At 40.7% G+C, this 144,179-nt stretch overlaps 3 protein-coding genes across 3 annotated transcripts; 1 reads left to right on the top strand and 2 right to left on the bottom strand.

The window, feature by feature from the left end:
• Positions 1-19,561: 19,561 nt before the first annotated feature.
• Positions 19,562-35,804, bottom strand: LOC309602467 (V-type proton ATPase subunit S1-like protein; the record flags this gene model as incomplete). Its single annotated transcript, XM_082336051.1, has 7 exons — positions 19,562-19,864; positions 21,072-21,315; positions 22,044-22,094; positions 26,668-26,900; positions 28,628-28,689; positions 29,520-29,560; positions 35,710-35,804. 7 exons carry the CDS (start codon positions 35,802-35,804, stop codon positions 19,562-19,564), a joined length of 1,029 nt encoding a protein of 342 aa, XP_082192177.1.
• Positions 35,805-44,151: 8,347 nt separating this feature from the next.
• RPS23 (ribosomal protein S23) lies at positions 44,152-46,203 on the top strand. Its single transcript, XM_082335653.1, has 4 exons — positions 44,152-44,229; positions 44,568-44,727; positions 45,465-45,585; positions 46,007-46,203. Exons 1-4 carry the CDS (start codon positions 44,226-44,228, stop codon positions 46,151-46,153), a joined length of 432 nt encoding a protein of 143 aa, XP_082191779.1. The 5' UTR covers positions 44,152-44,225; the 3' UTR covers positions 46,154-46,203.
• A 9,550-nt stretch (positions 46,204-55,753) lies between these two features.
• ATG10 (autophagy related 10) lies at positions 55,754-140,926 on the bottom strand. The gene is made up of 7 exons (XM_082335864.1): positions 140,810-140,926; positions 135,694-135,813; positions 88,826-88,952; positions 77,605-77,702; positions 57,399-57,496; positions 56,990-57,109; positions 55,754-56,598 (listed from the first exon to the last, which is right to left on the bottom strand). The coding sequence occupies exons 1-7, from the start codon at positions 140,921-140,923 to the stop codon at positions 56,586-56,588; spliced, it is 690 nt and encodes a 229-aa protein (XP_082191990.1). The 5' UTR covers positions 140,924-140,926; the 3' UTR covers positions 55,754-56,585.
• Positions 140,927-144,179: the final 3,253 nt, after the last annotated feature.

Here is a 144,179-nt window from a genome sequence, read left to right as displayed (position 1 = left end):
CATGCCAAACTTTCCTGACTTTGGTCTTTGCTTCCTGGCTCCCTCCCAGGTCCTCTGAAAGCCTCCCCAGCAGCTGTAGCCCTCCAAGAAGAGCTGGTGCTTGTTCACGCCTTGGCAAGTCCTGTTCAGCAGCACAGGCACAGGACACAACTCAATATATCCAGGGGCTTGGACATGGAAGGAGCAGCACTGCCTTCTCCTGGCAAGGTCAACATTTCACAATCTGGCCCTGAAGTCAGAGGCAATTCAGGGAAGGGCAACGATGCTCTGGCATCTGTTTTGTGCCAGGGGAGACATAAACCCATGCCAAACACAGCCTGCACAGCTGCGGGGGACACTCTGCCATTGACACTTTAACTTTGGTTTGAGCTCTTCTGGTTTCTAGACTGATAGTAGAAGAAGCCAATGTGACCAGAGCTACCTGAAGGAATCTGTTAAAATGCAAAGAAAGCAAACAGGAGCTTTGTAACTGTGCCTGGTTTTGACAGTCCAGTCCTTAAGCTGATGTTTTGGACAATTTCAACCCAAGCTTCAAAATCTTTGTGGCCAGTTATTTCCCAGACATCTGCCTGTGTGGATCATAATTTGGGTATATGCCATCTGCCAGAGAGAGCTTCCACCATGGAGATCCTTGTTTTTCAGGCACTGGAAAGCCTCTTGGATTCTGACACAGGACCTAAATCAGATTTTTGTGGTTGAGGAAAATAAAACGGTAAGCAGAATGGGAGCTGCAGTAGCAGATGTAAGGAAATCAAATCCTATATGTCATCAGGCCTGCCCCTCTTCCATGGCACTTCCCCACACAAAGACTTTTGATGAGCTCGCATGCATGAGTGACACGGTGATGTACACGGCTTTCGCTACAAGGCACATGCATTGGCTCATTACAGTGGAGAAAGCTACCAAAACATGTAGGGAGAATTAACCTCTTGCAACCGTGGTCACACTGTTAACATTAAGAACAAAGTAAAGATGTACATCAGATACTGACCTGGGAAAATACCCAGTTCTTACTCTTCCTTTAAGCAAACTGTATCTGTCTCTAGATCATTTTAATCATGCCTCTTCAAATAATAGCATCTGCCTTCTACAGAGCAATACCTCACACCTATGTACAGCCTTAGAAAGTCAAGCAGCTTCTTTCAGCCATTACATTTCACTGTTTGACATTGCTGCTTTTAAACTCAATGGCAGCCTACAATTCAAGGAAGGTCCCACACCTCCCAACATAAAGGAAACCATAAAACATCAGGCTGTGTCTAAAAGAATTATAACAGATCTATACACACACAAGCAGATGCACACACATAGGATGCTATGGAATATCAACAGGGAGGACTGTTGTCCTTTCTCCTCCAACCTACTATGGGTGGATGATATACTCCAGCTTCTCAAGCACATACCCCCCCAGCACTGAGAGGAGGACACTGCACGACAGAGGACGAGATGCAGGTGTAGGCAGGGGAGCAACAGGGCTCTTCCAGATGGTACACTTCCATCTGCAGAGTAGCAGAGCCCCTCTCCTGCTCCATCATCCCATAGTTAGCTGACATCTGGGGAAAGGGAGGAGAGGACTGTAGCCCTGTGCTGCACATGTGCTCAGCATGGATCTATCCATGAGGATGTACAAAACCAGAGCCAGCTACATGAATCTCACTTTCTGCACGCAAGGCCTAGCAAAGCAGTCATATTCCTTTACACGCCTGGATTTCCTTGTGTCATTGTGAACTACACATACACATGACACAAATAAATTCAACTGACTTGTCTGAAAGATGTTGCCCTTATATGCTGCAAAGTGACCCCATGTCCTTAGATCAAGGGGTTTATTTGAGAAAATATCCCCTGTTTGGCTGTCTTTATATCCTCCAATAAAATATGTTGCACTGTCATATTTCCTCCTCCTGTTTGCCTTTCCATACTAAATAGTTCTGGTCTTTTTAAAGTTCTCCTCATGTGGTTTCTCCTCCCCAGGCACTGGGTAATTTTCATTGCCATACTCTGGACCTTTTCTCTCATATAATAGCCTCCTGTAATCTCTTCTCCAGTGAGATGCAGTCATCTGCCACAAGGTTTTCAGGATCTGATAAGGAAACAGATTTTCCACATCTTTAATGGTATCATGTTGGGATTGTAGAATAGCTGCCGTCTCCCCAAGCATCTACATTCCCTTATTAAATGGATTGCCTTCATCAGACTGGCAATGCTCATCGCAGTCAGCCTTGACCTGACCCTCTTTTGAAACAGGAAGAATGCCTGAGGCTTGTGATCGCTCCTCTGCTTTGCTTCATCTCTGTAAGGGACCATGGGAAATCACGTCTGACAACCACAAGGAATGAAGAGGGGAAGTGCAGACCCCAAGGAATGAATCTACAGGAGGGCAGACAGCAGCAGCACTCAGGCTTGTTAAGTATAAAACCTCTCAGAGTTCAAAAAAGTTTGGGAGGAAAAAAAGGAGGGGGAAGAGACCAGGAGGCAGATGGGAGAAAATGCCTCATTGCCCTGTAAGGTGGTCCACCAAAGGGTGGGCTTTGGGTTACTCGAGTGTCACTGGTGAGCAGCTATGGAAAAGGTCAGGTAGGAATCATATGACAAGGGCACAAGCAAAAATCAACAGAAGGAAGGCTCTCACCAGCCATCTGCGTAGCAGGAGACAGAAAAGGGAAGAAGACCACAAGCAGGATGCTCCTGGGGCTAATTAAGGGAGCTGTTCCGCACAAGGCAGATGCCAGTCTTTTTGACTGACAACCAAGAGGGGAAGATCATATTGCAAGAAACCAAGCTGAACAAGTAAAGACAGCGAGTGAGATGGGCAGAGAGAAAAACAGCAAACACGGAGCAAGAGGCTTCTCTTCCTGCCAGAGGGCACAGGCTGTGCCTCCACGGGAGGTTGGGCAGGATGTACCGCAGATGTACCACATGGCACAGACTGCTGGGGTCACCCCAGGTTTCATCTAATCCCAGACCCCCTTGTTATCCACTGCTAATGGAGGGGGGAAAATAGATCACTGGTCTGACCCACTTGTGCCAACTCCAAGGCCCACTAAACCCCTGGAGAGATCCCCACGGGCTTTTCCACTATTTCAGTTAGATTCCTATATTTTAAGTGAGTACATGGCCAGAAGTGGTAAGAATAAATAAGGCAAAGCAGCACATATATCATCTAAAATTGATTACACACCAGCTGAGAATCTGACAAGTGTTACACACAGTCAAGTAAAGCCTCTTTATAAAGCAGTATATGTTTTGTTTGGGTTTTTCCTAAAAGCAGATCCAACAAGGGCAAACAGTTGCTGTATTAGAGGAAAAGTCTAGGACTGATGAGGCAAGGCAGGAACAGGGCGGCAATGGGTTTTGCCTGGGCAGGGAATGAAGGGGTCTTCAGACTCACAACCATTGTTTCTTCTCTCCTGAGTTCATTTCTCCCCTGTCTCCTGAATGGTTATTCAAGGGACCTAGAAAATGGTAGTAGGATGCCAGGTAGAGTCTCATCCCATTTGTACAGAGCAGGAACTTGCCACCTTTCTGTGTGTATCCCCAACTCACAGTGGTGTTTTCTTGCCTCAATGCACACAGTCCAGCTGCCCACCTGATGAAAGGAAAGGTGCATAAACCTAGGTTCCTATACGTTTTTTTCAGAATAAAAGTGACATTCCTATCTAGAGTGCCTCTGGGCAGGTTAAAAGCGACTGTGGCATTTGATAAGCATGGACACCTATCAGATAGAAATAGACAAGGCTGATACGTGAAAACAAACTTTTTAAAATAAAATCCTATCGGCTATGAGAAGCCACAATGAGGGTGTATGAACACTGCAGCTACAAGATAGGCTCAAAACACCTTACTGCTCAGATTTCTTTGCGATTTTTTTTTCAGTGTGCTGGACTGAAAAGCTTAGACTAGAAATAACTCCATCTCCTGTTGAAATACTTAAAAGCTGCCTACTTTTTTTCCAGAGGTCTTGTTTCAGCACAGAAGCAGAGGCTGATGGGGCGTGTTCTCAAGTGTTTTACTTACAACAGGCAGATGAAACTCCTCTGTATTCATAGAGGGATGTATTTCAGCCCTCTTGGGCTAGGGGAGGTGTTCATCCCTTACTTGGTGGCTCTACCAGGGGAGGGCAGCTCTTAGCTCAGCTTCTGGAGGTTAACCATAAGACATCTTGAAACTCTGCAGCTCCTGATTGCCTTGTCCACTTCTCCTCCCTGGTCTGTCCCACAAACCACACCAGCTGGTTCCAATCCTGTCCCAAAGGAGGGTGGGCGGCAGGCAATTTTAGCACTCTGGGTAAGTTTTTTTCTCCAGAACATGGGACAAAGCAAGACAATGAGTAAATCTTGCCTGAAGACAGTCATTTGGGCACAGAGGGGGGCAAATTAGTCAATATAAACACTTCTGGACAGGGACAAAAGACTCATAGACTACAGAAAGTAACTGACCTTCTAATCAACGTGTATGATCTTTTACTTGGTGTTGCTGCAATGTACAGCACAATGGGGACCTGATTCTGCACAGCACCTCTGGAGGTCTCCAGGGCAATACAAACAGAGAAATATCCATAATTTATCCCAATTCTCCCACGGATTAGAGCCAGGGTCAGTTTCTGCCCTGTCTCTGATTTGATTAGTCAGAAGAGAGAAATTGTTTTGTTTCTGTGGTGAAGAATCCTTGTTTGTCTCTGTAAAAAAAAGTTTTCTATATTCAGAGTTAAGAAAGAACAAAGTGAAAATGTCCTAAAAATAATAAATAAATGCCAGTATTCAGAGAAAATGATGGTGTGTCTGAATTTCCAATGCTGATATCAGCCGCAGCTTCATTAGCTTTTAAAAAATCATAGAGCAATATTACAGAGAAAATGCAATGATGGGCAGAGAATGTAATATTTTACCAGGAGCATCTTCTGCTCAAGGAATGGGTATCTTCTGGAAACCCTGAAGAACACTCTAGCAAATCTACTCTTGTATACCATCTTATGGCAAGCATCTCTGCTTTTTTTCAGGCTCCAATTATTGTTAAGGCTTTTCTGATTGTTTACATGGATGTGCGATCTTTGCACCACATGCTTGCTTCCCTATGTGTTGTCGTTCTCTCACAAAAGAGACAATAGGAAATTATTCATGGCCGCAAGGCTGAGTCCACAGCTAATGATGTTCAAGCAATTTCCTCATCAGCAAATCTTCATGGAGTATTGAATTGGAAACACAGACCTGAAGACATAAAGACAATGCGTCCACATTAAAATCCTCAGTGATAAGGACCAAGGTGATAAGGAGAAACAAAGACAGTATGTTCACAATAAAGACCTTGGGGATAAGGAGCATCTGAGAGATTTTTTGTTGTTGTTTTACAGAAATTTTCTATAAGTTTTCAACCCTGTCTCAGCACCTCCTTATAGAGCAGTTTTCTCTGAGGAGAAGGCAGTTACCTCACCACACACCTCCAATCTAGACAGCAGAAAACCTGCATTTTGGGACATCCTGATGACTTCTGCTGAAGCATGAATCTTGTATGTGTTTTTGTGCAGTAGAAAAACAACAGAGGGGCCTAGGATAGACAATGTAAAAACAGTTGTTAACCATAATAGACAGGTTTACCATTATTAATTTATTTCCTAGCCTGAAAGAAGAAAATAGGCTTTGCAGGGAAATTACCTGGTTTTAAAGAAATCATTAAAAGGTTATTGCTACAGTTTGGTTCTAGGATCCTTTGAAGAGCAGTTCATACTAAAAAAACTACTGCATATATCTAAGCAAGACCTCATACTCTCAGACTTGATCAGTCTTGTTATCCTGGGATAAAAGGATAACAGCTGAGCAGGTTTTCACAAGACTGAAGACTCAACAAAAAACAACCTGACAAGCGAATACAGTCTCCCTGTAACTGCTAAAAAGATGAAAAGAGATAAAAATCATAAAGCTTGTGGAAGAGCATAAGAGATATTCAGCCAGGTCTTGCTCTTCCCTTGTTTCACATAAAAGACTGTAAGCATCTGAATGTGTGGGTGAAAACTACTGATATTATCTTTTTTCTTGATGGTGTTACCTTCCTAGTACCATGTGGCAAGTAAGAGTGGCTTCAGGCAGAGACCGTGGAAAAGGTATTGAAGTCAGGTACCTTTTGGAGGAAAGAAGTGTCTCCTGCCAGCTCCAGAGACAACAGGTCCACCAGTGAAAGTGCCACATATATTAAGTCTCACGTTTTCAGTCTTGACCCAGGCAAGACTATAGAGATGATTTTTGTATTTAAAACCACCTGTGAGGGCTTATCAGAGGTACATCTGTCCTCCACAGAAAGACGTCTATCTACAACCACCACCTTCACCCAAGGACTTGATGAAGCCTCCAGTATTGCTGAGAAATACCCATTAGTATGAGGCAAACTGCCTGAAAGTAAAAAAAAAAAAAAAAAAAAAAAACACATTATTTTTGAAAGTTTAGGATCCTTTTCATATTATACAATGTTTTACTTTATTTGGATATAGCAAAATGTAAATAATGATCTGTCTCCAGAACAAGGAAGTGAAATCATATCTGTTAATTTTAAATATAATTTGTCACAGTTTTGTCATGATTACACACTGGCCCCAGTCAAGCTAGCTTTCTGCTAAGGTCTATTTATTAACAGATATTAAACAGAACATTTATCAGAATACATGACTTGGAAGGCAAAATTAGCACCTAACAGAACTTTTTAATGACTGCTGCTGTTGTGTGAAACACAGAAAACTTTTATGTATCTACCCTTTGAGGAACTGGGATTTTAAGTATGTGATAGAAAATAAGCTTTGACTGGATTATGTTTACATGTTAAAAATATATATATATTGAGCACAAGCACTGTGGCAAGAAGCCCCAGAAATTTTTGACTGGACAATATCTGTTTGAAGTGATAATTTGGCTCCCTCAGTGACCAATCTGATTACAAGAGAAGTGGAAGGAGATATTGACACTCTGGAACCTCAAGACTGCTACAACATGAAACTTAGTGATTTTACAAATTTTTCCCAGATTTTACTATGGAAGAACATAACATTCTATACTTAGGTAAGGAATATATCTTATCTAGATTAATAGTCCTAGTGGAATTCCTTCTTGCCTAGTGCATCTATTTTTCTATGCTTCTGCATTTAACCACAAGCAGACAGAAGTGTATTAACACTGCAACTTCAGCAATATCATTCTTCATTGCTTTAGTACTTGAACGTCAGCTTTCCTGAAGACGAACCAAGCTGTGACAGGTGCTAAGAGTTGGCCAATGATCAAATATTTTTCTTGTTCTCCACGTGCCAATCAAGGAGACAATATAATTGTCTTTAATCAGCATTGCATGACATTCACCAACATCACACCCTCCCAGGTAGGTATCAGACAGCAGCTGGTGGTTTGCATAGCTGTTGGCTCCACGGATCAGTGGTTCCGCAAGAGGCATTTTCTCAGGTTACTGAGAAGAAATTTTAAGTCTAGAAGGTTACTGTGGTTGTAGTGGTAATGGTGGTGCTATTATTATTCTTCACAGTGCACTGTATAAATATTGCACTAGCAAGAACATGTCTCAGTCCCTTGCACAGCCACAGAGCACCAGGGTGGGCTTCATGACTGAGAGGGGGTTTTGAAAGCATCAGAATATGCCATGGACTGCCTGGAGTGGGGTGTTGCTGATTTGCAAATGTCGTAGGCTTGAGTACATTAAATCTTTTGGAATAATCCTGTTAATTTGTAATTTGAGATGACTTATAAGTCTCAATCCTAGGAGTTTATGTAAGCTCTGCTGGTAATACATGGTGTATGGCGAGTTGGTTAAGAAGAACAAATAATGCCCCTAGCTAAGAACAGAAAAATAAATCTAGATGAAGTTTGGATAAAATGGTGTCAGAGAAGCAGTCCATAAATTAACATGAATTTGGGACTGATTCCCTTGATTCCTTTGAATCCCTTGAATTCGTGGCTGATTTTTCAGCTGAATTTTTCCTCCCCCACAGTGAATTCTTTTTGTTAACATAGGTATGCAAACTAATTGACCTAATGAAGCTGTTTTGTTTGTAGAATTTTAATACAGGAGAATGAGGCTACTTTTCCAGGCCATTGGATGTAGAATGTCAATAGCAACAAAATTTATTTGAGCTTCACCTACTAGAATTAATTTCAGATTGTTCTATATTTGCTCTTACAAAGCAGCTCCTACAAAGCTGGGGCTAGTCTAGCAATTCAGTGATGTCTCACGAGTTTTTCTTTAATTTATTGGAAATTCAAGGGTGTCTGATAAAATGTATGACCTAAAGAAAACTTCTAAATCCCTAATATTTAACTGAAGCACTGAAGGTCCCCTGCATCATGAGAATCTTAGGGAGATCAAAAAGGGCTAATTAGACTCAGGTACCAAGTAGCCCCAAGCTTTCTGTGCATTTATTAAGGACAGGGAACTGAAGATGTTGTTTCCTCCAGGGATAAAGGCGGGAAGACAGTGAACTCTTCAGAAAACAACATGAGATCAAGAGGAGCTCTCAGAGCCCTCATGGACACTAATGGGCTCTCATGTCCCTGACCAGGCTCCCCCACCCCTGCCCATATCCCAGGGCCCCACTTCAGCCCAACCCAGGCCTTCAGTCCCTGCTTGCCATGCTCGGGGGCTGTGGGACCTCTCCCTGACCCTCAGGGAGCAGCCCTCGCTGCACCCTGGCAAAGGCACTTTGCTTGTCCCAGCTCACATCACACTAAAAAACTCAGTCAGGTCTCCACATGGAGCCCCTACCATTTGCCTCCTTGTTAGTGGAGGTGGTACCTGGTCCCACATGGCAGGAGCCTTTCATGGGTCTCAGGTCTCCTGCTGGGAGATCTGTGGAGGGCACATGAGATTAGGCAACAAGATTGGCATCATTAGGTTGGAGATAAGGTCCAATCCTCCCTCTAGAGGGGCTCTTGGAGAGAGGTTGGTCTTCGTGGTGTACCAGTGTCTGTCCTCCAGTGCTGTAGATGCTCTCCTGCACCAGGCACAGCCATCCAGCACATCTCCAGCAGCAGCACATGAAGGTTTTCATTCTCCATAACTCAGCTCAGAAGTATTACCTGCATTTCTTTTGATATTCCCAGCTGCTGTTTGCAGTGTGTCCTGGAAGCAATGAGACATTAGTAATTCAGAACAATTTGGACATTAGGCTTCCCAATTGGCCACAAAACATTCATTAATAATTGCAGCCATGAAGTCACTTTTGAGTTTGGAATTAGAGAAGAAAAATGAGTGAGATCCCAGCTCCAAGCCCAGATCCCACACATCTTGCATGTAAAGTGAGGGTTCCCTCTGAAATCAGGTACCACCGAAACTGACAGCATAGCAGTAGTCTCTGGCTTGATGTTGTCTGTTTGCGTAAGTGGCTTGCAGTGTCCTGGACCTGTAACCCTCTGATTTCTGCAGGGCTAGTAGAGATGATGGACTCCCTCTGCCTGGAACAGCTTGTAAGACCCAGGCTGGCATCAGCAGCTCACTCCTGTACCTGCCTTTCTGTCTTTCTAAAAAGCTTGTTCAAACACAGTTCATGTGTCTGGATGGACATCAGCGGTAGCTGGAAAACTAAGTCCCTTAGAAACAGGTCATATGTTTTTCCGTAATACATTGACAAATAAAAAAACCAATACCTTCTGACAGGGTGACTGTGGTCATATAGCGTGGCCTAGTTATCCAGGAATAAAAACAGGGGGGAGTGATCCTATTTCAAATTCTGCACCTGCAGTGAAAGCCTCCGACCGGGGAGCTGCATTGGTCGAAGGCGCTCACCAGAGGGCTGTCCTGCTCTGAACGAACCCAACACCCAGCTGCAAAGGCAGCACAGCCATGGCGATTGCACCTTTGTAAAACAAACAACAAAGTGCATTATAATATTGCCTAAAAATTTCTTTTTAGCGGTTAGCCAAAGAAACATAGCCAAATATGCATTCAGACACAACTTGAGTATGATGCTCTAGCTACTTCTACAGAAATCATAGAATCATAGAATGGTTTGGGTTGGAAGGGACCTTTAAAGGTCATCTAGTCCAACCCCCCTGCAGTGAGCAGGGACATCTTCAGCCATATCAGGTTGCTCAGAGCCTGTCCAACCTGACCTTGAATGTTTCCAGGGATGGGGCCTCTGCCACCTCTCTGGGCAACCTGTTCCAGCATTTCACAACCCTCACTGTAAAAAACTTCTTCCTTATATCTAGTCTAAATCTACCCTCTTTTAGTTTAAAACCATTGCCCCTTGTCCTATTGCAACGGGCCCTGCTGAAAAGTCTGTCCCTATCTTTCTTATAAGCCCCCTTCAAGTACTGACAGGCTGCAATAAGGTCTTCCCGGAGCCTTTTCTTCTCTGGGCTGAACAACCCCAGCTCTCTCAGCCTTTCCTGACAGGAGAGGTGCTCCAGCCCTCTGAGCATCTTTGTGGCCCTCCTTTGGACCCGCTCCAACAGGTCCATCTCTGTCTTCTGCTGAGGGCTCCAGAGCTGGATGCAAATTCCTACAAGAGTTTTATGTAATTCACTAAGCAGATTTTCAGGAGAACTGAAGTTTTCCTGATCACTTTAATTACAGGAAAAATCTGCCTTTGGAGAGGTTTATGCTATCATTGCCCCTATGGCAGTGGTCCATTAATCTGCCCAATGCAACAGCAAGATTATGTGTGATTCTCTATCTTTTTAATTTTCACTGTGGAGTTCTTGCAAAATTTAAGAGGCTGCATGGCATATCCCAGGGACAAAGGTATCAAGTGATTGTGACAGAGCATCAGTTTTACTGTTTTTATATAAACTGTTTCAATGCTTAAAAATTCCCAGCCAGCACTACAGCCAACAGCCACGATAACAAAAGGGATCCATGAGATGAACAGGTGGATTTAATATTTTTCCTTGTATTATGCACAGAGCCAAGTCAGCTCAAGCCAAATGAAACAGAAGCACATTTGAAATGGAAGAACATTAATACTCAGGGTATGCTTCTTTGGGAATAGGTTTAAGGATTTCCACCAATACCCAAAAAGGATAAAAAGACCCGAAAGGATTTCTCCAGGGACATACCATCTTCTACAGGACAAACTTAACCAGCACAAGGCATTTTTAGAGATAACTGCAGAGCAACACATGTCTAGGTTGGAGGACATTTGCATGGTGTTTTTGAATTTGGGTTCTCCACCATTTCCACTTTTTCTGCTTTTCTGTCTGCTCTCCCTTGGGCCTGAATGTTTGTCTTCTTTAATATCACAGTTTCTTTACTCTGAAAAGCAGCCATATTGTTGGAGAAATATTTCTGTGTAAGGTAAAATACAAGAACAGCATATTGTTCCCATATTTCACAAAGACATCACTTTGCCAGCAGGAATGTGGGTGCTGGACCACAGCTATTTTTGTTTAGTGCCTAGACTTACAGCTATGAACTTCTGCTCCAGGGCTCGCTGATTAGGGACAGGATTTGTAACTACTCCACACCTCATTTCACAGGCTGTGGTTTCAGACTGGTTGAATATGAGATTTTCAAGTAGTGAGGCTAAAACTGTCCCTTTCTCTTAGGCATCACGTTTTTGAAGTTATGGTTGTAACTGGAACAAAGCTTTTCAGTTTCTTGAAGAGCCTTGATTAATGTTTTGTGACAGAAAACTGCTGCTGGGAGTGAAAAACCTGCTCATTGTTGATAAGAAAAAACACTGCAACTTCAAGGATAAGAGCTTGGTGAGTTTCAAACTGTGGAAAGCTGCTGTTCAGAGCAAGTAGCCTGCCCTGCCCTGCAAAACCGAGGGCAAGGACTTGCAAAGTGGCAGAAATGGGTAATGCACTCGCTGATCCTCCCCATAGTCCCTCATCCTACTCCACCTTTCCTCCCCATCCCACTATCCTCTCATGGCCCATCACATCACACCACACCACTTTCTGGGGACCAGGATCACCTCCAAACCACATTACAGACACCCAGATCATCCCTTCAGAGCCTGACAAAAACCCAGCCGTGTTGTGCCGCTTGCATGTAAGACAGAGAAAGCTGCCCCTGCCTCATCTATTGGGGACTGAATGTCTCTGAACAGTCATGCTCCTGAAGGTGCTTTTTAAATAAAAGCATTTGTGGTGGTGCTACCTCTGCTAAGGTGGAGCTGGGCACTTTTCATTGTAGGCCCTTTTTTGTGCCCTTTTCACTGGGAAGATCAGCTTTAGCTGGAAGAAAACAATGAGAAATCATGTCCAGGGCTGAAAACCTTGTTCATTTTTTTTGTCAGACAGATAATAAATGCCTTCCACTGCAGACATGTAGGAATAACAGAAAAACTGTTTTTCCTCAAGAGGATGCTTGATCATGTGATGGTACTGGCAGGGATGTGGAAGAGAGGAAAGCATCCAGCCGACACTGATGGCCTCTTCAGACTGCCTCTGGAGGCCTGCAGCTACACCTGTTGCCTCTCTGGGCAGCTAGCTTGGCTCCTGGACATCTGAGAGGCAACTCAATAGCCTAAGAGGCAGCACAGGGCCAAACAAAATGTGTTGCTGCTCTTTCTGTGGCTGTGATCAATCCACTTAACCTCCAAGCTAAAGACAGGAGACTGCCCTTCCTGGAGAGAGGAAGGTGAAAGGCTGCAATGATCAAGTAGCTGGTGTTAATAAAATGCTCTGTACATGCAAAACCTCACTAGGATATATTCAGAAAGAGTCCTTTGTTTGGAAAACTTACTTTTACAAAAGAACATCTAAGTGCAAGAAGTGCAGGAGTTTGCCTCAGAGAGTTGCTAGAGGTGGTTTCACTGCTCATCAGCTCACTCATCAGAGATGGAGCGTGGAGCCAGAGGCTGCAGACCCCCAGAGCAGTGGGTTGCTGGGGATGCCTTGGGTGGGCAGATCGTGCTGGCTCACAGCCACGTTATCTCTCTTTCTCCCAGCCCAGAGCAATGACGGGGCTTATATAGCTCCAAGGGTGCTCTTTGGGTGCAAGCTGGAAAAATCTGTCTCTGCCTCATACAGCAAGATTGAATTAAATCAATGGAATAATGCACTTTGAGTATGAACACTGATAAATTAGTTCAGAAAATGGATCATCCAGTCATGGTAGCAAGATGAAGAAAGGTCTGTCATGTGTAGCAGAGAGGGTTACAGAGCAGGTAAATGAACAGCGAAAAGAGCAGTATGCAGAAATCAATGTGAGTTTCCATCCTAAATCAATATTCCTTTATGTTCTCAAGCAGCAGTACTTACCTACAAACAGGCTAAGAAATTATTTGCAATAAGCAATTCAAATCTTCAGGCAGCTAGAATAGGGCATGCTGATGTACCAAAATTATAAAACTTACCCAGAAAAAGCATTCAGAATTAGGCAGATACAAAATGTTCAGGAAGGCTGTTCCAAAATTTGCAGGAATTGAATCTTTTTCTAAGGTTTCAAAAATAACATGAGTCACTAGTAAATTTACATCACTGACTCAGAAGAAAGAAATTGCATTTTCTGATAAATCATAAGCTACCAGCTTGAAGGAATAAAAGTGCAAAAGCGTACATACAAGGTTTAGCACTTTCTTCTGGTTTCTTATCTCATGAATGGCTTGATCTTAATGGAGTGTTCCTCTGGCGTTAAGCCCGTATCTAAAACTCTACCACAGCAACATTATTTCTTAGCTTTCGTTGCAAGTTCCCATGGAGGCCAAGAACCAATTGTCATGAAAAACAGAGTTTTCAGCAGAGCCTGAACCTGTATTGACAGCCACCTTTCCGGAAAAGCTGATTACTGGCATAGGTGTTCTCCTGTCTCAGAAGCAGCTGAAAATACATCAGCATTACCTGTGCCAAGCCACTTTCCATCACTTATCAGCAACCCTGGTCAAACAGGGAGGTCCCAGATGACTGGAAGCTAGCAAATGTGATGCCCATCAAAAGAAGGGCTCGAAGGAGGATCTGGGGAACTACAGGCCTGTCAGCCTGACCTCGGTGCCGGGAAAGGTCATGGAGCAGATCATCTTGAGTGCCATTACGCAGCACGTGCGGGACAACTGGGGGATCAGGCTCAGCCAGCATGGGTTTATGAAAGGCAGGTCCTGCTTCACTAACCTGGTCTCCTTCTATGACAAGGTGACCCGCTTAGTGGATGAGGGGAAGGCTGTGGATGTTGTCTACTTGGACTTTAGTAAGGCCTTTGACACTGTCTCCCACAGCATTCTTCTGGAGAAGCTGGCTGCTCACAGCTTGGATAAGTGCACTCTGCGCTGGGTTAAAAACTGGCTGGACGGCCGAGCCCAGAGAGCGGTGGTGAATGGAGTCAAATCCAGTTGGCGGCCGGTCACGAGTGGTGTTCCCCAGGGCTCAGTGTTGGGGCCGGTCCTGTTCAATATCTTTATCGATGATCTGGATGAGGGGACTGAGCGCACCCTCAGTAAGTTTGCAGATGACACCAAGTTGGGTGGGAGTGTCGATCTGCTGGGGGGTAGGAAGGCCCTACAGAGGGACCTGGACAGGCTGGATCGTTGGGCCGGGGCCAACTGCATGAGATTCAACAAGGCTCAGTGCTGCGTCCTGCACTTCGGTCACAGGAACCCCATGCAACGCTACAGGCTGGGGGAGGAGTGGCTGGAGAGCTGCCTGGCAGAAAAGGACCTGGGGGTGTTGGTTGACAGCCGGCTGAACATGAGCCAGCAGTGTGCTCAGGTGGCCAAGAAGGCCAATGGCATCCTGGCTTGTATCAGGAATAGTGTGGCCAGCAGGACCAGGGAGGTGATGGTGCCCCTGTACTTGGCACTGGTGAGGCCACACCTCGAGTACTGTGTTCAGTTTTGGGCCCCTCACTGCAAGAAGGCCATCGAGGTGCTGGAGCGTGTCCAGAGAAGGGCAACGAAGCTGGTGAAGGGTCTAGAGCACAAGTGTTACGAAGGGCGGCTGAGGGAGCTGGGGTTGTTTAGTTTGGAGGAGGAGGCTGAGAGGAGACCTTATTGCTCTCTACAACTACCTGAAAGCAGGTTGTAGTGAGGTGGGGGTCGGTCTCTTCTCCCTAGTAACAAGCGATAGGATGAGAGGAAACGGCCTGAAGCTGTGCCAGGGGAAGTTTAGGTTGGATATTAGGAAAAACTTCTTCACTGAAAGGGTAGTCAGGCACTGGCACAGGCTTCCCAGGGAAGTGGTTGAGTCTCCAACCCTGGAGGTATTTAAAAGACGGGTAGACGTGGTGCTTGAGGACATGGCTTACTGGTGGACTTGGCAGTGCTAGGTTAATGGTTGGACTCAGTGATCCTAAGGGTCTTTTCCAACCCTAACGATTCTATGATTCTGTGATTCTATGAAATGCTACACACTCAGAAAATCACATTTATTGGAATTATTTGCAACATATAGTACTACTGTAAAGTTCGAGATCCCTTAGGCAGGTTACTTTGTTCACTTTCCTTTAGGCGATACAAATTCTTACTTAATAAAATGCTTCATGTTAGTTTTAGGACTACCCCTTGATGAGGCTTTACCTGCACAGACAGACGGACAGAGAGCAGTACTGGTCCAGGGCAGGAACCGAGTCCTCTCAGATGGTGCACCTGCTGGCTTGATGATGAATCCCAAACTGGCTGTTCAGTCTGTGTTCACTTCTCTTGGCTCTGTTACTGCAGGCAAACCAAGCTTAGAAGACCACACAGGGTGGCATCCCAGCTGGTGTGGCTACATGCAAGTCGCAGCTCTTGATGTACTCCTTCAGCTGGGACAAATTCTGAGCTACAAAAGTCACAGAGAGAACTGAAGACTGATTTGCTACTACCTGAGTTAACTAAGAGAAGATATAATGCAGACTACCAGTAGCGGTAGCCCGAATGCTAGCCCAAAGCCCTGGTGTTGGGTATTGGAAGATCTTCTTAGGATGATGCTGAGTAGAGATTCTTCCATGGGAATTGTTCTTCCACTGACGCTGTCTTCTGTTCATATAAGAAGCAACAGTAGCTAAGGATATGGTTCTTTGTTACTCATAGTTAGATACAGCTTCTCAGGATTGAAGTGGCAATTTTTCCCTTTGTACTGGGCTACATTTTCCCCAAACAGGCTTTCTTTCTTTGCTCCTGGGCACAGTTTCTGAAACTGAAGGCTGCATCCAGCTTTTGAAAGTCCTCAATGAAAAAAAAAATCTGCCAGAAATACCAGTGCTGCTACAGCAAGAATCAATGTTTAAAGGAACTTGAAGGAAAGAAATAAATCTATTTCTTCTGGCTTGCTGGAATTCAGTGTTACTTACCAGCTAGTGGACTCATGGCTTTTCTCCCTGTCTCACAGTGACCTTGGCTTTGATTATTCCTTATGCATTTGTAACTAATACTCTGCCAACAGTCCACCATTTTAGTTTGAACAACAGTACTTAATGTAGTGCCTGAAACCCTAGTTTTCTGCAGATGTGAAGCTGCCCAATATTGGGGTGAGGGGCAAATTATATAAAATTTTAACTACAGAAGCTGAAATGTATAAGAAACAAATGTATTTATTTGTTCAATTCAGTGTTACCATTGCACAGTGAGAGCTGCATAGTCTGTGAAATTTATCCTGTTTCAGTTAAAGGAAATGAGACTCTTCCCTTTGACTTTGAGAGTGGACGGGGCCCTGAATTTGAAACACTGAATCAGTTTTGAAAAGATGCTATAAGGCTTTTGTTTGAATGAACATACCTATGTTGAAAAGGCTGCTATGTTCTCATGTAGCAATGAAATAATGCAGAATGTGGACCATGTAAAAAAGTTTATATTTTATTAATGAGTCTGTTATTACCAATGTAGCGTATTTTTGTAGAAAGCAAATAATTTTAACTTCAATTTTCTTGTTTCAGGACCAGAGCAGTGGAATGCACCTGTTGTTCCAAAATGTGCATTTGATAAGGATTGATTGGCTCACAGAAAACAGCCTACCGGGAATGCAAAAATCCACATTTTGTCTTTTTCAGCCTTGGGTGCTTGCTTTTATACGTAGCACAAGGAGACAGGAACTGCAATGATGATTTTTTCTTCTGGTGCTTCTTCCACCATAACTCTTTACAAATACATGGCTTATAATTCCAGTCCTGTGACTGAACGTTGTATTTCCTGTCTAACTCAATTAGTGTATTTATCCTTTCTAACGCCTGCTGGCACCTGAGTAGAAATGTGATGACACTGAGCATACCTGGTGGAGTAGAATCATCTGCCACTGCCAGGCAGGACTGCAACATGAAAAGTCCCAGCAGAGAGAAGATAACTACTAACTGTATTCCGCCACCCAAGAGATCCTGGGTGTAATACCAGTTGTGTCATGGTCTAGAAAAAGCTGAGAAAAGGAAAGGAATTTTCTTTTTCTTGCCAATTTTTTTAGTTTTACCTGCATTCTCTTTTTCTTGTGAAGTTTGCCTTGTAAATAGTGGTTGTAAATTAATCTCTCTTGTCCAAGTGCATTCCTGCTGAAAGGGCCCCATTCATCTTTTAATTGTGCACCAAAAATTCTGCACTGACACATGCTGGAGATTTGCAGTGCTGAGTCCCTTGAGCATAAAGCCAGCAGATACCACCTCACCCTCAAAACCAAGATAAGGTGAAGGGAACATGGGTGGGTTGGAAAATAGCTAGGGAAGGAGGTTTAGAAGGACTCAAGGAGGGAGGGACATGATTAGAGGGAAGCTCCCTTATTCCTGATTTATCAGTCTCATAAGACCTTCTTACAGCAACGGTGCTAATACTGCCTATTTAAAACATGCAAGAAAATGACAGGTAAGAATTACACTGACAGCATTATCAGATGCTAACCAGAAGGTTAAATGAGCTCTGCGGGAGGAACTAGCATACTTGTGCCTCAGAGAACATGAGGTTTAGAGAGCGCTGCCATGCCCAAAGCCACCATGCACAGCTCTGCTGAGTGGGTATTTTACATCAGTGAATGATGGCAATTTTGACAGTCAGGCTACCACTGATTAGTGTCAGGTTTTTATTGCCTGACAGGCAAGCAAACCCCAGGCATCACAGCACTGGTCTCCATACTCCGAGGACAATCACCTATTTAGCACTAGCATCCTGAGCTCCTTCTAACATTGTCATCAGCCTACATCTGTCATCCCTGTGTGTAAGCAGAGGGGACCAAGCCGGCAAATGTTTTGCCACTCCATATAGAATACTGTGGTTTTTATTTGCACTTTCTCATTTTAACCTCATTAAGGTTCCCAGACATTCATGTTTTTGCTTTCTTTCTTTATGAAACAGATAAAGTTTGGCAGTAACTGGTCACAGGCAGCCTTGCCCAGTCCTCAGAAGCTTGTCTCTTATGTCTGGTTATGCTTCAAAGGTGTTTTTTTTTTTCCCTCTGAAGTGCCTTCTTAAATAAACTAAGTGCTTTGGACTCCATATCTAGTCTGTGTTGCATCTGTGCTAATAAACAGGAGATCTTTGGACGTCTCTCAAGGTGTTTAAAGACCATTGCAGCAGAGTTTAAAAAGACCACAAACAACTAATTAGATCTATTATCTAAAACGAAAAAGGCATTTGGTTACTAAATCTGTTTTTGCAGAAGATTTTCTAACATGCTGGGGTTTATATTACTTGTGACCCAAAAGCACTACAGTTAGTACATTACTGCATTCTTCCTTGCTAGTAGTCAGGGCCAAATTACAGGCTAATTTGGAGTTCCCAAACTTTGACTCTAACAGAAGAAAGGATGAGTGCGAAGACAGTATCTTAAATGCTCAGAAGGAGTGAAAATTATATCACAGTATCCTTTTCACTGCTAGGGTGCTTCCACCACTTTGTTTATATATGTATTTTCAATTATAGCACTGACTATCTCCATTCAGGTAGAATTCCCAAGGGAGACTGATGGGATTTGATAGAAAAGAAATTAACCTAGAATTACAGGGTATAATGCTCATAATCTGTCTTTTGGCATGGAGTTGAGCCGGTAAGTTAAGGGTAAGCCTTTGACCAGATGTCTACTGTTGTCCCACTAGATCCTTACAGTAAGCCTCCAGCTTAGACAGAGAAAAGTATCAAGATGCCGCTGTACCGGAGCCATCATTATTTCATCAGTGTAGTGGATAATACACAGCTTATACGTCTCTGAAGACTCCAAAGGAGGAAAAAAGGAGTTTATGAGGACAAAGAGGAGGGGATGTAGCTTGGAAAATAAAAGGAAAACATACACTGAGAAAGGAATAGATGCTATTTTGTCAGGACACAGAGCAGGGTGGATGAAGCAAATACAAAACCAGGAAAAATCTTGCCTTTTGAAAGAATAAACAAAAAGATATTTTTTATTTTACAATTTTTTGTACCTTTATTTAATTTCAAAGTCTCCATTACTGAGTCTCTCTTCAAGACTTGGTAAGCTGGATGAAAAGATACGCATTTTGGTCTTGTACTACAGGAATAAACTCCCACAACATGAAATCTCTTACTCACAATGGAATTTTTTTTTCTCTCATCTTGTTTCGCAAGGCATCTTTGAGATGGTTATCAACAAACAACAGACAGTAACTGGCTAAACAGTGTTACCTACTTTTCCTTTCATCAGTTGGTGAAAAATCTGCACAAACTACACATGACAGTGCCAGCAGAAGAATACACCACTTATTTCACTGAGACAGATGCATACTGCTAAATATAGATTTTACTGAACTGTTGGTTTCTAAGTTCATAGGACTCATTTCCACTGCTTCTCAGTGGCTCTTTCTCATCTCCCATGTCATTGTCTTTCATCTGTGCAAAATAGGCAGGAGAAGCTTTGCATTCATAGTGCCTGTCAAGAGATTTCAGGTGGATCAACATATGAAGAGCATAGACGAGAACTAGCAGCAGAATCAGCGACATAACCAATCCCATAAGTATTGCTGGAGAGAAAAAGGATGCACAGTCTTTTGCATAGGCAAAATGTCCTTCTCGAATGTTAAAGCCTTGAATCTACAAAGAGAACAAAAGGGCTCATATTAAATAAAGTACTTGCGTCTCATTTACAAACAACTTCATGAATTTGCTCCTGATGCCAGTATAATATCTGCTTATTGCAAAATTGTATCTGTCAGTGCTAGCTGCAGTTAATGCTCAGAGTTTATCCAGGTCAGTCTTCTAGAAACTGCCAGTTACTCTAATCCCCTTCACTCTGCTGCCCAAAGGATTTGCAGTTGTGTTTTAAACTAAATCTTCTATGATCTTCTTGATAGTCCAGCAATATTTAAATGTAAGTATGGTACCTTTCAAGTTAACAGTGCATTTCCAGTATCATTTGTTGAGAATCTCCAGAGTCTCTGTTTCAAACTGCATAAACTTCAACATGACAAACAAGGAAATATTCTCAATTGCCTACCCTAATATTAGATTTTTCTCACCAGATCCAAGTGTGAGGTATATGGCAGTAAATCAGCTAAACTACATGAAGTTGCATTCAACTATGCTCAATACCAGTAAGTTTTACTTGTGGCTTCATTTCTAACATGAAGTTTACCACACTGGCATTCAGGGAATTGACTGTCTGCTCCACTAAATCAGTCCATGGGCATTTATCACATGGTGAGAAAAGGGCAATCAGCTTTCCCCCTCAATCCCCTTTTTCAGCTATTCATGTCCTATGACTTAAGCATCTAAAAGCAAGACATCCCTAGTCCAGTTATCGTAGGCTCCCTTATTGCCAAACACAGAAAAACAGGCACTTTCAGAAGATGATTAATCTCATCCTAAAATAAGGACCTAAGATGGGTCAGAGGAATTATCCACTGGCTTTAGAGGCAGGCTCAGGTGACTATAATCAGGGCACAAGGTTAAAATTACTAGGCCTCAAAAGTTAAGTGAGATGAATCCCATACATGGTGACTGATGCTGTTACTGATGCCGGGTTTAAGAGCCCGGCTCAGAGAGATGTAGTACTGAAAGTTAAATTCACTGCCCACACTAAAGGGAAACCTATGCAAGAGACTACAGAAAATCTATATAGCTGTTCATTTCCTTTGACAGGAAGGTAAGTATAATAATTTAAGTCTTCATTTCTATTTCAAGTTCCATGGAGATCCTGTAAACTGTACATGGAAGCTCATTATACTTTCTTGGCAGTGAAGTGCAAAATTTCCCATCAGTCAACCTACAGGATCCATTTGGCTTACTTCCACGACATTACCTGGAAATCAATAAAAGTGACTTCCCAAAGCTTTGAAAGATCATTTGCAGAGCTGGGTATGAGGAGTGCATCATATCTCTGCAAGCTGCTCACATGTTCACAGTGGTAAGAGTAACTTGCTGGTGCATATATTCTGGTTGCATTAAACGTCGCTTGTATGGAGTGGTTGTAAAGAAGTTGCAGTCTGTGTAAACTGAACCAGTTCTGAATAGACAGCTGGTAATAGCTCGTTGTTAATAAGAATCTGAAAATATTGTACGGGAAAAAAAAGATTAATAAGAAAGCAAGTCTAACTAACAGCTGGAACTATTCAATTCACACTTGAACAATCTTAGAATGTACACTGGTATTACCAGAGCTTCATACATTTAAATCCATGTGAGCTCTAGCTCCTTCTATTGAGTCTGGAAAATTATGTGAGTTTCTTCATTGTTGCAGCTGAAGGAGTTTGCTGCTCTCCCACACAGTGAGAGGAAAGGTGAAGGATTTTTCCTAAATGACTGAGAAAAATCTATATGCAACACTGGTGTTGTACTTCCATCCAAGACATAGAAAATTGTTTATCAAGAAATGCTGTTCTGCTTGATTGCCAAGAAGCAAACATAAAGTAGGTCACAGTCTGATGCCTGAGCAGCCTACACTATCAGTTTTCGCAGAAAAATTCCCAGACAAAAATGTAGCTAATTAGCAAGGTTTAGCAAAAATCTCAGACATGGGAAGATTCTATGCAAAAGAGATGACAGGAACTTTTTTTGTGACTAGAAAAGTCAACATAAAAGAAGAAATGCCTTAATAAAACAAGGCAGGCAAATGACAGACCTATTAAATGCGGCTGTCTTGATTATACAATCAACAGTTCTATCATGTTATTTTTGCTTACACAAATTCTCCTAAAACAAATCACACAAGCAACTCATAACAATGGATATTAATATGTGATTACCTAATATTTTCTTTATCATATAAACTTACCTAATAACAAGACCCTTTAGATTGCCAATGTCACCAAACTTCAGAGAAAGCCTAGGTCAAAAAGCAAGTAACGTCAGGCTAGATAAAAACTTCACAAATATTAAGAGAAAAAAGCAGCACAAAAGATTAAGCGTAGTTATACACGGAGCCTTTTGCTCAGGATACCTTTGAAGTCAGTGGAAAAACAAACTGAAAGGATTAAATCTTTCTCCAGTGAAATCTAGCAGTTCAGCTGTTAATTTGAAGGAGGCCTAGACTATCCAGAAAGAACAAAACTGCATGCTCAACTTTCAACCCAATTCAATTCCACTGCTTCCAACATTGGTTGACAATTAGGTTCATTTGATCTGTATTTTCCTTCTCAAGCCATGACATCTTGGTCATGAATCATCTCTGAATGTCATTAGAAAGTGTAAACAGCCACATTATTCTCATCTTTTTAGATACTAGAGCATAAGAAATGCAGATGACATTTAAGTTCAAATTTCACACATGTGCATCATTAGAGCAATATAAATACGTTGACTTTGAGGTAGCTCTACAAAGCTTATCTGTGGTGAGCATGGGCAAGTGAAAGGCCCTAGCAGGTTAACCGCAAACGAATGCATACTCTACCATCCTTCTGCCATCTCTGGAATTAATGCATTGGAGCACTGCGTGATTAAGTGGTATACCTTTTTTTTGGCTTAATAATAATATTTTGCCTCTTAAAACCTGCGTAACAGATTCTCATTGGTGACATAACATTTTCAGACTAAGCTAGAGACAAAGCATGGTGAAACCATGCAGCATCTGACAGATTTCTGAACCTAAAGCTGAAGAAAATAATAATAAAAAAAAAAACAGCTAGCCTTATGATTTCATATGAGATCTAGACTTCTTGTACCTTGACTAACACTGGTCCAATGAGCCAGGACACTGAATCTAGACTATCCCTCATTCTATTACAAAGGGAAATCATAGACAGTTGAGGATTAGACACAGGCAAATACCGCATTAAACTCAGTGGCCTGATCCAGAAATTGATGTGTAAAAAAAAATCCCACAGGTTGGATTATTATATTCATATAGCAAATACATATATGTATTATATATATTTATATTATATATTTTTTCTGAGGTGAGAAAAACTGGACAATGCATCATGTGAGCACTCAGCCATCAGCTGGCATAATTTAGATCAGTCCTTAGACCTGAGATTACAGAGCAACATTCAAGTCAGTTTTTCACTTTCTTCTCTGCTACAGTCAAATGCAGGTTGACTGAAAATCTAACCCGAGACTTGTATTTGGCAATTACACTGAGTCTAATCCTGACTCATGAGCCCAGATTATCCATTTTCCTATCTGTAGAGCATGATTTCTACACATAGGGACCTCAATCAGTAATTAAGATGCTGTCAGTGGCAATGGATGAATAGATACTTGAAACATACAGTTTCTAATTACTTGACACGTGGAATCTAGCAGAGATGCCACAGATCTGTTCATGCAATCTGTCAAATGTCCTGACAAATCCATCCTAGCGAGAGCTCAGAATAAGACAGGGCTTTCTTGGTTAGGATTCTGGAACACATTCAAAGGGCAGGAGTCAGTGCGACTAGTATTTCTTAGTGTATCCCAAATAAACAAAGTATAGAACATGCAAGAAAGCAAAACCATTTGGAGGGAGTAGCATTGTCCTCTCCACAGAAAAGAGGAGAAAAGGCTCAGTATCATAGAATCATAAAATCATAATCATAGAATCATAGAACGTCCTGAGTTGGAAGGGACCCAGAAGGATCATTGAGTCCAACTCCTGTCCCTGCATAGGACAACCCCAAAATTCACACCACATGTCTGAGGGCGTTGTCCAAATGCTTCTTGAATATTGTCAGGCTTGGTGCCGTGACTACCTCCCTGGGGAGCCTGTTCCAGTGCTCCACCACCCTCTGGGTGAAGAACCTTTTCCTAATGTCCAACTTAAACCTCCCCTGGCATATCTTCCTGCCGTTCCCTTGGGTTCTGTCGTTGGTCACCAGGGAGAAGAGATCAGCACCTGCCCCTCCTGTTCCCCTTGTGAGGAAGCTGTAGACTGCAATGAGGTCTCCCCTCAGTCTCCTCCAGGCTGAACAGACCAAGTGACTTCAGCCACTCCTCATACGGCTTCCCCTCTAAACCCTTCACCATCTTCGTGGCCTGTAGTACTAGTAGTCACAGTATGTCTCTTGACCCCAGCAAAAAAATGCCAGTCTCAACTTCAAACTAAGCATCAAGGTTCTGCTTGCCTTTAGCAGTTGTGTCCCTAGTTCAAGGCTACTCAGAAAACTATGGGAGAAACAAAGAGAAAGATCAGAAGACATGGCAGATGAGATGGCTCTGGACTCACAGATTTTGAGATCAAACCTCAGATATGGTGAAACACTGACTCTTCCTGCAGATTTTTTAATGAATAACGGGCTCTATAAATTCCCAAATATCTTCCAACACAATGCAGCCCTGTGGTGGGCTGACCCCAGCCAGCAGCTAAGACCCACACAGCCACTCATCCAGTGCCCCCCCTGCCAACTCCACAGCAGGACAGGGGAGAGAATAGGAAGAACAAAAGAGAGAGAACTCTTGGGTCAAGATAGTGTTTAATAAGTGAAGAAAAGAGGGGGGAAAAACACTGAAGTTCTGCAAGGGCAATCACTGACCATCTCCCATGAGAAGACTAATGCCCAGTGAATCTCTGGGCAATGGACACCCTGAAAGACACAACTCATACCCACTTCTTCTTCCTCTACCCCAGTTTTTATTGCTGAGCATGACACTATATGGCAGGGAATATAACTTTGGACAACTCGGGTCAGCTGTCCAGGCACTGTCCACTCCCAGCCTCTTGCCAACCTCAACCTACTCGCTGGGGGGGGAAGAGTGAGAAACAGAGACAGCCAGGATGCTGTGCAAGCACTGCTCAGCAAGATCCAAAATACTGGTGTGTTATCAACACTGTTTTAGCCACAAAGCCAAAACACAAGAGACTTATCTCCCTCCCAGCCAGGCCAAGTCCTAATTTCTTGTATTTACAGAATGTAAACTCTGTATTTAAAGAATGAAGAACCCACTACTGTAACCAGAGTGCAGAGGTACCTGTGACAGATAGGTAGACAGAGTAGCCTGCTCAAATCTAACAGTCTCCAAACAGCAGCTCCAGTAGGAGTTTGCAGTCCACCACTGCACTGTCTTTCTGATTTTTCAAGCCTTATGAACAACTATAAAACTATACTTTGTGTTTTGAAACCCTTACTTTTGCATGAGTGTATTTTCTATTAGGTTATAATCATTACTAAAAAGACTAAGATTATCTCTGAATTGCAGACCAGAACGGAAGAAGGAATGTTTGTTATTATTTTTTATTTTTAAAATAAGATTATTCCATTCTCTACCTCTGCCTTGCAAAACATAGTGCTGGATTAGTTCGCATGCTGATGATGTGAAACTCAGACTGCCTTGTTGAATACTATGATACCATGCAGAGAAAATCTGGCTTCTTTTTCAACTGTGCTTTCAGTTTTCTTGTAGCCTCACTAAAATTTCTGTGCACCTTGGGTTATCCTTCACAGATGTATAATCAGAACAAGATAACACTTAATTTCTGTGGAAATGTCTTTAGATGTACAGGTGAAATGTTGTGTAGAAGCTAAATGAAACTGCTGATTTTGGTCATGTTATTTTTATTCTTGTGTGTCATTACAGATTTAAACTTCAGTTATGGGGTAGACTCAATGCTCATGTTCAGCACGTGCCCAGTTAGGCATCCACCTCCTAATTTTTAGACTTTTGCCTACCAGAGTGGAGTCAACGACCTGGTATTAGACATGAAACCAGCCAGCATACTACGTGGAGGGAGAGAAGTGGTCAGGTACGCTACAAAGGATATCGAAAAAACCTACATGCCTTTGTAGTGTGGTCATGGGATTGGAAGATTTTTGATCCAGTTAGGTTAATATATAGCTCTCACTCAGGTTTAGCATGAGCAAAGAAAGCATTGTGCTGTTCATGCTGAAGAAATTCATGACAGACTGGGATGCAGAGTTCAGGTTTTCAGAGACTCTTCAGGTCACATGCAAACCTGTAGTGAATTTACTCTTCAGCTTCAGCAACTCATGGATCACATCCTGGGACTTGGGGCTACCTAACTGTTTCTAAATACACATATGCATTGTGTACCAATGGTTTACATTACTGGTGACACATATCCTATGAAGGGATAAGTAGTCATACATGGCCAGGCCCTAAGCCCCCATCTTCAGCATAGGATCTACTATTCAGTCTCCCAAGCAGCTATGTAAAACAGCTGGAGACCAAAGAGATCAACAGCTTGAGCCTCACAGGCACTATGAGCAAAACTGGCTGGCCACAAGGACTGACTACACCACTGCAAGAGATAAGACAGCTGCGTACATCTATGCGCCCCATGAAAGACTGGTCTGAAAGTATATAACCCATGCTGCCCTGCTGCCTGCAACATCAGGACGTTATAGGAAGGAGCTTGCCCCTGGGGCTCTACACCACATAATACACGGTCTGTTTCCTTCGGAATGTATTTACTAGACTTTGTTATCTGGTACTTGTTCCACTGGCAGAGTAGAATGCCACCTTACATTGCATTGTCTTCACTGCAGTTTGAATCTCCAACATCCACTGTTGCATGGACACCAAATGTCTTCTCTGTCAAATCCAGCTGCGTGTGGTTTTCAAATTTAATCATGATCCTCTTGGCCCAGAAGAGAATGCAGGGGATGCCATTAACCGTGACGTTGAGAGGGCTGTGGGTGAATGGCCTCCAGGATGCTCTTTCCCACTGTCCTTTCCTGCTCAAGTTGTAGCTGACAACCTGATTGACCATATAAAAGATCAGTATCAGAAGATGCATATTTCAGGAGTTACTCTCCATCCTACCAGAATAAATGAGGCCGGCACCTGGAGAGCATCTGTGGAGCCAGTTCTCAGCCGCAGCATTACTGGACTGAGGAAGCAGGGAAATCTCTGGCTAACCCCTTCCCACCATGGGAATGGCACCATACAGACCTCTAGCTCTAGCACAACTGGCCAGAGAGCCAATATAAGTTATATTTGTTCTACTGGGGTAGTATGACCGGGGCAAACCACATTTCCATCTCACCGTAGAGCTGCCCAGTATAAAAAAATGAAGCAAAGCTAGAATCACAAGGTGCTCACCCCAGCAGAAGACTCTCTAGGACACCTGTAAGAATTACTTCAACACACTAAAGAGGACTCAGCTTGGGTCAAGGACACAGCCTACCATGCTGAAAGCACACTAGGCAGCTGTCCAGGTGAAAGAAATGTCCAAGTCTACATCTACCTGCAGACCGTTTGGCTCTTGATGGCTTTAAAATTGGGAAAATGCCTGCTGCAGAACAGGATGGCTCAAGTATGGGCCCCTACCTTTCCAAAATCAGTCATTCACAAGATTAAAACCTGGGGACTGCAGCTTCCAGGTCATCTATAGACATTAGAAAAATGCTATCCCTTCTAAGGCAAATTCCATAGCAAAAGGAGGACAATTTGGCTGTCAGGCAATATAATTTGAGACAGTGAGTTAGGGCTCAGAAAGAACTTCAAAATGCAACTGTCATTTCCATATTTCAAACTAAAGTTTCCAGGCACCAACACTTTTTCATCTACACATATGTTCTATCTGAATATGATAACATATATAATGTCTGCATGGCTGTTTTGCCTGTCGTATGATTAAGCAAGTTCCAGTCATGTACAAACAAGAGAGGTATTCTAGTCCCAGTCACTAACAGCATCTTACCAGGCTCCAGAAGGGATGCAGTTAAGCCCCAAAGCTTCATCTTGGCTTAAAGAGAGATTTTTTTTTTCTGTTCAGATTAGTAAATACGTACCCTGAAAGACCCCTTTTGATACTTGACCTTACATATGGCATAAGACTGCTTTAGGATTAAAATTAGTAACTACTCACAGCAACAAGCTGAAAGCGTGGTAAGATCATGGTCAGAAAACGTGATGCAACAGCCAGCAAGAAACGTTGACTATGACTGTCATTTGTATAAATGATAAGGCTGTCTTCTCAGAAGTACAGATGAGAGAGATTTAATCAACAGATTATTCACATTAGATTGCATCATTTGCAGGGGTTTTGATAAGGAAACCTTTTATGCTCAGTTTTTGACAAGACCTACAGACTGGACTCAGGAAAAACTCCCACTAAGTTTAAACAATCAGCAGTTTTGCTTCAGCTGTTCTTTTAGTACCAAGTGATATAAGCAAAATACTGGCCGCAATAGTCAAATGGTATTGTTCAGAATATCGATGATAGGATTTGGTTCTTTCAGTAAGACCCTGTGCCCAAACCCACTGCCTGTCAGCACCAGCAACAGCAACTGAAGTCTCACTGCACTTCTCAGAAAAGCAGAAGATACCTTGTACAGCACGTGATGAATCAGTACCATATCACATGATTTAGACAGTTTTGTTGGCTATTTCTTGTGAACAATGTATTATTTAATTTAATAATGCAAATTAAAAGATCTCAATGTGCTATGAAAAAACTTCACCGGTTCCTTCAAACATTACCTGTGTAATTGCTACTTGATTTACATTAAATTTTGGCTTTACACCACCGTCGTAACGTCGACCTGCAGAAGAAAGTGTGTTATTAGCCTAAAAAGAAAACATCCAATCATTTATAAAAGCATGATCTTGCACATTCTTATGCAAACAATAATTATCCCTGCACAAAAGGTGTATTTCAGAATACCCGATTTTGGTTTGGAAAATATTTTTGGCTTGGTGCAAATATTGCCTTCAATCCATCCATTTTCTAGTTTACTTTACTTCACTCAAACAACAAGGTTCCTCTTCTTTTCATTGAACATCTTGCCACCCTTACTGGGAAGAACTCCAGTGCCCAAAAATGACAGGATTCAGCCTATACATGTATTTATTCATCCCTAACACACTTAAAAAAAGCTTCTTCTTTCTTCATACAGCAAACTCTGTTGTCAAAGGGTGTGTGTTGAATGGCATGGCAAAAGCATGTAACTCTGGGTGGGAATTTCTCTCTCTGCACTGGCCAGAGATGGGAAGCTGTGACAAATAACCTGACAGCCTGACTACTTGCCAGGAGAGCGAAGTTTGACAGATGACAAATCATTTCACGGACACTCTCACAGCTCCATCCTTCAAACATTTTATTCTGTTTTCATTTGGTTAAAAAAAAAAAAAAAGGAGTGAATACTTCTTTCTTCCACATTCTCACTGCATCTCAGAGTTAGTCAGTAAATGATTATTTTAACCAGGCAAATCCTTTAACAGGTATTTTCTAAAGAGGGATATGCTTTAACAACACATTTGACAGGTGAGTCACTAATGCCAACAGAAGCAACATCAGGGAATGAAGATCTTTTACAGCCGCACTAACAGAGCCAGTATCCAGTCATTCAGCCCACTGAAAAAAAAGCCTTACCATTTCTTTGCAGAGAATCTTGATCTGAAAACACACGTGAACTAGAAGAGAGGAGAAAAATAGTTACTGTACAGCATCTGGATTTAAAGTCTGCAGCAAGCCTACTGGGGAGAGCTCCTGTTCCTGCCTCATTCAATAAAACATTCAAAACATAACTCAGATCCTTGGCTGATTAGTATCACAGGAACAGGGCAAATTAATCCCAAAGCCACAGTACCCAGGCTAAAAATGCCTCAGTTTCAGAGATCCCTCAGGTGGATAAATCCTGCCAGGCATTCCCATGTCCTTACCATATTGACTAAAGGCTTCATTACCCGTCTTGTCCCTTTCCATGGGACATCAGTTCTGGGTTAGAGAATGAACCAGTTCCAGCCCACGAGCAGGGGAACACAAGGATAGCGCTGCACCATCCTCAGCCCCCTGTGAGGATCAGAAGCAACATGCTGAATTCCTCCAGGATAGAGCAAACGCACTGGGCTAGTATGCCGCAAGCTCAGATGTACAGCCATCTAAAGACAGGTCCTGAATGGTTCCAGACAATCCCAAATGCCACAGAAGTCAGCTGCAAGGTAGGGAGCAAGTGAAGCACATCTCAGATAACAACTACCAGGCTCATGAAATTTTCAGCCTTTGGTTTCCTTCTTTGGTATAATTTAGGGACAAGTCTTCAGCTGGTGCAAGTATGATCTACTTTCCTGAACTAGAGAATCAAGCCCAGTAGATTCATGTACATCACCGAAAGGCCTACAAGATCAAACAAAGTCCAAGAAACCAGGCTGTCCTTAGGACCAGACTCCACTCTTTGCGTCAGAGGAACACCTTCCTGCCTCCTCCACGCCACGGCATCTTCCTTGGGACCTGCAGCCCCCTACAGCAGATTGATCTATTGATCTGATGACACATGTCCACTTCTCACATTTGCTATCAGTGTTCCCCAGCAGGTGAACACACCGGCCCTCCTGCACTCACAGCTGAGCATCATCTCACGGAGACCCTGTACACCCTGCCCTACCTCTGCCTGCACAGTGCCTTCCAGGCCGTAAGCAATGGTGGGGCCGGAACTGCCTCACAGCCACTTCATGTGGAAATACACTTCCATCTTCTTTTTTCCCTTGGTTTCTTACCAGCTTTCCAACCCACCACAAAAGAAATGAGGACTAGGAATAAAATAAAGACTAGGAATAAAAGCAGTTTTCAGTATTTATGTGCGAATTGCACCGTAAGGTATTTGAACTGCGGGGTCAAGCCTTGGCCTCGCTGGGGAGCCCTTGAACAGCTGGGTGAACCCACTCCCCGATGGACTTCCTGGGTAGGGGGATCACTGTCACCCACTAGCATGTACTGCAGGCATGACCCCAACCTAATTTCCATCACCACATCCTTAATGGCAGATAAATACGAGTCTGAACAACGTTAACACCAACAAAGGAGAAATGTGGGATGGCTTAGAGCCGGCCTTGCTGGCTGCCATGCCCATGCAGCTCTGGCAGTCAGGGAGTTTGATCACACTGAACTTGGCTTGCCTGAAACCCATGCCGACGCTACCTGCTTCAGCAAAGCCCGGATTTCACACACAATGTCTTGTTTACACTCAAGGTTCAGGAGGGCAGCAGGCTGTTTCTTCTGATCAGTGTCTCTCCAACAGGAATATCCTTTCGCAGGCATGCTCTCTGCTGCCACAAACAGATCTCTTGTGTCCCCTTGCAAACTCCTCAAACCCAGAAGGCAAAACAGACAAAAGTAAAGTGGAGTCTGTATTCCAGCTTGTCACTTTGCTGCCAAACACCAGGTCTGATGAGCAGCTTTGCTCCAGACCATCGGGAAGGCTGCTCAACCCCTTCAGCAACCAGGGCAATAAAGCAGAAGACAGTCTCCAGAGAAAACGTAACAGCACAAAGAGACATCTAGGCTCTGCAGCACCGCAGCAGTGACTGTGATCCGAGCTGAAAGAACCTTAAAAAGATCCTACGTTCAAAAAAGTTCAATGTAGTTCACTGTTTAAAATCAATCTGGTAGTTTTAATTACATATAGTGAGACCAACTCTCTCCTCAGTTGAAGCTGTTAAATCCCAGTGACTTCAAGGAGGCTGTGCACTTTCAGAGTGGGTCCCGCTCTTCCCCACAGTACTTTCGGAGCTGGAGTTAGTGCTGAGCTGAGGTCTCTAGGCCCCCCAAAGGTCTCATCCCAGTAGCGAGCAGCCTTCAGAGATCGGTGGAAATAATCCTCATTTCGACAAACAGGTGACAAAAGATATGTCTAAAATGGACGGAACTTTGTTTTCTTGTTCAGGTAAAACTCTCTCTTAGGTTGTTTAACGATTAGGAGCATGGGTTTTGTGATTTGATGCAGCCTTATTTTCATTTTCTTGTCTTCCTTCATGACAGGTTGTGTCTTCTAGCTGGAAAAGGTATTTTTAGGCATTTTTTCATGATAATAGCTAAAAAAATTAGGCATACCGAAAGGAAATGAATGTAAATTATTTAGTTATACTAACTTTACTTATATTTAGTTGCACCTATATATATTTAGTCATGCTTAGTTATACTTTTAGCTCCTACCTATACACATAATTAAAAGCTCATAGCCCATTACTCCAGTTTGGAAATCACCATGCTGTAGCGTGCAGACTAAAACACTGGGATGAGAGGAGACTGGCGTAAAATTGTGTAATTCATTTCATACCCTCACTGGACTTGAAAGGTTTTTATGTTGTTCTGGGAAGAGGAAGGGCTACTTTTGGTTTCATTATTGTCCATTAAAAAAAAAAAAAAAATCATTACTTAGCTTCCCCTCTGGGATAAGGCTAATACCATGGCCGTGACAATTAAATCACCTTGAGGAATGCTAATTGATAGGCAACACCAAGCCTTGAGGAGAGCATACAATGAATACGTGAGGCATACTCATTGCGAACGCCCCTGTGGGGTTACATCCTGAGCAGAAGGGTTATAACCGGCCTCCACGCAGCCCGCGGGCGCAGGCTGGGAGCTCATGACAATGCAGTTTGACTCCTGTACATCACCTGTAAAACCACAGCAACGCACCGCCACGCTGCCCCAGAAGAAACATCAAATTTCTGCTCTCAGCTTGAAGATACTCAAATATAGATGAATATGCACAGCTAATGAAATATTCATGCTTTCATGAGGAATGCAGTGGAGAGAGTGACCCGGGAAGCACCACTACGTACCACAGTCTGACAAATACGATCAGTCACATGGCAGACACACTTGGGAGGCAGGCGGAGGCACGCAAGGGAAGTAACTCCACCTAGGTAGTCCTGTTCGCTACTCTGTTAACTAGCAATGCTGGCTGCCTCCTTTCCTCCTGCACAATGCATGCAGCCCTGTTAGAGAAAGACGAGGGAAATCCATCATGGCAAGGCTTGCAGTCCTTTCTTTGTCTTAACTAAAGCCAGATCACTATGGCACAGACAGTTTATTCAGTGGTGTAAGGGAAGGATCGCCTCCCGGTTTCTGAGCAAGCACAAGTTGATGGTATCGGGTCTGTCAGCTGCCTTTGACACTCACAACCCTGAGGTGTCACAGAAGTGTGTGATCTGTGACAGGAACGGGTGACCTTCAACAGCCATCCTGCTGTCAAATCAGCAGCCTTTCCAATCAAAAGGCAAGGTTTGAGGGTTGGACTAGATGACCTCAAAAGGTCCCTTCCATCCCAAAGCATTCTATGATTCTAAGGTGAGGAATTCACAGGTGCTCTCTAGCAGCAAGGCTCTTTTGCCCTCAGCTGGAGCATGTTTCACAGAACAAAAGCATTGTAAGAAGAAATGGGAAAACAATAACACATTAAAAATATATATTCCCTTTTTTATATAAAAATGTTAAACACACGTATAAGAGACAGGAAACTAGCTAGCACTACAGCCTTCTCCACTGCCTGCAAAACTATCAGCAAACAGTGGCTAGACATGAAATCAGTGAGAGCAAATAATTTTTAGCACACTGCATTAGAGACTAGACTTTTAAATTTATCCTATTTTTCAGCCACTCTGCCCTAAAATTTCAAATTCAGTTGCACACATGGTATATGTTTTGATGACTAATGTTTTTCCTTACCATTTTGTAAATAACTAGCCCAGATATACACCAAGACATGTATGTTGTATGCTGAATTTACCACACCAAGTATGTCAGGAAGCCACATGAAATTGGATTAGCCCTAATACAAAGCACTGGGATGACTAATCACTACATAAAACCCAATTAAATAAGATTATAAGTATAAAGAAGTGTAAATTCCCTCTTATCAGATGACATTATCCATCTACGTAAGACAACCAAGCCTAGCTTGTTTGTCTGAAAAAGTTCATATAGGCTCCAGCCCTCGAAGACTTTCACATGAGCAGTCTTTTGTCCACTCAGACGAGCCACGTGAATAAGCCTGGCACTCAACAGTGACTGAGTGTGGAGGCCACAGACAGTTTTCACGCCATCAGGTTAAAGGAAGCCATATTCACGCTTTTACTCTTCATATTGCTGCTCTGACAAACTGCATCAGATGACAAAACGCACTCTACTGCAGTATTTCAATTACTCCAGAATTATCACTCTAATACTAATATTGTCCAGCTGCAGACTACCTCACTGGATGCTGAACTAGTTTCAATTCATTTATGAAGCATTTAATTGGAAAATAACATGTGAACCTTCAAATGCACTAAAAAGAAAGTTATGATGAAAGGTGATGAATGATTGCTGAGCGCCTGGTAGCAATGAACTGGTTGCAGTCCTAGGGACATGGGTCATCAGTAATTTCAATGAAGTTACTAAAATTATAAATGTGTAAGCCTGGGCACTCAGATTCAGGGCAAAAGCTAGTTCCTTCTAAGAAACATCCTAACAAAAAATGTTATTAAGTTTTAAATTTATCTATTTAAGTTCTCTCATTAAGAAGTATCTACGAAGCCCACAACTATAGTTTTTTAAATTTTAAGTATTCTGTGTCATATTTTGGTAGCCTCACATGTGATTTGACACAGGGAGACAGATTTACATAATTACTTTACAAGGTACTGAGTACTGGGGTTTGAGCTGTACTTAATGGATGTTCAATAAGAACTAGATCAGTATGACAAGATACTCAAGCTTTCAATTTTAATATAAAAAATGAAATTGAGCTTACAGAACTTCTAGCAAATTAACACTGTGCAGGCATGATCCCACCTCCACTGAATGCAAAGGCAAAATCCCCATTCAATTCACTGGCATCAAGATTGCAACTTCATTTCTTAATATTTATTAGAATAACATTCATGTCATGCTCCACTGCTTGCTCTCTCTCAGATTTTGATCCGATTACAGAAAAGAGCAATTATACTAAGAAGACACTAACAAATCTGAAAACTGGCGGAGCAAAACAGCAAGTAAGCTATTTAAATGAAAACATATTGTAGTATTTATTGGTAACTGACTAGCAGATCTCTTAATACAAGCTTAAGCAAATCACCAGATGTCCTTCCTTGCCTTAAATGCACAGATTTTACTGCCAGCTGTGATCTTCATCAGCACACTTGATCTGTGTGTTATTAGTGACTTTGGGGCATGATTCAACTAATACAGTTTAGGCTGTTTTCACTTTTGTAATGCTTGGCTCTAGAAAGTCCTCTCTTTCCCTTGCTATGATTTGGGCTTCCTATTTATATTTCATTAGAGAACAAAATAGCACTATAAACAATGATAAATCCAAATCTCTAGTAATTTCATAAGTTTAATACTTCCTTGCAATACTGAATTCATGCTTCAAATATTCATTCTACACAAGTAGAATATTTTAGCACATATATTTCTTGGAGTAGTTTTCACACCCGTGCTGTTATTCTATTTATAACTTCATTTTTACACAGACCAGGGAAAGTCAGTGTGAGAGTCATTAAAATGTAATGAAATATAAGACAGATGCCCAGAAAGCACTCATTTTAAAACCGTTTCTAGTACTGTTTATAAAATTGTTTTAGAGTTACATTTTTAATGCAGCATAGGTTTCAAAATAATTCATTTCTGTATTAGCCCCAGGTGTTTTCAAACCTGAAAAGAAAATTAAAATCACGTCCTGACATTCTAAACTGCGATTGAATCTGCTTCCACACAGCACAAATGACCAAATTACAACATTTAAAACATGCACTCAACTCCACCAACAGAGTTTGCGAATATACACTCAATTACTGACCTGCCATCCACTGTCGCAATCGTTTGCTCCACAGAGACCGCAAACCCTACATACAAAAAAAGCAGTAGGAACCTGAAGGCAGCGTTTCTTTCCATTGAGAAGAGATCAGTCCCTCCACACCCAGCACATCTGCTCCTCTGGTCCAGCGGGCAGCTGGGCGCCCGCACTCTGCCTGGCAGCGTGATGGGCAGCAGATCGAGCCAATCAGGGCCGGGATTTGCCACTCCATCGCTGCACCAGTACCCATGGGAGAAATTCTTCATGTGCTCAGATTTATTCTGACAGCAGACACCTACTGCTGGCACATTTCAGCTTCCTTGTGATTTAAAGTTTACATGTTCTGGGGAAATTGTACAAGGATGCGAGCTGTTTCCTAAGGAAAAAAGAAATAAAATCAGATGGTCTTTCCAGGCTCTAAAGTCACACAGAAGAACACTTCTTATCTGTACTCAACCCTAACCTTAAAGAAAGGTGAAGGTGCTGTTTCCAAACAGCTCTGAAATTTCTCCTTCCATATGACAACCAGGGAAAGAATTACATGTATTTTGAAGTCTTAGAATACGTTCAGAGTAATAGTATTATTCCCATTTCACAGATGTGAAAGCAGACATAGCAAGCTTAGAAGTCAAATATTTGGAAGTCTTTTCCTTTCTTCAGCACTAATTCAGTTTGTGTGTGCCCAGCTTCCTGGCTCAATTGTTTTTATACTTACAGATTACTCTAAGCCAGATTGCAGTTGTTAAATGCCCACAGAATTACAGTGCCTCTGTTTCTGGACTGTCAGACCGAGACACTGAAGTGCATACACATTACTGTTAATACGGCAGATTGGTTCTGGGATGGGTCATTCTCAAAAGATACGTGGGTCGCAGGCATGGACACCTCTTCTGCAGACCCTCTCTCCTCATCAGCCTTCTCAAAATATAGATCGGCTGTGCTCATGATGACAAAGAAGAGGGCAAGGCACATGAGCTGACTCCTCAAACCCTATGACCCATGTGCGTTCTCCACACATTGCTCGCTAACTGCAGCTTGCATTCAAAATGTCTACACAGGACGGGTCAAGCTGAAATCAGGATACTTACGGGCGGACTAGGTGCAACAACAGTGCTCTGCAGCGTGCTCATGTGCAGTCTGGCCACCTTCATGAACACAGCCATGGATCAGTGACCAGTCTGGAGGGAACTCTGTGGCCCAGGCAGAAATGGGTTCTTGGTCCCCGCCTTCAGCATGGGCAGCTCACTCTCAAAATGAAGCTCGGCCCAGCAGTTAGCTGACACTTAGTCACACTGCACCCTTTTCCACTTAAATCCTGCTTCTGCTAACAGCAATGTGTATACCTATCCACGTACACACATAACCCCCCCCAGACTCACTACTTTCTTGCTCAGCAGCTAACATCAGCTACCTGATGATGTGATCACACAGTAAGCCCTACTTCACTGATTAAGAGCTTCTGTCTATTCCATTCCAGATATAAGATAAAGATAGGGGGTTTAGCATCATAACTATTAAAAAGGATTTACCACCTTAATTCATTTCTCTTTCAGTGGCACAGAGAGTATTCACTAATCTTAAAACTCAACAGCTTGTCCTCAGCAGTACTGCTTCTATCCAATTGAAGGAGGAATACAGATACTTATGTGAGAAGCCCAGCTTGAAAAATGACACAAGAGAGTGTAGTGATAAACAAGGACCAGTCAAAAATAATCTCTAAATTTTCTGTGAAGCACCAGAAATGTATGGTTCTAAACTTGAAATAATTACACTAGTACAGAGACATGGCTCAGCTGAAAATTTAAGCCCTGGTAGGAGGCAAAAGTTCCACACACCTTGCTAAAAACTGTGAAGTCACTAACATCACTGGCTTGTTAAAGCTTGCCATACTCCTGACCCATAGTCCCTCCTAAATAAGTGGGGGGAAAAAAGGGACAGAAAGTCTTTCTGACAGTGCCTTGAGATTTCACTCATGTGCTGCTGTCTTCTAAGTGTTCTTCATCAGCATGGGAGCAAAAGCTAAGAAATAAAAATACTGAAATACAAACCAGTATGGCACAAATGAACAAATAGTATGTCCTTTGAAGACAGAGAAAGTGAGAGAAAGCAGTATAAACAACCTGTGGCAGGCCACAGTTAAAGTCAGTACAGGCTGAACCCAAGATAATGTCCTGTAGTCCACTCTGTGACAACAGAATGTATCTTTAATTGTACTTCCAGCCTGTGTGTTTCCATGGTGCTATCAATTTCTAGAGGGAACCTGCCTTCTCAGACCACTGTTTCACATAGTCAAAGAGGGGAAAAGTACATGTCAATTTGCTCAGAAACAAAGGGGTTTTTGCAAACAACCAAGAAAACATGTAACACCAAACTGCTAACATAGTGTCGTGGTTTAACCCCAGCCAGCAACTAAGCCCCACACAGCCGCTCGCTCACTCCCCCCCTTGGTGGGATGGGGGAGAGAATCAGAAAAGTGAAAGTGAGAAAACTCGTGGGTTGAGATAAAGACAGTTTAATAGGGATAGCAAAAGCCGTGTGCACAAACAAAGCAAAACAAGGAATTCATTCACTGCTTCCCATCGGCAGGCAGGTGTCCAGCCATCCCCAGGAAAGCAGGGCTCCATCACGCGTAACGGTTACGTGGGAAGACAAACGCCGTCACTCTGAACGTCCCCCCCTTCCTTCTTCTTCCCCCAGCTTTATATGCTGAGCATGGCGTCGTACGGTATGGCATAGCCCTTTGGCCAGTTGGGGTCAGCTGTCCTGGCTGTGCCCCCTCCCAGCTTCTTGTGCACCCCCAGCCTACTCACTGGTAGGGTGGCCAGGGAAGCAGAAAAGGCCATTTTATCAACACTCTTTCCAGCACAAATCCAAAACAGCCCCATACTAGCTACTGTGAAGAAAATTAACTCTATCCCAGCCAAAACCAACTCACATAGGTTAAACCAGTATAAATCAGTGAAAATATACTGACATCCTCACTATACACTAATATTATGGGTGCTGATAGTAATTTATTAATCAGCAGTCATCATCTGAAATAATGGTAAAAGCAAAGAGCGTGAAGAAAAGTCCTCACCTCTTGACACTTGCTAATAATAACAACAACAACAACAACAATAAAATTAAACATTTGATACAGTTCTGAAAAATGTTCCTTTTTTATTAGGTTCAAGCGTAAACAGACTCACGTGGTATCGAAAAAGAAACAAGATCCACTAAAAGCAAAGAAATAATCCTAAGCGTTTACTTCATTCTGGTGAAGAATGATGGCAAAACTACCATCTCTGCATTACTGAGTTTAAAAAGAAAACTTGAATGGAGCCTTACATGCAGTAGTCCTGACAAGGGCATGATGAGATGAGCTCTTGCGATTCAGTTGACGAATTGCACTTGTACATTTCCCTTTGTTACACTGAAATCAACCAAAGCAAGCTTGCTCGGCCACACGCTTCAACTACATACATACACAGTGGACAAAGGGTGAACAGAGGATCATGGGCAAAGCCCACACACTGTTTTACAGAACAGATGAGGTCACATTCAACTCCACAAAGGCATTCGATGAACCTCCTGCAGAACGAAATCAATGGGAAGTCAACAGTTTTGTTTACATCCTATAACATGGGCTATGGTGGGCTAAAAGTGGCCAGTATTCCAAATAAGAGGATTAAACTGCTGTTTACCATCTTTTTCCCCCCTCTGGTAATAAGTTTTTGCTCATGATTACTCTTCATGCAAAACTTGTCCTTTCACGATAAAGCAGCTACCACTTAGTCGTTTTTTACTTACTATCATGGCAGTTCAGACACTTCCACCACCAGGGAGGTGGCACAGCAGAAGATCTTACTGTACTGTAAACACTGCTCTACGAGGATCTGCCTCGCAGAGAAGATAGTTAAGAAAGCAGCTGGCAATTTTATTCAGCGTAAGGGTTCACAGTTTTGTGAGGTTTGTGAAGCAATCAGGTACTGATAGGTTAGACAGTCGATGCTGCTGGCATCCCACACATCCCCGAATGTGCCACCACAGTCCAGCAAACCCCCTGTCAAACAGGACGATCACATCAACGTTGATGGAGACCCCGAGATGACAGCTGTTCTGCCTGATGCTGCCATGATTATACACACACTGAGTTTGCATGCAATGAATGAGACTGCAGACATAATTTTAAACATGGATAATTTATCTTTTTGGCTAACATCTCCTCAGGCTGACAATGGCACAATCAATTTTCAACACAGTTTATAGCTACCTTCAGATGACATATCAGGTCACCATGAACTGAGCAGTTTTCTAAAATAACACATCTCAACCCAAGCATGAGGTATCAGCCACTGTACAAGGTACTAGCACTTCATATAGCATTATTATTTTTTTACTTTGAGACATGCATTGTTCCTCTGATTCAGATATATTCACAATGCACTGACAATGCCACAGAAGCAAGCACAGAAAATTGGTCTCAATATATGGAAAAAGCTTGTCTTGGTTCCAAGAAAATCCTCTCTGGGCAACTAATTTGCCTGCAAGCCTTTCAGCTTTCATCTACACCACACAGGCTGGGATGATGCAAAAATTAATCCCCTTACAACTCTCTTTCCCACCTCCCTTCTACACCTCGCACCCTTCCTAACAACCCCAAAGGATACCATACTATGCTGAGAAATCTCCATAGACTCCAGGCCCTACTGCAGCTGGTCTGGATGGAGACTGGATCCTGAAAGGAGGTTGTAGAGAGGCAGGGGTCAGTCCCTTGTCCCAAGTAACAAGCGATAGGACAAAAGGAAACAGCCTCAAGTTGTGCCAGGGGAGGTTTAGATTGGATATTAGGGAAAATTTCTTCATGGAAAGGGGTGTCAAGCATGGGGACAGGTTGCCCAGGGAAGTGGTGGAGTCCCCATCCCTGGAGGTATTTAAAAGATGGATAGACGTGGTGCTTGAGGACATGGTTTAGTGGTGGACTTGGCAGTGCTAGGTTAACGGTTGGACTTGATGATCTTAAAGGTCTTTTCCAACCTAAACAATCCTATGGTTCTATGATTCTATGGTAAGAATGATGCTTCCAATTCTTGGTCTGCCTTCCGGGGGAGTGGTGAGGGAGTAGGGACGACACCATACAAAAAGCCCAGAAAAAAGGTCAGTCTGCATTACAAGGTAGATCTATCACTCTGGAAGGGGGTTCCCAACACTTGTGTATTTCCACTCCCCTGGAGAATGTAACTGTGGCAGCCAGAGGGTCTGGTTTGTTTGTTTTACACCCATCAGTGTTTTGTAAAGCACTTGCCGTTCAAGTGAGAGAAAGCCACAAGCTTTGAGGTACCAAACAAGGTAGTCAAAGCCCTAAGTCTCCCTCAGTTTTTTCTTCAGCCTCTTTTTTGCTGTTCTCTCTGCTGGCAGAGGCACATGAGGAAGCACTTAGAGCATTTCACACGCTCACAGACGGGGCTGCGATAAGGAGACTGTGGTGGGATGGGAGCGGCCATCACGGAGGTGGCAGGCCGTGCCTCATGCAGCGCCGAACACGCCCAAAATGGTGGAAGGGCGATGGAGGAGGGGAGCTGTAGTTCCCTCCCAGCATGGACTGGGACCGGTGGTGGGCCAGGGGAGCGGAGCTGCCGCTGCAGCGGCAGTGGGGACGCGGGCTGTGAGCGCTGGGGAGCAAGGGACTGGCCGCAGAGAGGTTGGCCCCTGATCCCCTCCAGTTGAGGCTTTCATTGTACAGCCCTGCCGGACTTCAGGAATCAGATTTCCCAGGGAACGCTGGAGATCAGATTATACTGGGAGTTTTAAGATAAATTGTGGGATTTTTGGGTGGATTTATCTGCTCAGCCAACCGAAATATTTAATTTTAGAAGCGCTTATGTAACAGTGCTGGCGTTCTCCAAAGAAAACAACCTGTTTCCACCCAGCTGCCAACAGTCCTCCCGGGCGGCTTTTTCCAGCAGAGTTACTAATTTGGGCTATTTCACTGCAAAAACACCCAGCCAGGGAGAGGAAGGATCCCATGAGAGCAGGGTCTTGTGGCCACCCTTGCAAGGATGCCTCTGCAGAGCCCGGCGGGGCACCTGCAGCCAGGAGCATCGGGGACGGGGCCGCATCCATGGCTGGCACGCTGAGCACCGGGGACTGACTGCGGGGCTGCCCTACACGAGGAAACTGCTGCTGGGTGTCCGGTTTTCTCCTCTGTCAAACGGACCTAAGGAAGTGAAGCAGCCCAGCCCTGCCATCCAGCAACATGTTAGTGTCCAGCAGATCCAGAATGGCAGGAAAATAACAGCCCTTGTTCCCCGTGGTCATTGCCTGAACTTCATCAAGGTAAATACTCTGCATCCCAAACCAATAAAGTTAACCGACCAGGTATAACCACTCAGAAATAGTAATGCTACTCACCCTGCGCTTTGGGGAGTGTAGAACGACTGCGTTCTGCTGGTTAGTAAACATGGGCTGTGAAAAAGTTGAGCTCGAATTTTCCAGCTCGAGGCTACTTCAACACTCGGGGTGCAGCTACTCCACTGTACATATGCATGTAAATTTACCAAAGCGAGTCTTCGTTGTTAGCCTTACTTGACTTTATTCTTATTTGTTATTTCAATTAAATCCTACAGTTGTTTTTAACAGTCTGGTTACTGCTGAATTCTAGGAAAATGACAAAGTTCTGGTCACTGGTTTTGGCTGGAAGGGTCACCCTGTTGGTGACATTCATGGAGTTCAAGGTCGTCAAAGCAGCCAATGTTTCTCTGTTGGTCTTGTACAAGGGCAAGAAGGAGAGACCAAGATCACAAGTTCCTTTCGTGTAAGCTAGAGTACTAATAAACCTTTCGATAATTTGACTATTTTCCTATGCTTTTCCGTGCCATAATAAATGGTTTGTATACACAAATATATCCTCCGCATGTTATTAAACACCGGGTGACATGTCTGAGTGAACATTTTTGCAATGGATGACACTAACTAAACCTGAGCACTTCTCTTTGGTTTTGGATCAAACAAACAATACTAATTTTGAAGAACATGGTGAAATGAATAAAAACTGTCATAACAGAAGTGTCCTAAAGTCCTACTAAAGTTTAAAAAGAAACAGCAAAACCTACAGTGGCACCATCTCAAATCATGTCTTTCCTAGATCTTAATGTCTTAGTGAATATTTGTGCACCAAATGCCATAGTTTGTTTCAGCATATTCATTTTATTTATCCATCAGTTTCCTTCCTAGTCAGCTTTTAAGTATTCCTAAGATTGTGAAGCAAAGCTGTACCATTTTTACAAGATTAACTTCCCTATTTTAAAATTACCAAATAGTGATTGCATTCTCCACATTGGAATTCCATCTTCTAAAGAGCTCCATTTCATAATACTAATTTGTTTGCTTCTGAAACTGTTGCTGGGTTTTCTAGTTTTTGTTTGTTGGCTTTTTGATTTTTTTTTTATTTATTCTATCCATATTGAATGTAAAAACAGCCCTGCATAAACAAAGTATGTATTTTCTATTTAAGCTGTAAAGACAGGTTGTGTTAATAAAGATACATTTAGACCTAATCACAGCAATCCCAAAAAGGGAAGTGAATGTTCATGACTTTTTCTTTTAGTGAGCGGATTGCTTGAATGAGGCAGCTGTGCCCGTTCAGTTGGCATCTGCAGGTTGCTAGTTTGGCAGTATGGACTAATAGTGGCTTTGAAAATTAATAAATGCTTTTTTCTCTTACAGGGTTTTACTCTGCTGTTGATCCACTGGAAGACTTAGGGGCAACGTAGGTACTTCAGTCAAAAGTTGGAAGTATAAGAGATGCTGGCTCAGCTACCCTCAGAGCTCCTCAGTATCTTCCTCGCTCACCCTAAATACACCGTAGGGGGTACTTCTGCCTTTGCTCGCCTTGTGAGCAGCCTGGCAGGCGCCTGCCGCAGGCGCCCGGCGAGGACGCAGAGGCGCCCGGCGAGCCCCAGGCGCGCTGCAGCTGAAGAACGCGGGCCGCCAGGCTGCAGCCGAGGCCGCTCCACGCGAACCAGGGGCGATGCCACCGCGCCCTCCTCGCTTTTACGCCGGCTGCATGCCTGCCCGAGCGCGGGAGCCATCCTCCCTTTCTCTTAACCACGGGAAGCGCTCGCCTGACGCTCCGGAGAAGGGCGGCACCAGCGCTGCTTGGTGCAGACAGCCTGAACTTCGGCGTCCTTCGCACCTTGCCCTCCCTTCTGTTTCCTCGGAGAAGCTGCAGCTTCCAGTCGCTGCCTCACCTCGGGGAGGCGGCCGGCGCGCTGCACTCCGTGCCTGCCCGCCTCCCTCCTGCGGCCGGTTACTCCCGGAGACACCGAATTAAACGCGTTAGAGGCGGTGCGCCGCGGCCGCCACCCGCTGAGGGGACCGAACTCCCGCCCTCCGCGCCGGGTCGCCCCTCTCGCTGCCGGGCGGGAGTTTCAGTCAGGCGCGGCGCGGGCAGCCCGCGGCGGGGCCTCGCGGCCGCAGCTAGGCGGCGCGGAGCGGGCGGGCCTCTCTCTTTCGCATCCGGCAGCCGGGGTGGAAGGATGGGTGAGCGCCGCGGCGGGAACCGGGCCGGGCCGGGCCGGGGGGGGCGCCCGGGGTGAGGCGGCGTGGGGCACCGCGGGGGCGTCCGGAGCGCTTTCCCCTCCCTGCCCCGCGGACCTGCCGCGGCTCTGCGCCCTCCTGGCGCCGCCGGGGTGGGCGGTAGCGGCGCCGCCGCCATTACGCACCGCCTCGCCGGGTGGCCGCGCGCCGCTGGGCCGCCGCGCGGGGTGGGGGGTGCGGCGGCGGGAGCGGCCCCCTCATCCCCCTCCGTCCTCCTCATCCCCCTCCGTCCTCCTCATCCCCCTCCGTCCTCCTCATCCCGCTCCTCCCCCGTTCCGCAGGGAAGTGCCGAGGGCTCCGCACCGCCCGGAAGCTCCGCAGCCACCGCCGCGACCAGAAGTGGCACGACAAGCAGTACAAGAAGGCCCACCTGGGGACGGCGCTGAAGGCCAACCCCTTCGGCGGCGCCTCCCACGCCAAGGGGATCGTCCTGGAGAAAGTGTGGGTAGAGCTCGGCCGAGTGCCGCCGCCGCGGGCTGCGGGGCGTGGGGCCGGTGCGCGGCATGGGGCGGCTGGGCGCCCTGGAGCAGGCCGCGGAGGATGAGGCCTTGGAGAGGGGCCTCAGGGAAGAAGCACCGCTAAGCTGCTTTATTTCCTAAAGACGTGAGAGGTTTCGCTACCTGTAACATGCCATGTTTCTGTTAGTTTCTATACGCTAGATTGAAAATGTGGTTTATTTTCCCAGGTGGCTGTGTTGAAAGGTACTCTTTCTCATACACGTGTCACTTTAAAAATCCTGCTTATTTAGAAGCAAAAGAATAAAAATACCACCTAACTCAGTTTAGGATTTAGGGGGGGATGGATTTTGTGTGTGTGCCTTGTGTTAAAATTCCCATCTACTTGTCTTGTGGCTTTTTTTTTTTCTTTCATAATTTATAAGCTTCATCGCAATACTGCCAGGGCTCCAAGGTGTTTCTCCCCCCTTCCCCCCCCCCCCCAATTTTTATTTACTGAATTAGTATGTGTCTGTAGGTGTTTAATATTCAGTTTTTACTAAGCTTAGGAACTGGGCTTTTACCTGTTGAGCAGCTCTAAATAGATAACTTTTTTTTTTTTGAAGTACAGATAGAACTTGCACTTAGTACAAAGTAATAGAGTAATTTTTGGTGGTGTAATGAATATCTGCTAGTTCATCAAAGTGATTTTTGCTAATTTATTTTCATGTGCTTCCATTTTAGTGGAGTAGAAGCTAAACAGCCCAACTCTGCCATCAGGAAATGTGTTAGAGTCCAGCTGATTAAGAATGGCAAAAAAATAACAGCTTTTGTTCCCAACGATGGCTGCCTGAACTTCATTGAGGTAAATTTCAAGAAGTGATCCGTAAAAAGTTGTATATCAAAGTAAAGAAACACGTCATTGACGGATTTAGGGGATGGTTAGACAAGGGTTCATGGCATTCTGCACTACATGTGTCTTAAAGCTGTAGTGGCAGAGGCAGACGAAAAATGCGAGAGGTGTTTTTATACTTTCCCCTCCCTTTGCAAAGCCAGTTCTCCACTGTGCTGCTGCAAGCTAAATGACATCTCTGCTTATGTTACCTTTCTCCAAAACACTGAAGAGGATAACAGTCCTTTATTAACGTATACCTGTAATAGCCTTCAGTATTTCTACCCTTTCTTTAAATCTGAGCCACAGCCTAGGCTTTCTGATGTTACCCATTTCAGAAGTATGTACAGGTTTAATGTTTATAGCTTTGTAACTCTGTGGTCTTTCATTGCAGGAAAACGATGAAGTTCTGGTTGCTGGTTTCGGTCGGAAGGGTCACGCTGTTGGTGACATTCCTGGAGTTCGCTTCAAGGTTGTCAAAGTAGCCAATGTTTCTCTGTTGGCCTTGTACAAGGGCAAGAAGGAGAGACCAAGATCATAAATTTAGATTAATTTGCCAAGAATGTCAATAAAACTTTTGATTGGAAAAACTCCCATGCTTGTTATTTAAGGCTTACAATTTTTTAATGTGTATCTGCAAGGGACGCACCTCGGAGATGTTGGGGTGTGCTCTCTTTGCAGTTGGCAGCTTTCCCTTCTGTAAGAAATGCTTTCCTGTTGAATGACAGAAGGGAGCCAGAGCATCTTTATCACCAGTGGGTGTGCTTGAAAAGCACTGCATTTCCAAATTCACCTTTGCGTTGTGTGGAGCAGCACAGCTGTCTGCTGGGAAGGTCAGTGACGTCGTAGCATTGAAGGGTGTTTTAGTGCTTTGTGGGCCATCCCCGATTGCCAGTGCCTTCACAAAGGCTTCTTCAGCTTAGTAACTAGAGCAGCGACTGTCCTGCTCTCAAGAAGGACTGACAGATCTCTCTCAGGCCTTTGTCCCCTCGTAACCCTACTTCCTGAAAGCTGTTGCGAGGGGCCCCACGAGACAATTTGTGGACTGCTATGCTGCCAGTTGTGCAGAACTGCAAAGGTTGGGAAGCTTGCGTCCAGGTGCGGCACTAAGGCAGAGCTAACTCGGGCTCTGAGCTAAGGAAGTAGGCTGCGTTGCAGGAGAAGGGGAAGGTCTCCAGTGTATGCTCCGTTGCCAGCGTAGTTTAGGAGGGCTGGAGAGGCGCAAGGGTATGGAGGAGAGCGCGGTGTCAGCCTGGCACGCGTGGTGCAGTACAGCTGTCACGTGCTCTGTGCACCGAAAGTGAAAGTGGCCTAACTATTGCTTTGGTGTCACAGCCCTGACCCCAAGGGGCCTGCATCATCACCAATCAGTGCATCGCTGGGGACAGCTGCAGCAGAAGGGGCCTCGGCAAGGAACGTGTTTACTGCCACATCTTGCAGTAAAGTTGTGTTTCCTTGTTTTCCTCTGCCAATAGAGGTCTGGAGTGGCTATTTCTTATTGGGTGTTAGTACAGCACTTACAGGTGGAATGTAACTGTTGGGATGAAAAGATTTGTCAGGCAGCAAGATTAGATCTTCTGTCTCTGTTGGAGCTACTGTGACCTTGTGCTAGTCTTTTTTTTTTTTTTTTTTTAAAAAGGCAAGTCCAGTTTTATGAGGTACCACTGTACTCTGAAGAAAGATCGCTGCTTTTCAGGAACACAGGATAACTGTACTTTTTCTTTGGACACTAAACAGTTCTTTACCGCATAACTATGTGAAGGTGGTTGGTTGGTGGTTTCGGTCCTGCCCTCCCACCCCCCGAGCCTGAAGTATATATTACTTCCTTGGGTTTTGCCTATCTGTTCAGTGGCTGAGTGTAGATATGTTTGAGAGATGTCTGTATTAACAGTAATAAATACTACACAATCCAGAACTTAATTACAGCCTCAATCTTTTTTAGAAGAAATAGACTGCTGTCTACTGTAGATGGAATTTTATCTTCAGTCATCATGTCAGTCATAAAACTCTTCCCATAGGAACTGAAACGAAATTTCTTACTGCTAGGTCTGGCCAAAAAAAACCCTAATGCTTCTCTGGGACTACTCATCAGGAATCAGAACATCCACTCAAGCAAGCTGGGTGGAGAAATGGCATGAATTTTAATGCATATTTTGGAAAACAGCCTTCCTCAAATCGAAAACGGTATTTATTCATGGTATTTAAATGATGACAGCAGTTCTAGTTTCCAGTGTCAAGACTGGCAATGGCACCTGACACACAATTCATCAGGTCTAGGTCCTGAGGGGATTATTAAACCATTTTATCTAATCTCATCTCTGTCCTGCTCAGCCCATAGAACTTCACCCAGTTTCTTTCATCTTAAGTGCAAATTCAGTCTAACTAGTTGGACTTGGGCAAGCCTGCCTGATTTGAAGACACCCATTTCTTTTAGTGCATTCCAGCTGTTTTAACTATGTTACTGGCTTGAAGGTGTCTTTGAGTAGGGTTCTTAGGCCTTCTTTGCTAGATTAAAAAAAACTTCTAAATAGTTGGATTTTTTTTTTTTTTTGCTTTTCAAAGATGTCTGCACCATAATCAGGCTAATTGAAAAACTGAAGTATTTAATCAGTTGGTATCTTCAATCATTTTTCTCTGTATTGTCCAGTTTTTCAACATCACTTTAAAATGTGGATGCCAGAACTAAGACAGAATTATAGAACAGACCATCAACCAAGAAGCCAACATGTCCCTCTGTATCAGACTTTAAATCATTGCCAGATCTTCTTTTCTGTTGATACTTGCACTCATATTTTATCTTGAATTTGGCCCCTTGAAAGTGCATTTTGCACAAAGCTTATAGCAGAGTGCTGGGTTCTTTGTTTCATGTTAGAGCTGTTTTATGCAATGAAACCTCAAAATACTTATTTGTCTGAAGTTAATAGTGTAAACAGTTCCCTCTTTATAATCAGAATTCATCTGTGTGTTCATCCAAAAGGTTCTGATTCAATTAGTATTTATTAACTTACACAAAAACGGAGTAAAATGTAAGACCAGATTGAGAATCTCTACTACTGGGTATTTTGTAGCTTAGTCGTCTGGAAATTTGTGAGATTTGGATTCAAATCCTTGTTCAGCCGCAGAAGCAATGTTGAACTTGGGTTTTCCTTATCCTTGTAAATGCAGTAGCCCCAGCCATAACAAAAACAGCTTTCGCTGCAGCCCCTTCCCAGCTTTATGGGGGGACTTTGGAAAAGCTGCTCTCTGTGATGCCAGAATTAAGACTCCCTCTGTGGGAACCTGACTTAAATATCCTTTAAGATTTTCAGAGTGAGGCCTTAAATCCTTGACTAATCTTGGAGACAGTGTAAACGCACCGTACCCGTAGCGCGCTTCAGTCAACGAGCATGCTGAAGCATAAGTGAAGAGGTTGGGTGGACCATGCCATCAGCTGTCCCCATGGCTCCCCAGGGTACCCAATGTCGCCCTTTTTTTTACTGCGCTTTCTGGTTTCCTAGCCCTCCTGATTTCTTGGATAGTCGATGCAACCATATGCATGTTCTGAATGTGTTCTCTTTTCACCCAAAATGTTATGCGGATGGATTTTGAGGATCTTCTACATCTGCCCAGTATTTCTTACAGCTTCACTCAATCAAAGCTACTGTTTAAGCAGAGTAACTTCAACCATGCTATTGTACGCCCAGAAATCCCAGATACATCCTTACCACATCTGCTTTGGCTCTGTCTAATGCTTCTGTGAAACCTGGAATACATATGCAGTAATCAGAGGTAGCACATAGTAGAGATGCTTACATATTCTACTACAAAGGCTCTGAAATCCAGACTTCATCTAGGAGCAGCACAGTGTGAGTAGACAGCCAGGGTTGAAAGCATTGGCTGCCATCAGTACGGCTATATTTACTAATAATATGCATCAAACCGACTGCAGGTACAGATGTGAGAGAAATCAGGTACACAATTACATGCAAAACAGCTAGAACATCACCATTTTTTTTCCGGTTGTCATGGTTTAACCCCAGTTGGCAACTAAGCACCACACAGCCGCTCGCTCACCCTCCTCCCCGCCATGGTGGGATGGGGGAGAGAATCGGGAAAAAAAAGTAAAACCCGTGGCTTGAGATAAAGACAATTTAATAGGACAGCAAAGGAAGAGAAAATAATAATGATAGAAGAATACACAAAACAAGTGATACGCAATGCAACTGCTCACCACCTGCTGACCGATGCCCAGCCTGTCCCTGAGCAGCGATCGCTGCCCCCCAGACAACTCCCCCCAGTTTATATACTGAGCATGACGCCATACGGTACGGCATAGCCCCTTGGCCAGTCTGGGTCAGCTGTCCTGGCTGTGCCCCCTCCCAGCTTCCTGTGCACCCCGCAGAGCAGGGGAAGCTGAGAAGTCCTTGACCAGTGTGAGCGCCACTTAGCAACAGCTAAAACATCAGTGTGTTATCAACATTATTCTCCTCCTAAATCCAAAACACAGCACTATACCAGCCACTGGGAAAAAAATTAGCTCTATCCCAGCCAAAACCAGGACACGAGTGATCCTTGATCACAATAAGACTGGAAGCTACTGGATGAGCAAACCTGAACACGAACTATGACTCATAGCTTGCAGATCTGACAGCATTTCCTGGTGGAAGAGACAGATCCCAGTCAGCTCATTTAATCTAAAAATCATGGTCTTATGTATGCAAATGTTATCCTACACAACTGCTGGTGTTAGGATTCCAGCTCAATTGCTACAGGAGATACATTACTTCAACTAAGAAAATCAGCAGCTTTGGTTTTGTAATTACATGAAACTGAGCTGGTTTGGTTTTGTTATTTTGATTTGTTTTTCTCGTGCAGCAAAAATTACCAGTAGGCCTGCCAGTGATACTCCTTTGAAAAAAAGGATTTTACTGCAGCCAGCGAAGAGGACTGCTGAAGTCCTCATGGTTCAAATTCTTTTCAAATTCTAAAGTCAATCTGGCAGTAGAGGAGATGAAATTTACCCGGAGGAGCTAGACCGGTTTCCAAAAGTAGGGCATTGTCATGAGGTAATCTTGCCACTAGATGTTGCTATTAGTACAAGGAGGGGAAAAGCTGAAACATAAAAGGTGTAAGCCAAAAAGTTGTTTATGTGGACTTTAACAAAGGCAATCTTCAAAATGCAAAATTTAGCTTTTAACTGATTCAATCAGTTCCTGTTAGGAAAATGGGACACCTACTGCCTTGTTGCCTTTGCATACCTAAATGGTGGCTAGATGCTACACAGAAGCACAATAGCTTGTGGAGTAAATTCACCTGAAATCTTGTTAGATCAAAAACATGGAAGAGAAGAACACAGGTGCTTATTACTCCATCGAGCATGTCTACATTTTACAGGTTTGGCTGAATTAGGGGCTTGTTCTGTATGTTTGTTTGTTTATTTTTTTAACTTCTTGCAATGTAGTAGAGGGGAAGGGATACTAACAGTCACCAGGAGTAGGAGAACACACAGAACTGGGAGCAGAACAAGTAAAGCACGGTGTTATTAAAGCTAGTTGCATATTTTGAGTTGCCTTTTATTATTTGTTTTACAAGCACATTTAGCACGTAACATCTAGTCAACACTTGGGCACCAGGATTCTTCTAGCAAATGTGTCTGTGGATTCTGTCAGAGCCCAGGAATAACTTGTGTGATCTGTACACTGCAGAAAGAAGTCAAAGGAAGACAAGCAAAGCCAAACCTCATCACCAGGCGATGAGTTTTAAGACTAATAAAGAACCATTGAAACTATGTGTTATACAACCCAAACCCTCTGTAACAGAAGGGAATCCACAGGGATCAGAGAAGAGGTGAACTTGTGCAATAGATACAGCAGTCCATGTTTCTAATTCATTTGCAAAGCATGTGTAAATATTAAAAGACCTGGCTGATCACATGAAGCTAACAATACTTGACTGCTGGACGCAGGAGAATGAACTTTACAAACCTTGGAGAAGCAATCAGTGCTTGGCAGGGTGAGGCCTGGCCGGAATCCACCAAAATTCAGTTCAGGATTTTGATTTGGATCAGGTGCAAAGGAAAGAAGGATTAGTTCATTTCCACAGTTTGCCAAATCTTTTTCCACCTATGCTCAGCCCATGTTCTCCACTGCTGTGGGGTCTACCTGCCTGGGGAAGTGGAGTGGCATCAACTGTGGCGCTTGCTCAGCAGAAACAAAAATCATTAAGATCGGCTTCTGCGTTTCAAGGTGGTGATGTATTCCAAAGGAGACATCGGAGATTGTTCCTGGCGACGCAGATGACTGCTGGTGAAAATCTCCTTATTGGGATCCTTCTCTATCTATAGCCTAATCCTGGGCAGCAACAAAGGTGGGGAAAGGAAGCACCTGAACAGTATCTCACTCCATCTGGCCTCTGCTGCTGAGGCTAATAGTGCACGGCTGCTGAACCCAGCAGTGCACAAGCACGCAACCTAATCTCTTTAGACAAGGCTACCTCTTCCAGTGTGCTGTACTAACACCATTACTGAAAAAAAATGCTACAGGAAAACATGTTGTTTTCTAACAGGCTTGAGGAAAAAGGCGTTCAAGGCAAGGCTCTGTAAAACCATTCTTTTTTCAAACACAGCAGTAAACTCTCTCACCTTAAGTTGAAATTCATCTTCAGTAGGTGACAGTTACAACAAGCTCTCAAGTGGTGAAGTCAAAGCTTCCTTGTGGTGTAGCGTTTTTTTAAGACTTTAATGAAATCTAGGACATAAAGATAACAGGTGTGACACCTTCCTAATTCTTCCCGAGCACTCAGTACATGGTTACTCTCTTCAGGGCTACTCTCCTAGCATGCCTCTGTATCAGCCTGGCTTTTTAAATTTAGGAATTAAAGCTGCAGCCACTTGACATCACAGTTTTGCAGCTCTGAACTTCAGATACACTTTTTTTAAATCTAGATGGTAAGAACTTATTGCTAAGAAATTCTCTGAACTCTCTGAAACACTTTTAAAAGCCTACATGTTACTAAAAATATGCACAGATATTCATACACACACTGTTCTCCAGAAGAGAGTATTTTGGAGGAAATAGTTGTAACTTCACAGTTCAGAGGAAAGAGCAATCTTTTTTCCTTTGTGCTGGAACTGGAATGCTATGCAATATAAATAAAGATGTCCAAACAAACTCATTAAACCATAGTCACAGCAAATGAAAAAAAAAAAAAATTTAAAAAGTTTTGCTGAAATTCATGGAGTTTCAACAAGAATTGATATTGATTACTTCACTATATTCAGCACTAATTAACTAGCTCAACATTTACTGCTGTGAAAACAAGCATGCAGTTTGACCGAAGGAATGTTTCTTTTAGTAACCAAAACCAACCAACTACAAACCTTCTGGCAGACCAGATGGGGGTTAAATTCTAACCTGATCATGCTGACACAAAATGAGGGATTATGTAGGTAGCAATTGCATTCCAAAGAAAAGCTTATTTTTGGCTTAGTTGAACACATAAAACTCATTCTTCTTGCTGATTCTTGTAACCAAGGGCAGGTATGAGTCAGTTCTCTTAAAAAGAAGTCCCCAGAAGCAATGGCCCTCGATATGTCTTCCCAGATTAGCAAGGATGAACGACTGAGCAAATTTACAAAACTGTTTGAAACTGGAAATTCTCTTCTTGGTAGGTTGCAAGATTTCAGATAATGTATGTAGCCAAAACCCAAGTTCAGATCTAAGAATCTTCAATAAATTCGCTAAATAAAATTACAAAATAGTGCTGCAATTAACTTGATTTTGAAATAAAATAGGATTTTTGTACAAAAACATTCTGTATAAAATATCCTAGAAGTCATTAAGGCACAGATGTAAATGGGAAATTAGCTGCCTACCTCCCACTTAAGCCACTAGGAAGTAGATATCTAAACAGGATTATATCTCTCCTTGATTCCAAATATTTATGTTATCCTCTATCTGTTTCTCAATCTAAGCTTAGTGTATCTGTACTAACCGAGCTGAATTTTTGTCTAGTGGTATTCTGGACAAATTTCAGGGAAACATTGACACTGATGATGACACTGCTCTGTTGCTTCATTGTTTATGGTGTTAAATGGTTAAGAATTGTAGCTGGGCAGGGAAATTGTCAGTTTGCTTATCCATTTCATGCTCCCCATTATTATCATTGTGTCTCAGTAACTGTGGGAACAGGGTCAAGGCACTGAAGAGGAATTTGGAGGGGCGTTATCAGCATGAAGGAAGGAAGACAGAGACAGCTTCAGAAACTGGGAACAACTTGCATGCCCAGCCAAGTGAAGATATCTAAGAGGTAGAGTGACTGCTGGGAGAGGGTGTCTAGGAGTTAGAGTGTGACTGTCAGGACATCGACAAAGCAGCATCCCGCTGTGTGCAGCCATCCATTAGACAAGTGCCTAGGGTTGTCTCTGACAGAGGAAATTTTCGGTCCAGTCCAATGTGCAATGCCCTGTCCAAATAATACTCGATTTTGTTTACAAATGACAAATTAAGGTAGAAAGTAATGAGTGTTGAGAACTCCTCCATGTAAAAGAAAAATATTTATTTCTTATTTACATACAAACTCCACTTTTCTTGTAATTCTTGGAAAAAAGAAGAGAAGATTAAGGTGCAATGGAAGGCTGATGGAGTGGAGAAAGTGGCTGGAGTATATTCTCCCAGACTTATTTCACATTTGTTTTCTTCTGCCTGTAATTACAATCTGAAAGTTACACTGTTTGATGTACAGTGTCACATGGATGAGATGCTGACATTCTGACTAAAGCAATGACGCTTCACAGACTGGCAATAAGAAGTCTTGCCTACAGTGAAGAAACCCAACTGGCCAAATCCAATTTTTTTTTTCCAATTATTATGAATAATATTGTTGTACTGCAGTTTCTGCTTCTAAGATGGAAACAAGAAGAGCAGGTCTCCAAGAAATGCCTATGAAACTATGCTTATAAATTTTGCACAGCAGCATCTTAGCAGTTGAATCTTCTCAAGGTCTAACAACTAGTACTGAAAATAATACTCAAAGTTGTTCCAGGCTCTTTTCTTCTCCTTCAGCTGTAAGTTATTCCAAAGCCACTCTGTATTCATGATTGCATTTTATTATTTCTGTTGTTTAAAAGTGGAATTTCTTCTGTATATTCAACCCTCAGTGCAGTACCAGGTAACATCCGTGATGCTTTGGGAACATGATCCTCAGATACGATGATGCAGCCTTCAGTGCTGATGGTTTATAGGGAACAACTCCATCAATCCTTTCCATTTCCCTGATCCTAAGGTCAGCAGGAGCTAATTCAGACCTTGGTTTAAAGAAAGCTACCTGAGGCCAGTTCTAAGTTATACTGGGAATAAAGGTCCCAAGGGCTAGCCAGCACAGTGTGAGTGTGCCAATATGCTGGATAGAAGCAGAAGAAGCTGACAGAGAGCTGCTTAGCACTGCAGGGCAGCTGAGGAGGGCTGATTGCTTTTACTCCTCTGTTCCAGTGTATAAAAAACGAAGACCACAGAGCAGAGATGAACATTTAACAGTTCTTAAAACCTGTTTTATCTGGTTTTTTGGTTTTCCTTCTGTGTAAGTCTCCCTTAAATCTGAAACTGGGCTATGGACGCAGTTATCAAGCATATGTTACCAAAAGTGTTAAAAAAGACAATGTAGCTACTGTCATGGTACATGAACGGAAAGACATATTTTATAAATCTTACATGGAAAATGTCTTTTCAGGTTGTTATGGCTTTCATTATTAATTCCAAATGGCTGGCAAAAGAATTCTGCACCAACTGAATTTTAAAGCCTCCACTGTATTTCAATCCACCAATAACATATGATGTAAGTTAAAAATACGCAACCAATCAAAATATCTGAAAACCCAGAATCTGAAACCTGATGCATTTCACATTTCCAGCTCTGATGTGGCATACGTTGGACTCTGGATGTAAGTGACATATTGCTGAACATATAAAGTAAAATCTGTAATTCCATCTCAGCTGCTCAGGACTTGTGGTCTGGCTTATACTGCAAATAAAATGCGATTGGGAAAGAATCCAAGATGACTTGTATGGAAGTTACTTCTAATCTGTTTTTCACTGATTGCACTACTATGCAATTCCTACTTGCCCAAAATTCAGCAGCTGTCAGGGGAGGCTTGCATAAAGACTGCAGGATACGGACCAAACCTGTGAACAACTACTAGTACAATGAGAAATACTGACTACAACAGTAACTCCCACAGGGTATGGCAAAGCTTCCTTTGGAGGCAGTGAAGCACAGAAAAGCCAGATGTTCTCATACAATAGTATGAGGCACCTTGAACTCTAGAACTGTACATGCTTAGTCAGATGTAGACTGTAAGTACTATGTTTGTCTACAGTCCTGATTCTGTCTCTTCCCTGAAGCATGATATACACAAAATATTCTCAGCAAAGTGTTATTCAGTCCTCGGATTACGATATTCTTTGTGTGCTGTGGAACACGAGAATTGTCCATGCATCAGGCTGTGGTGGAGAAGGTGGTCCCTAGGCAAAGTAGTCTCAGCCCATACATTGATTGCCACAAGCTTAAACCACATCCTACAAGTATTTTGCTGTATATGCCCTCACAGACAGTGCAGATTTTCTAGAGACATGATTTTTAGTACGTAAGTTTAGTAGATCCAGACCCAGTGTCTCAACTCTGTATCAAGGAACCATAGGCTTGTGCATTTGTGTGCAGTGTTACTAAGGCCATAACCACAGTAAAACAGAGGTAGAAGTGAGTGGGTCAATGCAATCGCAAGGGATTTCAGGTCTTGGTAGTGCTTGAGAGCTGTTGTCACAACGGCAGCCAACTCTTAGGTCTTCCACTGTAAGAGGGTAAGTTCTTGCCAGAGAAAGAGCCAAGAACAGTCATCCTTCCACATTGCATTGCTTACCAGCTGGGAAGGATTCCTTTGTTTGATTTCATCCCTGGGAAAGTCTGCAGTAGCTTTATTACAGCTAACCATCACCTGTCCTTCAGCTCAGAGGTCTGAAGTGGAGACATCAAACAGAAAAAAGAGAAGACATTAAATTAAAATCATTGTTGCAGAGTTATGCTAGATCACACCACCAACCATGTGCTGGAGGGACCACCATAAAATGCTTTTACATATCTGAGAAAGACCCCAGGACATCAGGGACCTTCTGACAGTCATGAAGGGTGTCAGCAATGTGCCAAGCCCATCTCTCTCAGCACGAATTTTCATTGCAAAGTAAGGCAATAAGGCAGCCATGTAAGCAAAATATCGAAAGGTGAGTTCTAAATCAACTGAACTAAGAGCTCCAAAGGAGAAGATAATGTTTTTGCGAGTTATCCATCATCTGATCTTTTTAATTTCATAGGAGGATGGGAGAGAAAAGGTGATTTCATTTTCTCTTACCTTTCAACTGAATCAGCATTTGTGTTCTGCTCAGGTGCTAGTTTTGCATAACTCAGGGGCAGATTTAAACCCACAACTGGGCCTACAGTACTGAGCCACAATATAATGTAATTTGTTTGTCTAGGGAAAAAAAAAAAAACAAAACAACAAAAAAGGACCATAAACATATTATCCCAACCTTTTCTGAATTGCACACACACACTTAACAGGCATAAAATAACTTCAGATGGGGCTATTCTTTCACTTTACCTACATCAAACATACATATTTTAACTTTCAGCCCTTAGGTGACAATCCAGGATCTTATTCTATTTGGAGCAAGGAAGTTGTTTTGACCATTCCCACTTCCCGGCTGATTTACTTTATCTGCATTGCATAAAGCCTTGCAAGGCACAGCACTGTTTCTCACCTGTTGTGTTTCTGTGAACTGGTCAGTATAGAAGACATGAATTCATTAGTCCGGCAGGGGTGCAGAACAAAATATGGCTGCCCAAGTAAGGGGTGCTCCTAAGAGGGAATATCAGTTGTTTTATTATGCAAGAAGAAAACAGAAAAGACACCATTTGCATTTGGAAAAGACAAAGCAGGGGCCAATTAATCCTTGATGCAACTTTTCTCATTTCAGAATCTAACCCACATTGCTCTTCTACTGATAGCCATTGACAAAGTAATATCTGAGACCATATTCTCCTATCTTAAAAGAGAAATAAGATCGCCAACCAGGCTATGCCACCGTTTCAGTTAAAATGTACTGGTTTTCAAAAGTAACTCAAGTTACTGCATCAGCATTACCTGAATGCAAGTAGGCAAAGCTCCTGTTTAAACAAGTGTCTGATCAAATGCAATACATACAATAAATCCACTCCATGGAAAAGCTCTTTAAGAACCTTGACACCCTGTCCTTGTATCTTCTCAAACTGGTGCTGGGAAGTAAACACAGTTTAATTTGGAGCCTGTGAGGGGGAGCAAGAAGGAAGAGCCGTCAAGGTGGCTTTAACTTCCACTAGGTGGCATATCCTCATTTTAGGTTATCCTACAGAAAAATGTCCTAAAACAGTTGTTCTTCCAAGAAGCCCAGTCAAAACTGTCCTGAGGAAAAAAACGAAAATCATTTAGTGACAGTTAAGTTTGCAGTCAGACACACTCCCTACAACATGATAAGACTCTGTCTGTTCCTCTACACCTTCACACTGCACACAGTGCTGCCAAAAACTCAATCCAACGCTCCATAAAGCTTTCACTTGCATCTCCAGCCAGCACTCGAACAGAATACATGTTCTGACTCAATCAAGCTTGCACTCAATGCAAAGCCACAACAGTGATCTCATCAGCTCTTACATGGGTGATACCACGAGATCAGCATATCTGACTGTCTCACGCACCATGCCCTATGGCAGTAATTTTCCTTTAATGCTGCTGAGGTGTGCTGCTTTTGACTGGGATACAGTTAATTTTTTCCATAGTAGCTTGTATGGGGCTATGTTTTGGATTTGTGCTGAAATCAGTGTTGATAATACAGGGACATTTTTGTTACTGCTGAGCAGTGCTAACTCAGAATCAAGTTTGCATGTCCAAAGAAGAGCAATGAAGCTGGTGAAGGGTCTAGAGAACAAGTCCTATGACGAGCGGCTGAGGGAGCTGGGGTTGTTTAGTTTGGAGAAGAGGAGGCTGAGGGGAGACCTTATTGCTCTCTACAACTGCCTGAAAGGAGGTTGTAGCAAGGTGGGAGTCGGTTTCTTCTCCCAAGTAACAAGGGATAGGATGAGAGGAAACAGCCTCAAGCTGCGCCAGGGGAGGTTTAGGTTGGATATTAGGAAAAAACTTCTTCACCGAAAGGGTAGTCCGGCACTGGCACAGGCTTCCCAGGGAAGTGGTTGAGTCCCCATCCCTGGAGGTATTTAAAAGACGGGTAGACGTGGTGCTTAGGGACATAGTTTAGCGGTGGACTTGGCAGTGCTAGGTTAACGGTTGGACTCGATGATCTGAAAGGTTGCTTCCAACCTAAACAATTCTATGATTCTATGATTCTGTAATTCTAAGGCCTTTTCTGCTTCTCACACCACCCCACCAGCAAGTAGGCTGGGGGTGCACAAGAAGCTGGGAGGGGACACAGCCAGGACAGCTGACCCCAACTGGCCAAAGGGCTATGCCATACCGTATGGCGTCATGCTCAGTACATAAAGCTGGGGGAAGAAGAAGGAAGGGGGGGACGTTCAGAGTGACAGCGTTTGTCTTCCCACGTAACCGTTACGCGTGATGGAGCCCTGCTTTCCTGGGGATGGCTGAACACCTGCCTGCCCATGGGAAGAAGTGAATGAATTCCTTGTTTGCTTTGCTTGCATGCACAGGCTTTGCTTTACCTATTAAACTGTCTTTATCTCAACCCACGAGTTTTCTCAATTTTACTCTTCCGATTCTCTCCCTCATCCCACTGGGGGTGGGGGGTGACTGAGCAGCTGTATGGTGCTTAGTTGCCGACTGGGGTTAAACCATGACACGAGGTCGCTGCTATTAGTTCTACACCAAAATAGACAAATCCTACCTGTGGTGGTGCATTCCCCCCTCCCTTTCTTCTTGAGCAGCTGGCAGAGCACAGGAAGCGAAGCTGCTTTACAATCCCAGTAACTCCCATCAAAACTTGGCCTTTCTGTAATGAGTTTGGCAGTTAAGTGTCCCTTGACAATTCCAAAACTCTTACATGGCTGAGGTGGGAGCAGCACTGTCTGTCCCAGGGAGGCAGCCCTGACAACCTTGGAACGTATTTTTCATCTGTACTAGTCGCTTCCTGGCAGCCTTAGGGCCTATCTTATCTAGGCTGTAACTCGGGAGGATCTGTACCAGCATCACTGGAATTTTTGATAACTTTAGTAATTTTCGACACAGGCTGTGAAAGGAGAATGGAAATTTACTGATGCCTAAAGTCAATCATCTCATAACTCTATAAACAGAGGTACCAAGTGAGACCCTTTGAGCTCTCCCGGACTGCAGCGGGCTGCACCAAAATCTCCCTCTGAGTGGGACGCCTCTCGGAGCTGCAAACTCTTAAGTTTGCATGAGCTGATCTCTGGTGCTCCTCGCTCCTCAAGGTTTGACTTTCGCCCAATCTCCAGCGCTCACTGCTCCTTGAGGTTTGACTTTCGCCCATGGAGACAGTCATTTACAGTGAGTATTTCACTAAACCCTGTGGGGAATTTTTATTGGTGCCTTTAACTGCGCATATTTCAATAGGTACCTTTAACTGTGCATATAATGAGTATTTAGGCCGTGTGTGTGTGTATGTGTGAACTGATTCAAAATTTATAGTAAACCTAATTTAATCACTTCGTAGATGCTAGATTAATTAATGATTAGTTATTGTTAAATGTTTGTGATTCTCTCCTTGCTGCAAACAAACCTTAAACTCTGCTAAACATATAATCCTTAGACATAAACTGTTGACCAAGTCTGAGACTAGGATTGGATCCAGCCACACCAAGGCTCCTCTCTGAGAAGGAGTTTAGAAAGCAAGGGGGTCCATTCTGAACCTCATGACTCCACGGGAGGGCTCCCCTTTTCCTCCTTGTATTTTCTTCAGGCTCAATCTCCTCTTTCTTTCTCTTTATATATATATTCCATTCATTTAATAAGTAATAGAATGAACCTTGCCATCAAACTCTGTTAAATCATACTTTTACAAATTTCTATTAAAATCACTATTTGCAAATATCTTTGACAGTGATTTTTACGCAGCCTCACCACTCAGCCATGACACTACCTCATCCCCACATGCAATAAGGGACGTAACAGCACAGCAGGGAGCGGCTAGAAAGGGATTCCAGACAAGAAAGACGTCAAATGTGAAACGCCATGATAGCCTGTTTACAGCCGAGAACAGACTGTGCTTAAACCCTGCCAGAGCTGAGAAGCACACAACACAAGGCAGCGGGGTGGGGAGAAGCAGGCATGGACCATGACAGAGCAAACAGCAGGATCACCACCTCTGCACGGCATTCCTCATTCAGCCGTGTGAGCCTGGTCCACGCGCCATGCTACTCACCAGAGCCACGGCAGAGACTGACTATGAGAATTAACATGATGGGTGTTTTATCCTGGGCAAAGACCCTTTTACTTAAATGTTCTTCTTGTGGTGGCTCTGTTTCTTGATGGCAAAGAAAAAGAAATACTAAATTTATGCTCCAACACAGATTTCCCTTGTCCAGGCTGATAAAGTTGTAGCCAGACTCCCCTATTCTATAATGTCACACAAAACAGCTGTGTCCAAAGTCGGAATTTTTCAATAAGCTGCTGTGTGTATCTTTCTTAACCTAAACAAAAGGCATAAAACTGCAAGAATGCCATGCTGTTTATTCAAAACCTGAAAGATGGGAATATGTCACACGCTGACAGGAAAAACACAAAAGCACAAGAGATTAAAAGAAATCCTGAGCCAAGACCCATTAAGCAGGAGCCTCTAAAAAGGCAAAAGGCTGAAGCAGGGAAGAAGAGCTGTTGAGCATCAGGGAAAACACTCTGAGAGCATCAGATCTGATTCAGTCAAATCCTAGATTCCAAATCCTGTACATAATGGCATCCCCATGAGGCTTTAATGTGTACTCAAGGTTAAATCACTGACACAGCAGCTCTGAGGAGGAAGTACAAGACAGCTGCCAATAAAAATGCAAGAGTTATCAAAGCCCTGAATGATTTCAGAATTGGTAATGGGCTACAGAGCCTTTTCCTTGCCAGGTCACCAGTTCAGATTTGGCCCAAGCTGGCGGTAGCTAGAACTCATTACTGTACAACGGCTGTATATGCAATTGTCAGGTTTCGCACAGTCAAAGTACCATTAATTAGTGCCCTTGCTGATAGTCACTGCAGATGAGTCCAGAACTGAAGATGGTGGTTTATCTTGTCACCATAGGGGGCAGTCCCTGTAGGTCAGCTCTGAAGTTAAAAAACAAAAAGCAGGAAACTTGCACTTCTGCTGCTCATGGCATGCCCTGAGACAGGGCTGTGTGTCTGCAGTACGATGAATCCCAAGTCCTTCTCAAACACTACCAAAAGTGTAAGAATGAAGGAAATTTTGTGCTGCATCAGCTTCATGAGCATATTTACTACCTGCTGCAGTCATCTGGTGGAATGATGATATTCCATGTGCAGTGAAATGTATCCTGAGCAAACTATTAGGGCAGCAATACTAGCCTTCAGCCAGCCTGATCCATCAGCCAGTTACATGAAAAATACAAAGTCCTACTGGGACTTCATGCAAAAAACCCTGCCACTTTAAAGAGTATAAAAGAGTCTTCCCACTTTTAGTTTACAATTAATCTTTTTCCAATTGGTCACGTAGCAATGCATTTTAGAGAGTAATGTGTGAGAGTTTCAAGTCAATTCTCACAATGACTCACTGGCCTTGTACAGCAAGAACCCATCTGCGGGTTGCCCACAACTCTTCTGGACAGTAATACACTGACACACAGCTTATGTGAAATCAACAGCATTATTTTCTTGTATCTATCTATGATCTTGTATCTATCTACTTATGAGGCTGATTGATAACACTGTTCAGCACCATACACTGGAGTCCATCATACATCTGCATATCCCTCTGAGTCTGACCCAATTTTCATGGGAAATAAAATTTTTACAGGTCGCAACTAGCTCCAGTGAATTTGAAAGTTCAAAATGTTGCTTCATTTATTTTCTGTAGAAAGACCTCTTTACTAGGTGACTTCAAGAAAGATTTGTAAGGATGTTCTGTACCCATTTCTGTAGCTGTTACCTCAACTCCTCCCATACAAAACCACGCAAGAGATCATGGATGAAAGATGTGAAAAGTTTCATTGGGTAGTTTGAAAATGAATGTAGTTTTGTTTAGGAATGCTACACAAGATTGAATGTGACTGAGCACTGGCAGCACAACAGCTTACTATTCGTTAGCTGCACAACTATAACCATCCGTGCACAGGTGCTGAGCTGCCTCAGTTGTGAGGTTAAACTGGTGAGCTTAAATGTCTTTCACTGAGGTTCATGGTAGATAGTGGGCCTGAGCCCTCAGCAACAACAACAAAAAATGAATGCTACAGGCTCCGGGAGGGCTAAAAAACATTTCAGCTGAGCAGCAGCTTTTTCTATGTGGTGCTAGAAGGCCTCTTCCCATAAAGTCCATCAGGGATGTGAAGGCTTGATCAACCATCCTTCACGTGTCCTGTCATCGTTTACTAATGAAACTGGACTGTCCCTCACAGGGTCATCAAGAGTTAAGATGTAAAAAAATAACTTCATCCCCTCTCCTGTGAACTGCCTATAGCACAGTGAAATGTTAAGACATGAATCTGAACAGTGGCAAAGACTGGGTAGTTCCTAAGTACAAGTATAATTAAGTCTAAAACTTCCATCAGATTGGATTATGTCATTTTATCAAGCAGTGCGTATTGGAAATACTATCCATGTCAGATTTAAATTAAAAATAAACATTACTTCAGGTAACGGGTAATTGCCTGTAGGTATCTGTACTGTGCTCTGCTCTTCTCTTCCCCAGCCAGCAGGTATTTTGTTGTCAGTACATCTCTTGTAACAGCACCATTTATTTTCTCTGTCATAACTGGAGCTCTTCCAGTAGTAATGGCTTCTATTTTCTCCAGTGCTACATTAAACTGCCTTTGAGCATCCATCATAACATTTATGGTCTCACCATTTATGATAGTGCAAGGGATTTGTGCCTGAAACTGCCTCCTCCCCAATCCAGTTTGCATGATGTTGCTTTGCAAAAACAAATTCATAGAGGGGTGTGAAAACTTTCATGCAGGATACCACCAAACACCACAGCCAGGACCAATTCTTTTCAGACATTTTCCCAGCAGTGTTCCCAGTCTCAGTCATCAGGTCAGAAAAAGAAGGCAAGATTAATAAAACATGTCCTCCATAATCTCTTCCATTTAGGGAAATGGAAATAACGATGCAATGAATAAAGAAGTTGCAGGCTCTTCCCTTTTCACCAGTTTTTGTCCACACTTACTGAAACAGATGCCTGTTTTTAAGTAAAAGTCCTTCACACATGATACTGTAAGTATTTTACGTTCTTGAATTCACAGTCTATCTTCTTTTTCATTCCTTGTTTTTATACATCAACAGTAACTTACTTGTTAATAAATTCTAACTCTACTCATTCAGAAAGAAAGTAATAAAATTCTGCTCTTCAGATTGACTGTGCGTCCTGCAACCAGAACAGTAACTGTGCACATGTGGAACTTAAACCATGTTGAACTTGAGGTTAAAGGGATTGCTTTATGCTTAAATTACACATGTGCTCAGGTTCAGGTGTAAAAAGTGAGTAACATTTTTATGAATAAGGGCTAGGGAGACTTCAAGCCAGAGCACTGAAGCCAGATGAGTATATGCACGTTGTCTTTACACAGACCAGTAACGGTGCTTGCAAAGGCAACAGGACAGCAACAGTTGTCACAAGAAAAATGTTCCAAACTTCTCTCTCTCCCCATCTTCTCACAGATTTTCCTCTAATAATGGAATTACTACAGCAGAAACTCTATTACTATGGAATCACTATGTTGCAGATGCAACATTAAGGAACTGTAATGACATAGGGAATTTTGATCATCATGATAGAAGGTATAGATCATAGTAATAAAGCTGTTGTTAGGATATTAATTGTATAGGGCTTTTCCATCCTACTGACATAGGTTGCAACATTTCTATTAATGCAGCCATTTCGTAAAAATAATATTTTAGTAATAGGATTGGTATTGGTTACAGAGAAATTACAGTTTAAAAAATTTTCAGAGAGGGCAAAATGGCTGTTGAAAGACATGTGCTTGCTGTAATAGCCATCAACTCCAAAAAAGCCTAAAAAAAAGTCATCAACTCTAAAAAAGCCATTTATCCTAGTGGGCATGGGATACAGTTTCGTACCTGGGACAGGTGACATATTTATAGTCACTTTGATTTCAATTTACAAGCAGAAGCCAAGTTATCCTACTGATATAACTGAGGAAAGTTTCTGTAACTTTGCCGTAAAACCTATAGAAGCACTCCCACTGCTAAGCCCGTTGAAGATGAAACAACCTACTTCTGGCTGTAACGGGTGCTGAAGAATGACTATGAAAGTGCAACTACCGCTGTTCTCCTGCATTTTCTTAGACAATCAAAATAAATCCGCAATGGTACTGAGCAAAGGAAAACTTGAAGGGACCCTGATGAGACAAAAAGAAGTGCAAACTAGGCCAAAAAAGCAAATTTCTGTCATTACTGAACCTCTTTTTAGAGGAGAAGGCTGCAGAGGGATTTTGATTTATGCTCAAGTTCTTTGCAGACGAGCAGTTGCAATTGCCCTTATGATTTAATGTATCTGTTCCCTGTGTGTTTCGAAAGACATACCAACTAACTTTAGTGACAAGCTTTTATTAATACTTTTACTACTACTAACCCCACATAGCCAACTAAGGTGGATCCTATCCTTCTTTCATCAAATATGAAGTCCAAGCTGAAGAGGCAATTAATCAAACAGATAAGTTTTTTTGAGGAAAACAGAGTTACTTTGACAGATCCTACAACACAAATATATGAGGACACTTAATGCAGCTAGAATTTCTGTAAGGTGAACCACACCTACCACTTCGTACCTGCTGTTTGAAATCCATCATGGCCACCACGGGGGAAATGCAGGTTCTGAAGAAACAAACACTTAATGGCACAAACTGCTCTTTTCGTAAAGGACATCTTAAAACCCTGCTAATGTCATTAAGCCTGGCTGATCACAGCCTGAATGCTGCCTCTTGACTACAGCTTGCAATAAAACCATCTTTTGCTTCGGACACGGCTCTGACCACCATGCTCCATGCACACATCGCTTCTATATTGCTAACTCATTGCTACTTATGTTGACAGCTGCAGCTTCTGCTGAATGTGACAGCTGAATATGTCTACAATTCGACGCCACAGAAACATCAATCTTGCTTTTCCATTTTCAAAGCTATCAATCAGAACTATCAGGGTGCATCCCAAACAGGAACAATACCTCTATTCACAATATTTGAAGACAACTTTACTTCTCCTGTACAGTGCACAGTGCAAGTTAGAAAGTCACAGACAAAGCCAGTTTGCCAGAAGTAAAGTGTTTTCAAGGGTGGCAGACGGAAATGGGTTTAAATCAGAAGTTTTACTTTAGTTCACTTTACATCTTTAGGCCCTTCTTATTTTAGGTGTATTCAAAAGACAAATATATTCTCCATATAGTGATTTCTATAACTAGGACAATGATAACAACACAGAAGACTGCCATAAGATCTGATATGCATATGTGCTTTTTGTGCAGAGCTAACTTATTATTGTAATACTTGATACTAGAGAATACAAAATACAGTAACTAGATGACCAAGACCTATTTCATATTTCATCCCCAAAATCAGTTTATCTGCCTGATTCTAGAATATTTGCAGTTTTGAGGGAGTGGTGATCCTTTTTTACAATTTATAATTCTATTATTTTTTTTAAAGTTATGGAATAGCTAACAAAATATCCTGGAAAAGCATACGTAAGAGGTAATGCAGGACAAGCACAACATTAATCAATCACTGCTGATATGCATACATGTATGTATTTATGTATTTATGTACTTATGTACTTATGTATTTATGTATTTATATATATAGAATAAGGTTTGAATTATTAATTTTAAGAATAAGGGGAATCAAAGCACTAGGTGACGCTCAGACGAAACTATGTTTTTAAAGCTTAAACTTCTCACAGGCATGTAACTTGCATTTAGGATTCTTTAAGAAAACTTTACAGTTAAAATTGGCAGGACCATAGTTATATTGTCAAGAAATGGCATTTCAGCCATTTTCCTAAGAAAATAAACAGATGATTCTTCTTCCATGCTTGCCAAAATAAGATTAATTCAGTTGTCATCATTTTAGTTATGTAGCATATATTCTTAATTAATTACTATTTAAAATCTGTTCTTAAGTTAAGAGATTCATCTAAGGTGCAAAACTGAAAGATACAACAAGCTGTGGAAGTATGGAAAAGATATTGGAGACAGATTTCCTACCCTGATTGAAAAATGGTAAGTTAAGAAAAAAATCCATACTGGCATTTCACAAATGCCCTGAAAGGGTTCATTTTATAATCCCAGGAACTCCTGGATAAAAAGATATTGGGAAGAGAGATTTCATAAGACTTTTGAGTCTAAAATACTGTGACCAGCAAATGGGATGGCATATATTCCTACCTCCTCTTTACAGTTTATCAAGAAGGTAATATTACTGATAGCTATAACAGTCAGAAAACAGACAATTACCACGAGGTAATGAACGAAAAGCAAATTTCTGCTGCTGCAGAGCAGCAGAACACTAATTTAACTATATCAAATATAAGGAGGCAATGACGTGTCCATCGAAGTGTGACTCAACTCTTATTTTGAGTTCAGGCCAAGGGAAGACTTTCTTTGTTCCTCATCTCTCCCTACAGTGGCAGATGTCTGTGCTCCCCTCCTCCAGTCAAAGCATCTTATACTACCTATCATTTGAAATAACATTTGTTGGACCAAGTACTCTGAATCACTATTGAAACTGAATATCCAATGTTCTTGCACAGACACGAGAAGACTGTCAACACTCATGGTAATTCTCCTAATGACACACTCAACATAATGCTACAAACTTTGTACTACCTAAAAGACAGTTCTGTCACAAGTTTGCCCAAGATACTTACAGATCTCTATATGCAGCATGGTAGAGTCAGAGGTTTGAACAGGGATTAGCAACCACCAGAACAGCGAATGCTGGCACTAGAAAGGTGGACAACAGAAAACACCAAAAGGACACTGAAACTGTGCCCTGCAAAGCTAAAGTGCCCACCACAGGACTGCAGCTAAATGCTTTCATGAAACTGGTATTTGGAGTTTAGAAAAGACTTTGATCACATCAGTGTCTTGGTCAATAGAGGACTGAAACGCTAAGCTCTCTTCTGAGAGCACAAAAGAACTACAGCTTATAGAAGCTTGAACCCATAATTTCTACAGGAGCTATAGCTCCCACTCTGCAGGGGGATTTTGGGTCATCTCTCTCGTCATTCTTGAATCAGGCTGCTATGCAGTCAGAGTACAATATACAAAAAGAGAAGCCAAAAAGGGACTGGGGTTGACTTTCAACTTCAAGGGCTGTCAGCTGGTTTTGTGAGCCTTGGAGATTGTATACAGCTTCATACAGAAATCTGACTATATGGAGTAAATTCATCTCCTTGGATGAGTTCACGTTCTTTTTTGAACCTCAGACTGCCTTAAAAAATATAAGGTGCCTGACTGCATTGGACCAATGGTCCATCTAGCAATGCATTCTGTCTCCAACAGTGGCAGTTGCAACAGCTATTTTGGGAGAACACAAGTCTGGCCTCTTTCTGTGGTTCACTCCCCTTCTACTGCTCCAGCATGTCTGCTGTATTAAGGATGATGGAGGACGCATTCCTGCCTGGTAATTTTGCATCCATTTATGGACAAGTGGTCTCATGAATTTGTCTAAATGCTTTTGAACTGCTGATACCATCTGCTTCCACAACTTGAGAACACAGGTGCTTAGGCATAAATTGCTTTCTGGTAACACGGATACCCAACATCCATTTAAATGGCACTGGTAATGCCTTTTTTATTTGGAAAAAAAAAATCTGCCAAAGGGCTTGACCAAAAGCCCTTGCTGCAGAAAATAAAAAAGAAAATTATTAGAAAGTTTTCAACGTTTTGTGGCTATACCAGTTGCCTCCCAAATGAAGCTGAATGTGTCATATATGATATCCATTTCTTTCATATTGTGCAATCAATGTTGTTGTATATTTTAGAATTTTTCACAAAAACATTCAATAAGGGGGGGGGGGGCTCAGTAAGCAACTTCATTCCAGTTGTGAATTTATGTCCATAAAGTCTTACTGGGAAAAGCATGATTAAACTGTAGTGCAGCTACACATTATTAATTAATGCTTAGTTTTAAAATAAAACCTACTTGCTAGCTTGTACAGTACTACCGCTTGGTTTAAACCACAGAAGTTCAATACATCACAGAAAATTTTAGTTGAAAATAAATATCCACCCAGCTTTCCCATTCTTTGATTTTTCCCTGTGAAACAGCTTTCCAGTCTATATTGGTAAGAATCCTTTTCCTCAGGAAGTAGTACTAATAATTTTCAAAAAATATTAGCAGGGGATCCATAGCAACTGTTGATATGACTCAAAATGATTTAAGAGCGATCTTAGCAACCTTCTGTTAAGATATACTGTATACAGCCTCCCCCACTTAGCAAAATCCCACAATATGGCAAGAAAGATTTGTATGTCTAAGAATAGCTACCTACACACATTTTTCAAGATGACTGAGCCATAATGATTTAAATCCTCCCTACCACAGTTTCAGCAAGATGTGCCTCTACAACACTACATCAATGTGTTCTGTTCAGAGTTTTGAATCTTTCCCGTTTTTTAAATCACACCATTAACATCCCTGACATTTTAGAAATAATGTTTATTGATTTTTCTGTTAACACTGCTATAAATTAAGTGATGTAATGGACAGGATTATTGAAGTACAATAAAGAATATGTCTTCCAGATTCTTAACTACATATTGAAAAAGAGCAGACTCTGGATTAACATAGAAATAGTGCAGTTCTGTGCTGTTATTTGGGTAGTTTAGGTTTGGTTGACTACTTTTTATATGACAGAATGGACATAAAACAGAGATGATATTAGAAGTACCTGCTACGTATCAAATGACAGAAGAAAAACACCTCATTCAGACGAAATTGAGAAATAAATGTTGAGAAAAAAACAGATACAGGAGAATTCCTTATCACTTGCTATTCTGAAACTTAAGATGAGTACTTTGTGGGACAGAGTTGCTAACTCATCCCTTTTTGTAGTAGAAGTGCTATTAGTAAATGGAAACAACTTTATTCATTGTAGATGAGGACTCAAAAAAGGGTTGAACAGTCTGCACCTGAAGATGCACGAACAATGCAGAAGGAAACCAGCAGAATCAACTTCAGTCCTAACTTGACTAGCATTGGTATCAACAGTCCACAGCTTTTTATTTTAAGGGTTACACAAGGTGAGCCCTTAAGTTAAGACCTGAACCACTATGGAGGATCTTTTAATAGACCACCACACAGAGAACAATGATCTCCCATATTTAAGAATTCATTCAAGGTTACAGAACTGCAGGAACACACCAAAGGAGAAATAAACTTTGAAAAAAGGTATATTTGCAGAGACCGCTATTCATGTTAGACCACTAGGTTTATCTTTTCTGCAGTGCCATGAAGGAGGAACTCATGAAAAAGAAGTTTTATGAGAAGACAGAGTTGACAGAATAACACAATCAATGCGACCACAGGAAACTTCTCATTCTTAAGAATCCTGAAGGTTTTTGCACCCTTCTGGAAGCAGAATTTCAGACTGGCAGAAGATCTGAGTTAATAATCCTGAGGCTTAGATTTGTGCTGTCCTCACAAACTGCTACATTTACAGTTGGTATGAGAATGCTCTGAATGTCTTTTTCTGGAGAGACAGCAAAGTACTAAACAAGCAAAATGCTGATTTACTGATGGCAAATCAAGAACCAAAGTATCACACACGAAGTGTGTTCACTCCTGTGGCTGGAGGGAGTGCCCTGCACACACGCCTAGAAGTCATATTTTAGTAATAGAAGTAACTGCATCTGAACAGCTTTGGTTAAAAAAGGCGGGAGGAGGAGGGATGTATGGACACATGTGCTCTGTAACTTCTATAATCCTTCAAAGTCCTGACCCACAGATTGTTTTTTTAGACTATTTCTGCAGGACTTTCAAGTCACTAAGCTTTCATTCTTGTTTTATTGGGCAGTTTTTCAACTGTTGAGCCTCCTGTAATAACGCAATTCGATTTCTATCCTTGGATGTTTGATTTTACATTCCATCATCACAAAGCATTGATTAAGCCTTAGCACATATACTTGATTGTGTTTATGACTTTGTTTTCTCAGGGGAAGGTCAGGCTTTATGACAACATCACACTGTTAAAAGCAAAATTTTTGGTGATACTTAGTACTGACTGTGATCAGGTTCATTCATCAGCTTTTAAAGTTCTCTTAAAATTTTTAAAATTCTCTTCCTGTTTGCTTCTACACAGGAAAAAAATAACTAAGACATGGACTTGCACAAGTTACAAGAATAAAAAATGGACTTGGGCACATACGTTCAAGGGCTTGTATCTAAAATTTGTAAAATTATTACTCAGCTTCATCGTAGCCTTAGAACTGCATGTTTCCCAGAGTGTTGTCTCTCCTCACAGGAAAAAAACCCCACATTTGTCACTGGGCATGTGCATAAACTGTATCTTGAAAAGGTGATCAGTTTATGGCCTACACCCTGATAGGACTCTCAGAGTATGTCTGTGACAGCAACACAGGCAACCCGTAGGCATTCATGCAGCATGCCTACCAAAGCAGGTCTTGCACAAACATATCAAAAAGAAAGACGAGAAAGCAGTTACACCTCCCCTTTACTCTACAAGCAAGTAGAGAACTAACCTGAGACATGAGAGACCTAGATTCAAATTTCTTTTCTGCTTGATTTAATCTCTTGACTTCCTAGGAGAGCAGTTCATCATTGACCTACATGGTATTCTGAAGTGGGAATGCTTCACTTCCCCTTGTTGAAGTCATTCTACTTTGTATATGCTTTTATAAATACCCATTAGGGCAAGGAAAGGATGAAAAATTACTAGTGTCTGTACTCATTTTTTTTCAATCCAATAAATATTCTACTATTCTTAAACAAATTTCAGAAGGTTCCTGGGAAATAAATGGGCCTCAGTTTACCTTCTAATAGGTGACTGTATACATCACCAATCCAGTACCATTTCACACTCTCTGCAGAAAACAATGACTCAACTGGATGTGGAGACTACACTACTGTCTTGGTCCTTGATGCAGGTACTTCAAAATAGGTTTGGAGCACCCAACCATACCAGGATGAAAATTCATGCACTGCCAACACCTATCCCATACCCATACACCTATCCCATACCATACTAACAAAAAAGGACTTCAGTCTGGAAGACTGTCATCTCAGCACCTTTTCATAGACAATCAGTTATCTTGTAGCTGGAAAAATATAAACATGGATCACTAAGATAGTTGAGCATCTCTGTTCAGTTTTTTTAATTTATATTTTTAAATAGTTAAATTATTATCTGAACTTTTGGCCATTAGACATACATCAAAATTTTCAAAGCAGCTTTACTGATGTATGCAGTAATGTGTATAGCTTATATGGAAGTGTGTATACAGTAGCTGGTGAAGTTATTATGCTCTTTAATCTTCATGATCTTCAGGTTTCTAAAAATTAGAGGACAAAATCTGATCTTCTCAGGTACTTATGGCCTCTGTATTTCCAACTTCTACAGTGAGGACCTAATACCACATAGTCTGAAAACAGAAGTTCTGTCTATAACCGTATAGTCACCTTCTGCTGCTTCACATTTCCCATTCATCTTGGGAGAGATTTCCAAAATGATAAAAGGTAAAATGTAGCCTTTACAGATGAACTAAACTCTAGTTATCGTGTTTTTTAAATTCCTGAATGTTAAATCATGCACTACCATGTGGTAAAGTACGTTCACCTTTATAATCAGGAAGATTTCTCCCCCTTTGTTTCATTTCTATTCTCTACTCTCTTTGTCTTTGCTTTTGAACCTTTTTCCTATTCTCGTGTTTTTTTCCTTTAGAATTGTCTCATCATTTCGCATTTGACCATGGCACTTTTGGACCGCTGCCAACTTAACTATGCCTCTGGTATATTATACCTGGATATTAATGTCGTGGATCTGCTGTTCAGTTACACAAAGGACCATTATGTTTGAGCTGTTTTACACAATGCCACTATGTATTTACCTGAAACTGTACTGGACTTCTCTGCTGAATATCAGAGTACACGTGAGAAAAATATGTGTCTCTCTTTCTGCCATCCATCCTTCATCTTTCTTTTGTCTAGACTTTTCTTTCCATTTACTGTAACTTTCTTTTAGCTTTCCATTTACTGTAGCTTTCTTTTAGCATTTGCCTGAGTTTTTGGAGAATGTGTCGTGGTTTTGTTTTCCACTATTAATTGAAATATCTCCAGGAGCCTTAATGTTATTTTTACATTCTTCCTACTTTCAACTTCTCTCAGTCTGATATAGCTGTCTTTTTCTCCTCCCGCCCTCTTCCAAACATCTAGATCTCTTATTTGCTATTACAGCTGATATATAACTGGCTTAATAAGTACTTTTAAAAAGCAATGCAGTCAGGAAAAACACCAGAGCAGGCAGCCTGAGGAGCCCAGAAGGTTACCCAGCATGGTGGTATGGGGGATGCAGGGCTGGGATTCCCTCCTAAGTCAAGCTGAACACGAAAATCCAACTGAGGGACAACTGCGGAAAGCTCTGTTTGTCTGCAGTTAAGGAAAGGCTACAAAGACTTGGAAGGGAGCTTCTTGTAAAGAGTACATTTCTAGCATCCATTAATTTGAAAAGGTGAAGAGACATTCTTTTGTGCAGAATGTGTAGAGAGAAATAACTAATACAGGATATCCTCAAAAGCACCCACCAAGTTACAAGTGAACTATTCAGGAGACGGGCATGCAATGTCTGCAATTCCATTTCTGACTCTTTGTAAAAAGAAGCTAAAATCACAGTTGGCAAGGGTTCTGAAATGCAACAGTAATCCATAAATACTCCTTAATTTTCCTGTCATTGCAGAATTAAGCTACTTCCAGCTCACACAGATCTTACCAGGTGTGCTAAATTGATGTCATTATAAGCCATCAGGAAATACCCACAGAGACCTGTAGCAACATTTAGAAGTTTTGTTAAACAGCTGTGTGTTATAATTGATTTGTATTATTTAAAACAGCTAAAGCAAGTTATCGCCGGATGTAGAAAAGGGATGACTGAAGACTCCAGGGAGATTTAACTCAGAAGAAAGCCAATCATAGGAACTTCATTTGAGCATTTTAAGATTATTACTAGAGGAAGTGCAATTAAATCATCACCATTTATCAATTATCATTATAAAATACTGCGCAACCTTATCATGTTAATTTATTTATGAGAAGGTAACCAGTTGACTTCTGCTTTTTGCAACAAAAATAATCTAGTCAGTAAAAACAGTTGAAGATGTTTCCTCTGAAAATGAGTGTGACTTTTCACAATAATCAAAAGTAACTAAAAAGTTCAAATTTTCCCTAAAATTTGCTTTTGGCAATGTAATTGCCAAAAAGCTAAATTCTTTGGAGCTTAGGCAACGTCTGAGTTTCTGATCTCAGATATATTTTACCATAGAAAGTATAAGCCAAAATACAGTTGTATCAAAAATGTGCACAGACATGGCACCCACATTTCATAAAATACATGGACTATAAGTGATTAGTGTAAGATCCTGGATGTAGGAGGAAAAAAAGGCACTATGACTTTTTTTTCCCTTATCTGCTAACTATTGAATCAAAGTAGAAAATCAGCCCTAGTTAAAAGTTAAGTAACATTATGTGTGGATGGTGGTAAGCTCAATTTTTCTTCCCAGTAGTGGGTTGCATGTAGAATTTAAAATTCCTATCTGTTTTGGAGCAAAATCCTAAACCTTTTCTCTCTGCTGTTCATGTGTACTGAGAGTTCAAGCCTGATTTGGTGAGTTTGCCCAGTGACTTGCATTATACAATCTGTGTCCCTGCAGGCAAAGCCTAACCCACATAACAAAATGGGTCAGCAGAAAAGCAGAAAGGTAAGAGAAAACTCTGTATTTCAATTCAGAACCCTGATTCATTTGAGGGGGAAAAACAGTCTTTTTCTTGTAGACCTAACTCTTGTTGTGATCTGAGGCTTGCAGGCTAGTGCTTACAGTATGTTTTTATTATCTTTCATAACTCCTTTGAGAATACTGATTTTTACTGCTGTTTTATATTTGGACTGGCGTATGCATCTGTCAGTTAACAAGGGGAAGTGTTTGTTGAACCAGTGGTTGCTGGCACTGAAAATACGATAGTGTTCACACTGCTAATTGTACTGGTGCTTTCCTCTGCTCTGGTTCAGCTCCAGAGATGTACACTTCCACAAACCATGCATTCCTTTGTCCTCTTATCACTTGACTGAATGACCATAAGCAAGTGCGCCCTCACTGCCTGGTGCCTTTCTGCTTTCATCTAAAATTAACACTGTAGACCTCTTAAAGCCGCTTTCCCGGAGGCTCTCTCTCGCAGCCATGTGGGAAAGTACATTTCCAATCCAGGAATGCAGCTGGGGCCTTTGGACCAAGCTCAATACTGATGTAAAGCAGGCTAACCTCGCTGAAGTCAGTGGAATTCAATGACCTTGAGCCACAGGTACACGGTCTTCAGGGAGAAGGTGAACATAAAAATGGCGTAGAAAAAAAAGTATAATAATTCCAAATTATGTAGTGGGATTGCTGGAGGATCTTAACATCTCTGGCTTCTGCTACCTGCCAGCAGTTCCAGTATTGTGTACAGTCTATATTACTCTAGGATAAACACATTTAACTTAGTTTGTAATCTTATTTAACTGAAAGTCACCTTAATGTTACGTTCAACAGTATTTTGCTGCTGTAACTTTGCTAATTTCTCAAAAATGTTTTTCCTTACATCTTAGTTTGCGTTTGTCACTGGACTCACATTGGTGAACTGCCTCTGGAGAGGTGTCACAGAGACAACAGGTTCAGTACTCCACACATTTTACAACCCATAAAACCTGTTTCTGCAAGCCTTTGTGTGTATGTATCTCACACACATCTCTAGTTATTATATGCAGGACAGTTTTACTTTACTGTTCCTTAAGAGACAAAAATAATCTCTGGGTGGGAGTGACCTGGTTTTCCTTTTGGCTTCCACCACTCTGATTTTACACATTCCAAACATATTGTTTATGCTTTATTCTCAGTAGTATTACATTATGATTTATTACCTATACAGAGCTGTAGGTTCTTTGCAGACAAATAGAAAGAGACTGTGCTTTCTACAGAGGAGCCTGAACGTGGCTTCAGGCCACAGTATAATGTGAGCGTGGAGAAGGCACACCACCTCTGTAGTGCACATAGCAGATTCTCCTGTACATTTCTGCAGGTGGGAATATAAACTATACACAAGCCAGAACAGCTCAGCTGGGAAATACCAGAGATGTCAGCCCTAAAGAATACCTAGCATCTGACCGTAGGGTTACTGGTCTCTGTCTACCAGGAATGCAAGAAGGTGGATGCACTGAAGGCAAGGTTAATTGAATCCCCTGCCTCTCTATACAGAAACAGTCATGATTTAGTTACAAATCTGAAACTTCAGCTATAAATCATAAAACTTTACTGAAAAATCTGAACTGCAATACTTTCTTGTGCAGAAAATCAGTTATCTGCTACTATATTACATTATTTTATTAAAACCTAGTTTTCTCATCTTCATGCTGCAGTAGACAAGTCAGGTAATTAATACTTTATGTAAAAGTGTGTATTACGAGAATCTTCAAACTCACAACTGGAATTCAGACATCCACAGCAAACATCAGAAACCAATGCTTGTTAGGTTCTCAGGGAGCTATTATGATATAAATAATAGTCTGTGACTGCAAAAACATGAATGCTGCTTGTGTTCCCATGACTGAGTACCATCTACAAATAAGCATCCTGTAATTAAATTGTATTACTTGAATTAAGGAAACACCTGTAGAACTCAGTTGAGGTTACATCCCTGTTGTGCCAGCTGCTGTGATAAGAGACCTGTGTACCTGGAAACAGCTAAAATCAAAAAGTCAGGGAAGGAAAGGGGAGGAAGAAAGGACACATTAGTATCTTTGACAAGAAAAAATTCACACCCGGAGAGTCTCTGTTCTTTGTCCAAACTTGCACTGGAGGCCTGGAGCCGAGGGAAGAAACCAGAGTAACCAACTCAGCTCTGAACCATGTCTCACCCTTCCTTGAACAAGTATGACTGTTTCCAAGAGAGCCATCATCACAAGTCTGGGAATGGTTGATCAAATGATCTGGTGACTTTAAAACCACTTTAAATAAAAGTTATTTGAATAGCTCTAAAAGAAGGCAGTCATATCACAGTTTACTAATCTGCTTCCTCTTGTAAAACACAGCATTCATTAACTACTGATTCTTAAGGACATTAGTCGGCAATAACTTATTATTTGATTGAGAGACCAATTTTCTCTTCTTCAATCCTAAGGATTGCAAGTCTATTTAAAATTGAAAATTACACAGTCTTTTTTGGTAATTTGATTAATAGACAATCTGTGAAATGTTACACTAATATATTTTACTTATATAAATAGGTCTACTTTTGTATTTACCCGAATCCATGATTACTTGGAAATTGCCTGAAGTTTTCAGGATTGGCTTTGGAAAAGTATTTTAAATGAGAGATACTGTCACATTAAGTCTTAAGTGGTAAACAACCATATATCCTTCAAAATCCAGGACTAAAACTATCGTTGGTAACTGGTTCAGCACAACCTCAGTTAGACTTTTATATATTTTACTTGTGTCCAGGAAGGCCATTTAGGATTCAGACATATATTGCATTCATCAATTTTGTAAAGGACCAGTGGTTTCTCACCTGCTGTGTAACAGTGTCCCAGGGCCCCTCCAGCAGACGAGCCTGGTAGCATGCATGAACACTTTTCCATATTTCATCCAGAGTTAAAGGTCTTCCATCTGGGGGGGGGAGGGGGAAACAACCACCCACAGTCAAACCTCTTAAGCATGCAATATCTTTAATACAGAATAGGAAAAGTAAATCTGAAAATACTGATTATCTGGAAGCAGATGGAAAAATAACAGCAAAAATTGACTGAGCTCCTTCTGGCCCCATAACTCCAAAACAGTGTTGTTTAAATCCTGACTGAAGGTGCATATAAAACTACCCTAAATTCCCTGTTCAGCTTTCTTCTCTGTCACCTGAGAGTAACAACTTACTGTTCTGGCTGTAAGGTGTGAAGTTAAACTAATTTTGTAAAACAATGCTTGGATAAGATAAATTTAAAACCACAAAATAATATTGTGAACAGTTATCTCACATAAATACATGCAATTCATAGTGAGAGAGTGGAAAAAATCTAAGGAACAGAATTCTGCAGAAAAAAGTTTACTGCATTTTGGTAACCTACATGCCCAGAATTTTTTCTTGAGCTGCATTTATATAAAATTGTTGCATCAGATTTTTAGTTGTGATGTTAGAATTATGCCAAGATATTAGTGTCAACCACTTAGAAAATAAGCATGTCAGTTTTTCCTGAATATTTGTTTTTGTCAAACAGCAATAGAATATTTTGATATACTTTCAGTAAGTAGCTTCATCTTGGCATTTATTACATGTCAGAAACAATTATCCTGTGATAAATAGTTTTATTCTACTGACATTTTCATGTCTGTAAAATGAACAAGATTTATTCACCCAATTAACATTTGAATGCCATGTTTAGATATAAATTAAAACCAGCTGCCTACAGCCTCTGTTTTATCTTATTTTAGAGAATCATAGAATCATAGAACCGTTAAGGTTGGAAAAGACCCTTAAGATCATCAAGTCCGACCATTAACCTAGCACTGCCAAGTCCACCACTAAACCACTGATGTTTGCATTTTTCAGGATGGGTCTGTTCTTCACCATTACTTGAATACCTGTTAACGTTTTCTCGATTTCCAGTAAGCCTTGTGACATGGCATTTAACTGATGTATGATAGATCTTAAATCCGAATCAGTGGTTCCTAGCTGACCCCTTAATTTGTTTGCTGCAACAATACAGGCCATATTTGATGTTACAGAACAAAGATCCAAAACTACCTTCACAGCTGCACTAACACTGTTAACAGCCAGCCGTTTAATATGAATCATATTCATTGTAAGAAACTTTTCATCAAAATTCAGAATTTGTCCCAGCTGAAGGAGTACATCAAGAGCTGCGACTTGCATGTAGCCACACCAGCTGGGATGCCACCCTGTGTGGTCTTCTAAGCTTGGTTTGCCTGCAGTAACAGAGCCAAGAGAAGTGAACACAGACTGAACAGCCAGTTTGGGATTCATCATCAAGCCAGCAGGTGCACCATCTGAGAGGACTCGGTTCCTGCCCTGGACCAGTACTGCTCTCTGTCCGTCTGTCTGTGCAGGTAAAGCCTCATCAAGGGGTAGTCCTAAAACTAACATGAAGCATTTTATTAAGTAAGAATTTGTATCGCCTAAAGGAAAGTGAACAAAGTAACCTGCCTAAGGGATCTCGAACTTTACAGTAGTACTATATGTTGCAAATAATTCCAACAAATGTGATTTTCTGAGTGTGTAGCATTTCATAGAATCACAGAATCATAGAATCGTTAGGGTTGGAAAAGACCCTTAGGATCACTGAGTCCAACAGTTAACCTAGCACTGCCAAGTCCACCAGTAAGCCATGTCCTCAAGCACCACGTCTACCCGTCTTTTAAATACCTCCAGGGTTGGAGACTCAACCACTTCCCTGGGCAGCCTGTTCCAGTGCCTGACTACCCTTTCAGTGAAGAAGTTTTTCCTAATATCCAACCTAAACTTCCCCTGGCGCAGCTTCAGGCCGTTTCCTCTCATCCTATCGCTTGTTACTAGGGAGAAGAGACCGACCCCCACCTCACTACAACCTGCTTTCAGGTAGTTGTAGAGAGCAATAAGGTCTCCCCTCAGCCTCCTCCTCCAAACTAAACAACCCCAGCTCCCTCAGCCGCCCTTCGTAACACTTGTGCTCTAGACCCTTCACCAGCTTCGTTGCCCTTCTCTGGACACACTCCAGCACCTCGATGTCCTTCTTGGAGTGAGGGGCCCAAAACTGAACACAGTACTCGAGGTGCGGCCTCACCAGTGCCAAGTACAGGGGCACCATCACCTCCCTGGTCCTGCTGGCCACACTATTCCTGATACAAGCCAGGATGCCATTGGCCCTCTTGGCCACCTGAGCACACTGCTGGCTCATGTTCAGCCGGCTGTCAACCAACACCCCCAGGTCCTTTTCCGCCAGGCAGCTCTCCAGCCACTCCTCCCCCAGCCTGTAGCGTTGCATGGGGTTCCTGTGACCGAAGTGCAGGACGCAGCACTGAGCCTTGTTGAATCTCATGCAGTTGGCCCCGGCCCAATGATCCAGCCTGTCCAGGTCCCTCTGTAGGGCCTTCCTACCCCCCAGCAGATCGACACTCCCACCCAACTTGGTGTCATCTGCAAACTTACGGAGGGTGCGCTCAGTCCCCTCATCCAGATCATCAATGAAGATATTGAACAGGACCGGCCCCAACACTGAGCCCTGGGGAACACCACTCGTGACCGGCCGCCAACTGGATTTGACTCCATTCACCACCACTCTCTGGGCTCGGCTGTCCAGCCAGTTTTTAACCCAGCGCAGAGTGCACTTATCCAAGCCGTGAGCAGCCAGCTTCCCCAGGAGAATGCTGTGGGAGACTGTATCAAAGGCCTTACTAAAGTCCAAGTAGACAACATCCACAGCCTTCCCCTCATCCACTAAGCGGGTCACCTTGTCATAGAAGGAGACCAGGTTAGTGAAGCAGGACCTCCCTTTCAAAGACCCATGCTGGCTGAGCCTGATCCCCCAGTTGTCCCGCACGTGCCGCATAATGGCACTCAAGATGATCTGCTCCATGACCTTTCCCAACACCAACATCAGGCTGACAGGCCTGTAGTTCCCCGGATCCTCCTTCTCACCCTTCTTGTAGAGGGGCATCACATTTGCTAACTTCCAGTCATCTCGGACCTTCCCGGTTGACCAGGACTGCTGATAAATGATGGAGAGTGGCTTGGCCAGCTCCTCTGCCAGCTCCCTCAGTATCCTCGGGTGGATCCCATGTGGCCCCATGGACTTGTGGGCATTCAGGTGGAGAAGCAGGTTGGTGACTGCCACCTCTTCGACAACTGGGGCTTCATTCTGCATCCTATCTCCATCTCCCAGCTCAGGGGCCTGAAAACCCCGAGGATGACCAGTCTGACTATCAAAGGCTGAGGCAAAGAAGGCATTAAGTACCTCAGCCTTCTCCTCATCGTTTGTGGCAATGTTTCCCTCTGCATCCAACAAAGGATGGAGATTCTCCTTGGCCCTCCTTTTGTTGATGATACATTTGTAAAAACATTTTTTGTTATCTTTAACTGCAGTGGCCAGTTTAAGTTCTAGCTGGGCCTTTGCCTTTCTAATTTTCTCCCTACATAACCTCACAACATCCTTGTAGTCCTCCTGAGTTGCCTGCCCCTTCTTCCAAAAGTGGTAAGCTCTCCTTTTTTTCCTGAGTTCCAGCCAAAGCTCTCTGTTCAGCCAGGCCGGTCTTCTCCCCCACCTGCTCGACTTATGGCACATGGGGACGGTCTGCTCCTGCACCTTTGAGATTTCCTTCTGGAATAACATCCAGCCTTCCTGGACTCCTTTGCCCTTCAGGACTGCCTCCCGAGGGACTCTTGTCAACCAGGCTCCTGAATAGGTCAAAGTCTGCCCTCTGAAAGTCCAAGGTAGCAGCTCTGCTGACCCCCTTCCTTACTTCTCCAAGAATCAAAAACTATCATTTCATGGTCGCTGTGCCCAAAACAGCCTTCGACCACCACATCACCCACCAGGCCTTCTCTGTTCGAAGTGTTTCTGCACATATTTATAAAAAACCACCGAATTCTGAACTTTAAGCACCATATAGCAGAAACAGGTGGCAAATAAAGTATCTGAGCATATTAACTAGCACGTAGCAGCATATTAACTAGCTATACTATGCCATACTCATGAATGTGAGACTTGTTAGACCGCCATGTCCTCTGTCTTATGATGGCAGATACCAGAGCTCTGCTGGAGATGGTCTAACATCTACTAAGAAATTTGTTACAAGAGCATGTTAACTTTAGAAGGATGTATTTGGATATTAGGAAAAACTTCTTCACCAAAGGGGTAGTCAGGCACTGGAACAGGCTGCCCAGGGAAGTGGTTGAGTCCCCATCCCTGGAGGTATTTAAAAGATGTGTAGATGTGGTGCTTAGGGACATGGTTTAGTGGTGGACTTGGCAGTGCTAGGTTAATGGTCGGACTCGATGATCTTAAGGGTCTTTTCCAACCTAAACGATTCTATGATTTATGCTCAGATCATCTGTGTGCAGGCAGTAGGAGATGCCACGCATACTTGCAATTTTCTGTTTTCTATTCAACCTGCAAAGACAATGCAGAGAAAGTTCAAGTGTAACATCTAGAACAACATACATTCTAATGCAAAATTTGATTTGCCACTCTAGATTTTGTTCCGTACACCTTTCTTTGTATCTGCGAATTTTTATAGTAACACTTGAGCAAATTTAGATCATACACATGGAATGGGTTACTCTGACTCTAACCATTAATCTCATTTACAGAAACAATCAAATATTGTTGAAGTATTAATCATATTATGGTTAAAATTGAGTTTTGTCTTTACCTCATGGATTTTATTACTTCATGTATGAGAAGCAGTATATCTTCCATTGTATTTCAGGATCAATTTATTTTCATTTCACAGAAAAAAACAAATACATCCAAACTGAAAGTTTCACTTCACATCGGAGTGAGATCACAGACAGTAAAATAACTAAATAGTTAATATAGAGTAATTGCAATGTTTCACATAGGAACAAAAAATTGATCTGGGCATTCTGATTATGCACTTACGTATTGAAATATGCTTGGATTTAAATTTCCCTACATTTTTAATTTTCTGCACTATTTTAATGTATTTCACTAAGCTTTAAATGAGTTTGAATTAAGTGTGGTTTTAAACTGAGTAAGCTTTCATACATGCTCCCAAGTATTGTGTTCCTGTAAATTCTTACTTAACTGATTAGCTCAGAAGATGGGAGGCCAGATGCAGCAGGAAAGAATAAGTTATCAATACTTAAGATGGATGTGAGGTTCAGCTACATAGCTAGGAACTGCAAGACCCTTGCAAAAGGAGAGGGGACGGATGGGCAGTTTCCCCATCCTCTTTTGTGGGATGAAGACCCAAAAGTCTATTGAAAGAGTTTTCTCACTCAATAAAACAAAATAAAATAAACCAACACAACTACACTAAGATCTTAAAATGACTGACAGAAGGACCCATTTCGGGTAATATGGCTGGATGTGTGCTTTATATTTTGAAGCTCCTCAGTTTGTGTGGTCATCTGCTTAGGATGATATAACTGAACCCATTTTATTTGCAAGCTCCCAGATTTGCACAAAACACACATCTGTATTCTTCTGGCACTTTTAGACCCTTTTTCCAGGGCTGCCAGCATTCACATGTTTAGCAGCCCTGTTACACATTCTTGCAACCCACTGAGACCTCAAATATCCAGCTGGGCTGACAGAGCAGTCTGTAATTGTTGCTGCTAGCAACAAGGGGCCACTGTGGCACCTGCTGAGCCAAGCAGCCTCTCTGCTTCTTGTCTCATTCTTTCCTGTGATGGAGCTGAACTCAAAAAGTTCAGCCAGAAAAGAAGGCAACAGCAGCATCAAGCCAAGACAAATGGCAGGAGAGGGAGGCAGAGGCTTCAGATTCACCCAGCAGTACATTTACTCATCATCCACCCACGACGACACAGCTGCTGAGGTGTTTGCAGCTTGTCCCAAGTCTTATCCCAAGTCTAGCTGGGAGCAGGTGTGCAGACAGAAGTGGAAGTTTGTGGTTATATGTACATTTTGTATAATGTAACTCATTAAATAATTATAGAGAGTGAAAGGAAATAGCTGCTTGTGGGTCATGCCAGATTTACTGTACCTTTGTCTGAAGCTCCATGCCTTCAATGCCACCCGTCTGGCACATGACCCATCATCAGCTCATCAGTACTAACCCAGGCTCTGCCAAATACAGACTCTTATACAATTAACCTTACATCTACCCAGCAAGAAAGGCCAAAAGAGCCTGGGAAGTAACCAACTAAGATTTTTGTTGAGAGAAAGGAGATAAAGGATAGGAGTCAAGAGCTCCTGAGTATGGGTTCAGTCTCTGCCATTAACTAAGGGCTTGAATCAACCAGTCCATCTGCCTTAATAGCCAGGCAAGAACAACTACAGCCTTTCTATCACAAACTCAGATTTTTGTTATTTAAACTGTCTAGACAATAACAAACTTTGCTGAGAAAAGCTTCTTGATGGTCCACTTGGGGTTAAATCATTTATGTCACCACAAGTAAGAAACAGTTAAAAAGCAGATGGCTGAGTGCCCCCTCACAGCAGCAAGGTGTGGCATTAAGACATCTAAGTTGCAGCTCCCAGCTGACTTGGCAGCTTAATTTCTGCAAAGAGCAGAAATTCTTTAGGCATACAAATTTCATGTACACTTTCAGAGAAAATTTTCAGGCTTTACAGGTTGCTGTATTCAGTTTTCTTGATGTTTACTGTGGGCTTTTAATAATTTCTTAGATTTCTAATTAAAGGTTACTTGACAGTTTTGGTGAAAGGGTGCACAAATTGTTTTGAGGCTTCATTCTAGCATACTTTCCAAAGAAATATTAGGGTTTTGTACTCTTAAGAAACCATTGCCACAAAAGAAAAAACACCCTTACAGCTTAGGAGAATATCTGATTATGCAAACTATTCGATTTTCTTTATGTCCAAAGCCATGATAAAACCAGTTCATATGGGACATGGTCTTAAGAGGAGCTATTTTTCTGAGAAAGGACACAGTGGTTACATGCTCTGAGTTCAGGGAGTAAGTCTATATTCTGTAAAGTGCATCAGTCACGCCCAGTACGGTTATGAATACAGCAAGTCATGCCTTCAGGGTTGCAGGAAGTTACATTATCTTACAAGCTCCCTCTCTCTAACCACTGATTAGCATGTTTTTCATTGGCAGGGATCTGTCTGTATGTCAGAGAGCTAGACATATTTTGAGCAGGTCAACTTGAAATCCCATTCCTTCTCTCTTTTCTAGAGGAGTTAGGCTGCAGTCCTCACTGACTCCCATTAGTCCTGCTCTTTCTTTTCAGTGCTTAGCCAGCATTCATGATTCTTCCTCTACCTTTGTAGCAAAAATAAGAAGAGAAGTGTGAGCCAAGCCATTATTTTCTTGACATGCAGGGTGATCCCTGAATGATGCCCGTGTCCACCGGCGATTGTGTTACTTCTATCTCACTGTCGGTGCAAGAGGTTTTTGAATGTATGGCTTCAGACGATGACAGTTCAGGAAAAGACCAAAGTTCCTTGACATCTTAAAGACTAAGTAAAGGGGAAAATACTCTCATGATTAAAGAAAGCTTACTGGACCTAGCCCAGCCCATCTGGCTGATGCCAGCATTGAAGGGGAAGGCTAATTGCCTATACCATCTGTCTCTAAGAGGGTTAATTGCTGACATCAGATACCAGCAGGGGTTCCTGCATTTCTTCAACTACCTAGCTGGTAATCTCAGAAGCCAGAGAAAGAAAGAAGGGCTCCCATTTCTGAAAGGTATGGCATGCATAAGACTGATTTTGGAGAAATGACACCTAGTTCTCTGAGACTCCGAGGTACTGAGGACCACTGCCTTGAGCTCCTGACAGACTGGGACTTCAGCAGGTCTGAATTTAGGAATATATGCCATGTGGGAAGTATCATGAGGTTGTGAAAAATGTTTATTACATATATATATGTACCCCAAAAATATCTTCTTGTAGCCTATAATGTTCCCAAACATCTTTCAAGACAGAGTCATCACACTTAATCATTACTTTCAGGTGAAGTATTTGTCCTTGCACAGAACAAGATCTTCCATGTAAATCTGTCCCCAGAGACTACCAAAAAGCTTAGATGTCTCTCAAAATGGTTTAGTTCTGTTGCAATCAAAATTTCAAACCCTTACCTTGCGCTACCTTACATATCAAACTTCTTATGAAAAAAAGAAGTCTAAAGATGAATTCCAGAAAATAAATTATTTCATCCAATTTAGACAGCAGCAAGGATAAGGATACACTGCAACTTTTGTCCTTCTGCAGGAAGAACTGATCTACAATGTTTGAGAACAATTGTTAGCAGAGAGGAGGGAAAACTGGATGTCCTTATTGTCACATGCTCCTGAAGGTGCAAACCATGCTGCATACAACAGGAAAATCTCCCCAGCAGCTCCTTTGGAAGCCTTTTTCCTAGAACGGACTGCGAGAGACCAAGCAGTCAATGAAAACTGGACTCATATATGATGGGAGAAAGGCATGATTTAATTATTCTAGAAAAGTTTTTAAAGAGTCTATTTGGAAGAGCTCAGATTTGGACAGGCTGGCACCAGTTGCTATTATAACATACAAAGTGAGGAAGTGAATATTGCAAAACAAGCAAAACTACTTAGTCAGGTCGAACAGAAGAATTATTATTTCCTAGGCAGGCCTCGAGGTGTAATGGCCACTTAACATACTGCCAGAGAGGAAGCACAGTTTTGAACTAAAACTCTGTGCCCTGCTGCTGGGGAAGACAAGACAGGGCAGAGCTGTGGAAACACTACAAAGATTATAGCTCACCTTCACCTCCTGCAACAAGCTCTCATTAACATTAGGATCAGTATGGACAGGATTCAAGGGAAACCATGAACAGCACACAAGAGACTTGTGAGGAACCGATTCTGTTACCTAATCCACAAATAATGGTAGGAATTTAGACTGGAAATTGATGTAGGTCTCAAAAGAAGATTCTTCCCTGATTATTTCAGATGAGGAATGCAGTGAATATTACTAGTTGTCTGAGAAACAAGGTAAGGAGCCTATCACAGGAAGACTATTACCTCAAAGGAAAAAAATCTCAGGGCATTACCTAGAGTCTTCCTCATACCAGGTCCAGGACAAGACAAAAGATGCTTTGCTCAGATATCTCAAGTGATTGTGAGTGACTGTCATCTGCACATTCCTGAAAAACCCATGTTGGGACCTTCAGACAGCGCAGCACGGGCGAGCAAATAACTTGCAGGAATGACAGAATTTTTAATGTTCAAAAGTAAGCTATCCATAATTAAAATAAGAGAATACTAGCTGAAAACATTATTGGAGAAGTACTTATTGCCAGAATTTTGTATCCTTCTCTCTTCAAGAGTCAGAGAATGTTAAATGTTAAAAGAGAATGTTAAATGCTGAAGAGAACCCAGGTGACTTTAGGAATTATCTAAAAAAAGTCCTTGTTTTCCATTGTGAAAGGTTCCCAAAAAGTGTTTTAAGACATAATTGTACTTGTAGGAACAATTACAGTTTTGTACTGCAAGGGGAGCTGTTGGCACATACTACTATGATTGTGCATTAGATCATCCACTAGCTTCTGTAATATCCACTTCCAGCTATAAGGAGTCATGTTTCAACACCTCCGATTCCCCGATGCTGACAAGCTAAACAACTTGTTTTGTCTCTGGGAGCTCTTCTCTGGTGATTAACTGCTTATGGTGAATACTAATTATATGAAAGTACAGTACAGTAGAAGTAGCGTCCTATTTCCTCTACCTGCAGCGTCTCCATCCTCTTCTGTAGAGACAGTGCACTATTAATTCAGCTAAAACCAAGAAGATGACATTTTTCAGGACCACAAATAGGTTAATCTGTCTCTTACAGCAAAACTTTATCTTCCTGTCCGCACAGTAAGTTCAAAGGCAAAACACTGCACATTTGTAAATGCCTGTAATAATTTTAGAAATAAATTTGCAGCAGGATGTGTGCAAATGAGTTCTGTTGGTGGTAAAGGCAGAGCAATGTCCCCAATTCCCCACATCCCAGTTCGAAAATTTACCCCGAATTATCCATTCCTGAAACTGCACCTCAGACTGAAATCTTTCCACCAGGGAGTCTATGAGAATTTGTTCTTCAATTTTAAATCTAAAGTGCCTTTTAAAACGCTAACACTGCAAAATTAGAAACCATTAAACAATATAAGGCAGAGAGTGATTAAATCTACCAAACACATTCAAAGCAGCTTAAGCTTCTTTTTAATTAAAAAGGAAAAGATATCACTGGCAACATTCAGACATCTTTATCTAGATAAAGTTAGGAGGTTTTTCAAAACACAAAAGATGCTGATGCTACCGTGCAGGAAACTGAATGAAAGGACTTGAAGATTTCAATCCCTCCGCCCTAGGTACACAGTCTTTGGGCAGAGAGGAATAGAGCACAGCCAGTGCTGCAGTGTGATCACTCTGTGTTTGCTGATTAAATAAGTGACACCAACAGCGGCCTTGGAGGGAGGCTGTGTGTTCCTCCTTCCTTCCTGACAGGATGGTGAGTGAAGTCACAGTGGCTATAGCAATTGAGTAATGGGTAACAAGATGTACGTATCAGGGAGGAAAGAAGATCAGTTACTGTTTCCAGAGCCAGTTTTAATAGTCAGAAAAAGGCAATACCTTATTGGTATTATTTTATTTTTTTAAAGCAGCAAATTTAAATAGAAAACAGCATACACTTTTAAACGTATATTTAGAATCCAGCCTTGTGGCTCAAATTCAGGCTCCAAAGAAACAGACACAGTTCTGCTGAAGTACTGTAGCTATGTCCACTTATTTTGTAGCCAAATTCAACCTGCAGCTTTAAGTTTTTGTATTCATTTAACAAAAAGAACAAGAAAAATGACCATCAGTTTTAGTCAACCACAGGCAAGATGCCAGGAGCCAAAGATCAGCCTCCTTCAGGATGAGATGATATCATCTACTCCAAGGTCCTGAAGCTCTGTGTTGGGAGCATTACAAAATTTACTGGTGAACAGCCTCATCTCTTAATTTCTTATTACATATGAGCATTACTGTGTTCCTCAATTTAATACAAAATCTGTGTTTTTAACATCTATTGCATTCAACATATTTTTATTCTTCCCTTTGTCAAACAGAAGATTGGTCTTACCTAAAAAGCATGCCCTAAAATAAAGCACAGGTACTTGGTAGCTGCTGGAGTACAAGACATGATATTCATAGCGAATCACTTCTTCTGTTGCACAAACTCCAGCTACTTGAGAATCATCCAAAGACTCCTAAAACAACAAACATGAACACAGTAATACATCAACTTTTGTATTTGTATCAAGGGAAAAGTAATTACTATTATTGTAACAAATTCAATAAATATACAGAATAGAAATAATGGCAATCACCCCTTTCACCGCACTCTCATTTGAATTCCCGAAGGAATTTTTCAATACTAGCAAGAAAATCACAAAAGTCCAAAATCTACAAAGACATCTTACAGACTTACTTCCACAAACTGTGAACTATGTGTAGGCATTTGCAGAATTGAGGTCTTTCTAAGTGCAGGCTGCTTTTGTAAGCAAAAGACAAAAGCTCTACAAAATCTTTACAGCGCAATAACTGGTACAATAAGGTGACTACAGCTGCAGATCTCCTCATTACCTTTAGTACAGACCATTTCAAAAGTGTATCCTTAAATAATCTGGTTTTGCTTGCCAAAAGACAAATCAAATGTATCTCTGTTCTACTTTATTTAAAGGCTTTTCGCCAGAGGTTGTTTTTGCTAATAATACTTCTAAAACTGAGACAATTTTTTCCTGTTAATGTATATTTCAGGTGTAAAGTAAGTAAAGTTTGTTGTAGATTTGAAATAAATCAGAAGAGATGGAACATATTGCATTGAGATATACCCCAGTTGCAGCACAAATTTCCTAACATTTCAAATTAATATTCAAACAGTGCTAAGCACCCAGTTGTTTTCACTTTTCTAAAAATTGTCGATACTCAACATCTCTGGAAATGGAACCATTAAATTAATAATGCCATTAAGATTAAATGTTAGAACAAACTTTCCAAGAAGACACTATGGGTGTGGACTTCTTAGGTTTTCAAACCCCCAAATTTACATGCATGAACAAAGCAACCATAATGCCCCACAGGTTGGGTGTGCATTTCACAACTTGACTATTGCCAAGCAACTGTGAGTACTGTCTCTGTCCAAGCAAAATAGAAAAAGATTGAACCGAAAATAAGAACCAGCATCCTTTGAACACCACATTGGTTTAACACACAAGAAATTTAAAGCTATTTTGCATTTTTATCTCATATCCTTTACTCAACTCAGCCATGAATCAATCTATGAAGAGATATAAGAACTGATAAGCTGGAACATTAATGACTGTTTAAAAAAGTGTATTTAGAGTATTAGACAAATTTAGTGTATTAGACAACCAGATGCTGCTAAGGCATATGGATAGAAGATCACGAATGGAGAGCCCAGACCTTGTGAAGCTACACTACAAGGTACTGTAAAGACATTTTTGGACATTAAATGAGAAAACCACAGATGCTCACAGAACAGAAGGTTTCTGGGAAATTCTAGACAGCTGTAGGAATAGTTGATTCTAGCTTATCAGGAAATAGGTATCTAAAGCATTTAAAGGGAACATTAAAGAAAGTGCTTTCTGTGTTAACTTAGTTTTAAAAAATGTATGTGAAAGGATACTAAAGACAACATGTCAGAAGGGACAATGATGATTACTGTATCTGACTTCACAGCCACGTAAAGTTAGGTATGCTATGCCCAGTTCCCATGTAAATGTGTAGCAGACTAAGAAGGCAAGTTCTTCTCCTCCTCATATATCATACCCTCTGATCGGCTGTGAAATACAGATTAAAAAAAAATCTCTCAAGGAAAATAGAAATTTCTTCTCTATAGTAAGCTGAACTTTCTTTAAAATGGATCCATTTTCAATGTTTTCATGTGAATCGTAACAGAAAGAACAGCAGCAGCATGTGGTAAAAGAAAACAAAGAACAACTGCAGATTTGCTTTCAAGTTTGTAGGGGTGGGAAAGAGTCCATATTCAGAACTGAACCTACATTAAAATTTACAAAAGCCTTTCGGATCAACCTCCTGGAATCAAAATCATACTGCTTTACAGACATTAATGTTTCATCAGCTATTATGCCCTTGCCTATTGCTTAGTCACTAGCTTACCTTGCCCTAAAAAAGTATTTCTCCTGGAAATGGCAAGAGTACCTGTTCATGGCAAGACCACCTGTTCATGTATTAAATACTGTTGTTCTAGAAAAAAGCTGTATGTATACACATACTTCCCTATTCTGCTTTCTGTATATAAGGGTAAAATGACTGTATACCTTCACAGAAATACTGGTATCTAATTTGTAATGATTTTAGACTGAATGATAAAGAAGCCATATTCTGTATTACCTCCAAATACTTAGGAAAAGAAGTAAGTTAATACACACTCAAAAAAGAAATACTGAAATCTGTATACTCTTAGGAAAAACATGCTTTATAAAAACCCTACTTACTATCTCAGAAAGTCATAAATTAAGCTAGGAACAACTTCATCATTAAGAATTCAATTTACTGGGTTAGCATGGATTTCAGCTGGTAAGCAACTTCTATCTTCATTTTCTGGATTAGGAAAAGGAAAGCAAAGGAGAGACTTTCTAATTTCATTGTTCCTTTAGATGGCCACTGAGAAATCTTGAGAATTTCTGCCATTACCAGACAGATATTAGATGGTGATGTACTTCCCAAAACATCCTATTACTTCCAGAGAAAGGTGATTTTATCCAGAAGTGGCCTTCCCAGAAGATGTACATAGTCTGATGGCAGCAGAGGCAGCAGAGAAGGGAAGAAGGCAGCTTTAAGGCTTTACTCTTCTAGACAGCAGAATATTTTTGAACATATTTATTTTGCATTATCCTGGATTTTTTTGACTGATAGTTTAAGCAGTTTCTGAAATCAAGCATTCAGCTGAATGCAAAGCTCAAAGAAGCTTTGAAACTGACATTCTTCTGCTCTGTAACAAGATGGACTTTGGTCTACTACAAAGTTTCTACACTTCTTCCAAATAAGTTTCTGATACTCAGATCTCTTTTTCTGCTGTTTCTAGTGACAAGTGGGCGCATTGTATTTGTGATATGCATACAAAGGCAGATAGCTGAATCCTTCTTAGGGCTACCTCTAACACCCTTTCCTTTCAGTAAACAGCAGTTTCAAAACTTCTTACATAAAAAGATACAGCATTGATGTGTAATCCTGTACTTTAGAGTCTCTGTAAGTACAACGCACAGTATTTATGCAGGGGAAGTACATTTTGGAGCCTAAGAGTTTTGATGGTATCTTTCTAGCTGATGAGATGAACTTTGCTGATGAGATGAATAAAATGAGTACAGTCATTTTAGGCGATCTTTGGAACATCTGAAAATCTATGCATGACTGAATAAAGCCATGGAGCCTCAGAGAGTTTTATATCAGCCCAAAAGAAGAGATTTGTTTTTCACTCTTTAACCAACTACTGATAAAGCCATAAATATAAAACATAGTTTTAACTTATTAAAAAAAAACCACCCCACAGAATTTTATTTTTATATATGTCATATGATAGCCTATTTAAATTTTTTTCTTCAAGTAATTGTTCTACTTTCCTTTTTTTATGTATACTGTTATTCTATCTTTTTGAGCTAATGCTGAATTTCAGTTAACTGTAATGGACAATATCAAAATCAACTTTAGCCTCAGAAGATTTTGTAACTGCTGCAAAACATTCATACATGTACGCACATAACAAAACAAATTCATAATTTTGCTCAGATCTTGTGAAGACAAAACAAACATAGAGGTTTTGACCAAATTGCAATCATTAAAATGCTATGAAGTAACGTGATGTCTTAATTTTTTGTTTCTGCTTTGCAAATTTGCTTGCATGCTTGCCATGCTTCAAGTTAAAACTGTGAATCCAGGACTCACTGACTGTTTCCTAAACAAATTGGGAAGCTGTCATCAGGAAGCATCTGCTCCTCTATTGCTCTCACACAAAATCATTCTCATGCTATCATAATGGACTATTGAGTAGATATTTAAAAGCAACGTACGTATTAGAAAAAAGATAAGCAGCAACTAACTGATTAATTATATTAGTTCCATCATAAATGAATTATCTCTAAATTTAATTGATATAAAATTGTTCTCAACATTTAAGTATCTCCTAAATAAATAAAGTTGATTTGTTCCTTTTAAAATGATAAATTATTTAAATCAATAGATAAGAAATGTCATTCTGAAGGCAAAATAATATATTTGTACTGTTTTTATTCCTCCTGATGAAGAAGGCAAGTTAAAAACCCCTGGTAACAAGTTAATTTGACAGCGGGAGAGAGTTAATAGCATGTTTTGATACTCTTTAGTAGTAACTGTGCTCCACAGACTGAAGAGCAGCAGGTAGGTATGGGTTAAGGCAGGTCACTTTTGGAGGGAGGGCTCCAAAGGAAAGGGAAGGGCCAGGGAAATGACAGACAGCGTAAACTGGGAAGGCGACAGAATTACCTGACAAAAAAGGGATTTTTCTCTGCTGACACCAAACATTTCCCTCTCACCACCTCAACCGCAGAGGCCAGCTGAGCCAGACGTCCTTGCTCAGCCCAAATTCCCTTTGAAATGCAGAAGCAGGCCCTAACGCCCTTTTTTTGGGAAAAGCTAAGAGAAGTGGTTTAAAGAACAGCAGGCACATTTCTCCTGGATCTCAAGTCACTGTTGCCTTTCTCCCAATTCCCATGTTCCTCATCTCTTTTCTTGCTGTCTTGACCTCTATTTCCTCCTGCTGCAGGCCAGCCTCCTGGGAAATTCTCCTGCAGGAGCATGGCAGGATTGGGCTGCAAGCAGGAAAGGGAGGAAGAGGTGACGCAGGCACAGCTACTGGTACTGCTAGTTTCGTTGTGAGAGGGGAAAAAAGGAGATGCAATCCAGATTAGTAAGCAAATCTGATTTCATTGCTTGGAATACATTTACCCTTAATTTCATTTCAGCCTCTAAAGCTGAAAACAAATGTATCAGTGTTTCTCCAGCGCAGCATTTCTCTTTCTTCACAGATGACTGTGAACTACCGTGTGAAACACAAGAGCTTTCAGGGAGCAACTCCCCTCCCCATTCAACACTTTCCCTTTGGCAAATAGGGAGATCTGAACATGAAAACTGAATGGCAGGACAGTGTTCATCAGCTAGAATTAAAACAGAGCTTAATGCGGAGGGTGCGGCAGCGTGGTGAGATTGTATCTGCACTCTTTATTCTTCCTCCTGGGTGTTCTCCACATTTATTTGGACTGTGTCTCACTTTTTTGCCTGCAGCCCCCACAGGTCTAGTCTCTGCAGGTCATTTTGCTGCTGGTTTTTGTCCCTCCCATGCAGAGTCTCAAGTCATCCCCCACCCTTACACAGGTCTTGAATCTCTGGATCCCATCCTCCCTTTCCCTTCCATATTGAAAACGCAGTGTGGAGTCGCAGTGGTCAGTGAGATAACTGTGGTCGGAGAGGAGGAGCGTCGGACCTCCGGGCAGCAGCCCACCTCACGCCCCCACGACCAGATGGGATCATCCCCGTAAGCTGGAGGATGGTGGGAGACGGGAGCTTGGCTGACCGAGTGAAGGCTGAACTGCCAGTATGCCCAGTGCCTGGATTCAAGTCTCAAAAGGAGGTATTACTTGAAAACTGCAAAGAGGCCTAGAAAATGAGAAAAGTCTCCTTGCAAAACTAAACATGCTGAGGAAAAAAACTCGCAACAAACCAAAACTTCCAAGAACTTCAAAACCATCCTAGCACATGGGTTTTTTTATTTTAATGTGGTAGGAGAATTTCAGTTTGCATTAAGTGATTGTCAGTATTTTCTGTTCACCATCAAATATTCATACTATGCTAAAATTTATAAGCCCTAATCAAACTTACCCCACTGTATCATGGCCTGTAAAAATGCATAAAAATGTGGACATCTTCCTGAATAATTTAAGTATAAGATGAATGGAGTACAAATGTCTTTGCCACCGGTTGCAGCATTTTTATATACATTAATAAATTGCTCTTTTATGTGAAGTATACATGGGGAAAGCAAAAATCTCCATATGTTTTCCGGTGCCGCCGTCATTAGTGACAGATGAGGCAATATGAGGATAACAAAAGAGCTCTGAAGAATAACAAAGTTACCTTACGGATTTATTTTCTGTATGCAGCTACAAAATCCTCCCCACTATCTTAGATTTCTTCAAATTCAGTTAGCCAAGTGAAAAACCTGGTTAAATACTGCCCCTCAATAACAGAGAAAGAAAGCTACCCTTAAATCAGTCAGTGATGTTACTAAATACCATGTCCAAAAACCCTTCTTTTGGAAGATACAGCTACCTTGAAAAGCCACTATGCCACCAATGGAAAAACTCAGAGGTGAGTTAACGTAAACAGGCAATGGATTCCTACAGGCACACAGATCCCTGAAATACTCCATTTCCCAAAGGAAAATCTTCTGACTGCAAGTCAGCACCCTGACCATGACACTGTTAAAGCATCCAGTCATTAAGAGAATGACTGTTTTCCCCCCAAAAATACAGGTTACTAACAAAAAACCACCACAGCCTTTTGTCATTCAAGGCCAAAAGACCAAAACCAAGACTTCCACCCAAAAAGATGCAGCACACAAAACTGCAGTACTCCCTCATGCATTAACAATCGCTTCTAATGGATGGAAATTAGATTTGTCTTTTGATTGCTTTAAAACTGCTATCACAGGTGAAAGCAAAATCTATTCAAGCAAAAGAAGCAATGGACCATGAAAACACGGTTGTGAATTTTTCCTCCATATAAAGGCGGGGAATTCTTTCAAAATCACTCTTCACTCCTCCTGGCTTGTCACATATAAAATGCAGAATTTGGTGGCTTCTCTCCTCCCCCAGAAGAAACATCTTCTCCTTTTTTACATAGCAAGTACAAGACTCCATTCTGAACAGGGCTGAAGCACTGTGACACAGTATGTTAGGAAACCTCTTCTGGTGGAAACTACAGTTAACACCCAGCAAAGCTAGGAAACAAGGCAAGGTAACCAAAGGAGTGGAAGAGACATGGCCCACCTGCTGAGGGATGATGGACTAACCTAGACTATTCAAAATTCTTAAAAGAAGGGTGCACACAAAGCTACAGACATACACCTTGCAGAAGAACAGAGTAACCGCATCTGTAAGCTGTACGGTTGCATTTACTTCCACTAGCTCAACCAATATTGTTTGTCAGTATTATTCCTCAGAATTAGGCATTTACAGCAGCCCTTCTTTCTAAGTATGGTGAGATACGAAGCAATCAGAGATGGCGGTACCCATACCTCCTCCTTTTTGCCTCTAACCTTTCTGTAAGAAAAGTCATGCAGGACAGGTAAGGTATGGAGACCACCCTGCCTATGTTTCTCTGCAGCGACAGAAACTCCAGCCTCTTCTTGAGTATGGTAAAGGTCAGCCCAAAGTCCTTTCCTCTATCTCATCCAACATATACTTAATTATTCCACATGAAGCAGAACAGCTTCCCCAATACCTTAACACCCAATGACTCAGGCACTTTCAAAGCAGCTTCCAGCGCCTCTGCCAAAGGAGAGAACCAAAATCAGGATTGCCCGTTGTCCTGGTTTCAGCTGGGATAGAGTTACTTTTCTTCTTGGTAGCCGGTATGGGGCTGTGTTTTGGGTTTAGGATGAGAACAATGTCGATGATACACTGATGCTTTGGTTCTTGCTAAGTAGTGCTAAGCTGTTGCTAAATAGTTGCTAAGTGGCGCTCGCACTGGTCAAGGACTTTTCAGCTTCCCCTGCTCTGCCGGGTGCACAAGAAGCTGGGAGGGGGCACAGCCAGGACAGCTGACCCAGACTGGCCCAAGGGCTATGCCATACCGTATGGCGTCATGCTCAGTATATAAGCTGGGGGAAGAAGAAGGAAGGGGGGACATTGGGCATGATGGCGTTTGTCTTCCCACGTAACTGTTACGCGTGACAGAGCCCTGCTTTCCTGGAGATGGCTGGACACCTGCCTGCCCATGGGAAGAAGTGAATGAATTCCTTGTTTTGCTTTGTTTGCGTGCTCGGTTTTTGCTTTGCCTATTTAACTGTTCTAATTTATTTTACTTCAGTTATTAAACTGTTCTTATCTCAACCCACAAGTTTTCTCCCTTTTACCCTTCTGATTCTCTCCCCCATCCCACTGGGGGGGAGTGAGCGAGCGGCTGCGTGGTGCTTAGTTGCTGGCTGGGGTTAAACCACGACACCCGTAACCTCCCTCAAACTACAGGGCAATACAGGACAATCAGCATCTCCTCTGGCCATCTTTTGCAGGGCACATTTTGGCACTTGTGTTCTCAGAAGCCGTGCTAGATCCAGTCCTGAGGGCGAGATGGGCTGTGGAAGTTCATGGCATGACCAACCTGGGACTGCATTCCCAGGCCCCCCAGGCACATCTCAGGTTAAGGGGCAGGTGAGAAAGGTTTCTTCTGGACCAAATTTTGGCCAGAGCTGCCAAGTGCATCCATGTCCTTTGGTGGATATAACCTTTAGTGATTTAGATCTGTGAATTTTCCTACTCTAGGATTACAACAAGAAAACTATGTTTAATAGAAAGTTTTGGAATTTCATTCACAGGTCTTCATAAAAAACGCTTGCAAAACACGCCAGTCCTTAACAGTGCTACTGTATGAGAACAAGCTACGCATACACACAGAGGTGCACAGAGTTTTCAAGGCTCATGAAAAACAGATCTAGTAGGTATAAATACACATTGTTGCAGTTAGTTTGCAATAATTATTAGAGTAAAAAAATTAAAATTCACACGCAAGCAAAGGTTTATGTCCTTGAATTTTATCCAGACAAACATAAACCAAATTGCAGTTATTTTCCCATTATTTTTGTCATTATCTTGCATTTGTACAAATTAGGAGAAGTTACTACTTCAAGGCTAAGCACTATTTCACAAGATTATTGCTTTTTTGAACTGAAGTGCTTCCAGGATTGGGCTCTATGCTTCATAATAATATGCTTTATAATAGGCAAAAAGAAAAAAAAAATGCTACACTAGAAGACAAAGGTAGCAGTTCAGCTGTATTTTAGGTCAGTTTTATTTTTTTAGAACAAGGATTATTATTTCTGCTTTGAGAATCTCAGCAGCAACCCAGTTTTGGCCATGCTTAATTCAATGGGGAGACTGACAGCAAATGCCTACAAACCTTTACTTTATAGAAGACAAACTCAAATCCTCATTAATTTCTCAGATGGGAAACTGTATGAAAATGGTGCCAAGACTGACAGACAGTGTTTAGCAGTAATTCAAGTGAAAAAGTTACAGACAGAAATGCTCAAATTGTCACAAAATCTGGCATTATAAAAACAAGAAATCTGAAGTTAAAGGTTACAATTAAAAGCGGCTGAAGGGGAGGCAGGGATGGTGCAGTTCTGGAGTTGTCTGCTGTGCTACGGGCTTGGCCGCCACGGTGGGGCCAGGCAAGGGCTTCAGGGAGGCTTGCCTGTGCTGATGCTCACCCAGGACCCCGTAAAAGAAAGGCAGTGTCACTGGGACAGTGACTTACTGCAGTAAGTGTAATAATTGCATGCTGCCTAGTTGAAAAAGGAAATAGTACCCAATTAAGTTAGTATCTGTCAAAATGATGCAACTTAAAAGTTACCTGAGATGCTAATCTAAGCTTGGCCATAGCCTATATTATATAAGCATAACAACTAGAAGCAATAATCATAAACAATGTAGCTTAATTACAACTGGTTTACTTGAATATGAGAGATCCAATTAAATTAACTATACATTAAGGCTAAAGCATATATATTATTCTCTTATTAAGATAAAAGGAAACGAAAATTAAAATATAATGATCTATTTCAAACTCAAAATAATCTTAATTTTAAAATTTTAACTGTCACTCAAAATAATTATGAGTTTCCTTGTAAATACTCAAAAAAAAAAATCTGAATTTGTTGCTACACTTATATAAAAGCAGTAGCATAGTAGGATTCAGTGATGTTTTCTTTTTGAAAACATATAGATATAATAAACATGTTTTTTATGGAACAAGGCCAGACCCTACCAAGTCAAATAAGTCCAGCTTTCACTTGCTCTGAAAAACTGTTTACTGTATTAATATATGATGCAATGCAGATGCACTTACTTTCTAGTCTCTAATCACTGTTACACAGGAAATGCAAGGCTCTGAATTCAGATTTGGGCAGGTCAAAACCCCATCAGTTCATTTTCAAACAAAATACTCTGTAAAAATATTCTAAGTATTAATAAATATAATGTTATCAAATGTCATTGATCACAACCAGCCCAAATGTATATTGGAGACATTCATAGTGGCTGGAAAGAAAGTACTGAATGACTTCTTTTATTAATGTGATCTCAAATGAAAACTGCCATGCTTTATTACATGATACTGTTAATTTCCAGGAATGCAGTACATAATAGATCTCAATGCAAATTTAACTGCTAGCAAGCTTTACAAAGAACTAATTGTAGTTTGACAAAATGCAGCTAAAAGTTACAAAATTCAAATTAGAAGACCCAATGCAATACATTCTTGCAATTAAAAATTGTCTGTTAAGGCATTATCTAACAATAAAGATAGCTATACTATATTCCTATGGCTGAATAATATGGTCAGGACACTTCTGTGTAAAAATAAAGAAAATACAGAAGTAGAAAAGGATCTCAGCTATAGCAATACACCACCAAGAGTTTTGTACCACTCAATACAACTGCACCTTGAAGCCAGCTACACTCCAAAACTAAGAATTTGGAATTTGCTTGACAATTCTTTAAAGCCAAGTAGCAAATTTGTATGAATTATTTACAATGTTGCTGTCTGGAATGAATCTTCTAACAGTCTCTGTCTTCACGCAAACTCTGTTTTATTTGACAAGAAAGCCCAGTACAGAATTAGGAATACCCAAATATTTCCACCGCAGTATGTGGTGGAAAGCATCTGTAGTGGTGGGCAATACTACATAAATACAATGACCAGATCACACCACTGTAGCACAGGGTTTACAGAAAATCAAGAAATGGTACACATTGTACATAGCTACACTTGGCCAAGCTCATGTATAGTGCTACTATAGACATTTTATACAGATGCAAAATCCACATAATGGATGAGCTGTTAAATACATTAATTTATCTTATTTTAGGGAATTCTTCCTGTAGTTGAATTGCTTAGTACTAGGTGGAGGGATCTGAGGAGATTTTTCTGTATACAACTGTTCAACAAGCATATCTAAATTTTCCTTCAAACTTTATAAATAAGCTTTGTAAAATACTTCAAGCAATTAGCAAATCGTTCCAAAAAATGTTTAGTTTTGTCTTTTTTGGGAGCAGCAGGAAACTTGAGAAGGAAAAGGAGAGCTGGTATGTTTGCCTCCTCCCTCTCAAGGCCGCCTTCACCCATTTTGCGCAGTTCCTCCTTCTGCCTGGGGAAACTCGAAGGCACACTTCTCCTCCCTCAGAAGAGCACTTCAGACACCGAGCCACAAAGCACTTGAGGTGACGCCCCTCCTGTTCCACTTTGCGTGAGTCACTGAACGTTCGCTGGAGCAGGGAGCAGAGCCCGGGTCCTCCAGGGCCTCGGTGAACGACACCACGCCGTACCAGCCTCCACAGGTGATTTTTGCATTCAGAGGGCACAAAGCGTGAGAGGCTCCACAGCCCCAACCTCCTTGACCATATCAGAAAGTGATTTGCTCAGTATCCCACAGGATCGGAAACACAGGATACAAGAAGTAAGAAAAGAGCTAGTAATTGTATGCGTGTGCAGAGAAAGAGCCAGAACGTCACTTTGACTGTTTGCTACATTTTAGCTGCTCTCATTTCCCTCAAAAGCTACTCTATGGCTACTGGAGATAATTTATTCCTTCAATTTGATTAAGGTATCTCGGGGACTATTTCATATATTTGTCCCTATTTACAACTAACTGAAATCACAGCTAAGAGGATGAAGTATTTAATTGGTTAAATTGTTCTTGCTTTTCAAAACTGAGATATTCCAAGTGTCCCGAAGGCATTTAATTCCAAAACAGGAAGCCAAAGAGGAGAGCACTCAGTAATTCTAATCGTGTGCAGATCTCTTGGAAAGTATTTTCCTGAACGTTTGCTGAAAGAACCTTTTATTGTACTGCATGCTGCCGCATGTACCCCAACTAGAGTCCCACAGAAATGCCAAGATATTTACTACTTAAATTATTTCTGGTTATGTAAAGGAATCAATCTAGAATCAACAAAAAGCATGCTTTCCTAAACATTAAAGTTCAGTCATGTGCAAAACAAAGGATGTAGGGGAAGAAAAAGCAACTAAAAATGCATTAAAATATATCTTTAACATCCTATACGATAACTTTATTCATAAGGCAGAGGCTATGAATGGTTATGCTGCACCAAAATCAAAGACACAATTTAATTGATTTTTTTTTTTTTTAACTTCTGTTTATAGGTTTCTGCAACTCAACTGCACTCTCCGAAGGAATAACTTTAGAATAAAGGCCTGGTGTCCACATGATATTTCAAACAGTACTGCTGAGGTCCCTATTCTGCTATGTTTCAGGTAAAGGAGGACCTCTGCATCTTTGACTTTGCCGAGCCTGGAAGTAATATGTGAGCAGATCAAGAATTTATGGCTGTAGGAATCAGCTCCCAAGTAGCAGGATCTTTCATGTGTTGAATTCCACAGAACTGTATGCAGTTTACAGAAAAAAGGCACATGTTGGCTTTTTATACCAATGCGTATGTTTTCACAAATGTTTGCACGCTTATGCACAGCATGAGTGTAGATATATAGATTATTTTTTTTTATAGCAAACAGTAATTTTTCCCCAAAGGACTCTTCACCTCGTTCAGCACACAGGACAGAGAGTCAGCAGCAGTACCATATTTTTTATTCTTGTCACTCGATAAGCAACTTCCAAGCCCTGGATGGAGACGAAGCGTGGGAAACTCCACTGCATGTCCCTCATACTGAGGCAGACCATAAATCCACATTTCTACAGAAATGACTCACAGACAACTGCACCAGGCAGAGGAAAATGCTCCAAGAAAGGAAGGTTTCATGGAACGTTCAGTGGAAATTTTGTGATTCTCCAAGATTTGGCTTTTCAAGGGAAGGAAGGCAGAAGCATAATATCATAGTGTTGACTGGCAGAGGACTTTCCAACTAACTTTGGAAGGTTTGGGGATGTTTCACCATTGGTAGGCATTCACACAAAACTGATTTCTCTCAACAAAAAGACATCATTTGAGCATGGGTCACTCGTGTTTACAGTCATGTTGAGTAAGTTAGTGTTTTAAAACCAGAAATTGGGAGGAAAGTGTTGTGAAAGATTTGTCTGTTATCCAAATAGAGACTAAAAACGTAAGTGAAGAAATAGTAAAATATAAATAATTTTTTTTTTTAAAAAAAGGAAAAGTACTGGAAACATCGTTAGTGGAGAGGAAGTATGATCCTTGAAACTAGTGTTCACACTTAGTGGAAGGGCTGTATTTGAGTTATACAGGAGATGGGGAGAGGTCAAAGGGAAGCATTCACAGTGTTGGTATACTGATTCAAGAACTCTAGCAACACAGGAAGAACCAGAGACTTCTGATGGATGGCTAGTGCAAGACCTGGAGGAAACTATTACAGTAGTTTCTCCCTTTGAGAGAAAATGCTTTCAGTGCTTATATTTCAGCTGCGAATGCTGCAGAGAAATAGAAGTAATGCAGATGAAGACACCTCAGCTTGGGTCAAAAATCACCTGGGGGAAGAATTATAAAAATAGGGTCTGTAAGAGTACAAATAGGAATGACAGGATTTTATTTGGATAGAAATCTCTCAAATACTGTTAGAGAGATTAGTACTGCCAGGAACTGCAGGAGATGATGTTTCTAATATTGGCAAGACTCACTTTTTCTTAGATGCAATACTTGAATGATTTCTTCATCAAAAAGTCACTGAATTAACAAAAAATATTTTCATGTGGATTAACGAAGTTTCAAGATGATTAGGGGATAGCTGCTTATGTAAAATAAATCTGACTCTAAGATTTCAATTACATACAAATACAAACAAATACAGAAAGATAGGTGCATACATGATATTAAGCTTATTTCACTGTTGTGTCTTGCTCAGACTCCCAAAAGCAGATCAGGTGGGAATCCCTCCACCATCAGACTGGCAGAGATCATTGAAATTTTAATGCCTTGGACAGAAGATCAGAGTGAGCTCTGCTTTCTAGGATCAGCTAGGAATTTTACAAATTAAAGAAGTGGCTGTTGGTATTTTACAACAGATCTTCACTTTGTGTGATAAACTAAGAAATGTATTTTGGCCTGCAATATGCAGATGGTCACAGAACAGGTATTTTATGGATCCTCCTGTACTGAGTATCTGTTGAGAGAAACTGTCCATGATAAGCCTTTCTAAATCTATGTTAAGATTTTTTTAAAATATTTGAGAAATTAAGGGAGATACTGAGTTAAAGCAGCCAAATTAAAAAGCTGAAGGACTGGAATTTGGAAAAGGCTTAGATTTATTTAAATCAGAGATACAAAAAATGCCTGAATTTTACACCCTGAGCCACTGAAAAAAACTCACTGTAGGATAAAGCTGCAGACTTAACTGAGTGAATAATCACCTCAGAAAGGATACCAAGTGTATGCAAAAAACCCCTACAGAGAATAGAAAAGAGGAATGGCAAGCAAAAAAAGCTACATCTTGAAGTCTAAGTTAGAAGGAGAAAGTGAGAACTGCCAAAATTCAAGCTGGATTTACACTTAAAAACGGCAAAAGGCTCACCAGACAGGAGTGGAAAAAACCCAAGGAAAAAAAGTGGTGCAAAAATGTAGCAAGACTGAGGTTCAAATTAAAAATAACAAAGGAACAGCCCCAAGCCTAATTTCAGATTTTGTCTCAGTGCCCAGTATGCACATTCAGAGCACTAAGGTAGAAGATGGGAGCACAGTATAATGGTTAACGAGGATGAGGGTACATTCATCCTGTGAGAGATGACCAAGACATATCTTGGTCACTGGTAGGAGAGTCAAGGAGGGGGATGGGAACAACCTCCAGTCTAAAAGTCTAAAAGAACAGACACACGAAGGTACAGATCCAGCAGCAAGGTTTTTTTATAACTAAATCATGCTGGAGTGATAATACCTGAATGAAAAATAACAACTGAAGTCTTTGCATTTAAGAAAGGGGGGGGAAAGCTACTTAGGTAACCATTGTCTGACTTCAGTGTATACAGGGTTTAGAACCACTTTTGAAGGAAAGAATAATTAAACATACAGAGCTATATAGAAACTGGGATAAAACATAACATTGGTTTACCAAAGAAAGAGCATGCCAAACTAACCTGATATCATCCTCTGATAAGACAACTAAATTAGTGGACAAGGAAATGCAGGAGATTCAATCTATCTGGATTCAGTAAAAGATTTGATACTGCGCCAAATGGATAATTATTATTTAAATTGGAGAAGATGGGGATTATGTTAAAAATGTAATACATAAGAAACTGGAAAAAGGGGACATAACAATGGGATACGCTAAAAGGAGAATTATTGACCAGGAGACAGTCGACTAACTGAGCACCTCTAAAACTGGTCTGTAAAGTAGTATAAGTTAAAATATTCCTTAATAACCTGAGCACAAAAGCAGGAGATTGTTGACAAATTTTGCTGATGATACAAAGCTGGGCAGCACAGTCAATAGAGCAAGAGATAGAAACTGTTACAGGAAATAGAGTTTATAACACAAGTGTTGCCACATCAAGATTACCCACAAGCTGATCTCAGCTCTACTCTCCCTCTTTGTCACAAAAGTATTGACAGTATCAACAAATCAAAAGACGAATGTCCCTCATTCCCCTATTGCAACTAGGGATTGCCCCCACACTTCACAGATCTCATTTGCTCAACCATGTTTTACACAAAGAAAAGACAACTTGAAATGCTGAGGTCTGACCAAACACTGCAATTTCCATTTGATGAGACACATGTCCTTTTCTTTAATCAACATAAAAGTTAAATATGAACATTTTTCACACGACAAAAACTTTCTGGTTAGAGATGGTAAATATTAAAAAAGAAAATGTCAGTATTTCCAAATTAAAGTGTGCCATATAAATCTGCTGAACCAATTTACTTAGAATCAGCTGGACATTCAGTTTGATAATCCTAGTAGTGTACATAACCTAATGCATGTCTGATTCTCACCCATAAAACAGGGTTTCTAGCCAGCCTGTCTCGAGGCATTCAACGGCACTTCACCACTCTAATGGCCATATAGTCAAAGCAAATACTATACCGCCAAAAGTATAATGCCATTTCCCCCAACAGAGCATTGGTGGGGAAAGATCTAAAAAACACAGCTCTGCTGGGCAATGCAGCATATTGTTAAACTGTTGCTAAAAAAACCCAGAAAAGTTTAATACACTGTCACACTTTCAGTAGGATTAAACTGATCCTAGGTAAACTACTTAATTTTTGTTTGTCTAATCAGAAAAATAAATTCCTGAAGAAAACTTGAGTTTGTAGAAAATGAATTTTCCATTAAAAAATCCTCTAACACCTTCACCTCTGCCACAGTATCCATACAGCACTAAGCAAAAGAGAACTCCATGTTCACAAACCTGACTGCAATTATAACTGAAAAAAGAAAAATAGAGCCACTTACTAGTCAAAGAAAATCAATTTATTTCATATTGATACCATGGACATTTCAAATCCTTTTATAAGGCTTTTACTATGTGAACATACAGAGCACAGTGAAAAAGTACTTCAAGAGCCAAAGTATGCATTTACATGACAGAATGTAAAACCAAAATCAGTTTATTGCAGCTCACCACAAAGGCGGCTACAGTTACATCAGTTTTGTTCTTTGCCTCTGAAAACAACTAACAATACACAAATTTGAATTAAAATAAAATCAAAGGTCGAACTTCAAAACAGCCCAGTCCCCAAGATTGAGTTAAAGCATCTACCACCTCTACACATCTCATGTATCACCTAAAACATCTAAGCTGCTCAATAACCTACAGAAATGAGATAGCAGCAGCCTCTAATATGTTGCAAGAGGTGCAGTCATACAGACAAATCTGTGGTTTTATTGGTTAAGTTTGTCTCATTTGGGGCCGGGGATGGTTCTACCTACTACCGCAGTAGAAATTGCTAACAGTGGCTCTTGAACTACACCCACAGCGGCAGCACTTTGCTGGTACAGCCTGCTGGTACAGCACGCTTAGTGCACACTTGCCGTACTAGCAAGACAATTCCAAATAGTTTCTTACATTTTTCTAAAAGAGCTTTTTAAAATGTCTGTATTTCAGTGGAATTAGAAACAATGTTCCTGTTTTTCCCTCGAGTATAAACGTTCACACCAACCCATTCCACCCTTCCCAGCACTTAGAACACATCCAATAAGAAAAAAAATCATATTTTCCTCCCTCTCCCATTAGAGACGAAGCCCTCCAACAGGAAGTTGTATTTCAAACTAAATTTGAGGGTAGAGGGGGTTAAGCTAGCCCTCTAGTCCTCCTCTAATGCCACTTCTTTGTCTTCATTTTGAATTGTCCTCCAATTGCTCAGAGATATGGGTCACCAGAGAAATGTGTAACTACTTACAATGCAGTATGTTAGTACTCAAATAGAAAACATGGTTGCTACTCAAGCCAAATAAACAACCTGCAGCAAGGGAATCCATAATGATAAACATGCTCTCATTACTACAGAACATGCAGTAGGAATTCCTCACATCATAGACTGTGTTTCATTTGGGCAACGTAATGTTCCCCTCTCTCCTCTGCTCAGGGAAAACTGCAAAATTAAAATTGGATGACAATAAAGACAAGAAAAATGGGGTCAAATAAATCCCTTGCTTAATTTTACATGTTTTAATGTGTCACAGGGAAAAAGAATGTAGACCACTGCACTAACACTAGTTACATACAGTTTTATTGTGATATACAGTTTGTTCTAACTTTAAAGTACAGGTTGATCATCTGTAGCATGAATACCAAACAGCTCAGTCCTGAGATTTTTATCTTCACAAACAGTCTTTACTTTTTTTTTTTTTTTTTTTTTTTTTAAGTTGCACCAAGTTTGCTTATTCTACAGTTCCAGCTTTAAAAAAGGTTAGACAAAATTTTCAGTAATAAGCCCAGGAGGACCAAGATATAACAGGGAAAGGCAAGATCCTAAATATATCTATTCCTTGTTTAAGATGGAAATAGTTGAAAGGAAAGTAAGCATTACAATGCAATGACAGATTAATTCACGGTAAAGTTCTTGCCTTAGTAGTTTTACTGAATATTATAAGGAGCTTTTTCAATACAAAGTGGCATTACAAAGTTCACCGCATATTCTGTATCAAGACTACTCTTTTACAAAGTTATTTTGCTTTGTTAACTTCTACCCCCTACAAACACAAGCTACTCTGTGAAAACTGAGAGAGAAAGGTGAAGTGCTTTGATTGAGCTTACATGGTAAATTCACAACAGAACTGAGAGCATTATTTAGTTATTCTCATTCCTAGTGCCAAAATGCTGTGTATTTCCAAACACTTAAAACAATAATTAGCTACCTTACAACTCACTATTTTAGCAAAATAACTTCAAAACCAGTTCTGAAGCTTTGGTAGGTAAACTGTTTATGAACATTAGCAACCTTTAAAACAAGGGATGGCAGTAAAATACACAACACATATTAAAGATGTTTTTGTTTTCAAAACGAAACATTCCAAATATTATCAAGATGTAATCATTCAGTGGTAAAACAGCAACACGTTTAGAAAGTCCTTTTCGTAATTGGTTAATTTTAAAATCGAAATCAGTACAAACTATCCTTAACGGTTTATCCAAGGTCGACACCACCTTTAATCACAGGGCAATATTAAACATAACCATATCTTAGACGACCTTATAATACATCCTGGGACCTTCACAGCTTTAGCCAGTGTCATAATTGTGCTTTGAAACAATCTAATAAATAACTTAAAGAGGAATAATAACTCTCTGTACTAAATACCTAAGCTTAAGAACAAAAATAGTGCCAAATTGTTCTGTGAACTACTAGACAATGTGCTTTCAAAAGCTGGATGCCTCTACCTCAGCAAAAATAAAATTTAGTCTTCAGCAACCTTGAAGAACAAAATGCAGTAATACTTGAACCTGGTTAACACCAAGATTTGTGAATTTCTTCATCTGGTGCAAACTATTACTAGATAGAACCAAGGAAAACCGTATGACTGTGCCTGTAAAACTAATATTATCATGCTACTAAGTAACTTCCAGTGTACACCCAGGCACAGAATTTGATGGCAGGGAAGCAACAGTAGATGCAAGATGTGTTTGTATCTTTCACTTAGAAGTATAATTTAAACACTGAGGTGGTTAACTCTTTCACAAATTTGGCTCTTTTCAAATAAGGATTAATCACAGAAGTAGGTGCTGAAAGCATACTTAAAACATAGTTTAACATATTCTGATTAAAAATTCTCTTCCCACGTTTTCCTCTGTTAGCATTCCTGTTAGCTCTTCAATTATACAGTTTTTCCTCACTCTAAGGAATCTTAATTTTTTTACATAAAACAGTAGTAAAAAAATCTCAATTCTTAACATAATCTTTGCAGGAAAAACGAAAAAAGGGAAAGAAAAAAGAAACATGAATTTTATAGCAACAACTACACATACATATATTTCCTTAAAATAGGGCTGGTATCAGCTTTCCAAAACAGACTGACCAGCTACAGTTTATCTGCTTTGTTTCATTTTGCCATGGTTCATGGTGGTTGTACATGAGCAACCTTCCTGACGCATGACACGGTTTTACACAATTCCATCTGATTTGGAATAAAAAGGAAAAAATGTGCAAATAAATGCAGAATACCTGAATCATGTTAGCCTGGCAGATTGTATGTTGGGCTTTACTGAGGTCCAGGTTTTCCAAAATGCATAAATGTTAGATAAAACTCCTGCCCACACATTAACTGAAATACCTGTAATGTGAGTTAGATGACCATGAACAAGGAACAGGATGCAGCATCAAGCCTAGTACCGGTCTTGCACAGCAATCGTACACCACGTATTCTCTTAGAGATGCTAGCTCCATCTCAAAACCATTAAGTCTCCTTGCCCCACTCCTCCTCCTGACAGTCTTGAAATTTCATAGTGAGAAGCAATCTAACTTTCAATGAGAAACAATCCAACTTTCAACAGGATTTCTGTAGCTTTCATCCCTTTGATATCAGGTGCTCTCAAAATAACTACCCTTTTCTGGCTTATCTCCTAGTCACACTGGGATTGAAGGACCTGTTGACATTGCAGATATTAAGTAACACACATATAACTGAGCCAAAAGATACGTACCGTTTGGAACGCACAAAAAAAAAATCAGAGGCTAGATAGAAATATATAACTTTGCTAAATAAAAATAGAAAGAAAATAGTGATATTTAATTCTTTTTTATGGAGATAAGACTCAAGAAAACAGGAAAATTCATACGCCATGTTGGGAAGTCAAAAAAATTATTAGAGTTTTTATTTTGGTTTTAAGGGTTCAGGTTTGACACTGTTGAGAAATAGCAATTACATAAGTTATATTACTTGTATAAACTCTAAAATCCTTGTTTCTCTTCCTAAAAGACCATGTATGTATGTACCTAACACTGTTCTACTTCCATGTTACCAAGCCTCTCTGAGATGCCATGTAGAAGCTCCACTCTGTTTCAAATTTCTAAAGGGTATTTATAAAATACCTGTCATTAGCTACTGCTGCAAATGTTTAGCCTGACTTTTAAATGTCCACTCTGTTTTATATTTACACTTCCTATTCTTACATAAGTCTTTGTCTCTGGTACTTCACACATTACTTTTTTCAGCCCCCATGAACTCATTCCTTAGAAAAAAGCAGAGCAATCACGTCTCTTATCTGTGCAGAAAAGCAAACAATTATACTGTCTGCTCTGAGGCTTGTCATTTTGATGAAGAAACATGACTTAGTGCTCATATTATTGCTATTGATTGCCAATCACAACTGGGAACTGTCTGAGTCAGTCAGACAAAATTAACCTAAAAGGAGCACATTAATATTAGATTTTCTCATATAAAACCATAATTCTAGAATCAAGGTTAGTGAGGTTTTTTTGCAGTACAAACCTCTACTAAGACACCGACTATACAGATGGTCTATCCTCTTCCCGACTTGTGACTGCACGAGCACGCTTTAAGAGGCACACCTGACCAAAGGATAGGCTTCCACAAGCCTGCATGGAACATATACAAACCTTATATGCACTACAGCTTTGTCTCCTGGGGATCCCCCTGAGGCTTCGAGGCATGTTACAGGAAGAACACCAATATGGGCCAAGAGATCAGTGCCTACCCAAACCCAGAACTACCGGCCTTAGTCCTAATACGCAGATAAAGGCTGCTGAGCAGTTGGGTATAAAAAATGACAGAAGTGAAGGTACTATTTCTGAAAAAAAGCAGAATGTCTTCTGATTTAGGAAAAAGGAAATGAAAATTCAACATATTTATAAATGACTTCTACACAGTCTTCATTTTTTCATCATCAAAGAAGTATTCACCTCAAACGCTTTACTATGTATTGGCTCATTTTTCTAACATGAGAGTAAAATAATAAGCTTGAACAAAGTTCATGAAGATGCGTGGGGTTGAGAACAAGGGCAAGGGAAGGTAAGAACAATGTTACTATTCAAAACTCATCTATTTCACTAGGGCAAGCTTTCAGCACAGATACGTAAAATCGCACTTTAAAAACATTTGTTCTTTTTCCATATGACTGCATTTTCAACCACTAGAAGGTAAGTAATATGGACCATTTAATAGCACATATGCTACAACTCGTAGCGTGGTTCCCAAATACCAGTCATTTGTAAAGACTGGGTAACAAGTGCTTTTCTGAAGCTGGAAATGTGCAGAAGCATGTAATGATCTGGGGGATTGCCCAGGGCTCAGCTTTACTCCACCTGTACCTTGCCTGCGAGGACATTTTCCTACCAGTCAGCAGCTGATACCAGGTGTATATGGACCCCTCCAGCTGGCAGGACTCATGCACAACTCCAGAACATCCCAACCTTCTCTGAGGTTGTAGATCCCTGTTGCTTGGCAGCTTTACATGCTGCTTTCCTAGGATACACCTTCTCTGGAGAAGCCTGCCTGTCACTTTGGTTCATTTTTAGCACCAGATGGCTTACAAATGAAAACAAATTTCACCTAGGAAAGCAAAAGATTACGTTTTTGGTAACAAAGCTGGAAACAAGATTACCAAGAAAAAGGTAAAAATCTAAAGCTATGGATAATCTAAACCTGTGCTTCATTCAAAATAGCATTTTAAACCACCAGAGTGTTTCTCTGCTTCAAGGCAAAGCTCAGCTACAAAGGTGAAATAAATGCCTAACCTTGCAGCATCCTCCCTCTTTAATCCATCAGAGCTCAGCTCTAAAGCTAAGTTGCAAGAGCAGGGACCAAGTTTTCACCCTCTGAGCCTACTCAGCACAGTGCTCTCTCTACTCTCTGTCTCTGCTTTGTGTTCAGGAGAGGACCTCTCGTCCCCTCTGTTCCCCAGCTTAACAATCACTTCCTGGTTCTTTTTATCAGGTAAGAATGTAGTTTTTAGACTGATATACTATAAATGGCTAGGACAACTCACATTTCCAATCCAAAAGAAAAAAAAAAAAACAACAAACAAAAGCAACCAATGGAATTTAAACATTTGTTGGTCTCATCCCATCACAATTCCTAAATGTCTAATGTTCATTACAAAGTGGACACAAGCTACCTGAAGCCCATGGGCACTGCCTAGCATCACTAATAGTAATACTTGAGTAGTGGTATCAGGTCTGTACCACGGAAGCACAAAAGTTCCCCGTTCAGCCTCTGGGGGAAAAAAAAAAAAATGCAGTGTGTACCACCATTAAACAAGTTTTAGCAGGGAACAATCTTATTCCCAGCCAACAACTGTCTGCTTATTCCAGATTTTCTCTACATGTTCCTCTTCGCAGTCCAAGCGTAGCAAACACTCCTGCCCTCTTTCTCACACACATAAAGGGTGACCAGGCACACAATCTCACTCGCTAAGTCTCAGCCCACTTCCTCTAACTAAAGCAAATTATTTCCTCATTTTCTTTTGAAAGCTTATCCTAAGACTAGCATTCCCCACGGTACACTGGAGTCTCAGTGATGAAGCAGGACTCCAAACAACAAGGGGAAAATGTTACCTAGAACTGCGAATTGTTAGTCTAATTCCTGATAAACTTCCTCTATTTTCTTTCCTCTGTTTCCTCTGCTGCGAAGGTAAAGTACCTCTCTGATTTGTTTTGGGAAGGACATAAAAGAAGGAGAAATTCCTAGCTAAACTTCGCATGAAAAAAGAACTTGGGAGGCAGATTTTGAAAGAATAAAATCTGAGGGATTTTGAGGACCGCATTTTCTCAAAATCAGATCCCAGGCTTTTAGGCCCTTTATCTAGGGCAAAAGTGAAAAATCTCTCTCACACAGATAACGTAAAGATGAGGGTCCTGTTTCATAAGGGAAAATATGCATTCTTGTGCAATCTATGCTCTAATTTCCTGACCCTCCAAGCAGCCTTGCAAAATCTGAGAGACAGGCAGATAGATAGATATAAACAAAGGCATTAACTCTAAATACCCATCTTTCACCACAGTCATGGATAACACAAAATGAATAATAATGATATACGAAATAGGAGGGCAAGGGACCTTGTAGGTCATTAAGTTCAGTATCTCATTATCACAGGCATCAAACATCATATAATGCCTTTTACTAAATTCATATAGTTTTATCTGAAAACTAACTGGCTTTAGGATACTATCATTTCTTTTGGAAAGCTATTTCAGCATCTCACTTCTCTGGTTCTAGTGCAAGTTTATCCAAGTTCAGTTTATAACTTTTAATTCCAGTGCCAACATTTTAGTTTAGTTTAAATAGCTCTTTCATTCCTTCACATTTCAGACCTTTTTTCCCCAATATATTAACAAGAGATAAATCATATTTCCTTTCAGGCTTTGCTTTTTTTTTCTAGGCTAAAGATGAATTATTCTGGTCTTTTCTCATAAGACAGGCTTTTCCCAACCTGATTTTCCCAATCACCATAACAGTTCTACTATTTTTTTTAATTCCATTTTTATTTTTGAGGGGAATAATTGAAATTAAACATTCAGCATAACAGAGGAGCCCTCAGCATCCTTGTTGTATGATACCAATTTCAGCTGAGAGCAACACCCAGGCAGAACCTGAAACTATCTTTATTTCATTCATGCCCATTAGCAGCTCACAGGAATCCTACAATCACCTAAAACACCCATGTCTTTGTCCTCCTCAGTCATTTCCAACTAATGAGCCACGAGCTTCTGAAACAGAATTATCTTATCCTTACTCCCCAAGTACATTATCTTATACTTTGCAACACTAGATTTCAACCTGTTTCTCTTATGCCAGTCCTCAAGGTCCTCTGGTTCTCTCTGTAGGAATTTCTTATCTTCTGCTGTATTGACAATGCCTCCAGATATTTTGCCATCAGCAAATTTAATTAACCCTCTCCTACTTCCTGTACTACAATTACTAGTCAAAATGTAAGATTTGTCTAAGCATGTGTTTTTGTGGTATTATCACTCAGCTTTGTTTTCCTGTGTGCTATTCATATAAAATGTTTTACTAAACTCTAGATGGATTAGAAGTACTGAATTTTCTTTCTCCAACAAATCAGTTATTTTGCCAAACAATAGGTAATGGTTCAATGCATCCACTATCTTCTGTAAACCCATTTTGCATTCCATCCCATTTCCATTTTCAAACTTTACTTATGTCTTCTTTAAGAGTTTATTCAAAAACCTTGAATACCACTGGTGTTGGGCTCATAACAGTATAGCTTTTTGTCTTTTTAAATAGAAAAAAATAGATTTCTTTTTTTGCATTCCAACACTACCACCCAACAAGACAGATACCTGACAGGAATTCTAGGGTAGATGTTATCTCTTACCTTCCACTTCACAATCTCCTCTCAAATTTTGCTTCCCCCTTGATCGAAGTAATTTCTTTCTACATACACCCCCATTCTCATTAGCCATCCTGCCTTCTCTGAAACTGTCTTTACTGAAAATGGGAATTCATTTCCATTTACCTGGTGGAGAGACTAAAATATAATTTTGTCTGCAATCTTTTCCCTGGGCTTGCTTCTCTTCCTTTAATCTTTCTATACGCAGGGTTGAAGAACCCTTTGACATTTGTCTTAGCATCTTTTCAGAACTATTTTCAAGATATAATGCAGGTTCTCTTTTGGGGAATTCTTATTTTATCTCTAAAATGTCTAAGCTATACCTTTGCTCCATTCCTTGAGGTTGCTTTATTTTCCTAATAATCTTGCTACAATGGTTAGGTTTCAGACTATTCTGCAGTTTCAACTGAAAGGAAGTCAAAGCATGCTTCAGCCAAAATCATTACGTATCTTTAAGAATTACAATTTGTCCTTTTGAAATGACAACTTAGGTTGTCCATCTATTTATTTTAAACAGAATCAATTCATGACACATCCATTTAAGCCTGTTTTCTAAGGCTATTCTATAATTCTTACCACATGCTAAAGCCAAATCTGAAAGTTTCAGGTTTTGCTCATTAAGAAACTCAACTGCTGAAAAATCCATCAGCTGTTACATACAGGAGACTCTTACCATTTTCAGAAATAATACCAGAATAATAATTAAATTTGATAATGCCATAGTTATCAACAAACCACCTGCAATAGACTAGTGGGGAAAAATAATTCTACAAGTTTGCCTTCAAATGCTATTACTGACATGTTAAAAACTTCTTGTTTCAACTGTTCTTTTAACTTAAAAAGTTATAAATCCTCCAGAACTGGTTTCTAGTTCCATAATAAATATTTTTCCTAACCTATTTTTGGAGAGATGTATTGAGGAAGCTTTCTGTATTCTTCCAAATACTACAGATATGATCGCTATTTATCTACCATTACTAAAAATACTCAAGAAAAACAATATGAACTGCAGCAAAAGGAAAGATGGAAAATAAGGAGAGAGAAAGGATTACACGTATTGCTGTTCATTTTACAGTAAGATTCAGGGAATAACACACTACTGAACACAAATATGGAAGGTATGGACAGATGGAAACTATTCAGTGTATGCAGTCATTTTATTATATTGTTTGGTTTCCTGACGTTATCAGAATGAATCATCTGTTTCAGCAAAGGCATGTTCACAACTTCTAGAGAGATGGCTCAGGTACCAGAGAGAACATTGCCATATTAGTATGATACTCTGCCTGGGTTAACATAATAACCTACTTCTCTACAAGGTTAATTATGTCTAACAAAGCAACGCACGAATAATAGCTACTCTGCCCTCCAAAAGTAAGCACTTATAACTCCTTCAAAAATAGAATAAATAGAAAGTCCCTGAAAAACATCTTACAACCTAAGTTATTTCTTTGTTATAGCCGCGTTTGAAATATCTGAAAAATGTTTTCTCTTTTTATCTCTTCTCTGTTATTTGCAACATACATTACAAAATTGCAAACTGTGTGAGTGTAGTGGAAGAATCCATTTGCAAGGGTTCTCCCCACTCTAAGCGGCATCCACTATTGGCTAACTCAATAAGTTTCATAAAACTTAATAAATGCTTTGAATTTCTAGCATTTTACTAAATTATTATTTAAGGAGTAACATTTTATTTCAGAACCAGCTGAATACAACTGTATTTACTCTACAGTCAAGATATTTTTTAATACCTGATCTTAGATACTGGTAGGGGAAATTTTAAGAGACAGATCAAAAGACAGAGAGAAAAAAAAAAGGGGGGGGGGGGGGGGGGGGGGAACCCACCATTCTGCTCTCCTGATCCTGAAAATGGAACTATTTGTAATATAACTCCTGGCATTCTGAAACCGCACTAAAAGTAGTCTCTACCTGACTAGAATGGGTTCATCCCCTTCCTTACCAAAGTACTGCATCAGCTCACTTCCCTCCTACTCTTAACACTTGTTTCTATTCATCTGTTCACTCCTTCTACGTCTACATATTATTAGTAAGTTCAGTTCAAAGTGTCAGCTGTTCAGTTCTTAATAATTATTATTCAAAAATTTTCGAGGCACTTGATTTTGATTTGACTTGCTTAAGCACTCTGTTGTATTACTCATGTATGTTCATTAAATGTTCAATCACTAAAGAAAACTGATTATGCTTTTTAATTACCTATTATTTACATCTTAGAAGAGTGCTGTCCTTTATGAAGGACTTCACACATATAAGCAAACAACTCATCACAGCAAGATTTCTAGACCTGACTGAAGAAAGAGATACCATTCACTGAACACCTACAACATAACCAGCTGTCAGTACAGCAGACTCTTGTAAAACTGATGTTTACACATATTTAGGAGATCTATCATACAGGGCTGCCTTTGAAAAACAACAGGTAGAAGTTAATTCTCAGATATAGTTTAAAATACCAACAGACAAAATGTGAAAGTATCAGCTAAATAAAATACTGTGAGGACACTTTCCAGAATAATGAGTGTACCAGATTACAACAGGGATTTCAATTGAAGATAATGAAGTGCATTAACTGAAAGACATCAGTAACAAGCCCACTCATGTTATTTTTCTATTTCTTCCTTTTTACCAATATTTCCGCCACAGTAGTATGTGGACAGTTTTCAGAAAGAAGACTTAAAAAAAAGGACATTAAAGTCTAGCTATTTTTAGAGGTATTTCTAGAGATGGCTTTGAACCAAAATTCTGTAATGAGACTCCACTGTGGCAGCAGAATGCTCTTTTCGTGCAGAGACAAAGAAAATATGTAATATTAGTAGAAGAGGTGAAAAACCTGGAGAAATACATGGAGCAGTAAATAAAGTCTAAGACAACAAATCTGATTAGCAGTGGCAAAAAATATCTTGTCTAGATTAGTGATGGACAGATTATTCCAGGTACCCAAGAAGCTTTATATAAAAGAAGTTTAGACTAGCTCCAGTGTTTGAAAACATGGTTTAGAAATACCTTTAATTCATCAATAATGTATGATTCACTTTGATTCAAAAACTTGGATATTAAAGAGCTTTGCATGTCTGGCTACTAGGACTGTTACCTGTAAAGCAGAATCAGATACAGTTCACAATACAGTGAGTCCTCACATTAACTTCTATGAATGCTGGATAGAATTTTAATATATCCCCACTCTGAAAGCTGCTACAGCAACCAATGCCCATGCAATACTATAGTTATAAAATTATTAAATCAACCAGAAAAAAAAAAAAACTTCAAATATGCAAAAAGACAGGGAAAGTAAGTATTCCTCATAGTGAATTTAAAAAGAGTATTTCCATTACATCTTGTTTTCAAAGATGGCCATCTACTCTAAGTGCAAGAGACACCTAGCACTATACAGTGCCTCCACAGTAAGTCCAATGTTTTCCCTGGAAGTGTTAAGAATTTTTGCATATAAGAAGAATGGGGTAATAAAGCTTGGTGGAATCACTGGGCTTGCTGTATAGATTATGGATTTACTTTAGTACCACACACACACACATCACCTTTGGATAGGATTGTGTATGTCCAGAAATTTAGGACAGATTTAGCAAGTCCTTAACAGCTATATAATGTAGGGTCAAAAATGCTGCCAGAAAGGTTCAGTTCAGCACAGTTTTGCTATTCACAGACATTCAAATCTTCCATTCACAGGGACAGATGTGTCAACTAAAGGTATGCTGGGCTTCACCAAAGAATGCAATGTTTTAATATTCATATACCCAGCATATTCTGAGAGGGCGACAAGGCTGCCCATTAGGAAACTTTACTCACAGTTAGTCAAATGCACTCTCTGTCTTCCTGAAGCATAGGTACTTGAGGAAAGAGGGAAAAAAAAATCAAAAGCAAAAAACAGTCTTTTATTTATGTAAGCATAGTTTTTTAATCAACTCATGCTTGTTTTTTCGTATTGCATCAAATTCACATGACAAAATATTTTGAAATTGCTCATCAAGTTGCTTGTTAAATATTGTACACTCAGAATTACCTTGAATTATTTTGAAATGTTTTGTCTCACTGATTTTTCTTTCCTTCAGATTTGCATCTTGTGGTCAACTGAGTGTTAGGCCCAAGGAAGGACAGGGCTTTTCCTTCAGCTGGGACATTTATAAGGTCTTTCTCATGTGAACTCTCTGGCGCGTAGTAAGTTATCAGTACATGGTGCAAGTTTTCCCACAAGCAGGGAACTTTTATAGTCTCTGTCCTCCACTCAGCCATTTCATTCCATAAACCTTACAGGAGCTTAATTATCTTTAAAAACCTTAAAAACCTCTACCTTGCTCAAATGTGGTTAACATCATTCCACTGATGGAAGAATTTCTGAGTAGAGGCAAGGGCAGAGACAGAAACACACATTACAGAAAATGAGATCAAAACAGTTTTTCTAATACAATCCAAAGGAGAGTATTATACCTTGCTGTCGTGGCTTAACCCCAGCCAGCAACTAAGCACCACGCAGCCGCTCATTCACTCCCCCCACCCCAGTGGGATGGGGGAGAGAACTGGAAGGGTGAAAGTCAGAAAACTCGTGGGTTGAGATAAGAACAGTTTAATAATTGAAGTAAAATGAAATAGAATAGTAGTAATAGTAATAGCAATAGCAATACAATAATAATACACAAAGCAAGTGATACACTATACAATTGCTCACCATCTGCTGACCAATGCGCAGCCCATCCCTAAGCAGCAATCGCTGCCCCCCAGACAACTCCCCCAGCTTATATACTGAGCATGACGCCATACGGTACGGCATAGCCCTTGGGCCAGTCTGGGTCAGCTGTCCTGGCTGTGCCCCCTCCCAGCTTCCTGTGCACCCCGCAGAGCAGGGGAAGCTGAGAAGTCCTTGACCAGTGTGAGCGCCACTTAGCAACAGCCAAAACATCAGTGTGTTATCAACATTATTCTCATCCTAAATCCAAAACACAGCACTATACCAGGTACTACGAAGAAAAATCAACGCTATCCCAGCTGAAACCAGGACACTTGCTAACTCTTGGTATAACAAACCTTCTGCATTCTCATCTTTCCGACGTTTAACATTTTTCTCAGAATTCAAATCTGTGCAGTTATGGTTTACACAAAAACTGTGTCTTTGATGTTAAATGGCAAGAATGTTTCTGCTCTTTCAAAATGTGGGAAAAAAATGGGAAACGTGAAAATAAGCATCTAACAACAGACAGCAAATAAAAATATTTTAAAAATTAGAAACTCATGAGAGTTTCTACCATTTACATTTGTATTTAAATGGCTGCGGTTGTAATATTTATTTCTGAATGCTAAATAATTCTAGCTAATACCAGACCATGGGAACAAAATTTTGATTGCATGCTCTCTTCAATTGTTCTTTAACTTCATTTCTACATCTTAATCACCTGACTAGTTAAACATATATTAAACATACATTAAAAGACATGCTCTGACCCTACAAAGGAGATACTTAAATGTATTCCAGGCATCCTACCTGGGAGTTAGGATTTCATACAGGAAGCTTTTTCTTGCCCTTGTGTTCATTCTTGCAAACCCGTGTAACAAGTCAAGACAATTAACCTTGCCTTAGCTTCTAAATCTTGCACAAAACCCTCAAAATCAGAAACTTCCATTTAGATTAACAGGTTTCTATTTAAGTGCCTATGTGGCCTGATTTTCCAAAGCATCATGTACTCAAAAGCTTCCACTAAAGGCAGCCAAAGGACTCACTGCTGCTAAGTATCAGGTCAGTTCAGAAACCTACATTTAGCTTCTAGAGATAACTGAAAATCATATGGACCAGATGCCAAAAATGGGATCATCTTTAGTCACGTTTAACTAATTCTTCTGACACATCTCACTTCTAACATGACCAGTATTATCTGATAACATCCCACAAGTGCAGATTTGATTGGGCAGGGAAGAAGGGAAAGGGAGGGAAGGGGGAAAGGAGGGAAAACAAAAATTTCACAAGCTGAAGAACTAACGAACCTCGAAGATAAAATTCAGTTTGCTTAAGCTAGACATTTAATTCAGATTCATTAATTCAGATTCAGGGTTTGAGCTTGAACTTAGTTGGTGAAGAAATAACTGGCTTTGAAGGTCTCCAAAAGCAGACCCTGTCTGCGTAACAGCTGCCTAAACTCAAGCAGACAAGATCTTTATTTAGAGATACTCAAAAGCACATACTGCTCTCCACTGACTACACAGGAATTTAGGTCCTTATTTTAGGAGGACTACTTCACTAGGCACAAGTGGTAGTGCACTAAGGTACTTAAGACTACACCTGCATCAGCAATACAGCACTACAGGAGCAGATCAAGGGCATCAATAGTTGGTGCAGGGACCCCAAGTCCTACAGCGTATGCAGCTCCAAGATTTTACTGCAGACTGGACTTAGTCTGATTCTCTGAACTGAAAGACCAACTACACGTGGTTCAAAGCTGTACATAAAAATCAGTCATTGGTCTGGACCCTTATACCTCCATTAGGAGTTGGTGCCCATGCAGTGCATACCTGGAACAGATCTCCTAGTTTAGTTTCCTCCAAAAGTAATCTAGTTCACATGCACCAAACCAACCAACTCATGGTAAGCGGGGACAGCTGGGGGCTTTGCTCCAAAACTACACTATTGCTCTGAACCACACTACTAACATAGACACAGGCTATATAAATCTCAGGATCTCACTATGGCTTCCATCCATCCCTCCCTCCCCTTTTCTTCATCCCTGGGTGGAAATCAGTCATTTGAGTTACTACCAGCACCTGTCTTCTCCATCTCACTGACTGGTATTGCAAAGCTTGTTAGGAACTTAGCATCTTCAGAATATGAATAACCTCTGCCAGATATGACTAATCTTGGCAAACAACTTCAAAAGTACACTGTGGTGAAGCGTCAGACTGACAGTATGACCTCTTAAGATCATAAAGGAAATCACTTTAAAAATGGTTACCCACAACCACTGGCTTTTCCATATTACTGCCTATAGGAGCTATGTTTTCATCCTAAATGTTGTTGATACTGAAATCCTTAAGAGAAGACCTTAGCATAAACCGCACTTTAACAAAGTTCATTTATTTTGAAATCTTGTAACACAGTAGCTGATTATTTGAAATAGAAATGTACATGTTTTCAGTCTATTACAATAACAAATTGTAAAAAGTGGCCAGAATGTGAATATTTCAAAACTGCGTAGGGAGAACACACAGTGCAATTTTAAAGAAACTTTTATAAGCACATTTACTGCAGGGATTGTGATGCTATGTATCTGTACATTGTTTATACCTTCCCAAATTTTTTCTGCAGTACTGCCATCCTACCAATTACAGATTATTTCTTCAAACTTCTCTCATTAGCTACAAGACCAAATGGGTTTCACTTAATTGAGACTTTTCCTTTCCATGAAATATTGATTTTTTTTCTCCCACAAATAACATATCAATAGCAGATGAACATCAGTGATGTTTCAGCTGCTATGAACTGCTCCTTCTTCACAAGGGTTCTCCAGTCCAGTAACTGGCGGTTAGTATCTCAGTCACCGCACCTGTAGCACGTAGGTATACAACACACAGTGACAAATTCCGTAAACAGTTATCATAGTTACATCTATACGGAGAATACTGAATCCTTCAACAAGAGTAAAAAAGACAAAGTTACACAGTAAAGCACCTAAAAGCTTCCATATGCCAAAATGAACATTTTCCATATAGTCTCAGTTCACCCCCTTGTTGCTTACACTTTCTGAAAGCAAGACAAGATTTACATAAATGTATATTATTATATGACATTTAACTAAAATGGGCAGAATGCTAGGAATTCCTATAATACTTCCAGGAAAACTATTAATAAGTTCATTTACCTGCTCACTATTGCAGGACTGAAGAGATTAATTATATTCTCAGAGAACAGAACGTAAGATAGGTGATGGCTAATGAAGCAAGCCTGTCTTGCTATGAAGACATCATAAAAGACTCTTGCCATATGAACATGGTTATTTCAGATATTCAGGGAGGACCAACAGTTGGACATTTTTAACTGGTTTGTGCTCAGAAATTACGTATCTACTCCTTTATCTCCTGGTCTGGCAAGAAATAAAGTGTCCTTTCTCTGTCTTCACTCACTATCCTCCTGACAGAACTCCAAAGCTTTTCCTATGAAAGCTGTAAATAATAACCCTGCCAGCAGGCTGAGACCCATGTTTCCTTGAAATATTCCTCGTGAGGACCTAAGATGGTCCTCATTCTGCAGGAAAGTCACAAAACTGGCGACCTCAATACTGCCCCAACTAGGAACCAATATAAGGAAATGAGAAAGAACATTCCAAAATAAAGTTGTCTCCTTTTGCTACTGGGAGTGAAAAGCCCCAGCTCCAGCTCTTCCCCATCCTTGAGTTCACAAAACCATTCTTCCCTCTCAGCGTGACATGTTCCTTCCAGTCACTAGCTATCTCACAGTCCTGAAAATTAACTAGTCCAGATGTAACAAAGAAAATAGCTACAGAGATTCTAAGAAAAGAAGGAGTTTTAAGGTTGGGATGTTAGCTAACATAAGCCAGGAAATTTAAAACAGAAATTGAAATTTCAGTCTAAGACAGACATTTTGGCACAGATATTGCATGATTTTCCTTTGAGTATTGTCAGTCAAGATCCTCACTCCTGGGACTACACCTTCACAGTACATTCCAAATATATACAACATGCGGAGATGCTTTGAAATTTGATGATATTTGCATTTGGACTGACATCTTCTTGTAATATGTTTGACACTGAGCACTTTTGTAACAAAGAACTGAGCCGATTTCAACCCAAGTCTTTTCCAAAGAATAACGGGCAGCTACACATGAATGAATAAATGAACAGTTTGCTACAGCAATGAATGCCTCTGAAAACAGCAAGTTTGCAGGCACCAGATGGAAGAAGAACATTATTGCAATTCCTGCATCCCATTGTGTAACAGCCAACAGAGCCGTTAACGCTTTCTGGTGATTTCTAAGCTTTTTACCGTGCTTTCCTTTGAAGGTGGTTTTTTTGTGCCCTGTCAGTCTGCAAGCTAGGTTCGGCTGTTTGGGAAAGAAATTTTATTGGCAAGCTATAAAATAAGGAAAAATACAAAATGTAGACAGAAATAAATACTAATAATCGTATTACAAAAATCACTAGATGGACATAAAGCTTATGTTATAAAGTATGACCTATTACCTACAGCACAAGTTCCCTCGCTGCTTATGAGCACAGCTTCCTCTCTTCTATTCTAGAGCCATCTGCCTTTCTGCATCTTAGTGTATCACTTATCCTACAGAAATGTCTATCTCATGATCCCAAGGAGCTTTTACACTTTATTGTTTTCTTTTTCAGAAAGCAAACTTAAATCTTATTTAGCATATGACATTACGTCTTCCTCCAGAATTCAAAGTAAAATGGCAAAGGACGTTTGAGTCAATTCAAATTACTTATTTTCATTGCTACCACCACAGATCATCAGGAGAAAGCTACCCATTGAGCAAAATACACTTGGTTACAGAGACTCCTTTATGCTAGGCAGTGTATTTTCCTGTCCCCAAATGTATATGACCATTTAAACAATGTTCCCTTTACTTGGAATGTGCTTTCAGTATCTTGTACACAGAAGTGAGAGTGTCTCATTTAAATTGTCAATAAGCATGTCTAAGCGATGTCTGAACTAGTCCCTGGCAAACCAGGGCAGACAGATTACACAACATTAACAAGCTGATTTCAAGTTAGAAATACCTGCTATGTACTAAAGATATATATTCCTCATTCAGAAAAACACCTGTATCTCATACAAATTCGCAGAACCAAATTCATTTCTGCTGTAAAGTAGAATAATTTTGAAATTGGGGTGCTCATAATCACATTAGTACCAAATTTTAACACTCTGCTTTGGTAGCATCATGTTGAGTACCAGTCCAGTATGAAAAAAAGTCTTATATTCATAGCTACATTTTTAAAAGACATATATACTACATGTATACTGTATACATGTATACTATACATACGTACATATGTATACATACATACATGTATACTAAGACTCAACTCCTAAAAGATAAGAAAGCAGTGTCTCCTCACTCTGTGTTTATCTGTATGAAGAAAGACAAGCTATTGTTATTATTGACAACAAAATATTTCGTAACTCTAGAACTTATTTTCCTGCAGCAGAAGTTCTTAAATCTTAAACAACTTCCATGCTATTTAGTTATATCTAGGAAAGACTAGACCTCAAAATCACACACTGATTACACAGTGTAACTCTACAATGTCGTCAAGGAACACTGCATTCTGACGTCAAGAAGAAAGCTAAGTCACTATCTTTACAATATTAACATAAAACCAGCAGTGGTTGCTTTTTAATTAATAAGGCTAACAAAAAGATCGGCAGTACAGAAAGATTTAGCATTCAGAAAAAAAAAAAAGTATAGGACTGCATCTTTTTCCAGAGTAGGAAATAATAACTGTTCTTTGTAACACACGGGAGAAAAGGATTGTTTCGTGTATCTTGAGAGTGACCCATGTGAACAGTTCAGAGACAATGATGGCAAGATGGTGTTGGGGAGAAAACAAAACTCACAGTTAGGCCTCACAGCTAAAAGGACAGTAACAACAATTAGGGAATCTTATAGTTGGTACAAACTGGAAGCCAAGATCACAATTGTGTGGCCTAACTTTGTAATAACAGCAATGACAAGCACGCTTAAAGATGGCATACTCTTCTTTACTGTCAAGATAATTTGCTGCTTACCTTTCTGATATATTTAAAGTTTCAGTGGTATAACTGAAGGTGGTCTAACTGCAACAGCCCCAGGGGATGGAGTCAGGCCTGGCATTCCCCTGCTCCCCATCTCCCACAGCACAGTCCTCTCGATTGTCTGCTGGACCGCGGTACAGGCTATACAATTTAACACAGCAAAGGGGGCCATTATTTAAGAATCTTTCTAAGAGAAGTAAAATAATTTTCAGACACAAATAGAACAAGCAAACTATAAGCTGTTTAACATTGGAATTTAAAAAGCAGCAACATGTGGAAGTTTGGCCATTTTGCCACTGCTCACACTAAGGCCCTAAATCTGCAATATTCACTCCAAGCCAACACGACCTGTACGTTGCAGGCAAATAATCCAAACACACTGAAAGATGAATCATATAATTCTGCTACAAAATACAGTCACTTGGCCAAAATAAGAGTATTACTCCAATGGAGATGAGCATTGTCCCTGGGAAATTAAAGCATAATACTGTACCAGTACAATTTAATTTAAAAGAAACAAAGGAAGGCATATATGCAAGACTGGCAACATGAAGTATTTTGAGGTTCACCATAAAAAGTAAAATGCTAACAATTGACTAGATTGTGATTTTGTTTCCTTTGTGGTAAAACAGTATTAACAAATACTATAGTGTCATGTTTCTTGTTTGTGAGCTAATGTCATAAACATTTGAAAAATACAGCCTGGACAAAAAGACAATCCTCTGCCTGGAGTTAGGGCAGCCCATCATCAGACTGCCCCTGGTGCAGCCAAATACTGAAATTATGATTAGGGTGTTGCAATCTCCCTCAGGACTCCCTCCCCACTCTGGGAGGGAGCAAACTGATCTACACCTGGCACAGCATACACCACCCAACGTGCTGGTGCAGCAATGCCACCCAGAGTGCTGGGAGCAGTGCTCATTCTTCTTCATTCCGTCCACCCCTACTTGCCACCATCACTAACTTATGACATACATATGGACATAAAACAGAAGCACACTTTAAAACCCAGGCTTCCAAAATGCTACTCATGATGCAGGCGGCTCTCTAACATCTCCATAACCTACACCAGCCAAACCAAAACATAATTATGTATAAATTAATTTCAAAAGTATTTCTATTGCTCCAAAGTCCCTTCCCTTTACCTTCTTAAGGCCTGATTATTCCAAACACACATGAAGAATTGTTTTTAGGAATCCAAGAACTTTAACATTAATAAATATATTTAACATCAGTGTCAGTTTCAACGTACAGGCTTGGAGCACGCTCCTTTGCATTGTGCATATGTCAATGAGTAATCAGTTCTGAACAACTACCACCAATACATACCATGTGTCCTACTGAATCCTAAAGTGTATACTCTTAATATGAAAACACATGCAATTTAGAGATAAAGCAAACTGTGAGAGTAAAATTCAGAGTAAATGCATGTGGGTCTTTTATGCAGTCTAGTGAGCTTTTAATCACACGCCTGTCCCCATTTATGAGTTGTACTGAGTAAAAACACTGTAGTGTACAGCCTCTTTCAGCTTCTGAACAATCTAGTTTTGAAGGTTTAACTGGGGAAGTGTTTGGTATCTGCTTGCTCATACATGACAAAAAAATCATTGTATCCTACTGATATGCTCCCCCCAAACTCTTCATTGCCATTATCCCCAAGTACAGCACTGCTTAGGAAATGCCACAGTGGTACTACATTACAACACACATTAGTTTTAACATATTAAATAATATAATAGCATGCCACAGCGTGGCCATACGTGCCACCATAAGCACTGTTGACAGGACCATCACTTCAGTATCTCTTCCACTCATGGTAGCTCAATTTGAACTTTTTTTGGAGGGAAAAAAAACGGCAAGGAAGAAAAATACATTGTAACAACAATCTACTGTATTGTGAACATTTTTTTTTTAATAGTAACATGACAAACAAGAAATGTCTATTTTTACAACAGTTTTTCTTATTAAGACTACTACAGTAATATTTTTAAATTGAAAACAGAAAAACAGATTTTAATTTCTCACAAGCCCTTCCACTGATCAAATTGTGGAAGGTAGAATCTCTGGATGTTTTGCCCAGGTATCAAGGCATGTCAAGCATGTGGCTATCAAAACATTTGATGCAAAAGTCACCAAGCCTTGTAAAAAAAGACATTACTCTAGCAAACTGAGATGGGAAACATACAGCCCAGGTAGGTAATTATCTGAATGTGTGGCCTACATACCTCTGATACTTCTGCTGTATATGCAGTTACACAGTTTTAAGATAAATTAGACAGCATAATTTACAGGGCAAAGACAACTGCTGTTGAAGGCACCACCATTTTTAAAAATTATTTTTTACAATCTCATAATAACTTGATTTACTAAAAAGGCACATATAAAAAAGAAGTGTACATTTATGAAATTAAATCACATCTAAAAATTATTTAATTAAATTTTCACTTGAAGAATTAAAATTTTAAAGACTTCACTCTGGATTTTTTTTTCTCTAGATGCAGTAAAACCACCCATACAAATTTTTCAAAACAACTTTCTAGATGCCATGAAAAAAATGCGCTAAATGGAAACAAAATAACAATACTTCTTAGAAGAATATATCTATAACACAGGACCACCAGGCCAAATGAGGGAGCTTATAAATAGTTTCATCAGCAGTATTAGTCTCCCAAAGTTCAGATTCTGGGAAAACCATCTTCACTTACCACAATCTCAATGTGTGATCCATAGGAAATGGAGGTTTACTTATTACAGAAGGAAGACATTCTCCTGGGATTACACCATGCCTTCAACCACGGTAACTCTAACTGAACTGTCACATTCAGTTACCAAATCCGAATTAGAGCATCTTTTTCTGTGTTTGATGTAGCATTTATTTGCTAATATTAAGTGACAACTCTGAATACTAAGACAGCAGATAAAAAGTTGAAATCACTCTACGCTAACATCTAAACTAAAAAGAAGTCACTTTTGGAGGTCATGCAATGTGCCTCTTCAGTTCTCCTGAAAGCTTCATTATTAGTTTATATATTTGCTTTGATATAATTTCTAAGGTCTGTGAAAACTTATTAAGCATATCCTACTGGGTAAAACAGAACAGCAATCAAAGAATGTATAAGATGGAGAATTAAGATCAGAGTCCCACCACCCACAATGATAGTCAAGCCAACAGCATGTCATCAAAGCTGTTGAAAACTAAATGTAACTACTGTTAACAAGATTTGCCAGGATCCCGAAGTGACACACAGAAAACGATCTACAAAGGTCTGTGCGTGGGAGACAAAAACTTCCCATGTCTCCAGAACTTTACAGGAGCAGAAGCACTTAGCCTCTTCCATGAAGACTAAGACACCCCATCAATGAAGGAGTTCCAGAAGCAGGACATATCTGGGATTCAAACGACTGCTGTCACCACAGCATTCTTCCTTTACTGAGGTTTCTCCAGCTCAAGGAAGGGGTATAATGTCTACACCAAAGTTTCTTCCAGCCTTGATATTTCTAAACAATGTCATTCTTTTGCCAAGCCTTTTCATGTAGAACACAGTTAATAAAATCCACACCAGAATATTTTCTTGTGGTTTAATAAAGGCTAATTCCATTTTCAGATTAATAAATTTTTAAGCTAAATCACAAACATCTTCACTGCATTTTGCAACACACTTTAGATCTCCTTTGAATAAGTGGTTTCTCCATTTATTTTTTTACAGGTTTCCATCAACAATTTGGGTTTCTTTTCTGTGACCTGGCATTTGAAAAGGTTGCTGGTACATATGCTAGACAATGAAGCATTAAGGCAATTTGGAAGATGGGGCCAAACACTGGTCTGGCTAACACAGAATTATGGGGCGCAAATATGTACTGTGGCCCAATTAAGGCTGACCAGCAACATTTGGGGCAGCAGCACCAAAGAAAGAGCTCGCTCCTGGGAGACCTAATGGAATTGGGGATAGGAAGCCAAGAGTGATGAAAAGGGTCTGAGTACAACTGAGACAAACCGAAATTAGAATACTTCCTTCCTATCAAGGCTACCAAAGCTTCCCACATCAGTTTTTCAAGGGAACACATTTTGGGTTGAATACAGATGCAGCATGATTTACTTCCCTTCTCAGAGCAACAAGGAAATCATGGAAAAGACTACGGGTAAACTCACCTGTTTCGGAGCAACTGCACTGCTCTGAAGCTCAGATCATTCATTAGACTGATGTTTTAGGTATGTAATACTTGACTTTCTCCCTCTTTACCAAGGTCCTTTCATTATTTTCTGCAGTGAGTGCTGGATTCCATTAAATATATTTACATTTTTCTCCTTAAGTACTGTTTGCTGGGTTTTCAATTCACATTTTTTAACCATCCAACAAATACTGTGGTTATGCAAATGTTTACACTGAGTTCATCTTATTTACTTTTGCACAAAAAAAGGAGTTGTTCTTAATTCTAAAAATACTGGATTTGTTTAGAGAAAAAATGATTAATAATTACTAAGAATTGTAATTTTCTAGTTGTTATAAACTGAACAGCACAGCTGAACAGCAAATCACATGGTATTATGAAGTTTAAGGAAAATGTCAGACTCATTCCCACATACTCCATCAGGCAGATCTTCAATAACGCTAATGAACATCTGCCAGCAAAGGTGGAGTCCACGTAAAAGCAAGTACATAACTTAATCAACATATTTGTGAAGCTCAGCGCTCATTTTCCAAACACAACATCAGGTATTAACAGACCTTCAACATTCCCAACCTGCCCACTCCTTCATAAAGTAGCAATGGCTGTAGCTTCAGAATGGTTCCACGCTGACTCACGTCTTCTGCAATACCCAGAAGAGCTGAGACAAACCACACACAGAGAATTATTACTCCAAGTTATTGCTTCCCTTGAGCCATTTGAATAACAAACAAAAAGAATGCATAAAGTGAATCCAGATTTTCCTACTTTACTCTTTAGAATATAAGCTCTTTAAGGCAGGAGGACTGTCTTCATTTTGAATTTTGTACAGTATTTTTCACCTTATCAACAATTCATGTAATAATACATGTAATTGTTCTGTCCTTGTTTAAAATGTGTCTACATAGCACTTAACAAAGGCTGGAGTTGGATACAGCTGATGGTAAATACTAAAGTCTAGAATGAAAGACATCGTTTCAGTGCAGTTGGCTACCTAGGCTCATAATAAAGTAAGTGAAATATGACTTTGTAGCATTTGAATAGTTTCAATCATAGGGAGGAAAAACCATTCTGTTCACTGTGATTTACTTAGACTGGAAAAAAGGAGGATGATTGAAAAGAGAAAAAAACGCACCAACATAGAAGGGTAAGATTCCAGTTTCAGCAGAAGCAGAAGCTACTGCCTCACACAGTCAAGATACCAGTGCCACAGTATCCCTCAAAACCAAGTCCAGGTTAAGTTCATCAAACTTATTACCTCCCACAGCTGGTCATCATCGCATCTAGTCTCAGTGAAGAGCTTGTGATGAACAACTTACATGATCTCATTTATAAATTTGGGTAATATACGGTTGTCAGTATAGAAATATTTGAAACATGTTTCCACATATAAAATAAGTTATACAAAAGAAGACACAATTCCATGTTCATTGATACAGACCCTGACAGATCTCTTGGCAGGACAGACTTGATTTGGATCAAGAAAGAATATACACTGAAGATTGCTGTTGAATTACCCAGAACACAGTTTGGTGGTTATATGAGATTTATGCTGTCTGCGGAAAAGTATAGATGACACTCATCTGGCATAAAGTCAGGACAGCACAGAAAGACAACAACTGATTCAATAAAAATTTAACCAGAACAAAATTGCAACATAAAAATTTTCAAATGGTGCTGTGTGTTTGTATTAGTTCCTCGCTTTGCATCTCATGCTATTTTTATTCTATTGGAAGATACTCTAAAAGATTTATGATCTGTTCAGCTCATATCCTAGGGACTGAGTCCGATCTTAATGCTTGGAAGGGTGTCCTCCACAAACTCGGTCAAAAGTTTGTTTATGGTTAGTCACAATGTCATTAGTAGTTTCTCTTTACCAATCTGGGTGTTAAAACAAACATCTTCATTAAACTAAATCCACAGAAATCAGGGAATGGCATTCCAGAGGAACATTCTCAATCCTTTTCTAGTAAGATAGCAAATGGAAAAACAGGGTCTGCATAAAACAGGATCCCCAGGAACCTGGTTAGGTAAACGGCTTGACAACCCAGTTACTGCCAAGTACAAAGAGAGAAACTTCCTTGAACTGCTCCAAGTAGATATTAGCATTTAAGCATACCTCTCTCCAGATACCTTACCTTTATAGTGTCAGTGCATCTATGTGAGCATAAATCCTTCTTTACATTTACTTTAAACTAAGCTTGTGTTACGGGTCATTTCAATATAAAGAATAAAATCCAACTCATGACACTTACACTGTAGCCAGTTAAAGTTGTGAGCCTTCTCACAGCTCCCAACACCCTATACAGCCCTCATGAGAGTTCATAAGGTAATTCCTTTACTGCCTAGGACAGCTCAGGAATTAGCAAGAGTGTGTCTGGAAACTAGCAGATATCAAAGGTTCACTGACATGCCAAAGGATAACCAGGAGACAGTCCGAATTCTGCAGGTTTGCCAATGAGCTAAAGGAACCATTAATTAACTATTATGTGCACGACAGAAGCCTTCAAGTTCCAGAAAATGGAAAACCTGATTCATACTAGGTAACATGCCAACTTGCTGCAGTACAGCGCAGTGGTTCCCAAACCTGTTCTTAGCTTCTGCTGTATTCCTGCCGGTCCTATACAGCAGGCTGCCTCCTGTTACAGCAACTTACTGCCAATCACCTGATCCTTAGTATCTCACAATACCTGCAATACAGGAACCTCTGTGCAAGTAAGAATTTCCAACAAGAGCTGGAATACAGCAACTTGCACCACCATCCCCCCCAAAAATGGTGGTACTTTGGCATACTAGCATGTGCGGATCCACTACATGTACTGACTGTGACTGCCAGTTCTGACTGGCCAGTATCACAAAGGCCACAGCGTTCCACTGCACAAGCATGCCAGCCTCAATGTAAGGATTTCAATCAAAGCTTAAGCCAATGTCAGTTGCTCCAACAGTTTATCCTTAAATCCTTTTTCTGCGTTGCTACTTTACAAAATACAGTCCTCAACTAAGCATAAGCTTTTCCATCAAAGTGAAATTTTGGCCTCAGTGAAGTCACCAGCAAAAATTACTACTGCTTTTAATGAGCTCAGATCCATATTTTGTTGTATAAGATTCACATGACAAAATGCAGACATCTACATCCAGGTTAACCATCTAGCTTCCCTTGATCATCACTGAAGAAAAACAAAACACTTTTAGACTCATCTTCTCCTAGAGAAGACACCTAAAATAGGTTGACTGATTTATAGCCAAAAATGCTTTTTTACCTCCTCAGGCTGAAACAAAGATTTAAGTGACAAGCTCTATATTGCAGATATCTAAAATAAGTGGAAAGAAACCCACACAGAATTTTATTCTTGGTTTTCAGATGAAAACACAACTGTTGTAAATGGAACCAAGCCTACCCTATAATACAGACTGCTCTGTAGAAAAGACCACAATACATAGTTCTTCATCACTCCTTCACCAGGAAGGCTCCAAATATTTAGATACCAGACAATGAGATGGAAAGTTGGAAACATTAACTGTCCGTATGACCAATGAGCTGAAATAAACTTTTCAAATAATTAGATCAGGTTCCCTAGAGATCTCGTAAGATTAGCACGTTTTTGATACTGTGATAACTGATAATTGATTTTCTACTTGAATAAAGTTACTTGAGCTATTCTGTGTATTTTCTGCACTGTATCATTACACTTCAGTATCTCTTCACAGATTAAAAATGAACAGAACAGTAATAATTTTGCTTCTCTGCAGTTTCAACGTCCTAATTGTACTCTTTGCTACAACAGGATATACTTACTAATTTATTCAACATCACCTCTTCCCTGATGTGTCTTTGAGTCAATTACTTAAATAGGAGTTATATCCTCACTATGGGTAACCTTCCTGTATTTCCCTCCAGCTTCAAAAATTTGTCTTCTAATTTTCCTCCTAATTTTCACCTTGCCTGCCAAAACTAATGTTCTATTTGTAATCTCTGAAATGGATTTCCAGGAACAAGAGAGGAAAATCTTGTGGCCTGTCATATAGCACAGCACATTTTTTTCCTTGTCTTTTTGTCAACATTGGTTATTCCTAACAATGGATATTGATTACTTGGACCTTAATTTCCTATTTTTTCCTTTCTTGCTGTTCCTAGTTAATAATCTTACATAAAAATATGCATTGTATCTCCTACCATGCCTTGAAGGAGGAGATCAGACTACTGACAGATGGAAATATCTCAATAAGACACAAATAGTAGAGATACAATATAGGAAAATCTAGATCACAACAGTAATTCTGAAACTGAAATTCGTGAAATACGCAACTATCAGACGATGGTCACAATTTTTTCCAAAATAAATTAAGTCTTACCTGGAGCTCCTTTAGACTTCAAATATATAGAAATAAAATTTATAAATTTTCTAAGGAAAAAAATGTTAAATATTGAAGGCATATAACCAGTGGAAACCTTTCCAAGTCCAGCAAGACCACAACTTTTGCTGAACTCTGTTCATCAGAATGTAGTTCAATAACTTATCGAAAGAGATTGTGATAACTCCATAACACCATGTGATTTATGAGTGCAACATGTATTTTTACAAAAACAAAACCTATTTAAATAACAGATTGTTAGAACAGTGCAACAGGACTCTTGCATTCAACTTCTGTGGAAAAGAACATGCATCTTATACATGCACTGCTATGCTTGAGCAAATTTATCCCCTCTACAGTCACCATTTCCATCTTTCCCTTAGTGTTAAATATATAGTTTTACTTTATGTATCCGTAGCAAATTTCATTTTCCAACTTATTGGTGTGCCTCTCCCATTTTCTAGATTAAATAACTTTAAGAGCCTGGTTACCCTTCAGTTCAATGAAGAATATAAATTTTACATAATCTCTATTAGGCAGTGAACATTTTGAAGAAGAAACTCAATTTTTTTTCTTATGCATAACCTCATGTCTTATAACCTACGTAATTTTCTAAGACCTTTTTCTTGCTTCACTCTTCATCTTTACTGCCACTATGTAACAGGAACAAAAGCTCCTTCTCAAAGAGGACCAGTTAATGTTCAAGGTCCCTTTCAACCTAGACATTTTTATGATTCAAGACACAGAAATCTTGCACAATATTTCAAGAGGTAATTATTAATATTAGTATCTTAATAAACCAGAGCTTGGCCTGGAATCGTATTTCAGTATATTAAAGACTGTTTATCATTCAGCACATTAAAAACTCTGTTTCAGTATGTTGCAGGCTCTGAAGCCTTTTTTGTGTTGTGACACTTGTTCTGTAGCTGATACTTCTTTCCAGAAGAAGGACTCAATAGCTTTTTACAAGATGCTCTTTTAAAATATACTCTGTAATGAAGACTTGATTCATTATAAAAAAGAAGTCACAATCATCAAAAGCAATTTTGAATATAAACAGTAATCTGTTCTTACAAGTCAGGACTGAAGTATACAAACACTGCCGTAGTGACAATTAAGTAACAACCTCTGAAGCACTGATACCAGCCTTCGTTTTAAGAAATATTAGAATTTAAATTAAAGGAAAATTTAAAATGCTTCAGCTACCCTTCAGATGGCTTACATACTACATTTATAATTGGTATGTATCAAACAAATGCAAAGTAATGATTCTAAAGATTATATGGATTCCAATTCATATCAAGGTCTGTATATCAGCAATGGGGTTGTAAAATTTTCTCTTTTTTTTTTTTTGTAGTGGATTGAACGAATTGTCTTATTGGTAACAGAACCATGTCTTGTTTCCAGCTTACTTGCGTCATTTGAACCGTAGCTGTTCCTCATGTCACTCTGAGAGGCCAAGGTGCTGCTACAGTCCAGTCCTGTACTTGCACTAACTATACAAACAGAATATAAAGATCAAACTTCTACCTACCAGTAAAAGTCATTTTCATCTAGCCAGCCACCTGCTTTCACAAAAATTTTAAGAACCAAATACTTTTTGGTATCTACCCCTTTTTAAAATACAGCTGAAACCTGTGAGTGAACTCAAAAATCAGTAGAAACAACTACATCACAGACTAACAGACAGCATGATTGTTTTAAGTGCCATTTCCTTCAGAAACCAGGCCAAAAGAATACCCATTTCAAACCCTGTACCAGAGTCTCTGTGGAAAAAGAAAATAAAAATCAGTGTGCTGATGAAAAAAGAAAAGGAACTGTTGCAGAAAAACGCAACTGGAAAATACACCATGTCCATCTATTCAACAGTTTATAATATATAGAATACATTGTTTTCAGTCAGTTATAATCCAAGATTTCTTTTCATATTTATGGTAACAACATAACAACGGAGTGAATTTCTACTGTTCATCTCTTGATTAGTCAATAATCTGGAGGTCTAATGCAGAATCAAACAAGCAAATAATTATTCAGATCAGTTCACCCTGAGTTTAATGAACCGTTTTCATTTTCTGGAAAAAAGAAGTTTATTGTCCTTCAAGAATACCAAATCTATTTTATTTTCCACCACCAGTTTCAAAAAATTGCTCAGTATTTTAAGTTAGTTCCACAGTAGAAAAGTATACACTGAGTGTAAAATTCTTATACACAACTTAATTATTCAGTAAATATCAGTTCAAATTAATATTAACCTCAAAGTTTTCTTCATTTTTTAATTAATATTAACCTCTAAGGCAACTAATCTTGATGCTAATCTTTTTCCACCAAAAAAAAAAGTTTCCTTAATGCTACTGAATCAATGTGCAAAGAAATATTACCCTTCTGTGAGGAAAATATATACATAAAAGATGCTACAGCCTTTCCATTTCCTCCCAATTTTCATCACTAATACAGCTGTACACCTGAATAAGAACAACTGTAGGAAGAATAATTAAAAGCCACTGGTAACTTAAGATCTGAAATCTTTCTGGAGGGACTAAATTTAACAGTATAGTATTTTTTAAAATCCTGTTCATTATTTATTTTATAAACATTAAAGTCTAAAATCTGTACTTACTTCAACATGTGTAAATAACATTTGTTCAATGTTATCATTGTTTTTCTCCTTGAGATCTGGTGGGATGCTTCTATTTCTTACTTGGAAGTGTGTTTTACTAAGATAACCATCACCAAGGTCCTGTGTTCAGAAAACAAGAAAGAAAAAAATTTTCTGTAACCAAAATGCTATATGCTATCACTGTTCTAGAAAACAAACAGAGCATGCTATTTAGGTGTAAGCTCCAAGTCTTTTTATAGGCACTGATGACTGCATTGCTTTTCAGCATCTTCTCACAGGTAGTTTACACTAGTTCTTGGTGTTAAAGGAAGTCAAAGACCTGAACAGTAAAAATAACATTTAATATAGGTATTAATTGAATGAGACAACTGCTACCTGAGGATCAGGATGAGTGCCAAAGAACTGGAAGACAGTGCACTAAGGTCATGAAGAGATGACCAGCTATTAATGATTTTGACCTATGTATTTCAAGCAATGCATTCACACCAGTATAAACTTCCCAGTTCTTGCTAAATTGGTTTATTTTTGCTCTTTTCCCCCTCTAAATTTCTTAAAAGTCCTGGGGGAAAAAAAACCACACTTCAGAACTTATGTGTGCAGAGCCACAATTTGTTCCCTTCTCTTCATCACCTCCAAGGGTCAAATATAAGAGAAAACAGACAAAGCTGTACCTTCTCCCAGTTCCTTTTTTATCATTTTGCTTCCCAGGCCACATGGTCTACTGTCGTAAAAGGCCGATGTGCAATTTCAGAGTGTCAGGAGAAGGTTTTAGGAGCTTCCCCCCACTGCTGCCCTCATTATCTCCACACATATAGAAACATTTTTTTTTAATTAGAAGTAAGAGGAGAGAAAAAGTTTAGTAACAGATCACTGGAAAAACGTACAATCTGAAAGGAAGAGTATGCAGAACACAAGAACAGTAGTTACATGTTAAGAACCTATTTTTAAACAGAAACAAATAAATTGGGGTTTTATTAGCTGTTTCATTATGTTTTACTTTAGACAAACATACAAAGCATATGCGCAACATCTGATGAAAAAGGATTCTATTCAAAAGTCTCTCTACAAAATTCATTAATGGAGCATTAAATTGCTTGACAAGGCTGCAAATTTAACTATAATTTAACTCTTTGGTTAATCCGTCATTGCTGACACATATTTTTTTATTTATTTCATGTATTCTGACCTTTACATCAACACAGGTTTTATTCTGACACACCGGTTCTCTCTTTTCAAGGACACTGTAGGATATATGTACCTCCAGAATCTGCTATAGGCTATTTGTTTACTTTGTTCTCATCAGCTGTCACACCTGATAAAAAATGATAATGTTCCTTACATGTATTTTTGTCCATGAATTTTTAAGCACGAATCATGCTATGAGCAATTACCTTGTTCATAACTTCTCCTACTGCATGCCTTATTTTCTCACTAGATCTCATCAAGAGCATGAATCCATCAAACTTTGCTGGATGTCCTGGCTGCAGAACAAACTGCATTCTGTGCAATGAAGAATCAAGCATGCAGAGGACAACAGTGACAGAAAAATTAAGCCTAACTTCGTGATACAAAAGCCACTTCATTCACTCTCAATGCTCTCTGCCAAGTCTCTCCTTGCGGAGCTTCATGCGAGTGTCAGCAGGAGTAAAGCTACCTGCATTGGTATTTATCCCCCTAAGAGCGGCAAAGAAAGTACTACAGCCACCCACAGAGGTGAAATGCCCCAAGGCACAATGAGCTTTGCCAGAGAAGGGTTGGATATAGCATTCACCTCCCTGAACCAGTTCTTCCTGTCAGCAGAAAGGAGCCAAGCTCCGTAGCCTTTACATTCTGTAGTATTTGAGTGCCATGAAAAAGTGTCTACGGAGAGGTGTAAATGTGGAGTTAGCAGTCTCTGTATTTGACAGCTGTATGTCAGAGGCTAGAGGAGAGGTGGCAGGAAAGAGAAGCAACCCTCCTGTTGCACTCTCTGTGGTGTTATGTATTTTGTACACTTCTGCCCCTGTAAATAAATCGATACTTTAGCAAGGACTTTGATCCCATTAATGTGGAAAGGGAGTCCATTTCTACGCCAGCTGTCTTGTGAGTATCACAAGCAAAAGTGAACTGATACAACCTTTGATACAATTACCTAGATTAACCTAACTAAATATGACACAAACATAAAGCAGAAAGCAAATGGCGGGCAGGCTTCACAACCTGGATTTAGCTATCCATGCCTAACAACAGCACCCAAGTTTAGCTCCATCAGGTCCTACAGTAGAGGTGCTCTTGGCTTTTTTACACCTTTTTTCTGGGAATAAAAGGCAGATTACAAAAATAACATAATTTAGAACATTTCACTTACAGCTATAAATATAGGGTTCTGCTTGGGCCATGTGAGCTTATGCCACAAGAGCCAACTCCACAAAAACAATGAGTATTTCATCACCTACATTTAATCTCTACAGAAAACACAGCAACACAAAAACACGGTTCTACAAGCCTGGTTTACTTGTGTGGTCTTATTGCTATCAATGGGTCTATTCACGTGAGTATGGAAGGAGGAATGGGATCCAAGTGCATTACATCAGCAAAATTAAGAGTGCCCCAAACTACCCACAACACATATATTGATAAAAAAGCAAAAAGACAATGAAACATCTTGTTGATGAAAAGCTTCCTTCCCAGACTACATACTACAAATGGATGGTCTCAATGGCCAGGTTTTTATCATACACTGAAATCACAGAGTCGCCAACTTGTCCCATTAAAAAAAAAAAAAAACCTCTTCCAATTTTTTTGTATGAGAGAACAAAAATCTATCTCATTCTGCTATTTCCAGCAAAGCTTCTTATTTCACAGAAAGTTCAAACTTTGACCCATGTATTAAATTCCCAGTAGAGGCTCAGAGCATCTTTCTTTGTTGAATAAATCCTCACAAATACAGTGCTGGACTGAAATCTAAAGTTTCAAATGGTTGCCTGTAAGAAAGGGTGCATTGTAACACTTGGCTAATATTTGCACTCTTTTAAAAACTTCTAAACAGAATGCATCTAAGGCCAAGATCCTGCTTCTTGCTGAAATTCTGTTTCATCTGTGATGAAAGGGTTACAAATGCTGATGTTTAATTACTTATGTAGAAATGATGCATAGATTTATGCCATGACTTCTGGCATTTCAAAATGGTACAAGCATGATTTTTCTAGACAAAATTCATAAAAGCACAGGAAACCACTAGAGTTGTTAAAGAAAAAAAAAAAAAAAAAAGCCAGAGAAGTAAATTTTCTACAGCAGAAAGAAGAAATACACAGATAATAATGAGTACCCCAAACCACCCATTATTGAAAACTGGTCAGAGAAGCAAGAGAACATACAAAAACCTAATTGTCCACCCACCAAAAAAGTGTGGCAAAAAGAAATCCTAGAACAGTATGGATTTATTATTAGATGGAAAATAACAGAAGCATTCAAAGTAGAAATGCAAGTATTCAAAAATATTTCTATTGTTATTATAGAACAAATACAAATTACATAGCCATAAGCCATAACTACTATGAAGTTTTCATTTCAGCAGTGGTTAAGCAGGACGTTAGCATGAAGTGGCTATCATTAGGTATTTTTAAATCAATACATTAAGAACTGCAGATTTTCTTTAAGTCTTTGAGCACCATGGAAGTTTCAGAGAACTTTGGAGAAAGCCAGCATGTATCAATATATCTTTATATACTGGCTAATCTGTGTAACTATCCACGTATTAGCTTGACATCATCCCAAGCGACATAACAGAAGACATATAGAATAATAGAAGTCACGTAGAATTCGGTAAATAAAGAAATATATACAGTATATGTAGTTATTTTTTAAGAAAAATAGATTTCGTCAGGGTAACTTAAAAAGACGTTTGGTTAAGAAACATAAAAGCCATAACAATGTATGCGCAGAATTCTGTAAGATAACTGTTGATTCCACAAGCAGAAATTAAAAAATTAAAATAATCCCACACTAATCTGACACACACTAAAGGATGAAAAAATGATTAATTCACAGATCTCAAATGAAACTTAAAAATGGGGAATAATCATAAAACAAGTGATTCTAATGGGGTCCTGTGAGACTAGTCTTGGCCCCATGCTACTTAAAATTTTGATTAATGACCTAGAAACAATATGTAATTATTATTGGTGAGGTTTGAAAGTTATGGGGAAGCAGCAAATAATGAGCATTGACCATTAGTAAGACAGATTATTCTGGTTGCTGTATGCAAATAACATGTATTTTAATACAAAATATTAAGTCACACATCTAGAAAAAAGACTATGCGCCATTTCAGCTTGAAGGGTTAAAGTGATCCTTGGGCATGTAACCACAAGCACTTGCCCAGAGTAGGATGGTTTGAATTTCACAGTGATACAATATTCATTGTCTAATTTTGCCCACAGTTGAAAAAAGGATTTTTATATACTGGAAAGGATTCAGAGGAGATCCACAAGAATGATTAAAATATTGGAAAACACGTCAAATAGTCAGGGAGCTCAACATGTTTTGCTTTTACACTGACAATGTTAAGGGATGAATTGATCTGAATCTAAAGCACCACAACAGGGAGAGTTCTGATAAAACAAGGGTCCTCAGCTTAGTAGACAAGGTACAGCTACCAATGTCTGGAAGATGAAGCTAGACAGCTAAGATTAAAAGTAACAGGTTTTGGGTTTGTTTTTTTTTTCAAATTCAATTTTAAGCATAGCCAACCATTTGAAAGGCTTGTTGAGAGCTGTGACTGTTTCCCCACCATTGGGAATTCTGAAAATGAAGACTGCATAATGCCTTAAAAGACATTTTCTGATCAAAACAGAAATCATCTCAGGTAATCCTACCCCTGTGTTACACAACAAGTTGCACTAAACCATCCCAGCAGTTGTCTCTGGATTCATGAACCGTATTCAATAGGTGTACTGGCCTAAATTCTCATGTAAACCACCTAGGCCCTATTCTGTTCTTGGACCAGCTGTGCAAAATGCCATTTATTTTACGCGATGCAATACCCCCTTAAAGGACGTTCCAGCTTAGGGTGGTTGTCAACAGCTCAAAAAGGCCAGCAAGGGTATCTAAAAATTAATACTATGACTATTTTTACCTTGCTCGTTCTCCACTCCCAACCATCTCCTATCTGCTGTGAATGTTTAATAAATTCTTCACAGTACTGCTTGAATCTTTTTTCTTCCAAAAAGAAGTCCTCTTCACCTGCCATGCTACAGGATACCTGCAGAGCAAACTAAATGTTAGTACCGACAGGTAAAATGAACACTAAAAACTTTCACTGATTTATAGCAATTGAATAGTAAAATAACAAAGCACTGGGGAAAAAACTGTTTCTTTAAGTAAAACGAAGATACATTTCTTCAAGTATATTAGAGAATCATAGCTACACAGAACAGCTGATGTTGGAAAAGACCTCTGGAGACTGTTTAGTCCAATCCCCCTGCTCACAGTAGGGTCAGCTAGAGCATGTTGCTCAGGATCATTTCCAGTGGGGTTTTGATTATCTCCAAGAATGGAGATACCACAACCTCTCTAGGGAACCTGTTCCAGTGTTCAATTACCATGGCAGTAAACAATTTTTCTTCTGTTTAAATTAAAACATTTATGTATCAGTTTGTGCTCATTGCCTCTTGTAGTACTATGTAGTACTCTTGTAGTACTATGCCACTGCGTAGTACTGAAAAAATTCTGGCTCAATCTTCTTTATTCCCTCCCATCAGGTATTTATACATACATAGAAGATCCCACTGACATTTCTCTTTGCCAGGCTGAAGAGTCCCAGCCTTGCCTTGTATGTCAGACACCCTTAACCATCTTTGTGTCCCTTCACCAGACTTGCTCCAGTATGGCGTTGTCTTTCTTGTACAGGAGAGCCCAGAGCTGGATACAGCACTGCAGTTTTGACTTATGTTTCCTTAGCAGTATGGTCCAACTGGTGACCAGAAACCTGAATGCACTTGGGCCTACCACCTTTTCCCTGGGGAAGAGAATGGCTCCACAAAACCTTAACAACTCTTGTGTTTGTGGACACAGAGCCTACAGGACGGCCACCAGAGTCCAGCTGAAGCAACTGTTCCTGCTCATGCCAGCAGTGCAGCTCTCAATGGCCCAACAATGTGGCTTCATGGGCTTACAGCGTGCTTCAAATGAGCACCTTCCCTACCCCTTGAGTGCTTCCCTCCTGAGGTCTTAGAGATAAAAGGAAAACTCTCTTAGAGAACCTGGCCAGTTTTGCTTCACCCCCCGCCCCTTTCAAAGAGGATGTATCATAAATACGGCTATTTCAGTGTGTGTATAGACAACTGGCACCACTGCAGCACCACATACAAATACTCAGTAACCATTACAACTAGACCACACTTCTTCTTAACAAGAAATACAAAGGGGACAGCACCTCATGCAATGTTCATTATTTTTCAGGGTCTGGCCCTAAATCACAACATCATCCTGTCTGCCCATGACATACATTATTTATCTAGCATTTGAAAATACATTATTTTCAACAGCAGTCAACCCAAGCCCCTGTTAATGTGTTCATGCTACCTGGATGCCAAGAAAGAGGAAGTGTGGAAAACAGACACTGTAAACGTGTCTGCGATTCCCAAATTCCCCCGTCCAGATGATGGACTGCAAAACTGTGGTAAGTGCATGTAATGAAAGCATAATTCTCACAGCGCTACGTGCTTTCAGAAATTAGCAGCTGCAAAGAGATACCAGGCCGCTGGCACCTGTGCAGCACGCCTCCCCGCCTTTCTTAAACCACCCCGACAAGAGTGACGAACAGATCCCAGCGAATCCGTCCCACTCGGCCGCGGGCGCCCGGGCACCAGGAAGGCCAGGCAAGCCGCCGGCCATGCCGGCTCCTCCTCCTCCTTGCCCGCCCCGCAGCCCCTCCCGCCCCGCCGGGACGGCTCCCCCGGCCTGCCGGGGGACTGCCGGCCGGGACGGCCAGGCGACGTCCTCCGGGGAAGGCGGGCGCTGAGGGGGGTAAAGGCAGCGGCGGGGCCCGGCGTGAGGCGCCGGGCGCCCCGTCCCGCCTGAGGGGAGGCGAGGCCCGGCGCAGGCCGCGGCCAGAGGACAGGGGGACGCACGCCGAGGACGGCCCCAGAGCGGGGCGCAAGACGGGGAGCGCGGGAAGGAGCAGCCCCGCCGCACCGCCCTCCACATACCGTGCCCTCCTCCTCCTCCTCCTCCTCCTCCCGCCAGCTCCGGGCCGCACACCCACCCCGCCCGCCGCGCATGCGCGCCCCGCCGCGGACGGCGGCGGGAGGGCGGTGGCCGCGCATGCGCGGCGGCGGCGGTGGCCGCGGCGGCGGCGGCGGCGGCGGTGGCAGGGCCGGGCATGGCGCCGGCCGCGCCCGTGCTCCGGCCCTTCGCCTTCGCTGCGTGAGGCGATGTGGGAGGCCATCGGCCGTGAGCGTTTTCAGCCAGCCCCTGGGAAGGCTCTCCTCTCGCCCAGCCCTTCTGTCGGCCCCCTCCTGCCACCCCCATAAAGCCTTCGCCTCGGATAAATTTAGTTCAGGCTGGCCTTCTTCCAGAAGCCAAACAATGCCAGTTTTATCTGGAGGTTTCTAATTGGTTTTGCAGGCTTAACTGCCCTTCTCTCCCTACAACATAAATATATAGTGTTATTACTTTTCCTAATGAAGATCAGGAGAGGGGGAACATGAAATTAAAATGCCCAGGTCAGCTGAGCACTGTCTTGTAACGTAACATGGTGGGTACGTAGGAGAGTAATCCAAAATGGTTGTACAGTTGTCGGGATGAAAATAAGGAGAAATGCAGGGTCTCACCAAACATATAATCTTGAACTATTTCCAGGAGATACCCAGCATAGATTTCAGCGTTCATTTTGTTACCCAGCTGTGCTGTCTTTATAATTGCTTTAAGATCTGAGAATTTGGTATGTGCGTAGAAGCGGTTGTGCTACACAAATGTTAGAAGAATTATTTTTAAATTTACAAGTCTATTAAACCATACATTTTTCAGTAATAAGGTCTTGTCTAGCATGACTAAGCCATCCAAACTGTACTATGTGCAGAATGCACTGTATTTGGATAGACTTAAGTGGAACGCAAAATGTTGGCTTTACCTATTTAGCTGTAAACTGCCATTTTAAAGAGTTTTATGACTGTTGGATTAAGAGTAAACAAGAGCTGTCCCATCAGCTTTGGAGACCATGCAGCTCAGCGGAGAGCCTCCATATGCAAATGGTGCTTTGCTCTAGCTGGTTGTAACGTGATGATCTCCGACTTGTGCAGTTCCTAATTTGCTTGTAATTTACTGGGTGTGGAGCGCTCACAAGGGCCAGAGCTTTTTGCTGGAATATTCTTGAGGTAAACCATTTCTCTTTGTTCTCAAAATTCCATTTTCTAGATTTTGGCTGTTAGCCTGGTTCTTCCAACACATACCAAGACTCATATTCAAAGATAATTTTCGCTGCTCTTTGTGAACAATGAAATGTT

Source organism: Platalea leucorodia, assembly GCF_965183815.1.
Source record: "Platalea leucorodia genome assembly, chromosome: Z".
Classification (NCBI taxonomy): domain Eukaryota; kingdom Metazoa; phylum Chordata; class Aves; order Pelecaniformes; family Threskiornithidae; genus Platalea; species Platalea leucorodia.
This window is presented reverse-complemented; position numbering and strand designations above follow the sequence as displayed.

Excerpts from the sequence above, each read along its gene's own strand:
- ATG10 (XM_082335864.1), bottom strand. The coding sequence starts at position 140,923 with ATGGCAGGTGAAGAGGACTTCTTTTTGGAAGAAAAAAGATTCAAGCAG. Across the intron at positions 135,814-140,809 it reads GGGAGTGGAGAACGAGCAAG|GACCTTGGTGATGGTTATCT; the intron begins GTAAAAATAGTC and ends TTCTGAACACAG. Across the intron at positions 88,953-135,693 it reads TGTTATTTACACATGTTGAA|GAGTCTTTGGATGATTCTCA; the intron begins GTAAGTACAGAT and ends TTGTTGTTTTAG.
- RPS23 (XM_082335653.1), top strand. Across the intron at positions 44,728-45,464 it reads GGGATCGTCCTGGAGAAAGT|TGGAGTAGAAGCTAAACAGC; the intron begins GTGGGTAGAGCT and ends CTTCCATTTTAG. Across the intron at positions 45,586-46,006 it reads GCTGCCTGAACTTCATTGAG|GAAAACGATGAAGTTCTGGT; the intron begins GTAAATTTCAAG and ends CTTTCATTGCAG.